Source organism: Danio rerio, chromosome 10, assembly GCF_049306965.1.
Source record: "Danio rerio strain Tuebingen ecotype United States chromosome 10, GRCz12tu, whole genome shotgun sequence".
NCBI lineage: Eukaryota > Metazoa > Chordata > Actinopteri > Cypriniformes > Danionidae > Danio > Danio rerio.
In genome coordinates, this window is record NC_133185.1 from 47,997,501 (window position 1) to 48,120,000 (window position 122,500).

Consider the following 122,500-nt stretch of genomic DNA (forward strand, 5'->3'; position numbering starts at 1 on the left):
CATTAAGTGCACTTTAATTACCCGGATGATGCACTCATTCAGCCGCTAAAATGAAGTGTGTAATGATGGACACTTCACGCACTCAACGACCGCAGGTTTGCTTAAGCCTAGTTCACACTACAGGATTTTAAACATCAGCAGATCGCTGTGCCGTTCACACTACATGACTTGACTTTGTGTCTTTTAGGCCCCGTTTACACTAGTGCGTTTTAGTTTTAAAACGGCGTTTTAGAATGAAAACGATCCGCGTCCACACTCGCGTTTTACCCAGCGTTTCTGAACTGCTCTCCGTCCACACCAAAACGCTGAAAACGCACATCACGTGACCACACACACACACTTAGGCAATCGCTGGAGCCCATCTACCCAGATGAGAGCTCTGCTAGTCGGACTTCTCATCAAGCATCTCCCGCTGGATCTAATCTCACTATATTTATTAAACGGGATATTTAATTCATCTTGTTGTCTTTATCTAACAATATATTCCCTGACTTTGGTCATTGGAATCTATGAATTGTTCTCAGGTAACGTGTTTTGGCTGAGCGCAAAGATAAGTTAATGATTAATGTAACCACGTAGCCTATTCTGTATATTGACTGATCGCTTGCCTTTATTTCCTATAATGTATAAACTTATTGTATGTTATACTTTTATAATGGCCATTATCGATTATTAAAACTGATATTCAGCAATAGAGAGGGTGTGTTTCGTATTTTCACTGAAATTGAAAGGAGGCAGTTGTTATCGGCTCCGTTTTGTTATAAATATCTTATAAATAAGATGACGCTCATGCAGCACGGCGCCTCAACATGTCTGCTGTCTGTTTAGTTGTTAATATTAAAATAAAAATAGGCAGTTCCTTATATCAAGTTTACATTTTATTGTTGAGAAAGTGAAACAACGTAGCCAGGGTGATGTGAATGAAGTTATAAAGTACACTGTTCCCTGTGAAGATTGACGCGTGTCTTCAGTATGTTTTCCATATCAAACTGAGAAGAAGAGATGCAGCCTTGATCAAACTTGCGAAGTCTGAACCCCAATCAGAGAGGCGAATGTCTGCAGCCCCGCCTCCGTTTTCAGATGTCTCCGTCTTTCCCCATCCACACTGAGACGGAGCAGCAGCGTTTCAGAATGAAAACGGCCTCTCCAGAATTTTCGAAACGCTCCGTTTTCGGCGCTCGAGAACTCCGGCGTAGTGTGGACGGATGGCGTAACCGTAGCAAAACTTATGCGTTTTCAAACTAAAACGCATTAGTGTAAACGGGGTCTTAATCTCTGTGGTGTTCACACTACGCAACACTCTGTGAATGATCCACAAGAGGGGGGTCACACACTACATGATCTGACAACAACTCATTCCCCAACAGCTCATTCAAGCTACCAAACCACAGCCAATGAAAATTTTGAGGGAGGAGTCGTCAGAAAAAGCTGAACACTATTGGCTGCTTGTGTGCTGATGACATCACTGACAGCTTTTCAAGCTTTGGAGAAAGCATTTAAAAACATCGTCAAATCAGCTGATTTATGAGCGGATTAATCACTCATCTGCAGGTTCCAGTGGATAGATACACAGAGAGTTTTTAATTTTTGTAATTTTATAACTCTTTGAAATAAAACTAACATATTTATAACACCCTGCCATTTTCATCAGTGTATTTCTTTCTGACATTATTATTATTTTTATTACAAAACAGTAAAGAACTGAGCATTTCTGCCTTAAATTACCATGTTGGTCAAAATGACTGCATGCATGTCTGATACTTTTTGCTGTGACTTTAAATATGTGTGCATTTCCTTGCCTGGCAACTTCCTGCTAACATAAACAAAACTTTCTGATGGCAAAAACATCAATTTACTTCAGATATCTTTCAAAACAGCAGATTCTGTGCTGTGAAATAGCTCCTGTTTGAAAGTGAAAATGAAAGCCAAGACCTTTAAGTGTTTTAGTATCTTAACTACATATTTATAGGCTGTATTACCAAAAAAAGATGATATTTTTAGGGTAATGTGTCATTAAATATGATGCCAGACATTCAAAGCTTAATTTTAATATCTCAATAATAGCTTTGAATGTAAATATGTTGTGACAGTATGGCGTTTTATATGAGAACGGTCAGAATGAGCAGTATGGTAATTCTAATATTTACAGAATTCTAGTTCCACTGTTAATATATCCTCCTCTCATGTCTGTGCTAACGCAGAATGAAGCGAGTGCACCGATGCCCATTCTGACCAATCACAGATGTTTCTGCTGAGCTCCTGAACACACAGGCATTCAGCTCATGCTGATCTGCTCTCTCATTGGCTGCAGCTCGTCACTACATCTGACCACACAAGGGGGTTGACTGTGGGGTCGGCCGACTGCTCTGGAATATTTAGCATGCTAAATGTTGGATTTCTGTCTGCGAGGTGTCGAGCCTCGTTATTGCGTTGTTCAGTAGTTCACATATAAAGAGCGGCGAGCGCTGTGCACCCGCAGATTTCTTCCCGATAACAGCCCGATGTGTCGACAAGCTCGTTAACTTCCAAATCGGGCTCAAATCAGGCCTAAAATCCTCTAGTGTGAACTAGGCATTACGTAGCGGAAGGGGACGCACATGTTGGATAACTTTATTTATTTTGGATGGTGAAAGCAAAATTCTCTTACGAGAGTGATTATAGCGCCTCCCGATGGTGAATGCGGTTATACTCACGGCAGGTATTATTTGATAATTCGGTCGTTTATTTCACTGATTTGGCAACCGTCAAACGTCATCAGGGAAACGGTTTGAATTTCCGCTTAGTAAAAAAACATTAGTGTGCCATTTGGGACGCCACTACATACATATACTATCCTGTTGAGTGTGTAAGTGCATAAGTGCATAGTGCATGAGTGCATAGTGTATAGTGTGCCATTTGGGACGCAGCTTATGTTTGCGAATGAGAGAGTGTGTGGAAGTTTCCTGATAATAGGTTGCAGCTGGAAGGGCATCCGCTGATTGAAACATATACTGGAATAATTAGCGGTTCATTCCACTGTGGTGACCTCTAAGATAAAGACTAAGGCAAAGGAAATGTATAACTATGCAACCCCAACACATACTGTGTGTCTAGAGCTGTGCTATATATAGATTCAGCATCAATATCAAAATGTGCAAATCTGATTTGGAAAAGTCAAGGTTTTAAAGCCGCCAAAATGTTCTGTAATACCGTTCCTAAAGTATGTGTAAGGTTTTTTATTCACATTATTTTTAGGACAACAGTATATCCAGCAGGAAAAAATATACAAAGATGCTGTTTTAAATTGTAGAGACATCAGTGTTTATGAAACAAATAAAGACCGCAGAAGTCAATTATTCTTTAAATTATTCAGCCTGACGTGTTTACTGCTCTAAAATATTATAAATGTTTTAAAATAAAATATATTGTTTTCAAAAGGGATTTACAACTAAAATTAAATAAAGATATGTATAAACATCAACTAGAATAAACTATAAAAGTTGTAATTTTTCATCACTTCAAGTAAAAAATCAATTGGATTTGTAAAAATAATCGTGTAGAACTGACTAGTTAATAAAATAAACACATATTTGTAGCTTTAACAGATTAGTTGTACTTATTTAAACAATCAAGCTTACAGTAGTCATTACATTTGAAGTGGATTAAAAACATTTGTCTTAAAATGTAAAAATAAATAAATGTTACTTTAACCTCAATTTTGACCATTAATTTTATTTTAGCTAGCTACCTTTAATTTAATTTTACGTCACCTGCTAAAAAAACAAAAACTTTAATATAATGTCTTTTTTATTTATTGCCATGTCAGCAACCAAGCCTATTTTCATGGGAAGAACATTTCAATAATAAATAAACAATTAAGAACAACAAACAAATTAATACACAAGTTAAATAACATTTTTAGTGTGAATTCATGATAAGAATTCTAACATTTTTCCTGGTGTCACTTTGTTAAAATACCCTTAAGGGAGTAAAATGTATATTACGGTAAGGGGATTTGACTAAAACTAAAATTAAATTAATAAAAAAAATAAACAGAAATATTCATTTAAATCAAATACCAAAAAGGTATTCATTACAGTACAGTAACTGCAACTAAACATTAACTGAAATACATTTTAAAAATTGTAATAGATTTTTTGATTGTAATAGATTTTTTGTACTTTTTACTTCAAGTGGAAAATTGGATTGAAAAATAAAATATAAAATTTATAACTGAATAGTTAATAAAATAAACCCAAATTACTAGCCTTGACAAAGATTAATTGTGCTTAATTATTTAAACAATGAAGATTACCGGAGTCAATATTTGAAGTGGATCAAAAAAAAAAAAAAATAATAAAAAAAAAAAAAATATATATATATATATATATATATATATATATATATATATATATATATATATATATATATATATATATATATTTTAATTGTCTTAAGACAAAAATGGATGTTGAATAGTTTTAGGATCATTTTGATGAAAGTTTTTTGATCCACTTAAAAAGTAGACTACTGTAGGCTAAAGGGCCCTATCATACACCAATGTGGCATGCAATGTGGCACAAGGCGCGACGCAATAGTTGTTTGCTAGTTTCAGCTTGGCGCAAGAGTCGCTTTGACGTTTTGCGATCCGCTATTTAAATAGCAAATGTATTTGCGCTCATATGTGTTCTCGTCTAAAAAAAAAAAGGCGTGTTGAGGCGCACTGCTGGCTCGTTGCTATTTTGAGAAACTATAATAGATTTTTCAATAGACCAAAACAAAGCCGGTCTATTGTCCAGCGCAGAGCGCGTTAGTTGTGCGCCTCGCTTACACACTGCTTAATACACACAAGATGTAGAGCAATACACAAATATCTTTACATATGAAAAAGAATTAAAATATCAAGGATATATATAGGATACAATAAGAAAATATATAGGATATAAATATAAAGGATTAAAATATTACAAAACATTATTTTCTAGCCTACATAAATATAAACACCACTGCCGTCATGTCTTCTTCATCTCGGGGGGCTTTTTCAGTTCATTCATAAACAATTTGCTTTTGTATAACGTTATTATTATTAGCAGTATTATTTATTATATCCATATTTATATTTGTTTTATTAAAAACAAGCTTAGCTTTGTCCACCTGTCAGGTTTTAGACCATATGGGGCACAGCATGTGTATTTGGATATAACTCAGTTGTTTGAACACACTTCGTTATTATTGTTTATTTATTTGTTTGCTGGAAATTAGAACTGAATTTAGAAATAGTTTTGAAACAAATCTTTGCACTTAAAAAACGAAATTATTTATAGGCTAATTGAGGTCTGTGCGTACAAGGTTTCCCTATCCACGAGAGCGAAAGTGAAAGTAGATTATGAGATGCCTTATCTCTCATTCTCGCGCTGCAGATGCCCTGTTTAACTGTTTTGTTGCTAGTGAAATGCTCAGTTTTTCCACTCACTAAGTCATCATGTAAATAGTAAATGAGCTTATGGCGTGACGTAGCTGGCTCTTAAAGAGAATGGGAGATGAGACTCTGATTGGTTTATGCTCAAAACACACGTATAACTCATTAAGAAAATAAACTCAACCCTTTTAGACCATGCACCACAGCGCAAAGCGGATTTTTCCGTCCTTATATTAGCAAAAGTGGATTCTGACACGCCCTGAATGCGTTTCCGCCCTGCACTTTGCGCATGGATCGTCAAATTAGAGCCCAAAGAGTTTTATTTTACATTTGATTTTTGTACCTAAATACTGTTAGATTCTCCAGCAAAACAAAAAGCACTGTTTATTTAATTTTCATGTTCTATTGTTTTAAAGGGATAGTTCAGCCAAAAATGAAAATATACTTACTATTTTCAAACCTCTTTGAGTTTCTTTATTCTGTTCAACACAAAAGACAGAAGAAAGCTGGCAACCACTGACTTCCATAGTAGGAAAAACAAATGGAGGTCAATGGTTACAGATTTCTACAGAGGTAAAGTTGGTTTTATATTCAGACAATTTAATAATATAATTTTTAGAAAAGAGTTATTTGCTAATTCTCAATAGGGAAATCATATTAGCAGCAAATGACTATAAAAGTACAACGTTGTTCACATAGATAGTGTTAATGTTTTTTTGAAGTCATACCTGCATGCTAATTCCGATCGAAGTAACATAAACAATATAGGGACTGCTAAATGAACGAATGTGCAAATATAAAACCAACTTTACCTCTATCAGTTTTCTAACATTCTTCAAAATATCTTCTTATGTGTTAAACAGAAGAAATAAAAGTCAGAAAAGTTAGAAACAAGTAAAGGGTAACTAAATATTGACAGAACTTTCATTTTTGGGTAAACTATCCCATGAATCTATACGTGTTTATCATATTTTATAAAGATGCACTCACTATTTGTGTAAAATTACGAAGTCTACCCAAGCAGAGTTGTAGAAATCATCTTATGTATAATGTCATATATATATGTCAGTTTTTTATCCAATGTTCAGCCCTAAAAATGACACAATAACTGATTTCCAAACACAAACATGATAAAAAGGGAAGGTTGCACGATGTCAGTTATGTGCCCGAGAAAATCTGCCATACTGTATGTAACACAAGGCGTGTCATTGACGAAAAACAGAAATATTCACATTTATTGATCATTAAAATGTCAACGCACACGTCAGTAATAGCTTTCAATCCACGCTAACAAGTTGCAAACGGCATGTCAGGTGTTAAAGCGCAAGTTTTAAAGATCACAAGTCATTTTACATCAAGAGTAACCCAATAAAATGAACATCTAATCTTTCAAAACAACCAGTTTAGCGTCTGTGTTTTTGAGCTAATGCTATGACGAGCTAAAGCAAGCTAGCGCAAACACACCACTGATGTAGCGCATTTACACACTTTATCATCACAACTAAAAGTCTTAAGCGTGTAAAATGTTATTAAATCTTAAATTATATTATTTAAGAGCGCATGGCTATGAAATACTTTCGGTTATTTAACCATTTGACACTTCTGCTGTGTTAGCATACGCGGCTAGCATGCTAGCATGACGGAAACTCACTTTCTGAGGAGAAATCCCGGCTTCGGCTCAACAAATTCCTGCTGTCATAAAATAAATCTTTGGCCACAAATCTTCAGACTCGCTTATTCTCGGCTTGTTGTTCGTGGCTTGTTTTCAGATTTCTGCCACGGACGGTTCTGCACATCCGTGTGTAATAATAATGAGCCGCAAACACTCCTCCCTTCTGTCATGAATGCGTTCATAATCACTGAGGACAGAATGCAAACATGAATTATGTATTATGCTAACTTATATGTATCTTTAAAACTTGTCTAGCAATTTAGCCTATAAGTTATGAAACAAAAGTGTGCAATGAAATGTTTTGTTTAGCTTTGTCTATCTATCTATCTATCTATCTATCTATCTATCTATCTATCTATCTATCTATCTATCTATCTATCTATCTATCTATCTATTATTCAAGTCCTTTTACACTTAAAAAATATTTTATAATTTTAACACAATATAGGCTATATATTACCAATGCAATTATTTGGTGCACCTTCCTAGTACCAGATTGGACCCCCTTTTCCCTTTAGAACTGCCTTTTTCCTTAGTGGCGTAGATATAACAAGTTACTGGAAATACTCAGAGATTTGATCCATATTAACATGATAGCATCACACAGTTGATGATGCAGATTTGCCGGCTGCACATCCATGTATCTCCCATTCCATCACATCCCAAAGGTGCTTTATTGGATTGAGCTCTGGGGACTGTGGAGGCCATCTGAGTTCAGTGAACTCATTGTTAAGCTCAAGAAAACAGTCTGAGATGATTCGTGCTTCATGGCATGGTGCGTTATCCTGCTGGAAGTAGCCATCAGAAGATGGGAACACTGTGGTCATAAAGGGATGGACATGGTCAGCAACAATACTCAGGTGGACTGTGGTGTTGACACCATGCTCAAATATCCCCCACACCATTACACCACCACCACCAGCATGAACCTTTGATACAAGGCAGGATGGATCCATGCTTTCATGTTGTTGATGTCAAATTCTGACTCGACCATTTAATGTCACAGCAGAAATGGAGACTCATCAGAGCAGGCATCGTTTCTCCAATCTTCTATTGTCCAGTTTTGGTGAGCCTGTGTGAATTGTAGCCTCAGTTTCCTGTTCTTAGCCGACAGGAGCGGCACCCGGTGTGGTCTTCTGCTGCTGTAGCCCATCCGCCTCAAGGTTGGACGTGTTGTGTATTCAAAGATGCTCTTCTGAAGACCTCGGTTGTAGTGAGTGCTTATTTGAGTTACTGTTGCCTTTCTATCAGCTGGAACCAGTCTGGCCATTCTTCTCTGATCTCTGAACAAGGCACTTGCGTCCACAGAACTGCCGCTCACTGGATATTTTCTCTTTTTCCAACCATTCTCTGTAAGCCCAAGAGATGGTTGTGCATGAAAATACCAGATCAGCAGTTTTTGAAATACTCAGACCAGCCAATCAACAAGCATGGCATGCTCAAAATCACTTAAATCCCCACTTAAAGCAGCAGGTGTACCTACAGGTGTACCTAATTTATTGGCCGGTGAGTGTTTATATACAGTTGAGGTCAGAATTATTCGCCCCAATTGACTTTTTTTTCTTTTTCTTAAATATTTCCCAAATGATGTTTAACAGAGCAAGGAAATTTTCACAGTATGTCTGATAATATTTTTTCTTGTGGAGAAAGTCTTATTTGTTTTATTTCGGCTACAATAAAACCAGTTTTAAATGTTTTTTAAAATCATTTTAAGGTCAATATTATCAGCCCCTTTAAGCTATATATTTTTTTCCGATAGTCTACAGAACAAACCATTATTATACAATAACTTGCCTGATTACCCTAACCTGCCTAGTTACCCTAATTAACCTAGTTAAGCCTTTAAATGTCCCTTTAAGCTGTATAGAAGTGTCTTGAAAAATATCTAGTAAAATATTACACATTATATAATATTATATATACTATATTATTTACTGTCATCATGGCAAAACTAAAATAAATCAGTTTTTAGAAATGAGTTATTAAACTATTATGATTAGAAATGTGTTGAAAAATCTCCCCTAGGTTAAACAGAAAAAGAAAATAAACTGGGGGCTCATAATTCAGGGGGTCTAATAATTCTGACCTCAACTGTATGTATGTGTGTGTGTATGTATATATATATATATATATATATATATATATATATATATATATATATATATATATATATAAATATATACAGAGGTTTTATTTTGTAAACTATTGTATTATTTTTATTCTAAACGAATGGACCATTTTCTAGTCTTACCAACTCTCTGAAATGCTCATAAAATAACACTGGAATAAATTGCACATTACAATATATTTACATCAAACACAGCTATTTTAATCTTTAATATTATTTCCTTTTTTACTGCATATTTTGATCAGACAATCGCAAAGACCTTTTTTTTTTTTTTTTTTTTAAAAACCCACAAACCTGAATATATGCAACAAATCATTATAACACTGTCTGTTTCAAATGCTATAAAATGCATTATAGTGCCATTAATGACAAATTCCTCATTCAGAAAAAAGCATGATGAAAAGTCAAAGATGATAAAAGGTTCAAAAGAACGATTAGAGACGGATAAGATAAGCGTTTACTCACACAGACTGATATATACATGTGATTATACAAGGCAATAACAGAAACTCACAGACATGAGCAACAGGAGCATTCAGAACTCTATTATTTTACATGATTTTCAGAAGTCATCGTCATCACAGATGTCCAGATAAACGTCAAAAGCCTCACGGTTGCAGTTTCCGTCCGGGGTGAAAACGTATTTGTGGAACGTCCCGTCAACACATATGGCTAAAAACACACACACATGATTAATAAGAGTGATCAATTTAGTTTACGATGTTTTATGTTTTATTAAATTTTGAAATCATGATTCGGACAGTTTTGAATAGGTAATATAGACACTTAAATATAAAAATAATGATTAATTTATTAGAAATTATGACAAAATTTGAATTGTTTCAGGCAATTAATATCAATAATTATTATTATTTTCATAATTATATATATATAATTTATTTATTTATTAAAGTGCATGATGAATCTTCAGCAAATGCCTCAATTATTGTTTAAATGATTCATTATTGGATGAATGAACTCATTGAACAGATTTCTTAACAACAAAGTCTGCAAACGCTTCATTATTGGATGATTCCGCATTTTTTATAATGAAATTTATGCGCAAATAAGTCTTTAATTGTATGAGTTAGCTTTTTTTTGTTGCTGATTTTAAGAAAATGACTCACCAATTTCTTCATTACTGTATGAATCAACTTTTTACAAACAAATCTCCTGATCAATTTATTCAATGACTCCCTTATAAAGTCTTCAAATGCTTCAATAGTGAATGAATCAGTGTTTTTATTATTTACATATCTCAAATAAATGACTCGGTGACTCACTTGAAGTGCTCAAATGCATTATTACTGGATGATTCAGGTTCTTAAACAAATCTCTTAAATGGATGATTTACTGAAGTCTTCAAATGGTGGTTTGGAAATTAGAATTGTTTGACAAATCTCAAGCAAATGTCTCAATGGCTCACTTATAAATATATTTACAAATATTTACTTCAATGACTCCTTCAAAAAGTCTTCAAATGCTTATCGAATGACTCAATGACTCACTGGTAAAAGGTTCAAATGCTCCATAAATGAATGATTCTGTTTTTATTTTTAAACAAATCAAGCAAATGACTCAATGACTCAGCCATAAAATATTTAATCATCATTGCTGGATGAATCAGCATTTTTGAACAAATCTCTTTAATGGATGATTCACTGACGTCTTAAAATGGCTCATTAGTGGAGAAATTAGCGATGTTACCAAATCTCTGGCAAATGATTTAATGACTTAATGGATGAATCAGTGTTCTAAACAAATCTGTTGAATTCATGATTCACTGGATCCCTCAAAGTCTTTAAATGGCTAACTAGTGGAGCATTTTTTTAAACAAATCTTACTTATAAAGTGTTGAAATGCTTAGTGGCTAAGTCAGAGTTTTCAAAATGAATCTCCTTAACTAGTGATTCAGTGATTCCCTTAATAAGTCTTCAAATGCTTCACAACTCCTGAGCAAATGACTCAGTGATTCACTCCTAAATGTTTCAAATACTTCATTATTGGATGATTCACCTGTAAAGTCTTTAAATATAACAATTCTGGATGAACCAGTATTTTTGAACAAATTGATTAAAAAGATTATTCACTGAATCTCTTATTAAAGTTTTCAAATGATTCATTAGTGGAGGAATTAGTAGTTTGAACAAATCTCAAGCAAATGATTCAGTGACTTAATAGATGAATCAGAGTTTTGAACAAATCTCTAGAATGAATGAATCACTGAATGATTAATTAGTGGAAGAATTAGCATTCGCTGACTTGAGCATTTATAAACAAATCTCTTGATGATGTTGGCATTTAGGAACAGGATCGTGTAAATGTTTGAATCAAGATCCCAATCTCCTAATTAATTAACAGCCGCTCTGATGAGGATTTGTTTAAAGGTCTAGAAATGAAGCCCACGTACCAATAACAGAGTTGACGTTTTTGGAGGTGTTCTTCCCGAAGGCGCAGATACACGCGCACTCTGCAGGAACTGTGAAGTTGGCCAGAGACCACTGACTGTCCACATACTGACCGATGACTGGACCGACCTTACCCACACGAGCCAAACTAAAGGAAATACACACACACACACACACACACACACACACACACACACACACACACACACACACACACACACACACACACACACACACACACACACACACACACACACACATAAACCATCACTGTGTGTGATGAAGAGTGTAATGAACTGAGTTTATTCCTAAAGCGTGTGTGAAAGTCTTACGCTGAGCGGCGGTTCAGTTTGGTGTCTTTCAGGGCAAATATGTGCACAGTTCCCTTGTCACTCGATGCGCACAGAAAAGAGGAGTCGTGGCTGAAATTAATACTGCAAAACAACAGAATACATAATCAATATTATTAAATGATCTCATTTTCGGTATTCAACTGCTTCCCTTTGGCAGAAGATCTAGAGTCCTAAAGTGTAGGCTGATCGATATAAGACTTGATATCAGTGGGTTTATTTAACAAGAGTTTATTTTAATTGATTTGTTTCATTGTATTATTATTATGGTCTGTATTGTATTATTATAAATGTTTATTGTAAGTTTGCAGCAACATGGTGTCCATAACACCTTTTCTAACTCGCCTAGTTAAACTAATTAACCTAGTTAAGCCTTTAAATGGCACTTTAAGCTGAAAACTAATCTCTTGTAAAAATACTAATACAATATTATTTATTGTTATCATAGCAAAGTACGAGTTATTAGAAGGAAGTTATTAACCCCTTCAGACCCTGCGTCCATTACAATGGACATCACATGACATTACATTTTTCTGAAATTTGGAACATAATTCAGGTCTGAAAGGGTTAAAACTACTATGTTAAAAATGTGTTTTACTTAGGAAACTTAGGAAAATATTTTGAAGAAGAATTCAAATTTGACAGTACTGTCGTGTTTTTTCCTGGAAATATTACTTCTAAAGAAGCTGTTGACATGGAATTGAAGCAGATTTTGGTAAAAACTCAAACAATACAAACTTAAAAAAAATACTAAACAATCTGATGAATGAGTTGTGTGTAACTGCACTGGAATGACAGAAGGAGAAAGCGTTGAATACTGAAATGTGTTTAATACATTATTTAAGGGTGCTTTCACATCTGTAGTTCGCTTCATTTGGTCCGGACCAAACGCAATAAATGATACATTGTTGCATCTTCTGCCGTTTTCACACCACACTGCTGGCTTTGGTCCGAACCAGTTGAAACGAACCAAAATGCAGTCGTCTGACAAAATCCACATCTCTCATTGGCCAGATGTTGTTGAACATATTTCCTAAACTGCTTATTGATTGGCCAGAATTCACGTGCGGGAAAATGCCAGTGAACTCCCGCAGGTAAACAAAACCTTTTACTCTGGAGGGACGACTGCGCTGGCTGATTGTATCCCTGCTTTAGAAAAACTATACATTTCGAGAATGAAGCGCGGCCGCGGCTGGAAAACAGTGTAATGCATCGCTCGTCACTTCAGGAAGAGCTGTGAATTAATTTAGCTAAACTGCAACATGGTCATCTTGCGGAAATATTACCAACGATCCATCAGGTAATGTTTTCCCCTCTCTCTCTGTTGGTAAAGCGCTGTCAACAAATATTTTTCCTCCATATCCCATAATGCACAGCGCATCGGCCTACGGCAGCTGGATTAGTCCAAAACGTGTAGTACTTTTTGCGGTTGGACCTGTTTTAGTACAGATCATATTCTCACCACAAACGAACCGCTCCAGGGTTCGTTTAAAATGTATTTTATATTATTTTATAATATTATTAAAATTATTTGGTCCACTTTTGGTGCGCACTCGAGTACCATTGCTGCATTCTCACCTGCCCAAACGAACCGTACCAAAAGGGGAATTGAACTCTAGTGCGATTCAATCTAAATAAATAAGGCAGGTGTGAAAGCACCCTGAAAGGCCTTTTTGGTGACGGCAGCTTAAATACGCCTTTCATATGGAGAATGAAGTCACATGCATTGCTCAGACTTCAACAGTGTCCAAATCTTGATGTTTCTGTGTGTCTCGTCTATAAAATGTGAGCTTTATTTTGTATTCTCTATTGGATTCGGCTCAGGTGATTGGCTGGGCCATTCTACAGCTTGATTTTCTTTCTCTGAAAGCCTCTGAGAGTCTCCTTGGCTGTGTTTTGGATCATTGTCTTGCTGAAATGTCCACCCTGATTTCATCTTCATCCTCCTGCTAATGTAGATGTTGCACTGAAGCAGCTGATATTCATTTACACTGAGGAAGGGCAGATGCTTGCTGAAGAACTATTGAGAGATTTCAGCTGCTGTCTGGGCTTTTATTGCCTTTCTACACCTTCCTTTCTTCATGTGCTCAATACTTTTTCTTTGTGTCATTTCATTTTATTACATATAGCTTCATTTGTGAACGAATTAGATTTATTTTCTATGCATATATAGATTTCTTCAGTTGTTACCAACCTCTGGGGGAAAGTCAACAGCACTCTTAGAAATATGTTTTCTGAGAAAAATGACGTGTTCAATACTTATTTTTCCCACTGTATATATATAATATTTCACCTGGTTGTCAAGGTCTCATATGAATTATTTCATTAAATGATTCATTTCATTAAATGATTCAGTTCAATGAGTTTAAAGCAGCTGATGAGGTCTGCGTGTGTATGTGAGCGAAAGCAGAAGCTGCAGTACCAGTAGAGTGTGGCAGGATCAGTTCCTCTTCGCAGCTCCACCAGTTTGTCCCGTGTGGTGGTGTCGAACAGCCTGATCAGTGTTCCCTTTCTGGAGGCTGATGCCACCACACTGCCCGGCTGATTCAGCTCCAGACATGCGATTTCACTCTGGTGCGCGTTAATGGTGAACGGGGCCGAAGAAGTGCCCGGTTTGGTGTTGGAGAGATCCTGCCAAAAACAACAAAGTTTAAAGGGGCACCTATTATGCAAAAATCACTTTTATACGTAGTTTAACCAGTTAAAATCTGCAGACCCGGAACCCAGTCTGTGACATCATCGTCTTTCGCTTTCAGATTTAAAGTGCTAGCGTTGCACCAGACCCCCTTAAGTGGTTTCATTTGAAAGTGTAGAATCTATATTTTATGCACATATGCGTCACTTTGGTTTTTATTCTACTATATAAAAGTTATTTACACTTAAATACACAGTATTTTGGATACCCGAGGTAGGTATTTTACATTGGTTCATTTTCATATTTTTCTATGACACATGTACAAGTTATAGCTCAAATGAAAGCTCTTGCCGGTGCTCATACAGTTCTAGCATTCTTTTATTGAATTATATTCATATGCCAAACAGTTGACGAATGAATCTCTGTGTTTTCATGGCGCAGAAGTGAAAACAATACATTTATGATCACTAAGCAGCCCCAGATAGCACAGACAGCTGTCATCTCTTACCTTATGCTGTGCGCTTCAGGGCCATTCTCCTCTGTTTTTGAGGTGATGTGCATAAGTAATCCTTTTATATGTCTGATGTGGTCCAAACACAGTGAATTATGTTTGATCAAACAAAAGAATAGTGAAATATGAAAACAAGGATCTGTCTCTGTGGCTTGTACAGCACCTCTCATCAGTTGGAATACAATAACTTCTGCATAGATTATGGTGGAGACATTTGTCTTTTTTCCTATGATTACAGACATGTGCAGGAACCACCAAAATTAATTACAGCACGCTAGACCACACAGAACCTAAAAGGTACACTTTCACATTTGAGTTTATAAAAAAAAAAAAAATACAAAAAGCGCCTCTTTTTTTAGGTGTTTATTATAACACAGACGACATATACAGATATTTTAAACACTTTCAATAGTGTTTTATGAAAATTCAAAGGGTTTTCTTTAAAATGATACCAAATTTGTGCATTTACACCTCTGCATGTGGATTTGGGAAGCGTTTAAATTTGGGTAGGCAAAATCCAGGCGAAATCCTAAAATAGCAGCAGCAGCAGTGTGTGAAGATAAGCAGCATCTAATAGTGAACATGTATTGATTTAATTTTTTTTAATCATACTTGATTAAAACAGTCTGCAGAAACACTTTGATTAACATTCTCCCTTTGTACTCGTCATCAGATGAGGAAAGCCATGATTGTTTTCATGGCAAGGTTGACATTTGCATGGAGTTGCTCATCAGTGTGCTGGTTAAAACTCTTACCACTAACTGCAGACTGCCGCATTTGTGTCCGGGGAACACCAGCAGCTGTTTTTCCAGACTGGGACACAAATCACACAAACCTACAGACGCAGAAACACAGAGATGAAAATGAACAGCTGCAGGTTTGTGTTGCAGATGTTCACGACGGTTCAAATGCAGATGCTCGCGGGTTTACCTTTAGGATTATCACGAGTGTCAAACTCAAACAGCTTCACAGGGTTATCCGGGAAGCTGTACACGTAGATCCGGTTCTTCAGGATGATGATGATTCTTCAGATATGAGGACAGAAAAGGAGAAGTTATTAATTAAAGCAGCGGTATACATGAGGTGGTCATGCTATGTTTACTGAGATTATTTATTAATATTATTATTATGGTTAGATGAATGCATAAGCTGAACATGAAGCAGATTAAAGACATTTTTTATTAGAATTTTGCTACTTCAAATAAAATAAAAGATTTTATTTTAGTTCACATTTAAGCAAATGAAAAATCGATATATTTCAGCTAAACATTTTGGTGTAGAAAGAACTAAACCTAAAATAAAAATGTTATAAAAAACTATGGCGAGGCAGTGGCACAGTAGGTAGTGCTGTCGCCTCACAGCAAGAAGGTTGCTGGTTCGAACCTCAGCTCAGTTGGCGTTTCTGTGTGGAGTTTGCATGTTCTCTCCGTGTTGGTTTCCTCCGGGTGCTCCGGTTTCCCCCACAGTCCAAACACATGCGGTACAGGTGAATTGGGTACGCTAAATTGTCCACAGTGTATGAGTGTGTGTGGATGTTTCCCAGAGATAGGTTGCGGCTGGAAGGGCATCCGCTGCGTAAAAACTAGCTGGATAAGTTGGCGGTTCATTCCGCTGTGGCGACCCCGGATTAATAAAGGGACTAAGCCGACAAGAAAATGAATGAATGAATAAAAACTATAATGATTATGTTATTAAAAACAATATGCTGACTGGGGTTTTCCCCTTTATAAATGTGTGTAGATTCATTTTAAAGTTTCTATATACAATTGAAGTCAGAATTATTAGCCCCCCTAAATTATTAGACTCCCTGTTTATTTTTTCCCCAATTTCTGTTTAACAGAGAGCAGATTTCTTCCACACATTTCTAATCTTAATAGTTTTAATAACTAATTTCTAATAACTGATTTATTTTATCTTTGCCATGATGACAGTAAATAATATTTGACTAGATATTCTTCAAGACACTTCTATACAGCTTAAAGTGACATTTAAAGTCTTAACTAGGCTAATTAGGTTAACTAGGCAGTTTAGGATAATAAGGTAAGTTATTGTATAATGATGGTTTGTTCTGTAGACAGTCGGAAAAAAAAATTTGCTTAAAGGGGTTAACAATTTTTACCTTAAAATGGTGTTTAAAAAATGTAAAACTGCTTTTATTCTAGCCGAAATGAAACAAATAAGACTTTCTCCAAAAGAAAAAATATTATAGGAAATACTGTGAAAAATTCTTTGCTCTGTTAAACATCATTTGGGAAATATTTGAAAAAGAGTAAAAAATTCAAAGGGGGGCGAATAATTCTGACTTCAACTGTATATGTGAATATTCCTTAAATTATGCCTCAATATCAAACGTTGATGATGTGTCTCAGTTTTCAGAGATGTTTTTATTAATTTAATATGGTATTCAACTTCTTCCTATGCATTAATAGTGTTAAAACTATTACTAAATACTAATTTGTTTATATATATATTTTTTTTTCTCCTGATTTGCATATTGTGGTTTTGCTATAATTAATGTTATTTATGTCTGAAATGATACCTGTAATTGCAAGAGGAAGATATTAAAGAAAACATGAATGAAAATGGGCAACATGGTAGCTCAGTGGGTAGCACAATCGCCTCACAGCAAAAATGTCGCTGGTGCGAGTCCCGGCTTGGCCAGTTTGCATGGAGTTTGCATGTTCTCCCTGTTGGCGTGGGTTTCCTCAGGGTGCTCCGGTTTGCCTCACAAGTCCAAACACATGCGGTACAGGTAAATTGGGTAGGCTAAATTGTTCGTTGTGTATGTGTGTGAATGAGTGTGTAAGTATGGATGTTTCCCAGTGATGGGTTGCAGCTGGAAGGGCATCCGCTGCGTAAAACATATGTTGGATAAGTTGGCGGTTCATTCCACTGTGGCAACCTCATATTAATAAAGGGACTACTCTAAAGGAAAATTAATAAATGATTGAATGGAAATGAACATAATAAATCAACAATAATGTACACTTATGTTATTGCTGCAGAAAAAAAACTAAATCTAAATAAAAGTATAAAGATTAAGTATATAAATATGTGATTTAGAATCAGCTATAAATATACATGTTTTGTAGCTAAATAGATGTTAGCTGAAATAAAAAAACTCATTTTATCTAAGCTAAAATGTGCAAGAAACCATTTAACCCCAGTAATTGTGAGTTCACAGCAAGTATCACACTGATTTAAGTGTACATTTTTAAGTAAAAGCAAATATACTCCAATAATAGTTTCACTTGATTCATTTTCCTTCGGCTTAGTCCATTTATTCATCAGGAGCCGCCAACTATTCTAGCACGTTTTATGCAGCGGATGCCCTTCCAGCCACAACCCAGTACTAGGAGCAACCCATACACACTCATTCACCCACACTCATACACTACAGCTAATTTAGTTAATCAGTTCCCCTATAGCGCATGTGATTTTACTGTGGGGGAAACCGAAGCACCCAGAGGAAACCCACACCAACACGGGGAGAACATGCAAACTCCACACAGAAATGCCAACTGACCTAGCTGGGACTAGAACCAGCAACCTTCTTTCTGTGAGGTGATAGTGCTAAGACAGTGCAGCCAGCAATGTAATATTTCTCATTTTTATTTAGCTCAACCTCACATACTAAAATAATTAGCACTAAATACATTATACACATATTTACAAACAACAAAAACACACAGAAAGTCTTACTTGTCGTGTCTCATGCGCACTGCCAGCACTGGTTTAGTGAACGTGAACTCAAGAACAAGTTTATCCTTCGGGTCTCGAACTTCTCGAGCATCGTCCCATATCAATACTGCCAAAAAACATTCAATAAAGTAGATAACCAGTTATTACATCTTCAAAACTCATTTAAATGACACCTTTACTCACCGTTCCCTTGTTACAAACCTGCCTGAGCTTCTATCTTCAGTTCAACACAAAAGAAGATATTTTGAAGAATGTTGGAAATCGGAAACCACCGACTTCCATAGTAGGAAAAATAAACACTACAGAAGTCAATGGTTACCAGTTTCTAACATTCTTTAAAATATCTTCTTTTGTGTTCAACAGAAGAAAGAAACAATAGGTTTGTAACAATTAAATCGTGAGAAAATGATGACAGACTTTTTTTAATGGATTTTACCTGAAATCTCAGAGAATTTGGGGTTGACGCCGCCGCCGACCACAGCCAGCAGGTTTGAGCGATGAAGCATTGAACACAGAGCGATGCTGCCAACCTGCTCATGATCTACACACACAAACACACACAAAATCACATGCACACATGTGAGTGTACACAGACGCACGCACACACAACATATACACACACACACATACACACGCACATACAATCGCACACACGAGTGTACACAGACGACAGCACACACAAATACATACTCACGCAAATGCACATACAAACGCACATGCGTACACACAAACATGCAAATGCACGCACAAACATGCACACGCACACACAAAAAAAACACAATATACATACATATGCACACACACAGACACACACACCAACGTGCGCACACACGGAAACACACAACATTAGAGAGACAGAGGGAGAGAGTTAGGAGTTTATGGTCTTATCAGCATCTCTGGATATGTCATGGCACAAGCAGATCAAATTCACAAACATTTGAACCTAAATAACACTTTTCTATAATAAAAAGACTTAGAACAAATATCATTAAACTAATATTTTATAAATAATACATACAATAACAATCTAAAACACACACACACACACACACACACACGAGGCGACTGATGTGCTTTACCTAAATGCCCTTTCTCCATTAAAGGCTCCACGTTATAAATGCGAACGCCCGTCTCCATGGCACAGCAGAAACAACCTGAATAACAGTACAGAAGTAGATAGAGTTATTATTAATCATTATTAATAATAATAAAGACAGAAAACTGCTGTATTCTTTTTTTAAGTTGACTTAACACCACATTTAGGCTTTTACAAAATCCACTTCATTTCGTTTACCTTGCTTTGAGTTGATATAATACATGTATAATTTTTATTATTAATAATATTTTAGTATTAGTAGAAGCAGACATATTTTTGACTGAAATAGTTAAGAGTTTATTTTTAAGCATTGCTGCTGTAAAATGTATATGAATTGGGTAGGCTAAATTGTTCGTAGTGTACGAGTGTGAATGAGCGTGTATGGAGGTTTCCCAGTGATGGGTTGCAGCTGGAAGGGCATCCACTGCGTAAACATGTGCTGGTCAAGTTGGTGGTTCATTCCGCTGTGGCAACCCCAGCCAAAAAGAAAATGAATGAATGAATGAATGTATGAATGAATGTATGTATGTATGTATATATATATATATATATATATATATATATATATATATATATATATATATATATATATATATATATATATATATATATATATATATATATACAGTGGAAGTCAGAATTATTCCCCACCCCCCCCCCCCCCCCGTTTATTTTTTTTTTCCAATTTCTGTTTAACAGAGAGCAGATTTCTACAACACATTTCTACTCATAATAGTTTTAATAACTCATCTCTAATAAATGATTTATTTTATCTTTGCCATGATGACAGCACATAATATTTTACTAGATATTTTTCAAGAAACTTTTATACAGCTTAAAGTGACATTTAAAGGCTTAACTAGGTTAATTAGGTTAACTAGGCACGTTAGGGTATAACAAATGTTCTGTAGATTATCGAAAAAATTAGTTTAAAGAGGCTAATAATTTTGTCCCAAAAATGTTCTTTTAAAAATTAAAAACTGCTTTTATTCTAGCCGAAATAAAACAAATAAGACTTTCTCCAGAAGAAAAAATATTATCAGACATACTGTGAAAGTTTTCTTGCTCTGTTAAAAATAATTTGGGAAATATTTAAAAAAATAAAAAAATAAATAAAAAATCAAAAGGGGGCTAAAAATTCTGACTTCAACTGTATATGCCAACTGACCCAGTTGCGACTCAAACCAGCCACCTTCTTGCGTTATTATATTTAACAATTTGCAGGCAGCACGGTGGCTCAGCGTTTAACACTGTGGCCTCACAGCAAGAAGGTCGCTGGTTCGACTCCCGGCTGGCCAAGTTGGCATTTCTCTATGGAGTTTGCATGTTCTCCCCCTGTAGGCGTGGGTTTCCTCCGGGTGCTCCGGTTTCCCCACAGTCCAAACACATGCGCTATATGATGAACTAAATTGGCAATTGTGTATGAGTGTGTATGTGAATGAGTGTGTATGGGTGTTTCCTAGTACTGGGCTGCGGCTGGAAGGGCATCCGCTGTGTAAAACATATGCTGGATAAGTTTGTGCTGTCACTGATTATGTTTATTCACTTTTCTATATTTTCAAATTTTAGATTTTAATTTTAGATTTAAAAAAAGTAATTTTTTGTGTGTATATTTTTATTTAGCGTTTTTTCATACTGTTTTTCGGAGGTGTGGGTAAGTCTCGTCAAACTTGACAACTACACAACATTTGTAACCAAATAAACACATTTGTATTCATAGTACAATTAAAAGAAAATAGGAAAATCTTCATTATTGATAAACAAAGTTGTAAAACTAATTTAAGGAGAATTAAATTCAATATATATCAAAATACATGTATGCACAATTTACTGTAAAAGTAACTTAATTAATTTGGTAATTGAATATACAGTATAAAGTATTGTTCATTCATTCATTTTCCTTCCGCTGAGTCCCTTTACTAATCAGGGGTCACCACAGCGGAATTAACTAACAACTTATCCAGCATATGTTTTACACAGCGGATGCCCTCCCAGCTGCAACCCAGTACTAGGAAACACCCATACATTTTTCTTGCCTAGAAAATTCTTCTTGATTTAAGAATTGTGAGATATTTAGACTAAAAACAAGACAAAAAATCTAAGTAACAAAAGCATTTTTTTGCAGTGCACTAATTTGCATTACATTAAGACTCTAAGCACAACAACTAGTTTGCTTCACAACAAAATATTATATTACAATAAAGAACTTAATGTTAATTATTTGACATTTTAAAGCAATAAACGATGTCCAGTTGAAAAGTATATATAGTATATAAAAGTATATTTATAACAGTCAAGAAAGAACGTTTGATATTGAGGCATAATTTAAGGAATATTCACATATACAGTTGAAGTCAGAATTATTAGCCCCCCTTTGAATTTTTTACTCTTTTTCAAATATTTCCCAAATGATGTTGAACATATTCAGGAATTTTTCACAGTATTTCCTATAATATTTTTTCTGTAGGAGAAAATCTTATTTGTTTTATTTCTGCTAGAATAAAAGCAGTTTTAATTTTTTTAAAAGCCATTTTAAGGTCAATATTATTAACTTTTAAGCAATATTTGTTTTCAATTGTCTCCAGAACAAACCACTGTTATACAATGACTTGGCTAATTACCCTAACTTTACCCTAATTCACCTAGTTAAGCCTTTAAATGTCACTTTAAGTTGAATACTAGTGTCTTGAAGAATATTTAGTCAAATATTATGTGCTGTCATCATGGCAAAGATAAAATAAATCAGTTATTAGATAATTAGAAATGAGTTATTAAAATTATTATGACTAGAAATGTGTTGAACAAAATCTTCTCTCCATTAAAAAGAAATTGGGGAAAATAATCAGGAAGGCAAATAATTCACACTTCCTCTGTAGATCCTCATCATTATCTGTGCTGCAGTGTGTTGATTTGCAGGACTCACTCTGGTCCTGGTTGAACTGCAGGCTGTTGACTCCTCTCTGCTGGGCCATGATGACCGAGAACAGCTCACAGAAGACTTCTCTGCAGTTTATTCTCTAGATTTGATCCTCCTGGATGAGCAGAAATCAGCTATTTCATGTAATAATAACAACCATAAGAACACGAGAAAACGGCTTCCGTTTACAGTATAATGAGTTTGTCGCGACTTAACACTTACCATAAGATAGCGAAAAGTCCCCGGTAAAGATCAGTAAGTAAACGAAAAATGAGTTTATACTGTTTTTGAAGTCTGATCGCTCATATTAGGCAACATCTGCCCGATGTTGTTGTTATTGTCGCTGGTTTCTTCTTCTATGTTAGGGATGATCATTCGGGATGTTGAACTGCGCATGTGCGCCTCTGCTGGTCTGGAGATTAGTGGTACCACGGAGAAGCCCCTTCCCGCCAAAATAAATAAATAAATAAATAAATAAATAAATAAATAAATAAATAAATAAATAAAGTCAGAATTTAGAGTTATAAAGTCTGAACTTTCCCAATAAAGGCCTGGAGGTGTATTTGGTTGACACTTTTACTGAAGTGAAATATGAACTAATACAGCCCTTTTAGTTTTAGCCTTACTGGTGTATATATATCTATGCTATGGGCCTTTAAAATGTCATTCAGAGGTGTTTTGCGACAGTTTTTGCCCGTCATGAGGAGTTTTTTTTTGGCCTTCAAAGCGTTAAATGGGTAAATGTGCTGTCGCGTCGTCCATATTTTATTTCAGTCATTGGTCATGGGTCTATGTACGATACTTGTCTGCAGCTCCAAGTACACCACATGAGGGCACTCTTGCAATATGAAACCAATAACAGCTGCAGCAAAATGTAAATCACATCATTGTTACACATATAACAGATTAATAATATAGACTTTTGGAGGAATCACACAACCTACAGCTGATAGTTTCAGGTGCTCTGTTTAACTGCTATTTAGACCCAATGGTGCAAATGGCATAATTAAAAAAGAATAATACAAACGATTTAATAGACAGCCTAGTTCAACTATACATATGTTTACTTTTTAAGAGCGTGATAAACAATAACCAGTCGGATATAGGCTTCATCTGTGATTATGGGCTGCTGCGTATGCCTCTTTAACACTGCATTTAGTCCAACAGGAAACTCAGAATATAACTCAGAATTGCAACTTTATAACTCGAAATTGCGACTTTTTAACTGGGAATTCGGACTTTAAAACTCAGAATTTGGACTTTAACTTGGAATTGCAACTTGGGAATTTGACTTTATAACTGGGAATTCTGACTTTATAACTCGGAATTTGACTTTAAAACTCAGAATTGTGACTATTATTCAGAATTCAGACTTTAAAACTCAAAATTCGGACTTTATAACTGGAAATTGTGACTTCAACTGGGAATTGTGACTTTACAACTCGCAAATGTGACTTTAATTTGGAATTCTGACTTTAAAGAGAGTAATTGAGACTTTAAAACTCGCTATTGTGACTACATAACTCAGAATTGCAACTTTATAACTCGGAATTGTGCCTTTATGACTCAGAATTGGGCCTTTATAACTTGGAATTGCGACTTTAAAACTTGGAATTCGGACTTTTTAACTCGGAATTGTAACTTTATAACACGGAATTGTGACTTTAAAACTCAAAATTGTGACTTTACAACTAAGAATTGTGACTAACTCGGAATTCAAACTTGGAATTGTGACATAAAAACTCGAAATTGCAGCCGTATAACTCAGAATTGTAACTTTATAACTCAGAATTGTAACTTTATAACATGGAATTTCAACTTTGTAACTCAGAATTCTGACTTTAAAACTTGGAATTCAGACTTTATAACTCTGAATTTGGACTATAACTCAGAATTCTGACTATAACTTGGATTTCGGTTTTTATAACTCAGAATTGTAACTTTATAACATGGAATTGCATCTTTATAACTTGGGATTAAACTTCATAACTAAGAATTGCGACTTTAAAACTCAGAATTCAAAGTTTATCCCTCGGAGTTCTGACTTTATGACTTTGGATTTGGACTATAACTTTGAATTCAGACTTTATAAATCGAAATTCTGACTTTAAACTCGGAATTGCAACTTCAAAACTCAGAATTCAGACTTTGTAACTCAGAATTCTGGCTTTAAAACTCGTAATTCTGACTTTATAACTCTGAATTTGGACTATAACACGGAATTCAGACTTTATAACTCAGAATTGTAACTTTATAACTCTGAATTGTAACTTTATAACTCTGAATTGTAACTTTATAACTCTGAATTGTAACTTTATAACTCTGAATTGTAACTTTATAACTCTGAATTGTAACTTTATAACTCTGAATTGTAACTTTATAACTCTGAATTGTAACTTTATAACTCTGAATTGTAACTTTATAACTCTGAATTGTAACTTTATAACTCAAATTGTAACTTTATAACTCTGAATTGTAACTTTATAACTCAGAATTGCGACTTTATAACTCAGAATTGTAACTTCATAACTCTGAATTGTAACTTTATAACTCTGAATTGTAACTTTATAACTCAGAATTGTAACTTTATAACTCAGAATTGTAACTTTATAACTCTGAATTGTAACTTTATAACTCTGAATTGTAACTTTATAACTCAAATTGTACCTTTATAACTCAGAATTGTGACTTTATAACTCAGAATTGTGACTTTATAACTCAGAATTGCGACTTTATAACTCAGAATTGTAACTTTATAACTCAGAATTGTAACTTTATAACTCAGAATTGTAACTTTATAACTCTGAATTGTAACTTTATAACTCAGAATTGCGACTTTATAACTCAGAATTGTAACTTCATAACTCTGAATTGTAACTTTATAACTCTGAATTGTAACTTTATAACTCAGAATTGTAACTTTATAACTCAGAATTGTAACTTTATAACTCTGAATTGTAACTTTATAACTCTGAATTGTAACTTTATAACTCAAATTGTACCTTTATAACTCAGAATTGTGACTTTATAACTCAGAATTGTGACTTTATAACTCAGAATTGCAACTTTATAACTCAGAATCGGAACTTTTATAACTCAGAATTGTAACTTTATAACTCAGAATTGTAACTTTATAACTCAGAATTGTGACTTTATAACTCAGAATTGCGACTTTATAACTCTGGATTGTAACTTTATAACTCAGAATTGTAACTTTATAACTCAGAATTGTAACTTTATAACTCAGAATTGTAACTTCATAACTCAGAATCGGAACTTTTATAACTCAGAATTGCGACTTTATAACTCTGGATTGTAACTTTATAACTCAGAATTGTAACTTTATAACTCAGAATTGCGACTTTATAACTCAGAATTGTAACTTCATAACTCTGAATTGTAACTTTATAACTCTGAATTGTAACTTTATAACTCAGAATTGTAACTTTATAACTCTGAATTGTAACTTTATAACTCTGAATTGTAACTTTATAACTCAAATTGTACCTTTATAACTCAGAATTGTGACTTTATAACTCAGAATTGCGACTTTATAACTCTGGATTGTAACTTTATAACTCAGAATTGTAACTTTATAACTCAGAATTGCAACTTTATAACTCAGAATCGGAACTTTTATAACTCAGAATTGTAACTTTATAACTCAGAATTGTAACTTCATAACTCAGAATCGGAACTTTTATAACTCAGAATTGCGACTTTATAACTCTGGATTGTAACTTTATAACTCAGAATTGTAACTTTATAACTCAGAATTGCGACTTTATAACTCAGAATCGGAACTTTTATAACTCAGAATTGTAACTTTATAACTCTGAATTGCGACTTTATAACTCAGAATTGTAACTTCATAACTCTGAATTGTAACTTCATAACTCTGAATTGTAACTTTATAACTCTGAATTGTAACTTTATAACTCAAAAATGCAACTTTATAACTCAGAACTCTGGCTTTAAAAAATCAGAATTCTGACTTTATAACTTTGAATTTGGATTATAACTCGGAAATCAGACTTTATAACTTGGAATTCTGACTTTATAACTCAGAATTCAAACTTTATAACTCTGAATTGTGACTTTAAAACTCAATTCTCAGTTCTAATCTGACTTTTTTTTATATTATTCAATGATGGGAAAGGGCTTCCATGAGTAAAACACATACAAAATACAAAGTAATAATGATTTTTCAAGAAAAATCTTGAAAAGTCAAAACTGCAGCGAGACAAAAAAAAAAAAAAAATGTGATAAACATATACAATATATAAAAGTCTAAAATTGTGTGATGGTTTAAAGAATGTTCAAGAATTAATTGGCCAAAATAACAATAATACTGACAAAAAATTCAACATCAACAACATAGAGTTCATCCCAGATTTCTTTTGAGAACTTGCATGCATTTGCAACTGATGGGCCAGAAAAAACAACATGTTTTGATTTTCATGTCCTTGATTTTCTAACCACGATGGCCAGATCCTAATCATTTGTGATAACAGTGCAATTACAAGTATTTTTTATTACATATTCTGCTGACAGACACTTTGAAAGTGACATTTCCTGTAGGTTTTATAATGGCACATTTATTAGGCATTTTCCACTCATTTTGACATAATGAATTCATTAGGGCCTACTAACAATAAAGTATATTTGTTATGTAATGTAAAGTTACATAATTTCATATTTGTAATAACTGAAATGTAATTTTAATTGAAATTAAAAATGACACAAATAATATATAGTTATAATGCAAAGTTTAACATAGTAGAAAAAAATAGTTACACTAAATTAGTTAAACTTAATAATGCAATATTTTCAAGACAAAATGCCCCTCAATACACATTATTTTTAAAAGTAACTTGATATAATTAGCGTTATTATTATTAAAAAAAGTTTTTGTAAAATAAGTGGACATTGTATGGATAATGAGACTGAAATATCCTGAAGTATTTATTTACATAAGCATTACAAAACAGGTGGAACTCGCGTTTCTACCCAAAATGGGGCAGCAGAAATCTAAAACATTCACCTCAGGAACAAAACTCCATTAAGTAATGAAAACAACGGCTAATAAGCGTGTCTGACTTTAACATGTCCTCACCATCTCATGGAGACCTTAAAAGCTCTATATTCAAGAAAAAAGCAAGTAAAATAAGGACATAAAAACACAACGACAGCCCGTCTGCTGTGGTCACTCTGGCCACCACGAATGAATCAATCATTAAATTGTCTCCAAAGGTCGTAAATGGTGGTTGTGAAATCGGACACAGATTTAGGAGAGATTTGGAAAGCGTGTCCAACTTTTTGTCATGTATTTTGTTTTGAATGGTTCCAATGTTGTTTTGCGTGCACTCTGATATATCGCTTCTTGTTGTCAAACTGATAAATTCTTGCACAGACAGGAAGATGCACTGAATTACAAAGTAAGACGAGCTATTCTGCGCATGCAAATGAGCGTTATAAAATAAGACAATATCTACCGGATGCATTTGAAACCCAAGCTGACCTCAAGACAAGGCCACTGTATAGACATTCATTCATTTTCCTTTGGCTTAGTCCCTTTATTTATCAGGGGTCACCACAGTGGAATGAACCGCCAACTAATCTATATGTTGCACACAACAGATACCCTTCCAGCTGCATCCCAGTCCTGGAAAATACCCATATTTTCATACACTACGGCCAATTTAGTTCACCAATTCACCTATAGCGTGATTTGGGAAACCGGAGCACTATAAAGACAGCATTGGAAATTAAGCGCATATTATTTATGTGCTTATGTATTTTAATATTGACGCAAGAGCATTTATTTCAGTAATGTTTTGATTTTTGACTGTTGTACCCCTTAAATTACTGAAATCATTCAGCATAGCCTCACAGAAGGAAGGTCGCTGGTTCGAGTCCAGACTGGGCCAGTTGGCATTTCTGTGTGGAGTTTGAATGTTCTCCCTGTGTTGGCGTGGGTTTCCTCTGGGTGCTCCGGTTTCCCCCACAGTCCAAACACATGCGCTATAGGGAAACTGATGAACTTTTGGCTGTAGTGTATGTGTGTGTGAATGTGAGAGTGTATGGGTGTTTAGTATTAGGTTACAGCCGAAAGAGCATCCACTGCGTGGAACAAATGCTGTATAAGTTGGCGGTTCATTCCGCTGTGGCGACCCTTGATTACTAAAGAGACTAAGCCAAAGGAAAATTAATTAATGAAGGAATAATGGCTTGCTTGCTGTTTCATTTTTAAAGAAATATCCTGTTCAGATGTTATAGTAGCAAAGACTTTTGCAGAACGTTTATTTCCAGAACCTTTACTCTCACTGTTCCTGTTAAATGATCTTCCAGAGCAAAAACTTTAAAATAATGAGGACATTTGTGATTAGTTTATTTTATTCATCAACTTTTTGGCTGTAATACTAAAATATCAGATTTTTACAATTAAAAAGAAAAGTAACAGCTCAAAAAATGTTTTAAATGACTTTATATGTCAGGCTTTACTAGGTTAAAGGGATAGTTCACACAAAAACTAAATGTTGCATTAACATTAACTCACCCTTGACTCGAAAACCATAACCAGTGACTTTCATACACTGAAAAAAATAAATATGGTAATTAATTAACAGTTTCCATATTTTGTAATTCAGTGTTTCTGTATATTTAAATGAATGAATGTCTCTTTAAGAGGAGGAATCGTTAAGTCATGCTGATTCTGAATTGCGAAAGACTAAAAAAGTGTGACTGATTCGCTTTCAGAAATCCAAACAAATCAAACACTTCTGACCTTATTTATGTCAGCAACATAAAAGCCGAACATATGACCTGTGGTTTCCTGAACCTGAAGGAGACTTTGACTCCATTGATTCGCACTTAAAAACGAAGCCATTGTTTGCTTAATGAGCATATAATTACACAGACATTTATCTCCACCCCTGCAGGTAACATTCTCTATGGTCACATCATATGAGTCGTAGGTTATCGCTTTGGACAAACGGCTTTTATTCTGCTTCTATTCACAAGTATCGGCTCCTTTCATTGAGCTCTCAGTGTGGCTGCCACATTTATTTCATTAACGGAGGACAGACACGCTTTTGTGAAGAAGCAAATAGATCTTTTTCTTACATCAAGGGAGTTTACTTTAAAAAAATCATACATAACAAATATACAAACTGAATGTTACAAAACATGTTATAAAGTGCAGTTAGTTACAATAAAAGCAACTGATATATTAATACTGAGTTTTTTAAGCAGTTCTTTCCATTCATTCATTCATTTTCCTTTGGCTTAGTCCCTTTATTCATCAGCTAGTACAAAATGCAGCAGCCAGAGTTCTAGTAAATATGATCATATCACCCCAATGTTATCCTCCCTACACTGGCTGCCTGTTAAGTTTCGTATGTAATTTAAAATATTGCTTCTTACATATAAAGCTTTAAATAATCGAGCTCCTGTTTATCTAACTGACTTTCTGTCTCGCTACAATCCAACTCGCTCTTTAAGAACTCAAAACTCAGGGCTTCTGGTAGTACCTAGAATCAGGGCCGGAGTGGGAGTCCTTTTCAGCCCTGGAGTTTCAAGCCTCAGACCGGCCCACCTCAGTTCATGACTGACTATATTAAAATAAGGTCATTTCCTAATCAGTTTCTAATGACACTATCACGTCTTTTTTTTTGAGAAAGCAGCTGTTTTAGAACTTCAAATGTTCAACAACCCTTACAGTATTATATGTCTTAACAATAAAAATGAAAAAAAAAAATTTACTCAGACGGGGATCGAACCCGGGTAAGCGGCATCGTAAACAAACGCCACAACAGTTAATGATTGACTATTGACTCATCTTACTTATATCATCATTAACCTGCAGGCTGCATCTTGCTCACTGAGCTGCGAGAAAATAGATAAAAAGAGCAGAGCTGCGGTAAAATAATGAATAAGAAGGCTGTGGTCAAGTAAATAAATAAATAAATTTAAAAAGTGTGGCTGCTGAGAGCAACAGATTCTGAAGCTAGGGACACCGGCCCTCGCGGCAAAAAACGGACCGGCCCACCGGGAATTCTCCTGGTCCTCCTGATTAGCCAATCTGGGCCTGCCTAGAATAGCAAAATCGAGTAAAGGAAGTGGAGCCTTCTCATTTATGGCTCCTAAACTCTGGAATAGTCTTCCTGATAATGTACGAGGCTCAAACACACTCTCGCAATTCAAAACTAGATTAAAAATCACACTGAACTGAGCTAAACTGAACTGAACTTAAACACTGAAAACTGAACTACACTGTTCCAGTTTACTATGACCTTCTATGTGAAGCTGCTTTGACACAATCTACATTGTAAAAGCGCTATACAAATAAATCTGAATTGAATTGAATTAAACCTAACTACTACTATTAATTATTATTAACAAGCAGAAAATTAGGAGATTATTAAGATACATTTATTGTTAATATTTTATTAAAATGAATAAATAAAATAAGCATGACTCAAATTTTTAGATTCTTGATCGTTGATTATTTTTCTATGTTGAATACTTTTATTTTATTGTGTGTTTTGTAAAAAGGTCATTATAAATAGAATATAAATTATTATTCTTATTAAGGTATAAATTATATTTTCAGACCACCAATCTATGGTTTAGTTTAAAACAGACAATGCTTTAGTAGTTGAAAAATATGATTATGCAGGGATGTATATAATAGGCTTGGGCGGTAATACGGTAATATGGTATACCGCGGTATCTAAAAATAGCAATGGTATCAGTTTCAATACCGTTATACCGTCATAAAAACAATGCACTTATATAGGAGACAAGAATGAAATATTAAATATAATTTATTTAATGGCTAAAGATGCGTATGTGTGGTCATCATCAGGGGACAGCGCGGGAAGAAACAGAGAGCTGGGGAAAGATGGTGAGCCGCGGAACAAGTAACTTGGTAACTTCTGCAGTTTGGCAGTATTTCAGATTTCGACCAAACGAGAAGGGAGAGGCGGTAAATACGGATGAGGCAATTAGCAAATTGTGCAACAAAAAGATGACCGTGAGAGATGGACTTACCTCGAACCTAAAGTTGCATATATTCAATTCAATTCAATTCAATTCAGCTTTATTTGTATAGCGCTTTTACAATGTAGATTGTGTCAAAGCAGCTTCACATTAATGGTCATAGTAACTGGATCAGGGCAGTTCAGTTTTTAGTGTTTAAGTTCAGTTCAGTTTAGCTCAGTTCAGTGTGGTTTGAAATCATTACTGAGAGTCCAAACACTGAAGAGCAAATTCATCGATGAGTAGCTTTTCAGATCCTGAACCATGCGAGGCAGTGGCGACAGCGGAGAGGGAAAAAAAACTTCACCAAGAGGAGAGTGAAGAAAAAAAACCTTGACAGAACCAGACTCAGTTCAGCACGACCATTTTAATTTCTCCGCTGGCCAAAAGTCTTGTGCAGAGCTGCAGTCCCGGAAACTTAGACTGAAACTTACCATCGGCTGCGTACTGGCAGTGGACATAAATGTTGTTGGTCTTGCATTGGGAGGCATTGAAACTTGCAGCAGTTAGTGGATGGTCCACTAACTGCTGCAAGTTTCAATGCCTCCCAAAGCAAAACCAACAACATCTATGTCCACCGCCAGTACGCAGCCGATGGTAATGGGGGCATTCGGGAAAACTAAGTACAAAAGGGATAGTGTCAGTTGGACAGCCTGTACTGATGCAGTGACAAAATACTTGGCGAAGGAATTATTCTCTTTCCACAAAGTGGAAAAAATTCCTTTAAGGACATGGTAAAATACAATTGATTTGTGTGCACGAAAACTGTTCTGGCCGTTCATGTTAATTTAATTCTGTTTGGCTGTTTTATTTGCACTATTTTTATAAACTGCTATTTGCTAATAAAAGTTGTTAATATTGTTGTGCATGTTATTTTGCTTTTGTTTCAGTATTAGAGTTTGGTATTCAGTTTCTGAACCATTTAGGCACAAGCTAACAGTTTGGTTATGCTGTCTGATTCTTACGTAATAATTCTTTATTATTCACTGTAATATCGTATACAAGATACAATAGGGAGAAGGTTTGACGGTATCAAAATTTGGATACTGCCCAAGCCTAATTAATATAAATATATATTTGTGGCCTAAAATGATGGCTATTCTCAAAACTTATGGCATTGTTTGCTTCAGTTCTTGTGTTTTGCTCTGATAATACACAAAAATCGTGTAATTTCTTTTTTTTTTGGATCTCAATAACCAATAACTTAACATTCTGGAGGTAATTTGAAGCAGGAGAACAGAAAAAGGCCAGCAGGTGGCACTCTTACGATACTCTACATTATTGTTTAAACAGATAATAAACGAACAACTTCCTCACAGTTATACTTTATCTACACACAATAATCTGTAGTTGTGTTATTAAGTATTCTGGTACATTTTTGTACTCTAATTAGGCAAAAATCTGTTTAAACTCTCTCAGAAAACCACATAAGGGTTTATTCTCCACTGCAGTAAAGCATCAGATGATCTTGCATGACTCTTTTCTGTCTGTTTGATTGTCATTTGTGCTGTCTAGACTGATTTCTGGATGAATCCCAGAGTTGCACAGACAAACAGAGATCCTGCCAGAAGCGCTGATAATGCTAATGCGCTTCTATATCCAGTCAGAAGAGAGGAAATCTGGCCAGCCATAAACTACAGACTTTCTCCCATGATTTGACTCAAATCTCAGTCATTTCCCCTTGTGTTTACATAGATTTGAACATTAAAAGATATGATATAGTTGCAAAGTGGTTTAAGAGTGAAACATAAGACTTTAGTGCGTTTAATTCCCTCCAAAAAACAGCCGTTAACTCTCTAAAATAAAATCAATGTTGCAGTGTGCTGAAAATAGACTGAAGATTATATATATTTATACATATTTATTTTCATCTTAGCATAATTATATCATGCACAACTCCTTGCCCAGTGTAAATGATTTGGTTATCATTATTATTAGGGGATAATGGCTTAACAAACACTTCTGTGCAAAAGCTCTGTGTCAGACTCAAGGTATTTTATGATTAGGGTTGCAAACTTTTCAACCCAAGCTCATTCTGAAAACGTAGCCCTGCGGATGTTTCTGGAGACCGCGATTTAAGTGGCCGGGGGAATGTATGACTGGATTTCGTTTTTCAAGCGAACGCTACGGGGCAGTGTGACGCTGCTCCTCTTTGCGCTTGCCGGCTGACAGCTCACCTCCTCGATTCCCACCGAAACCAGAATGTCCGGTTAGCTCATAGTGTTACATCGGCGGAGTGAGGCACGGAGGAGGAGGAGCCGGCCGTGGCGACAACCGGGTTCGAGTCCGAGGAAGAGCGGCTCCAGAAATCAGGTAAGACAAATAACAGAATCCAAAAAATAAAGCGAACGAGTAACGGGGCGAGAATGTGGTGAAATCTGAAAACGCGATCAAAATTGGACGAGGGCTTTTTGTGTTCTGGATGGCTTTTGTAAATCGTTGCTTGGGTTTAGGGAAGGAGGAGGAGGAGGGTGGCTGGGTCGGCAGATTGGCCGGCGGCCCAGTCAATCATTTAGTCAGTCAGGCAGTCGGACAGGCAGTCGCTCGAGAGCTGCCTCCAGCGGCTTTTTATGCAAGAATAGCACGGGGGAGGCATTCGAGACGCGAAAAAGCGAGCACAGCAGCCTTTCGCGAATTCGCGAAAACAAAAACTGCACAAATACGTACCACCCGGGACATATTTCACGGTCTCCAGAAACGTCCGCGGGACTACGTTTCCAGAATGAGCCTGGGTTGCAACTTTCTTACTATGCAAAATAATGGACAAATATAAACATTCCCAGCGACACGTTTAGTGATGCATTTAGAATTTTCATGGCTGATTCCAATTGGTAATTTTTTTACAAGCAGATTCCGATCCAGAATTACTGAGAGGGGTCTGGCTGCAGACTCGGGGCAGATGCAATCTGAGCTGCATCTAATGCCCCTCACAGTGACATCACTAGCTCTATTGAGCCATGCAATCTCAGCTTGCATCATTAAGGCTGCATCATTATCTACTGGATTGATCACTTTTTTTTAAGTGAAGTTTATGTATAAACTAATTTGGAGAGGATCACGTGCTTACGAATGCTAGTGGCTGGATCCGCATTATCCAATACACTACACTCCAATCAGATGACTCCTAAACTACTATAAATACCCTGGGTTTCATTCCAATGCTATCTTCGTTTTGAAGAGTCCCCCCTTCCACCCTTACTCCTCCTTCTTAGATGGGTGACACGGTGGCCCAGTGCATAGCACTGTTGCCTCACAGCAAGAATGTGAAATAGATTTTACGGCATGATTTTACGGCATTCAGGCTTTGATTAAGCATGAATGTATAGAAATTCAGAGAGGTGTGTGACGCAATTTTGTCCTGATTAATGTTTCTAACAATCATAAAAAGCCAAAATCGAAACCAAATTTGGATTAATTGCACAGCCTTGGTAAATAGTATTATGGTGAACTCATAGCAAACCTGATTTTGTGCACGTGTAGGTTACTAAGAGTTGACAGAGCATTATTTTATTTTGAAGTTGATTCAATTATTTCTTCACTCCCATCAGGTGAAGTTTTTTTCCCTCTCCGCTGTCGCCACTGCCTCGCATGGTTCAGGATTGGTAGAGCTACGCATCGATGAATTTGCTCTTCAGTGTTTGAACTCTCAGTAATGATTAAATCACACTGAACTGAGCTAAACTGAACTGAACTGAACTTAAACACTAAAACCTGAACCACACTGTTCCAGTTACTATGACCATTTATGTGAAGCTGCTTTGACACAATCTACATTGTAAAAGCGCTATACAAATAAAGCTGAATTGAATTGAATTGAATTGAATTATTGGTGGGGACATTTCAGTAATTGGTGGAGATTGATGGGGACACGTTCCCTCCGTTCATGCCAATTCTATGCACTTGGATGAACTATCTGCTGCTGCTTTCAATAATATGGCAATAAATGGGATGTAAAAAGGCATTCAAACTCACGTTATGAGCATTAAACACTGAATAAAGCACATGAGGTGTACCTGAGCTGATCATTGTCAGTTTGCTGTTGTTCAGCTGTGAAAAGCTGTTTCTAGTATATCAATTCGAGGTGTTGGTCAGGACAAAAACTATTTTTACTATGGAAAATATTCCTTCTTTTGGGTGCCGTTGCTTTTTTTTAAATCACGGTGTAAATCACACGCTCCAGTCCTCAATCTGGCAACCGGCGCTTGCGTTTGTTTTGATCCAGGAGTGCAATACCTAGTTCAACCACTGGGTGTCAAACTTACATACTGCACCTATAACAGCCATAGGACTGCACTATGCATGTGTTTTATAAATAACAAGTACCAAACTGTGTATTCTGCATCTCATCATGCACAGATTTCCCTGCTTTTCTTACAAATAAAATTAAATATGTTTTTTGAAGTCATTGTTTTTTGAGACCTCCAAAAGTTCAAACGATTTCCCGCTAAATGTGGTATATGCCGAAGTATGCTAAAAGGACTTTTAATTTGCCAGTAACCTGGGTTAAGCGTTTCCAGTGAACTCTATGCCATTGCAAAATCGGCGCGTTTAAGGTCTGTTTTCTTAAAAAATCAGCGATCTCCACTGGCTGAGTGATATCCAGGTCTCAGATTGTACAGGAAGCGCCACATTAAATTACATTTTCCCTGATATGAGCATTTATTTTACCCCAGTATATGGAGCTTCTGCGCTAGCCTGCCGATTCTGACGGGCGTGTGCGAGTAAACATCTTTTTGTCTCGTTTTACGCTTGAACAACTAAATGAATGCAAAAAAAAAAAAAAAAAAAACTCCCAATAACAATCACCTTAAGTTTATCAGTATGGGAACAACACTAGCTTAGTCAATGCAATCTCACGGCAATTCGTAACTTTTTGCTTTAGTGGCTATGTTACGTATTTTCTTTAAATAATTAAATAATAATATTAAAATAATACAAATGAATAAATATCTTAAATAGTGAGATTTTTTGCTTGTTATTGTGTGTGTATTACTTGTGGTTCTCTTCTCTCCGCCTCTGTCTCCGAATAGTCTTCATGATTAACACACAGGTGTGGTGAATCAGGTGCCAGCTCATGGAGGCCGGCTTGTTAGTGAAGACCATTTAAACCGGACTGGAACGTCGTTCGGAGAGTCTCCTCTCTCCTGGCTTGTGTTTATTTTGTGAAGTAGAAACTGTGTTGTAATTACTCGGCGAAATTGTTGAAAGTGTGCGCTGAGTGTTGACTTTGAGATCTATACGGAGACATGTGCGCCTTTTTGTTTAATTACTTTTTCCTCATGTTTTGTGGTTAGTAGAGAGGTAAGTAAATGTTATTTTATTAGTGTAATTTCATGTGCAGGTAAAGAGGGTTAAAGTTAGCTGTTGAGTTTTGTTTGTTATTTTGGCATTTACCTCCGCAAGCTTTTCATTGTCTCTATTTGGAAATCTAAACGTCAAATAAGTTTGACTTTACGTTATTTCCTTGGTCACTCATCTTGACGGGAGATGAGACTCCGGGCTCCTCATTAATTTAGAGGAGATCTAATTATTTTATTTAATATTATTTATTGTTACGGGTCTGGCTTGCTGTGTGGAGCCAAGCAAGGTTGGAATTCGTAACAGGTGAATTCGTATGATCTAATTTGTACAATTTAGTACGATTTGCGGCGAGGCAGTGGCGCAGTAGGTAGTGCTGTCACCTCACAGCAAGACGTCGCTGGGTCGCTGGTTCGAACCTCGGCTCAGTTGGTGCTTCTGTGTTGAGTTTGCATGTTCTCCCTGCCTTCGTGTGGGTTTCCTCCGGGTGCTCCGGTTTCCCCCACAGTCCAAAGACATGTGGTACAGGTGAATTGGGTAGGCTAAATTGTCCGTAGTGTATGTGTGTGTGGATGTTTCCCAGAGATGGGTTGTGGCTGAAAGGGCATCCGCTGCGTAAAAACTTGCTGGATAAGTTGGCGGTTCATTCCACCGTGGCGACCCTGGATTAATAAAGGGACTAAGCGGACAAGAAAATGAATGAATGAATAAGTACGATTTGCTCATCACCCAATGACGGTTGAGGTTAGGGATGGGGTTGGGTGCCACGCCTCCTTTTTAAAATCGTACATTTTCGTATGACTGAACTCGTACAAAATTAGCCACTAAACTGACAAAACGTAAAATACTTGCGTTTCCTCGTGAAATCAGGCTGGCTTGGCGTATACCCTATTGAACAGCACTGATACTTTAAATACGCAACAGAAACCTGATCATGTGATCACATTAGGACGAGCAGCAGCTGTTTTGCATTCAGAGTTCAGGGAAAAGCTGCCACACCAATGGTAAACAAGTTCATTAAAACAAGTGAAGCAGAGCTCAATTTGAAATATAAGCAAGTTCATAACTGAACCTCATGCACAATGGTCCATGAATAAGTGCGTCATCAGATGTTTCAGTCGGATTGAAGGAAGCTCCTTAAGATGACTTGACACCACAGGGTTTTTGCTTGCACAAATTCAATTTAAAGAGACAGGCCCGAAGCAATTATCCAGAGTGATCATGGAAAAAACACTGTGGTCAGTGTCCTTCCGCGCTGTTATCAGAGAGAGACTGCAAATCTGTGGGAATGACCATAAATAGACCTGATGGTGAATAACGAGGAGTCAGACTCTTTTATAGTTCACAGACCCTTGTGCATCTAAACACGTGTATTAATTCACCAACATGCTTATGAAAGCTTATTTCAAGGGATGTCATAATTCAAGCTTTAATGTTGCCAATCCTACACTGTAAATACATTCTTGCTTGACTTGACTGCAGCCTTTGACATGGTTTCGCACGAGGTTCTTTTGAACAGGCTTGCCTCACTAGAGATCTCTGGCACCCCTCTTTTATGCTGTGTTCACACCAGACGCGAAACACACAGATAAATTACGCTATTCGCGTGTCAATAGCCGCGTGAACATTTGAGTTTACTTGCTTCATTTGTGCGTCAAATCCCGCTTCATTCGCGTGTCAAGTTCACTTCAGAACAGACGCGGATTTGCGTGATTGTCAGGGCTTCTGTCTGCCCAAAGACTCTAGCTTCATAACTAAATGGCTAACATGGATTTTATGAAGAAAATAACAGTGTTTATGTGCTTTATGAAGACTGAAAAACAGCGTCGATACGTTTAGGGTCGTGTCTGAGTCCACTACATGCTTTCAGAGGTGCATTCAGCTCTGTGAGCTCATAAACTCCTTCAGAAACTGAGCCTGGATGATGGAGGCTTTCAGCGGTGCCCTTGACTGAGCCAAGCCCAATTTGATGAACTGTTGTCGGTGTTGCCTGTAGGATTTCACTCGGAACACCGACAACAGGTTCTACGTCACATTCACGCCCCTACAAGAGCAAGCTTCTGATTGGTTAACGCGGCGCGAATGTCCGCTGAAGTTCAGATTTTCGAATTCGAGAGATTCGTGCGAAACGCTCGTTAAGTGCGTTAAACGCACAAAACGCTCAATTCGCCCCGCGCCATTTGCTCAATTTGCGCCATTTGCGCCATGCCATTCGCGCGTATCGTGCCGCAGGATGTGTAATGGCGATCTAATTCTTCAAGTTCTTCACCATTTCCATAGGGGCTTGAAACAAAGGATTTGACGCGCAAAACCAAAAACTTGCAATGTAACAGTTTACTTTTTTGTTTGTCGAGAACAACAATAATCAAAATACAAACAAAAGAACTATGTACACTTTATCAAGTTTCGAAATAAATATGATTTTAAAACGGTCAAAAGACTGTCTATCATCAAGCACCTTCCTTCTTTCTGATCATTTTTTCCAGATGCTTACGCATACATATGACGTATAGCACCACTGAACACATAAAACGTCCTGCACACACCATAATATCACAAATAATAATATTAAATACTGCATCAAATGGCACTAACTTTGCATCCCTATACAAACAATACAATATTATAGAAAAATATTACAAAAATAAAAAGACAAATCTCTAGTGCTCTTTATGGCTCTAACAGGATGTCTATTCGCGCTTTGCATTGACTTAACATGTAAATCACTCACGCTAGCATCTGGTGTCTAGCATTCATGCCGCATCTGGTGTGAACGCAGCATTATGGTTTAAGTCCTATCTCGCAGATCGTACTCAGTTTGTCCAAGGTACAGATTTTAAATCAAGATCTCAGATTGTCACTACTGGTGTCCTAAAAGGTTCCGTACTTGGTCCAGTCCAGTTTATCATATATCTACTGCCTCGTGATCGAATTTTTAGAAAAAACAACATAACATAATTTTACAATAGGCACTGATAACAGCACAATTCTTCCCTCTGTGCAGGTAGAGTTTGGGTGTCATTTTGGATAGCACACTCTCATTTAAAGGGCACCTATGGTGAAAAATCTACTTTGAAAGCTGTTTGGACAGAAATGTGTGTAAGTATATTGAATATACGGTCATATTTGGGGTGAAATCAACACACACAGTCCTTTTTTTTATCAAATTTAACAAAATAAAAAAAAAATACAAAAAATAATAACGGTGGACCAATTGGAGCGGTTTTCAAATCGACCACAACTTGACGCAGGAGTGTGGTCCCCCCGCCCACCAATATTGATTGACAGCTGCGCACATTAACATGTTTCTGTAATAACGCATACAAGCATATCGACAAGACAGGATGAGCGCAAAGCAACCGGGAATAAAAGCTCTGTTCAGTTTGCTAGGATCATCAATCATCATCAGACGTGATCAAGAGTGAGTTTAACATGTTCTAAAATGTGTGCACGTGTGTAATGAAGTACAGCCATTCACTACAGATTCACTTCATCAGCACAGTGTCTCTCTCACTGTCTCTCTCTCTGTGTGTGTCTGCGCTATGTATGTGTGTGTGTGTGTGTCTGCGTGTCTACACTATGTATTTGTGTGAGTGTCTGTGCTACGTGTCTGTGCTATGTGTGTGTGTGTGTGCTGTGTGTGCGTGAACTCATTGTTGCAACTCCACAAAAAATGCATCAAATACTGATGGTAAAGTTCTTACTGTAGTATTTCTCTCAAACATTGCGCGAGATCTGCTTCCTGAGGCAGCTGAGGGCGGCGATTGAGGCATGTTGCTGACAGGCCCGTGGGAACGGTGGGCCCAGCAGAAATTGCTTTTCAGTTGCAATGAATAGTAATAAAATGTTTAATTTTTAGCCATGTAAATCAATGATTGCAGGTTTTCAGCATTTTTCAAAGTATCTTCTTTAGTGTTGAACAGAAGAAAGAAACTAAAAAAGGTTTGGAACCAGTTGAGGGAGGGTAAACGGTGAGTAAATGTTCATTTTTGGTTGAACTATCTCTTTAAAGGCACAATATGCACAATTCCACTACTAGAGGGTGGATATTCAAAATAAACAAAGGCGTAGAAAGAATTATTTTAATGTTCTCTAACATATCAAATGTTGTCAGAGAGTAACTCTTGCTAACAAAGCATTGAAATGGCAGGTTTTATTATATTAGCCTAATAAATAATAAAATAATATAATATTTTATTATATATTTATTATATTATTTTTTTTATATTAGCATGATATCTACTTGATCGTCAGAATCCTTCATATTAATGATCTTACTAATATTTAATTGCCAGCAGAAATTGCTTTTCAGTTGCAGTGAATAGTATTAAAATGTTTATTTTTTTAGCCATGAAAATCAAGGAGAAATCAAAGAAGTAAATCAGGTTTTCATGTCATTCAATCATTCTTTTTTTTTTCGGCTTAGTCCCTTTATTAATCCGAGGTCACCACAGCAGAATGAACCTCCAACTTATCCAGCATACATTTTACACAGTGGATGCCCTTCCAGCCGCAACCCATCACTGGGAAACACCCATACACCCTCATACACTACAAACAATGTAGTCTATCCAATTCACCTTGTCTTTAAACTTGTAGGGGAAACCGGAGCACCCGGAGGAAACCCACGCGAACACGGGGAGAACATGCAAACTCCACACAGAAATGCCAACTGACCCAGCCGAGGCTCAAACCAGCAGCCTTCTTGCTTTGAGGCCAACATGCTAGCCACTGCACCACTGTGTCGTCCTTCTTTAGTGTTCAACAGAAACTCATAAAGGTTTGGAACTACTTGAGGGAGGGTAAACAGTGAGTAAATGGTATATTTTTGGGTGAACTACCCTTTTAAAGGCACAGTATGCGAGTGTTTGCCACTAGAGGGTGCATATTCAAAATAAACAAAGACATAGAGATCATTATTTTAATGTTCATGGCATTAAAAACAACAGTTTTTATTATAGTAGCCATGTCAGTAAAGGCTTTACAAAACCCTGTATTGACCGTCTCATTAAACTTCTAATTGACCGTCAGTCTCATTCATAATTATGATCTTGCTAATTAGGCTGGCTTGTGTAGCAAGCCAGACTACTGTTATCCTATTTTTCTTGGGAGACAAAAAATTAAACTCTATCTCCTTCTAGAGCTTTCAAGCTATGACCACCAAAGTCACACCAGACCTCCAAACTGGTCTGACTCGGGTTGCTATATCTTTTCCGACAGATCCGACTTTCGGTTTTCCGAAAAACGTCCCGGGACCGTCAGAAAAAATCTCATTGACTTAACATTGGATCAAACTTTGTGACCTCATAACTCTGCATCAGACTGTCACACAAACTTCTAACTGGGCTCATTTAACTCAGACTACCTAATTGTCAATAACTGATGAGCTTTTAACTTTCTGGCCACACCCTAGCAACCACTTTTGGGACCCTAGAAACTGTCCCATAGACTTCCACTGCAAAAGACTCTCACTGACTTTACATTGGGTCAAACTTTGTGAGCTCATAACTCTACATCAGACTGTCGCACAGACTTCTAACTGGGCTCATTTAACTCAGACTACCAAACTACCAATAACTGATGAGCTTTTAACTTTCTAGCCACACCCTAACAACCAGATACTGGACCCTAGCAACGGTCCCATAGACTGCCATTATAGAGGTTCAGATTGATATCGTCATGCTGCAGTGTGATAGAGACATGGGGGTTGTTTTTAACTGTTCATACTGGGAAGAAGCTTTGATACATAATCAGTCTAAGCTGTCAATCAATTCCATAGCAACAAAACAGACTAACCTAGCAACTATATAACAGCAGCTATATCTCAGCATCAGAACATCGCAGAGAAGCGGGGGTTGGCTTGTTTGACTCATGCTAGCACATCATCTATCTATCTATCCATCCATCCATCCATCCATCCATCCATCCATCCATCTATCTATCTATCTATCTATACTTTTAAAAAACTGTTTAAACTAAATACAATATTACCAACAGGCTTTCACAAGCCAGCCTCAAAGTTTGTCCTTAAACTTTAATAATCTAGTGTTTAAATTGCTTTTCTGTGGCAATAAATAATATTTAAATGTTTATTTATTTGCCTTCTTACTGCTGGGAGCATCACAGTCGCTAAGATCAAGTAAAGCACTTAAAAAAAAAGACAAGATACACAGAGAGTGAAACCTCTCTCCTCTTTCCTGACTGCTCACTTCAGTCTAATCTGGTTTATCACTTCCTACATGAGATAAAAACTCGAAAACGCAGATCGATAGAAGTGGTCTCGGGGGTCCGGGGATTAATGTGGGAATCACGAGCTTTGGGAAGATGAGGAAGTAGAGCACACTTCCCTCAGGAAATCACTCGGATCTTAATTAGCTGCTAATGTGATGGAGTCTGAGGGTATAGATGTGCAACCACCTATTTTGATTTTGGAATATTGCATTAAAAAAAGCTTAATGGAAATGTCAAGATGCGCAAAACTTTTGAAAATGTGCACATAAAGCTTATGCGCAAAAAATGAGACGCTTTAACTTTTCATTGATAAGACAAAAACACGCGTAATTATTGATATATAATAGTAAAGATCGTCTCACGAAGCCATCGCGTTGCGTTCATTGCATTTCGTCTTCATCTTCCGAGGTGCAAAAGAAAATAGACCACAATGGCTTCTCTCAATGCACAAAAGTACATCTTACTGTTTTATATTTGTCTCCAGTCCAGTTCTTTAGGAAGCAACCATTTTGTTCTCTTTCACTCATTGGACGGATTAAACTGCATCTCTCATGAACTCCCGTTGGCAAATATAGCATTCAATAAACATTTAAAGAAACAATTTATGCAAAATAGGCGAAGCAGTGGCGCAGTAGGTAGTGCTGTCGCCTCCCAGCAAGAAGGTCGCTGGGTCACTGGTTTGAGCCTCGGCTCAGTTGGCGTTTTTGTGTGGAGTTTGCATGTTCTCCCTGCATTCGCGTGGGTTTCCTCCGGGTGCTCCGGTTTCCCCCACAGCCCAAAGACATGCGGTACAGGGGAATTGGATACAAACTTAATTGTCCATAGTGTATGAGTGTTTCCCAGAGATGGGTTGCAGCTAGATGGGTATCCGCTGCGTGAATCATGTGCTGGATAAGTTGGCGGTTTATTCCGCTGTGGTGACCCCGGATTAATAAAGGGACTAAGCCGAAAAGAAAATTAATAAATGAATGAAATGCAAATGAACTTACTAGCATATAATCGAAATACTAACTTTAATCTCGGATGCAATTTAATCGCAAATAATCATGATTAATTGTTTATATTTACATATTTAAATGACAACAACTATAACAAATGAATTTGTTTAGAAGCCTCACCCGTTATTATTAGATATAGTTAAATGCAGATACAGTGAACTTACTTGCATGTAAAACACTTGAACGGCTCACTTATCTTCTCACAAGCTAAAACAGAAACAGGTGGACGATTCATTTCTTTTCAACTCTTTGACCAACTGTACTAACTAGCCAAAAAATAATGGTCTTCATCTCTCCCACGCGTCACTCTTAGACATGCTGCATTTTTGTTTTGTTCTTGTGTGCGTGTGTGAAACGTCTGTCTCACCCCTAGAAAACTGCTAAAAGTCTCACGCTTCACATATCTGCTCACGTCCTCATGTTTAAGACTATGAACTTCATTTTTCCAGCCAGTTTGCGTCTCTTCCTCTCCAATTATGGCTCATTCAGAGCCAGCATGTAAACAGAATAATGGAGGTGCGTGAACTCTTTTTCTTTCTGTGAAGACGTGTTGTCGAGCATTTCGTCTGCTTTAGCTTTCAACACCACTCTATTTTCACATCCATTTAGCAGAAATGTAATATTTAACGCCGCCTGATGGGTCTCTGAGTAGGCTCATAAATACACTGGTGCTCAGAAGTTTATAATAATTAAAAAGCTGCAATTATAGACGCGGTGAAATGAAAATAACGCTTTTTGGATGTTAGTATCAGTATGTTAGTCTTAAGGATTGAAAAAAAAAACAGTTTGTTGAATTTACAATATTTTTTTAAGGTAGCTGGTTGCTAACATGGGGTGTCATGGTGCTGCAGTGGGTAGCATGATCGCCTCACAGCAAGAAGATCGCTGGTTCGAGCCCTGATTGGACCAGTTGGTATTTCTGTGTGGAGTTTGCATGTTCTCCACTTGTTGGCGTGGGTTTTCCCCACAGTCCAAACACATGTGGTATAGGTGAATTGAATAAGCTGAATTGGCCGTAGTGTATGTGTGTGAATGCAAGAGTGTGTGAGTGTTTCCCAGTACTGGGATGTGGCTGGAAGAGCATCCCCTGTGTAAAACATGTGCTGAATAAGTTGGCGGTTGAGAGTGATACCTCGAGGAGAGTGTAGGAGTTTTTGGGGTTGTGAAAATGTAACCATTCTGCGCCTTTAAGTTGTCTTTATTAGCAGCTTCTTATTGATGTGAGCTCTGACCTTTAACCGTGTTGTTCATCTTATTAATTAGTAGTTGATCAGTGGCGTTTTATTCTCCCATATCCTTGATAGCTACTAAAAACACTTAGCATTTAAAAAAAAGCCAAAACAACAACATCTCCCAAAGTGGTGATGAAGACTTGCTGTGAAATAATAATTGCTTCCTATGATGCGGGTCACGCTTTGACTGGGTGTTTAATATGGAGCAGATTATGGGTTCGGGGACAGGTTTTAACCTTAGCGGATCGTCTGCGGTGACTTATTCTGAATACATGAATAAAACAACAGAAATATCAAGGCTGAGGCGTCAAACTAAAGCACAGCTGGATACACAATGAATATACAGAGCTGGCATGAGCAGATATGACAATGGCAGATGCAACAGGGATTTAAAGTCTAACACTGGTAAAAAAAAAATAATAATAATAGTAAATAAATTAATAAAAATGTTTTGTTTTCAGAGCAGCTTTTAGTTTGATACACTACTGTTACCAACAACGAGCAGAGCAGCTTGCAAAAATAAAAAATAAATAAAATAACAATTAAATTAAAATAATAATAATAAAATCTAATTAAATTAAAAATGTAATTAAATCAACACAAAATAAAACAATAAAATAAATACAAAACAATGAAATAAAATAAAATAAAAAATAAGTAAAATTAAACAAAATAAAATAATAAATTTTAAAAATTTATTTATTAATGTATTTAAAAAATGTAATAAAAATAAAATAAAATCATATAACAATTAAATGAAATTAATATAATAATAATAAATTAAATATTTTATGTAAATTAAAATAATAATAAAATAAAACATAAAACAAATATAAAAACAAAAAATAAAATAAAATAACAATTAAATTACATTAAAATAATAATTTAATTAATTTAAAAAAATTAAATAAAGCATATGTTTTACGCAGCTGAAGCCCTTCCAACTGGAAAACATCCATACACACTCATTCACACACACACACACTCATTCACACACACACACACACACACACACACACACACACACACACACACACACACACACATGCGCACACACACACACAATGGACAATTTAGCTTACCCAATTCTCCTATAGCGCATGTGTTTGGACTGTGAGGGAAATCTTAGCACCTGGAAGAAACCCATGCCAACACGGGGAGAACATGCAAACTCCACACTCATAATTCATAAAATGAATCTAATGAAAAATCTAATCAAATAACAAGTCTACAATAGTAATAATAATAAAAATAAAATAATTAAATTTAATTAAAATAATCATAAAAAATAATAATGAATAAAAATAAACAAATTACATTAAAATAACAAAATGTAATAAAATAAAACTAAACTTCATTCCGCTGTGGTGACCCCAGATTTATAAAGGCACTAAACCGAAAAGAAAATGAATTAATGAAAAAATCGAATAAAATCAAATAACAATTACATTTAATAAAAATAAAATAATTAAATTAAAATAAAAAATAACAAAAACTAAAATAAATAAATAAATAATTTAAAAATAAAACAAAATTAAATAAAAATAAAATTAAATAATAAAAATAATAATGTACTTTTTTGCACCACTAATAGCGAGAATTTCAAAATAATGAGAAATGATTAATTTTACAGAGTCAATTTCTGTTTTGCAAATCAAATTAATCCTATCGCATTGTTAAATATTATCTCAATGAAATAAGTTAAAGGAGGCGACTAAAATGACAAAACTGAAACAAAAAAAGAGAACTCATTTTATACTGGTAATTAAAAAACAACCAAAAAACAACTCAACTCAAACCTCTGATTGGCATTCACTGCTGGTGGAGACCAGGAGACGGTTTATAGGTGGGAGACAGAAATGATGAAAAACTGAAGCAAAACATGCAATCCCATAATCCACTGGGGCTGAATCCATGGCTGAAACCTAACCTAAATAGGCAAAAAAAGAGATCCAAATAAATAACTTCAACTCAAACAAGATTTAAATAATTATTATTGATAATAAAAATACTATATATATATAGTAATGTGTGTGTATTTTATTAATAATATCAAAAGTAATAATAATATAAAAATGTACATTTTAGTAAAATATCAGTGAGATTAGTATTTAACCACACTATTAAAACTCTATCTCTTGCAACTGAAATTAAATCTTTTATAATAACATAAATAAATTTGTTTAGTGCTAAAATGAAGCACTTATTTAAATGATTAAAATGAATAATGGTACAGACATATTTCAAGTACAGTCTTTATTTTGTAAACACTTAATGCAATGTAGATTGTGCCAAAGCTGCCTTACAAAGCAAACAGAAAGATGTCTGATAAGAAAATTTCATCATTGTGGAACATCATTACTAACACTGTATTATATTGCCATAATGCACTGTGACAACATGTCAGAGTAGAAAAATGTTTGCCACAAACAAATATAGATGATTATTAATGTTGGATAATTTATTAATTTAAATGTTAATAGTAAAATTAAAAAGCTAATACATTTAACTACTTAAAATATAACATAATCTGAAAAATATAACATATACAAATAAAAAATAATAATAAATAAATGAATAAATAATAATAAAAAGCTTTTAGGTACACTGCAAAATAAAAATCTTACTTCAGTTAAATATCTAAATCTTTTTATAGACTAGCATAGCAAATAATATTTGCAATTAAGTTTTTTCTCATATTATTTGCCAGCGGAGTAAGTAAAATAATGTTTATATTATTTATTATTTAGATTATTTAGCTTGTTTTAAGGAAAAACTCTTCTTATTTCTGAAATAAAAACAACATATTTGATTAAATTATTTACAATTGATTATTATTGTTATTATTTAGATTACCTGGCTTGTAAACAATATCTTTATTAGATTTTTTCAGAGTTTATTATTTTATTATTTATTAATATGATTTATTATTGTTATTTTGATTATTTTGTTTGTTTTAAGGAAAAACACTTAAATTTGACTTGTTATTTCTGAAATAAAAACAGTATTTTATTAGATTATTTAGAATTTATTATCAATATTTATTCATATTAATAATATTATTTTGCTTGTAAACAATATTTGCATGAGATTATTTAAAATTGATAATAATTATTAGTATTTTTTACATTATTTAATATTGTTAGATTATTTTGCTTGTTTTAGGAAAAAAACCCACTTAATTTTGACTTTTTATTTCAGAAATAAAACATTATTTTTTATTAGATTTCTGAAATAGAAATAAAATATTTTCTTATTAGGATTATTTAGAATTTATTATTATTATTATTTATTATTGTTAGAGTATTTTGCTTGTTTTTGGAAAAAAACACTTAATTTTGACTTTTTATTTCTAAAATAAAACATTATTTTTTATTAGATTTCTGAAATAGAAATAAAATATTTTTTTATTAGGATTATTTAGAATTTATTATTATTATTTATTATTGTTAGATTATTTTGCTTGTTTTTGGAAAAAACACTTAATTTTGACTTTTTATTTCTGAAATAAAATTAATATTTTTATTAGATTTCTGAAATAAAAAAACAATATTGTCTTATTAGGATTATTAAGAATTTATTATTATTATTATTATTTATTCTTATACAAATTATTTACCTTGTTTTTAGGAAAAACTCACTTAATTTTGACTTTTTACTTCTGAAATAAAAACAATAGTTTTCATTAGATTTCTGAAATAAAAAACATCATTGTCTTATTAAGATTATTTAGAATGTATTATTATTATTTTTATTATTTATTATTATACAAATTATTTTCCTTGTTTTTAGGAAAAACTCACTTAATTTTGACTTTCTATTTCTGAAATAAAACATTATTTTTTATTAGATTTCTGAAATAGAAATAAAATATTTTCTTATTAGGATTATTTAGAATTTATTATTATTATTATTATTTATATTATTTATTATTATATTAATTATTTTCCTTGTTTAAGGCAACAATAATTAACTTTGACTTTATTTTTTAAATAAAAGGAATATTTTTATTAGATTATTTAACATTTCTTACTATTATTTAATATTATTATTTATTATTATTAAGATTATTTTGCTTGTTTCAAGAAAAAACTCACTTAATTTTGACTTATTATTTCGGAAAAAAAAAAAAAAAAAACTTTTATATGATTTATTATTATTTAATTTTATTTAGGGGCAGCACGGTGGCGCAGTGGGTAGCATGATCGCATCATAGCAAGAAGTTCACTGGTTCAAGTACCGGCTGGGATTCTTGGATTTACTACAGGGAAAGTTTCTAAATGCTCGACGCAATTCTGTTATCCAGATCAGTCCATAGCCTGGAACTTTCATGTTCCACACTGTATATTTTAAAGTCAGGTCTGCATCTTTTAATCTTGGATTTATCTCTGAGAATTTGATGTGTTTTAGTGATCGTTTATGAATTGACTGAATGTAGTTGGTGTTATTATCTCTAGTAGATTACGTTAAGTCTATAGCACCACAAGCCCCATTACAGGTTAGTAACGGACTAAATCACGGTAGAGTGAGCAGCGTGGCACGCTATACGATGTTTTTAGAGATCCGACTAACACATTGGCATTAATTCATGTATACTTAGACTGTAAAAGGTTATCTAAGGGGAAAGACCTTCATCTGTTAAACTTAAATACTATTTGGATAGTATAGTGATTACTCAAAGGTACTAATAGTTTAAGTACGACTGGTCTGCTTAATTCTATAGTAATGATTATTACATGACTAAATAGCTCTGTCTGATTTAGGAGATACTGTAGCAGCTCTATGGGGACCGCATAAAAAATATCCTAATCTGAGTTAGTAGGGTTCTGCCTTACTAGGATGGCGGTCAATCGCCACTCTTTAGTGACCAAGACTGACATGCTTGTGCTTGAGAGATTGTATACTCTGCCAGTACAAGATTTAGGATGTTATAGGAATCCGAATGAACAAGAATAACATACAATAATGAATCTGAGAGAATATTCAATCATAATCTTAATGTAAATGTAAAATAAACGTAATGTGAAAGGAAACTAAATAACTTTATCAATGCTTTATAAATGTAGTAAGATAAAACGAGGATAAATATATTAATATTCTAAGCCACCTCATACTAAAATTGGAGTCAGATATGAGTTAAGTTTAATGTAAATCAACATTGTGCACTAGAAAGACCGAATATGCAGTGAACCTTCGTCCACCAATAGACACCGTCATTGTCTGACTGAGTGGACCTTACACCTTCCCATAATCTGCAGGGCGTCTTAATCTTTAAATACTATACGGATCTGTCTTCCTCATGTTAACTGGTTAGTACGAGATGTTCATGTGAGTTTATTCCTCAAAGAGAAGCACGTTTTGGCTCTCGGGGAGGTTGAAGGGTTTTCAAGATTAATAGCAGAAGGATCCATCATCTTATCTCGGTCCCACAAATATTCCCTTGATGCCTAATTACTGTATAGTGTAGCGTGGTGCCATACAGCGCTGACTGAGCGAGTGTGTGTTCATTCTCTACACTTCAGTCCTCTGAGCCTCAAACAATGAACACCACACAAATCACACACACAAAAAGAGTTTATTATTCAGGTTATCACTCGCTCATGCTCATATCAATGTGCTTTTCTGGAAGTGGACTGAATTATACATTTTGTTTTCTTTTTCTTAGAATTTTGGACTGGGAAAGTCACAATTTCAAAGTGTAACGTCAGAATATCGAGAGGCAAAGTGAGAATATCGAGATGTAACGTCAGAATATCGAGAGGCAAAGTGAGAATATCGAGATGTAACGTCAGAATTCGGAGATGTAAAATCAGAATATTGAGATGTAAAGTCAGAAAATCAAAATGTAAAGTCAGAATTTGGAGATGTAATGTTCTGAATATGGAGATGTAAAGTTAGAATATTGAGATGTATAGTCAGAATATCGAGATGTAAAATCAGAATATCAAATGTAAAGTCAGAATTTTGAAATGTAAAGTCAGAATATCGAGATGTAAAGTCAGAATATTGAGATGTAAAGTCAGAATTGGGAGATGTAAAGTCAGAATAACGAGACATAAAGCCAAAATTTTGAGATGTAAGGTCAGAATATTAAGGTGTAAAGTCAGAATTTTAAGATGTAAAGCGAGAATTTCGACATTTAAAGTGAGAATTTCGAGATGTAAAGTCCGAATATTGAGATGTAAAGTAAAAATTTCGAGATGTAATGTCAGAATATTGAGATGTAAAGTCAGAATTTCTAGATGTAAAGTCAGAATATCGAGATGTAAAGTCAGAATATCAAGATGTAAAGTCAAAATTTTGAGATTTAACGTCAGAATATTGAGATGTAAAGTCAGAATTTCTAGATGTAAAGTCAGAATATCAAGATATAAAGTCAAAATTTTGAGATGTAAAGTCAGAATAGTGATATGTAAAGTCAGAATATTGAGATGTGAAGTCAGAATATTGAGATGTGAAGTCAGAATATTGAGATGTGAAGTCAGAATATCGAGATGTAAAGTCAGAATTTCTAGATGTAAAGTCAGAATATTGAGATGTAAAGTCAGAATATTGACATGTGAAGTCAGAATATTGAGATGTAAAGTCAGAATTTCTAGATGTAAAGTCAGAATATTGAGATGTAAAGTCAGAATATTGAGATGTGAAGTCAGAATATTGAGATGTAAAGTCAGAATTTCTAGATGTAAAGTCAGAATATTAAGATGTGAAGTCAGAATATTGAGATGTAAAGTCAGAATATTGAGATGTAAAGTCAGAATATTGAGATGTAAAGTCAGAATATTGAGATGTAAAGTCAGAAAATTGAGATGTAAAGTCAGAATATTGAGATGTGAAGTCAGAATATTGAGATGTAAAGTCAGAATATTGAGATGTGAAGTTAGAATATTGAGATGTGAAGTCAGAATATTGAGATGTAAAGTCAGAATATTGGGATGTAAAGTCAGAATATCGAGATGTAAAGTCAGAATATCGAGATGTGAAGTCAGAATATTGAGATGTGAAATCAGAATATTGAGATGTAAAGTCAGAATATTGAGATGTGAAGTCAGAATATTGAGATGTGAAGTCAGAATATTGAGATGTGAAATCAGAATATTGAGATGTAAAGTCAGAATATTGAGATGTGAAGTCAGAATATTGAGATGTAAAGTCAGAATATTGAGATGTAAAGTCAGAATATTGAGATGTAAAGTCAGAATATTGAGATGTAAAGTCAGAATATCGAGATGTGAAGTCAGAATATTGAGATGTAAAGTCAGAATATTGAGATGTAAAGTCAGAATATCGAGATGTGAAGTCAGAATATTGAGATGTAAAGTCAGAATATTGAGATGTAAAGTCAGAATATTGAGATGTAAAGTCAGAATTTTTAGATGTAAAGTCAGAATATTAAGATGTGAAGTCAGAATAACGAGATGTAAAAGCAGAATTTCGAGATGTGAAGTCAGAATATCAAGATTTCTTTAACAGAAATAAGTTAAGCTTTTTCTCAGAAACGAGATGTAAAGTGAGAGTTGCAATATATAATATATAAACTGTTATTTGGGAGATGTGAAGTCAGAAATGTGAGACGTAACGTAACAATGAATGATGAAAGATCAAAATTTTAAGATGTAAAGTTACAATTTAAAGAAGAAAAGTTAAATTTGCGAGACCTCAAGTCAGAAATGTGAGACTCAAAGTCAGATTTCTGAGACGTAAAATTAGCAAGAACTGTGAAATGTAAAGTCAAAACTACTGGATTGAAAGTCAGAATAAAAAGTCAGTATTATGAAACGTGAAAGATTTTTTCCTATTAATGCAATGATTTTTCTAATTTTTTACAGATTTACTAATATTGCTAATATTAATTAATCATTATTTAAATTAATTATACATTATATTTATCTTCAAAACACAGTCCTGCAAACTCCTGCACTCCCGATTAAATGCAAATGAGTGCATGTCCCCGTCTCACTGTTTTTGTACATACAGTACTGGACACACCTAAAGCTACAAACAAATGTAAAGTAATTACGCTCTCTCCCTTAAGGATGTGTTTTCAATCTTAGCAATCCAACTGTAATTACAAAGAGGAATGGAATTGGGACACAGTCTTCAGTGCTTTCTCAGGGGATTATTAAATCTTCATGCTACAGGCTCTACTGTATGGTACTGTACTGAACCTCCACAAGTTTGCATGAAATTTAATCAGGAACATTGCGTTCCCATAAATTAACTGATGCTTGCATTATACAAGAACAGGCTTCAAGAAAAATGGGGAAAAGTGTTGTGATGAGCTCCTAAAAATCAGTCTGTACAATTCTGAATGCATTTTCAACATTTAGAAACAAATGAATCACTTACAATTTAACCTTACAGCAAAAAAATCCCTGTCGTCTCGTTTAAAGGAATATATCTCAAGCGACCGAACATTGAGTTCTTTTCACTGACAGCTGTATGCAGGAAAACAAAGCAGATTTTCCAGCAGTTCAATGAAATGACTATTGGGTCTGGGGAAATGAGAGTCTGGGTGTTCAGCGTAGACTCATCCAGACAGAAAAACACAGCTTTACAAAAGGTGCACATTATTGCCTTACAATCAAAATCTGAAACATTAAGATTATTATCAGTTATCATAAATTTATTAGTTACTAATAACTAATTAAATAGTATCTGTAACCAATATGGCCGATCAGACACTTCATTATTTTGCTTCCATTCAACTAATGCGTCAGCCAACACATCACCAACTTCTGCCCAGAAAAGACTGAGGGCCTACTCACACTATGCCATCCGTACCGTGCCCAGGCCCGTTTCCCGGATCGTTTGAGAAGTGTGAGTGCGCTGAATCAGGCTCAAGCACGGTTCACTTGGCCGGCCCTGGCCCGGTTGAAAGAGGTGGGTCTGAGCGAGGTACACTTGTAGTGTGAGTGCAAAATGCACCAAAGCCCGAAACTGAAAGCGAGACACGACTTTTAAGGGAGTGTTTCATATGGATTTATTAATCATTCTTACTGTTCAGTGAACGCAAACTGCCGTAGCTTATTAAATTCGCAAACTTCTCACTGCACGACAGCTGCGCGCCTTCAGCAGACCTCCTCATTCCTGCAGCACGAGAGCTTTATGATCGTTTATGAGCGCCAAAAGTGGCGGATCTGTTCAGCGAAATATCTGACTGCGTGTCACCGCATCCCTAAGGACTGTTTGGCGAAATATTTGACTGCATGTCACTATATAACAAACGACTGACACGATATAACTAGAGAAATCTCCACTGTGCTGCTGAGAGCGCTTCTCACTGAACAGCGCAGCAGCGATGATGTAAGCGTGCCGAGGCCCGATTGTGGTGTGAGTGTGGGCCGTCGGGGGAGACGGGAGGGTGGGCAAGCGTGCTTTGGCCCGGTTCGAGGCAACTGTACCTAGTGTGAGTACGGCCTGAATGGTCAGTTGTAATCTGATTTCAAGGTATTTATGACCCAAAGGAATGTGCCCACAGCACTGAACAGAGACCTGGTCAGAACTTCTATAAGCTCCTTGCTTAAGACTGATGTTTTAATGTAAACTTTTATTCTCTCTTTATGTGTAATCATGTGCTTTGCATGGTTTCCCTTGCTCCTGTGTTAATATTATGGTTTTAATACTTCTGCAATCAATGTTTAACTCTACCGAAGCTAAACAAGCTCATAAACAGCTCATGTTTGAAGTCGTTTTAAAGCTAATTTGGAACGAATGTTTACATTTTATGTCAACACGAGTGCAACATATTAACATTAGTTTAAGAAACTTGAACATTTCTGCCTCGGTTTACATCAAAATACCTAAGCAAATCACTATACTTCAGAACAAAGGGCCATAAAACAGGTCTCAGGGAAGTTGATTTCTGATTGGTCAACTTGGCCCTGGAGGGAGGATACAAACTATCCTTATAAAGCTTGTGCCCAAGGCCACCGCCCCAAGCAAGTCAAGACAAAAAGAGAAACCTACGACAAAGAAAGAGACCTAAGCAGAGAAACCTCCAAGAAAGCAGAAACCCCAGAGACCTCAGGCCAGAGAAAGGCTTGAACCTTTCCTGTCAAAATTGATATGTGAAAATAAGGGATATGCCCACCATAATAAGGGATTCCCCCGACCTTCTTTAAAAAAAAATCCAAAAGTTTTGTGTGGAGCTACTTCCATAAACTCAAACGATGCAGTTTGTGACACGTGTAACACAATAGCGAGGTACTGTGGTAATACCACAAACCTAATCAAACATCTACATATAAATCACAACACAGAATATGACTACATTATGACTAGGCGGTCAGAAGAGGAGGAAGGGAGAGGCACAGGTGCTGCCAGGGCGACACAGACAACGCTCACAGTGTCCTTAGGTGTAGCAGGTAGGCACTATCCAGGTACAGTGGGAGAAAGTGCAGCGATGTGGCTGTATTTTGGGGTCTTGGGTTTTTGTGACAATGATAAAGCAACGGAAAAAGGTGAAAAATCTTCAAGGGGACCGAATTAACATGTCACTAAACCAAAAGGTGTGAACGTGTATTGTTTTATGTTAAGATGTTCAGGCAGGCGTTTTTTTATATGCTCAGATGCTGCCAATAAATATGTAATTTGGTTCTATTTTTGTGTGATAATTATTTATCAATAAACAAGAATAACTTATAATATGTCTCGTATTCAGTATAAAGTGACACTTTTTAGTACATTACTTGTTACTTTAATTTCCCAAACAGTAATTTTGGGCAAAGTATCGGCGATACTCGCCTTTATTTTACTTGGTATCGGATCGGATAGGAAACCAGTGGTATCGCACATCACTAGTGAATATATTGTATTTTAAAACAACATCATATCACTGCATTGTCCAACTGATTTTTATTTTTACAAACATTTAAAATATTGTATTTCGCACAACAAAAGCAGTGCATTGCTGAAGTAGGATTCTACATTCAGGCACATTCATATGTTGTGTTATGAACTGCGAAACAATTAGGGATGCAACATTATAGATTTTGGTTGTACGATTATATAGTCGGAAGAATAATCATGGTTTCACGGTTATCATGTCTAATGTAAATTCAAGCTTTATATTAGCTAAGTAGCTATTTAGATAAACTGTTTGCCATCTGGTTTCCTGCATACATAATCATTTTAATAATAATTCGTCTTTAATAATAAAACATTGCTCCGCTTGTGCGCACATATTGTCATTCTTACAATAGCAATAACAAACTTGCAAGCGGAAAAGACATGATATGGGAACGGCCGCTGCTGTAGTTAATCCGGTGAGCGTGTGTATTAGCCTCAATGTACATAGCCTACTTGGAACTTTAAGCTAGCACACGTGACAACTTGTCATAACGTTTCCGTGCAACAGAAATGCAGCTTAGAGAAGCCTTAACAATTCATTAACTGTGACGAATTAAACGGCAGTTGATAGTGAAATCAGCTAATCGTTGCATCCCTATTAATGATTACAGTGCATTGTACAAAAGGCATTTTCTACAAAACATATCCAAATGTTGTCGGCTGTCTGCACCACTTGCGTGTGGTAACTCGCGCTCTGCGCAGCCTCTGCAGCTCACGCTGTATTGAACAGACGCATGTCACTTTATAGCTATAGCGGCCGTTTTTCGACTGAACTCAATTTATTTTTCATGTCTTAGTCACACTATTTGGAGGGCCGGAACAAGTTGCCTCGGGGGCCGGGTTCGGCACGCGTGCCGCCAATTGAATAGCTCTGCGCTACATTATTATGGTGGAGAATGCGCGGGAAGTTTAACCTTGAGCTAATTCGCTACAGTAACTAATAGCTTTTAACCTGCAGTTATATAGTAAATAGGTGATGTCTACGGGCTCTATTTTGACAGTCCATGAGTGCAAACGCCAGGCGCAAATGCTTTCAGGGCGTGTCAGGACGCATTTTTGCTAATTTAAGGACGGGAAAATCCGCTTTGCGCTGTGGCGCATAGTCTAAAAGGATTGAGTTTATTTTCTTAATGAGTTATAGGTGTGTTTTGAGAATAAACCAATCAGAGTCTCCTCTCCCATTCCCTTTAAGAGTCAGCTGCGTCGCGCCATAAGCGCACATGACGTAAAGTAAGTTCACTTTCGCTTTTGCTCTCGTGGATAAGGAAACCTTCCCACACAAACATTAATTAGCCTATAAATAATTAATTTCGTTTGTTAAGCCAAAAGATTCGTTTCAAAACTATTTCTAAATTCAGTTCTAATTTCCAGCAACTAATAAATGCACAATAATAACAAAGTGTGTTCAAAATACTGAGTTATTTCCAAATACACATGCTGTGCCCCATATGGTCTAAAACCTGACAGGTGGAAAAATCTAAGCTTGTTTTTAATAAAACAAATATAAATATGGATATAATAAATAATACTGCTAATAATGATAACATTATACAAAAGCAAATTGAATAAACTGAAAAAGCCTCCCAAGATGAAGAAAGTATGAAGGCAGTGATTTTTAAATTCATGTAGGCTAGAAATTGATATGTTTTGTAATATTTTAATAATTTATATTTATATCCTATATATATATATATATATATATATATATATATATATATATATATATATATATATATATATATATATACACATACATATATATATATATATATATATATATATATATATATATATATATATATATATATATATATATATATATATATATATATACAGGCCCGGATTGGCTAATCAGGAGAACCGGGAGAATTCCCGGTGGGCCGGTCCGTTTTTTGGCCACGAGGGCCGGTGTCCCTAGCTGCTTGCACTCTCAGCAGTTGCACTTTTTTTCATTTATTTATTTATTTGACCATAGCCTCACTGTTTTTATTCATTATTTTGCCGCAGCTCCGCTCTTTTTATTTTTTTTCTCGCAGCCCCGTAAACAAAATGCAGCCTGCAAATTATTAATGATGTAACTATCATCATTCGACTCTAAACAGCGGCACCTTAGTGAATGTAAGAATTCGAATAATTAATATTGATTAATAATACACCTGCTCAATGAAAATCAGATGATTCACTACATTAATAAATCTGACATAGTGCCATATTTGTTTGTCATTCCAGCCACATTAGATCAACAGCGCCACTGTGGTCCAGTGGTCAGCACGTTAAAATATGACACGGCTGATCCGTGTTCGAACCTCATCTGAAAAATTATTTTTTATTTTTTTATTGTTAAGACATATAATATTGTTAGGGTTGTTGGAAATTTGAAGTTCTAAAGCAGAAAAATGACGTGAAAAATGACGTGAAAGTGTCCTTAGAAACTGAATTGGAAATGACCTTATTTTAATAGTCAGTTGTGAACTGAGATGGGCCGGTCCAAGGCTTGAAACTCCAGGGCTGAATATATATATATATATATATATATATATATATATATATATATATATATATATATATATCCTTAATATATTATATATTTTTCATATTTAAAGATATTTGCGATTTGCTCTGCATCTTGTGTGTAGTGTGTAAGCCAGGCGCATTTTGCGCAAGACAATAGACCGACTTTGTTCTGGTCTAAAGAACAGACTATTTACAGTTTCTCAAAATAGCAACGCGCCAAACACACCTGCTTTTTTAGACCAGAACGCCTATGGGCGCACATATCAACGCAAATGCATTTGTTATTTAAACAGTGTGGCGCAACATCTCAAAATGTTCCTTGCGCCGAGCTGAAAGTAGCAAAAGACTATTGCGCCGCGCCTTGCGCCACATTGCGCCGGGTGTATGATAGAGCCCTATATGTCCATGTTCAATGAAGTGTATTTTGAATGCATTTGCGTGACGTTCAGGCTGTGGGTCAGGTTTTTCTCTGCTCCATCTATCCAGCTCTGACACTGAGCTGAACGGCTAAGCACAGCCATGCATTAGAAAACATGAACAAACAAATCAGGTCACGGCCCTCAGCTCAGGGGAGTTGTCAGAAATGCAATATGAGATATGAGAAATATATTTTCCGAAGCCTCCGGTGACACCGACTGCATTAAAAACAGCGTCAGGAGCTTTATCAGAGCTCTGTGACGGCTTCATATGTAGCAGACGCAGTTATTCAATTGATGCATTGTGGATAAACACGCTGGACAATGGCGATGTACAAGCAGTGTTCTGTTTAGATCAGATAAGTGCGCTCACTTCACATTCACAAAGCATACAGTAGACCGGGGGTGCAACACAATCACAAGAGAAGAGTTTTAGTCATGCAAACATAGCGTTAGCAGTAAATTAAACTGGGTTATGATTTCGCCCACACGCAGAGCTGCAGAGATGACGCTCTCCTGCTTCTTCACTCTCACAGAAAGTCTATTTGCATGCGATTTTGGTCAATTGCACAGTATTTAACTGTAATATGAACTGTTTGACAGTTATGTGATATGTTACTGTATTTTAAAGCTGCATCTCACTCTCAATCCTCTCACTTTCTTGTGAACGTATAACCAGAATCAAAGGCTGATGTGGTGGGCTTTATTGTTCAAAACTACAATATTGAGATTCGACACAAGAAAGGAGTGGACAATGTGGTCGCTGATGCACTTTCTAGAGCGTAACTAACTCATTCTTTTCAGTGTTGCCAACTATTTCCAATGAAAAGTAGCTAAAGCCTGCCTGAAAAGTAGCTAAATGCTGCAAGATGACATCACGCACTAATTTGCATATCAGTGACGTCATCACGTAGTATCTGACAAGTGTAACCGTACGTTCACACCGAAAGCCGCGAAAGTGTCAAAGTAGCCGGAAGCCATTGAAAGCCAGCAGCGATAAGTGTTGAGGAGCAGCGCAATCTTGCCGGTGTGGCCGTCGAAGAGAGTTGAAATTAAGTAAACTTTATGGTAATGAGCTGTGATGCGGTTCGGCGGCAAGCAATCAGAATGAAGAAGTCCACCGCTTTAGAGGAGTCCAGAGAACACAGACCTCTGAACTTTGGTTCTGACCACAGTTGTTCCCAACGGCTTGATTATTACGGTCGCCGGATTTCCAATTATTTCCAATGTTTTCTTACAGGAAAATACGTTAAATTAGTTACTGACGAGTTACTGATGTGCATTAATGTTATAGATATTTATCCTTAAAAAAAAGCGTGAATCTTATGCGACAGTACAAAACAGGATCACTGCTTCAAGATATTTCAGACATATGGAGACATTGGATAATTAAGTGGAGCAAAGCCACAGCACCCGCAACATGATCGTCCATTGTTACATGAATTTGATAAGAGCGCAACATTTTCACTCTAGAAAGTATCTTTTATGCAGGAATGTAACTGATATGCTGCAACGGCCCCTTTAAATACGAGATTAATGTGGCGAATTTTGACGTCAAAATTCGCTACATTGATCTTGTATTTAAAGGGGCCATTGCAGCGACCTTGGACGCTCTCACTACTACTAGTTAGCTCATCTTGTCTCTAACTCTCTGAGCCGCCGTGTATTATTTTAAAACATTACATCCAGATGCACAATAAAAAGGCTCTTTTTCTTTTAAGTTCCCAGGTTTTGCAGGTTGCAATGTCCCGAATTTTCATTGCCAGGCTTAAACCAATTGTAATGGTTTATTTTTTGATGCAATTCGCAATTTCCCCAACCATTCGCAGAGCCTGGGGGACCAGAGTGAGTGCTCCAACTTGGTTCATCTTCAATGCCTCCTCCTTCATCCTACCCCAGACATGCTCAATAATGTTTATGTCTGGTGACTGGGCTGGCCAGTCCTAGAGCACCTTTCAGGAGCTTTGATGTGGAGTCTGAAGTATGAGAAGGAGCGCTATCCTGCTGGAGAATTGTCCCTCTCCTGTGGTTTGTAATGTAATGAGCAGCACAAATGTCTTGATATCTCAGGCTGTTGCAGATCTCTCGTACACCCCCATACTGAATGTAACCCCAAACCATGACTTTTCCTTCACCAAACTTGACTGATTTCTGTGAGAATCTTGGCTCCATGCGGGTTCCAGTTGGTCTTCTGCAGTACTGGTGATGATTGGGATGCAGCTCAACAGATGATTCAGCAGAGAAATCCACCTTCTGACACTTTTCCTAATGATCAACGAGAAATCAAGTTATTTGCTGCTCTTACAACTGAGATCGACAACAAGACTTTTGTCAGGTAGTGTATATCAACGTACATATTAAAGAAAAAACTGCACCATATAGATATCTTTCAAATATTTGGTTGCCTGTCAAGACTGTAAACTCTGCATTATTTGTACAGTACAATTGTAAATATTAATCTACAGTCTTACTGGCAACCAAATTCCCCTGTAAGTAACTGTAAAATGTACAGCAATTGTTTTAAACTATACTTTAGGCTTGGTTTTATTTTCAGCAGGATAACTGAGTAACCCTCTACTGCACGGCATAACCATATGACAACATGATACTTATGTTCATTTCCCTGCCACTCTTTCTTTAAGACCAACATGTTTTGTTTTGTTTTTATTGGAAAGAGAAGACCTTAGAGTAGCCAATGATGTGCTTTGGTTAAGTCACATGACATGTGTTTTTCTTTAGCGCGATTTCTGACAGACTGGCGTTTATTGTGAGTAGTTGCTAAAAGCAAATGTAAACGTCAATAAAAACAAACGATTAAAGGATGACAGATCCACAATAAAATCTGAAACATCACCTCCAGTAAGTTATGATGACATATTCACAACTCAATTCTTTTAAAATCAATTAGTTTTTTGTAAATCGATTCAATGTGTGTTACCGAATGGCAACACTGTGCAATAGTGGAACATGCAATATTGCAATAGGTTAGCTAGCTAGCAAGGCCAGCAGTGAACTTTTAAGTTGTAACAATAACAACATGGATGCTAGTAATATAATGTTGATTAGTCATGTGTTAATGGCATTTGCATCATGGATAAAATCTAGTTTTAATGGCGATACTACTTTTGAATAGATATCAATACAGGGAACAGTGTATTAGCGAGCACCACCATGCTCTATGGTAATTTAAAGAAGAAAAGGACAGAACTGGCTCTTCCTGCAAATGAAAGTGAGGATGAGATGGGTTTTAGTGACCATGAGAATGATGCAGACTGGACATTTGATAGAGACAGCTCAGGTAAGTTAGCTCAGATGCAGATAAGACAGGCATAGTATAGTATATAGTTTAATATATAAACATTGTTGGCTAGTAGCTACATTATTCTGATGCATCTGGATATACTAGACTTGTTATTTATTTGTTATAATATTTACTGGAGAAAATATTTATATTTACTGTATGTTGTATTCATGATAATACAATATAATGATTGTTTTCAATAATATTCAGCAAAAAAAGAATAAAATAAAAATAACTGTTGGAATATGAGTTGTGGTAAAGTATGTATAATGTCAGGGTTGGTGAGGGGAAATGGGGAAAAAGGAGCGAGGACTCAAGTCCAGGGAAATGGGAAATTTATTAAATAATAAAAAATCAAATAAAATGCAAAATAAACTACGAGGGGGAAAACATTAACAAAACAAATGGGACTGGGCAGGGCAGGCTGGCAAGGATCAGGACTGGAAACACGACAGGACAAGACTTCAAATGACGACATGTGATGACGAACTGGCACAGGACAGCAGACATGAGGGGTTTATAAACTGTAGGAAATTAACAAACAAACAGATGAACATAATTAACTAATAATGGGTTAACAAGGAGGGTGGGACTAGACAATAGACGGGAGAGCACATGACACAAAGAGACAACACAAGCCATGCGCTCACATAAAACAAGACTAGAACACGCAGCCAATGAGAGAACTCATTAACCGTGTGTTCATAACACAAGCACATGGTGCATGTAAACATGCACCACGTGCTAAACACATTACCAACAGAAGACTGAACGCAAGACACAAGTACTCGATGAATGAAAGCACTCACCGTGCACTCACACACGCAGCGTGCATGTTTCGTCCCAGCGCAGCAAAACCGAAACCAACTAGACTGAGACACTGGGAATGAAACACAACGCTGCAGACAGATGAAAACAAACACGAGTACAAGAGCATACAAGAGCGCGCACATTCTGCATACACTCCCGACGGCGAGCGCACATAGAGACACACAATGACAGAAACAGGACAAGACAGAACTAGTGTCCAAGCTCTGCCACCAAAACAAGAATTTACAAGACCAGTGGCAGAACCCTGAAATATATGGTGTTATTTATAAGTTCTGTGTTAAAGCTCATAATGCTGCAACACCAATTCAATTATTTCAAACGAAAAAATTATTCATTGTAAGGAAAGTTTTAAATGTGAAATTTCTAAGTTAGATCCACTGTTGAGCGTTGTTGCCATACGACAACATATTATAAAGCACCTTAAAATAAGATTTTTTTCCAAAAATGTTTTTACAGCACTTCAAGTTAAGCCATTATGTTTTTTTTTTTGCGTGCGGTAGAGGGTTAATTCAACTCTTTCTTGTCAGATAAAAATACATTAATTAAATTAGGATTAGATTATATCGAAGTACATAATAAAAAAAACTGCACCATATAGATATCGTTAAAATATTTTGACCGTAAGACTGTAAACTGCAGTATTTGTACAGCACAATCATTCATTCATTCATTTTCTTGTCCCTTTATTAATCCGGGGTCGCCACAGCGGAATGAACCGCCAACTCATCCAGCAAGTTTTTACACAGCGTATGCCCATCCAGCTGCAACCCATCTCTGGGAAACATCCACACACACACTCATACACTACAGACAATTTAGCCTACCCAATTCACCTGTACCACATGTCTTTGGACTGTGGGGGAAACCGGAGCACCCAGAGGAAACCGCAGGGAGAACATGCAAACTCCACACAGAAACTGCAAATGAGCCGTGGTTTGAACCAGCAACCTTCTTGCTGTGAGGCGACAGCACAACCTACTGCGCCACTGCCTCACCCACAGCACAATCATAATTACTAATTTACTGTAAATTTACAGTCTCACTGGCAACCAAAATCTCCAGCAGACCACTGTAAAATATTTTCTTTAAACAGTATACTTTTATTTTCAGCAGGATAATTGAGTTGATTCAACTGTTTCCTGCCAGATAAAAATACAGAAATTAAATTAAGATTAGATTATATCAAAGTACATAATAAAAAAGCTGCACCATATAGATATCTTTTAGTTGAAGTCAGAATTATAAGCCCCCTTTAATTTTTTCTTCTTTTTTAAATATTTCCCAAATAATGTTTATCAGAGCAAGGAAATGTTCACAGTATGTATAATAATATTTTTTCTTCTGCAGAAAGTCTTATTTGTTTTATTTCGGCTAGAATAAAAGCAGTTCTTAATTTTTTAAACACCATTTTAGGGACAAAATTATTAGCCCCTTTAAGCTATATTTTTTCACTATAATCTACAGAACAAATCATCATTATACAATAACTTGCCTAATTACCCTAACCTGCCTAGTTATCCTAATTAACCTAGTTAAGCCTTTAAATGTCACTTTAAGCTGTATAGAAGTGTCTTGAAGAATATCTAATAAAATATTATTTACTGTCATCATGGCAAAGATAAAATAAATCAGTTATTAGAGATGAGTTATTAAAACTATTATGATTAGAAATGTGTTGAAATTGGGGAAATAATAAACAAGTGGTCTTATAATTCAGGGGGGCTAACAATTCTGACTTCAACTGTATTTTGTTGCCTGTAGCAAGCAGAGATATATGCTTTACGTGTATATCTTCTGACTAAATCTCACAAAAAAACAGCAAAAACACTTGCAGTTTCTCCAGAGCTTGTGTAACAGGACTGCGGAGTGATTTTTTCTGCAGTTTTCTTCTCTTTTGCTCAGAGATATTGTCTTTTTTCACGCGGCGGGCTGGGATTTGTGAGAGCGCAGTGCAGCCTGTGTGTCGATTACAGGACAGATGAGAGTTTCTGCTCTATATGGAAATGTACAGTACACACATTCATCTCTGTCACGTATTTTCAGTGTGCTTTCGGCCAGCAGCAGCAGCGCGTCTGAAACCGTCAGATAACAGTGAAAGGCTCCAGCGCATCGCTTCAGTCTATAGGAACACAGTAAAACGTGCTGATGGTGCATTTACTGCCGCATGTACAGGACCTGTGTGTGCTCCTCTGAATTAAAAAAAAACATAATAAAAACATGTTGAAAGTGAAGAAGTTGATTAAAATACTGTCAGATACATGCAAACAGCGTAATAGAGATTGTGTAACAGAGGAGTTCCTGCTGGGATGTATACAGGTTTTATGTCGGAGTCAAAAATTGCCAACATCATAAACGTGTTTTACTTCCTTATATCTTTGTGTTCAATTTTGAGGGTTTAAAAAAATAGAAACTGTCGACCATGTTTTTAAAGCATGAAACAGTAATAACAACACCACCAGAAGCATACAAATAAATTAGAGCTTTAAATTGGGTTTCTGTTCCTTAAAGGTGCTGTAAGTTTTTGACTCTTCTAAAGCATAGAAATACCATCATATGTGTGCAGATATTTCAGAAACATGCTCGGTGAACATTCTTGTTTATCTGAAAAACAATGCTGAAGTCAGATATTCTGCTTTGAATGTGCGTTATGTGCTGGAACAGCTGTCTTTGTTTTGGTTCTTTTAACCCCAATTTAGCCAATTATATTACAGCATCCCGAGTTGCCTTCATGGAAAACAGCGTATTTCATTCAGTCAGTCATGAAGGCTCTCAAAGCATGCGTCCGTGACTGAAATGAGACCTCCAGTGGACAGAAGCAGACTCTGAAATGAGATGCAGATTCAGAGTTCCACATGAGGTGGTTATTAATTAGCAAATGATATAGATATTACGAGTGTAAACATTAGGGGAGCAGGTTACATTGTAACCCTGTGTCTTAACTACATGCTACTTGATGAGATAGGCAGTGATTAGCAATATGGTTGTCTGATCTAGACGAAACATGACAGAAATTTAAAACCAGCCATTCAGAAGCACAGAATAGTGCACTCACTGCACTCCAACAAGATGGTAAGGTTTATAATATATTTAACACATATTAAACCTCTTTAACGTTATTAAATGTAGATGCTGAATCACTGATATGTGTTTAGTTCCAAAGTTTAATTTAAAACTGTTTATTTTCCAGATCTGAGCTGCTGCTTTCAGTAGTATGGCAATAAATTTGATGTAAAATGGCAATCAAACGCACATTATGAGCATTTAACACTGAATAAAGCACATGAGGTGTACCTGAGCTGATCATTGTCAGTTTACTGTGATCTCTCCAGTGCGACAACTGGTGGAGAATGCGCAGCTATTGAAGGGTCACATGTGACATGTTTACTTTAGGTGATGCAGTGGCGAAGTAGGTGGTGCTTTCGCCTCACAGCAAGGTCGCTGGTTCGAGCCTCGGCTCAGTTGGCTTTTCTGTGTGGAGTTTACATGTTCTCCCTGCGTTCACGTGGGTTTCCTCCTGGTGCTCCGGTTTCCCCCACAGTAGGCTAAATTGTTCGTAGTGTATGAGTGTGTGTGTGTGAATGAGTGTTTCCTAGAAAATGTCCTGTATCATTACGCTGGTTCATTATGCTGTGGGTGGCGACCCTGGATTAATAAAGGGATTAAGCCGACAAGAAAATAAATGGATGTTTACTTTTTGAGTGACCTAAATTAGAAAAAACAAAGACTTCAATGTAATTACCGATCGTTTCTCAAGATTTGCCATTAACAGGTTCAGAAAGAAAATCACATATTTTTCTGTTCATCAATGAAGGATGCCTGAATAAAAGAAAAATGAAAAGGTATGAAGAAAAAATGCACAATAGCGCAGCTATTGAGGGGTCACATGTGACACAGGTAATTAAAATCAGGTGTGTTTCTTTCTGTAGGGTCCCACTCTCTCTCTCCCACCGCTTACCACCAGCACCTGGGGCTAAAGATAGGCCTCATTCACCGTCAGCTCGAGGAACTGGTCGTCATCAACTCCGGCTCACGGAGAGCGCTTCCCCCAGCCGAAACGGAAAGTGTGCGCTGCGCCGCTCACGGCAGTGGCCCCTGGATGAGTGCGCCTCAGCCAAAGAGCAGGCCAAAGCTCTAATTGACCTGGCCTGCCTTTGGCTGCTTGTAGATCATCTATAAGTTGCCCAGGTAGTCGAAAGGCTTGTGATCCACCGCCTGCTGCAGGCGTTGCCTTACCAGCGACAACATCTGGTAATGCCCGGCGAGGGCATGGAAAGCAGATGGAAAGCTGAAGTTTTGGTTTTGCTAATAATAATGTTTTGGTTTAGTTAACACAGAAATACTGGCATAGATGATACTGAAACATTAGTTTAGTTTAAACTGAAGTTTTGGTTTAGTTAATGCTGAGGTTTTGGTTTAGTTAACACTGAAGTTTAGGTTTAGTTAATACTAAAGTTTTGTTTTAGGTAACTCTCAAGTTCTGGTTTAGTTAATACTAAAGTTTTGGTTAGTCAATACTGATGTTTAGGTTTAGTTAATACTAAAGTTTTGGTTTAGTTAATACTGATGTTTAGGTTTAGTTAATACTACCGTTTTGGTTTAGGTTACACTGAAGTTCTGGTTTAGTTAATGATGTTTAGGTTTAATTAATACTAAAGTTTTGGTTAAGCTAATACTGATGTTTAGGTTTAGTTAATACTAAAGTTTTGGTTTAGGTTACACTGAAGTTCTGGTTTAGTTAATAATGATGTTTAGGTTTAGGTAATACTAAAGTTTTGGTTTAGTTAATACTGATGTTTAGGTTTAGTTAATACTAACGTTTTGGTTTATGTAACACTGAAGTTCTGGTTTGGGTAATACTAAAGTTTTGGTTAAGTCAATGCTGAGATTTTGGCTTTGTTGAAGTTATTAATAAAATTTTGGACACAGAAACATTATTTACTTAATACTGTAGTTTTGGTTCAGTTATTACTGAGGTTAAGATTTAGGTCATTAAATTTAGGTTTAGTTACACTTATTACAGTTTGGTTAAACCTGAATTGTAATTTTCCCACTCTTGACTCCTCATGCTTGACAAAAAATAATAATGATCTAATATTGTGATTCCTGTGCTTTCTCTTCTCACACAATGGCCTTGTCAAGGTGAGACAAGCACACGGCTCTTTTATCACGTAAAAAAAAAAGAAAGAAAAAAAGACATTTTCTATTCCATATCGCGACCATGAGAACTTTTGAGCGTCTCTTAAGATGAATGTTGAATGTGAAAGTCGATTGCCATGGCCTTCAAGCTCGTGCATATCATTTCCATTATTTCTTCAGCTCCACGTTTTTTTTTTTCCTACATAAAACCGGAACTAATGATGGAGAAGTCGGACCAACAAGTTCACCTTCCCAGCACTCCTGATCTTCATTTACATTGGCGTATGATCCTGCCGTGTCTTTGATGACTGACAGGCCTCTGCTAAATAAAAGAGGAGCCCATTTCCACATGTTCTCGCAGGAGCGGATCGATTGAACCCTCTCCGGCTCTTCTCCTTCAAAAGACCCTTGGCTGTTGAAAGTGAAGCCTACAGGAGACGAGGCGTGACGCATCATAATGGCCTGCAAATAATGAAGATGCCACAGAACAAATGTTCAGGCCGCCGGCTGTTTCTCTAGACCTCCATCGATGAGCGTGTTTATTTCCCTGAAGGACATCGGCTTTACTCCTGATGAAAGATGAGAATGATCTGAGACAACAGAACAAGAAGGAAAAATAGAACAAAAAAACAACGCCGCAATGGCAGCCACTGATATGTCAATAGCTATGTGTCCATCCACCATTCCATGGAATATCGCATTAAACATGGCTAATGGAAATGTCAAGATGCGCATACATTTTGAAAATGTGCATCTAAAGCTTATGAGCACAAATGAGTAGGATTAACTTTTTATCCAATAAGACAAAATGTGCACACACTACACAGGAAATACATTTACTGAGTGAATTTCAGCGTGCGCATCAGTAAAGAGATGCATTGATGGACAAAGCAGCATCTTTGTTGTGCTGATTGAAAAAGGCCTCAGCTCACAGTGCTTCAGTATTATTATTCTTCTATTATTACTCCCTCCAGAACTGTCTTGGGCATCTGCTCTGTAAAAAATGTGCTGGATAAGTTGGTGGTTCATTCCGCTGTGGTGAGCCCTGACGAATAAAGGGAATAAGCCGAAGGAAATTGAATAAATGAATGTTTACTTTAGGTGATGCAGTGGCGCAGTAGGTAGTGCTGTCGCCTCACAGCAAGAAGGTCTCTGGGTTGCTGGTTCGAGCCTCTGCTCAGTTGGTGTTTCTGTGTGGAGTTTGCATGTTTTCCCTGCGTTCCCGTGGGTTTCCTTCGGGTGCTCCGGTTTCCCCCACAGTCCAAAGACATGGGGTACAGGTGAATTGTGTAGGCTAAATTGTCCGCAGTGTGTGTATGTTTCTTAGATGAGTTGTGGCTGGAAGGGCATCCGCTGTGTAAAAACGTGCTGGATAAGTTGTCGGTTCATTCCGCTGTGGCGACCCCAGATTAATAAAGAGACCAAGCCGACAAGAAAATGAATGGATGGATGTTTACTTTTTGAGTGACCTAAATTAGAAAAAACAAAGACTTCAGTGTAATTACAGATCGTTTCTCAAGATTTGCCAGTAACAGGTTCAGAAAGAAAATCACATATTTTTCTGCTCATCAATGAAGGATGCCTGAATGAAAGAAAAATGAAGAGGTATGAAGAAAAAATGCACAATATTAAATATTTATGCACATGACTATTCCTGTATGGCCTTGCCTCAAACACTTAAAATATGTATGCCTTGAAGGACACGTCTGGTTACCTGAGAAAGACACAAAAAGACATGCTGAAAAACATGAACTATCTTTTTACCTTTATGTATATATTCAACCACATTGCATAAATAGGTAACTATATGCAACAAACAAAACATAATTTATTTTTAACAATAATTTTATTTACAATGACACTGCTATACATGATTTCTCTAATGGGTTAAAGTAAAAAAAGACAATAGAAATACACTTTCTCCAACTTTTATGCCATTCGCTCCACCTCAAATCGTTTCCTTTTTTAAATATTTCCCAAATGATGTTTAACAGGGCAAGGAAATTTTCACAGTATGTCTGATAATATTTTTTCTTCTGGAGAAAGTCTTATTAGTTTTATTTTGGCTAGAATAAAAGCAGTTTTACATGTTTTAAAAACTATTTTAAACGCCAACAATGTGCCTTAACACACTTCTTTTCCAGACCAGAACACCTATGAGTCCACAGTGGCACAAATGGATTTGGTATTTAAACAATGTGGTGGAAAATCGGAAAAATAAGGTTGCGTTGGTCTAAAAAAAATCAACACGTCGTGGAAACACGAGCCTTTTTGCGCCGGGTGTATGACAGGGCCCAATTTCCCTAAAAATGTTAATAATTACAAGATTAAAACTTAGAAAAACTTAGATTATTTAAATAAGGCAAATGCGTTGATTAACCATTACTAATGGTGTACATATATTTAGTAGCCAGTCTAAGCCAGACATTTCGTCCTCTTCGAGTATACAGTAAAATTTTTCTGAGTCGTTTAGATTCAAGAATGAATTATTTAATGTTTCTCTCGCAGCTATGTGCGCAGTCAGCTGCAAAGCCAAACGAAAGTAAAAAGGTAATGCAAAAATGTACACGACTAAATAACGACAGCTTCAGAAAGTGAAAGCAAACACAGAATCCCCGACATTTTAGCAGATTTAGAAACCCCAGCCAGGCAAATTTTTTAAGTGCCAAAAAGGCCCGTCTCTGTGGGTCTGAAGAGCACGTGGGGCTGTCTGTGGCTGTCTGTGGCAGTGTTGACAGGTCTCGCACTCAGAATGAAACATTCTCGGGTAAACAAGAGAAGATTTTACACTACTTAATCGATTGCAGATGTTTGGTTCATGGGTGGATACAAAAAAGTGTAAAAGCGTGATATTAAAGTCACTAAATATACTTAGCCGCCGGTCAATATACCTGGGTGGCATGCACAAGTAAAGTCTTCGTGTGGGAAGCACTGTATTTATACACACACACACACACATATATATATATATATATATATATATATATATATATATATATATATAAATAAACAGTATATATATATATATATATATATATATATATATATATATATATATATATAAACAACAAACTATGCATAAATAGTTTCAACCCAGGCTCATTATGGATATGTAGCCCTGTATACATTTCTGGAGAGCCTGTAATCCATCCCAGGAGATTTTTTCTTGCAGTTTTTGAATCTGTATACAGAGAGGCCACTGAGTATGCTTTTTCAGATCGCAAATTTCTCTCGTAAATGCCTTTCGTGTCCATCAGAGGCTGCTGTCGACTGACTGACTGACTGACCAAAACACCACCCACCCCCTTCTCAAAACCCAACCAACAGCGTTTTCAAAAGCAATGCAGAAAAAAAAGTCCTCGCAGCAGCCTGATTTTTACCACATTTTCAGATCTTACCACGTTCTTACCCTGTTATTTACTTGTTTAGTTGATTTTTTGGAACCATTCTTCGCCGGACTCAAACCCCGTTTTCATGGTCAAATCCCCTCTGTGTCTCAAGTCCACTGACATACGCGGTGAGCCGCCGGGTCAAACAAGTATTAGTGGAAAAACCGTCCACATGGAGGTAAGCGGTCAGCTGGTACTGTAGCACGAAAAGAAACAGAAGCTGTCAGCAGTGTCATACCGCCCTGTAGCATTCATTTTGTAGACGAAATGCAGCCAGACGTACCTCAGGCTACATAATTCGCACTCTCCAGAAATGTACACTGGGGTACATATTAACAACGAGCCTGTGTTAAATACTTTCAATCTATTTTTCATTTATTTCATTACACTAATTGAAAAATACATACCTAATACAAAAATACAGTATATATATATATATATATATATATATATATATATATATATATATATATATATATATATATATATATATATATATATATATATATATATATATATATCAGCAATACATTTTGTCTCGGTTAAACCATGTAGAAATAAGGAAAAACACCTGAGCAAATGTATTATTTCAGAGTAATTTCACCACTCAAACACACCTTACTATCCACTCGCTCACACGGATGACGAAATGCTGCATTACAAACACAAGCCTCCAGATCCCTGGAGAACACACAGCATATAGCATCCCAGCACACCATCAACATTCAGAGAAATCCAGCACCGATTCAATTCACATCCACAGCTGGAGAAACACCACAGCATTACAGCAGCAGTCCGCAAACCACAGCTACAATATGATGATAGAGACAAACTCAGACTCACCCAGAACCTAACCCTCCCCGGTTATTATTTAAAACGATGAAAATGTCAATAAAAGTCACTTTGTTAAACTGTAGAGTTACATTTTTAACATTAAAAGTCAAAAGAGCAAAGATCAACATCCCATAATGCAATTCACAACCGTAAATAAACAAAAAACACGAGTGAAATACTGTTAACAGATATTTTTTACAGTTTGTGGTACTGCAGGCTATACACACACACTAAACTTGAGCATCTTGCATGTGTCCTGCATCATCTCTTATCACAACATGATCCCCTATCGTATTTTATCCTGTCTTACAGAGCCAGACATGTCAATTCCTGCACCCCTGGGCTCTTGAACGGTAGATATATAGTTGAATTCAGAATTATTAGCCCTCCTGAATATCTTTTCATCCCATTTCTGTTTAACGGAGAGCAGATTTATTTAACAACTGATCAATAACTGATTTCGTTTATTTTTATCATGATGACAGTAAATAATATTTGTCTAGATATTTGTCAAGACACTTCTATACAGCTAAAAGTGACATTTAAAAGCTTAATTAGGTTAATTAGGTTTAGGTTTGGTTTGTTCTGTAGACTAGCGAAAAAAATAGATTAAACTGGCTAATAATTAAAATAAAAATTAAAAACTGCTTTTATTTTAGCCAAAATAAAACAAATAAGACTTTATATATATATATATATATATATATATATATATATATATATATATATATATATATATATATATATATATATAAATATATATATATATATATATATATATATATATATATACATATATATATATATATATATATACATATATGTATATATGTATGTATATATATATATTTATATTATATATTATATAATATATATATATATATATATATATATATATATATATAAATATATATATATATATATATATATATATATATATATATATATATATATATATATATAATTGAAGAGTAAGAGTTTAAATAATTGTGAGAAATAAAATTAGTGAGTAAAAATAGTATGCTGAAGTTGTAATGATGCAAATTGAACCAAAAAAAAAATCACATTTACTTTTTATGATTTGTCAGATTTGTATGCAAGTATAACTACACTTTCATTAAAATTAGTTGGATTTCATCTGTTTTAGGTCACGTTCTTATATAAGTGATCTCTAAAGGCATCATCTGAAGTCTCCAAACGCCTCAAGGTACTTTACCGCAGCGATAGCCAGCATTATGCAACTTAACTGAATTAATCTGCTCTTTTTTCCTCATTTGATGATTCCTCCACACATTCAGCATCTTAACTATAACACTTTTGTCATTAAATGACTGTATTTTACAGAGCTGAGCATACAAGAATATTTTGATTATTTCTCAGTGAATATAAAAATATATTTGGGTGTATTTAAACAAAACTGTTTTATTAAACAGGCACATAAACAGGTATAAAAGTTGGGTCACCTAACATCTCTTTAGGAATAGAAAGATAACGAATTTAACGAAATAACATTCCGACTAAATATAATAATTTTCATTTCTTTAGATTTTTCCTGTTTATTAAAATGTTATTGAATTTTTTCCCCCAACATACTAAATTGATGTACTAAAAAGATGATTGTTGCTGATAAAATGAAAGAAGCCCTGATTACAAGCTCTGATAAAAGAGCAAGCTCCTGATTGGTTAACATCGTGCGAATGTCTGCTAAAGTTCCGAATTTCCAACTCGAGCATCAAACGTGCAAACGATCAATTCGTGTCGCTTCATTTGCATGAATTGCATCATTTGCACGACCTTATTTACGTCTATTTTTGAGTATTTTTTCTATGACAGAATGTCTATTCATGTCTTTGCTTTAACTTAACATGTACATCACTTGTGCCTAAAGCTTCATCCGCATCTAGTGTAAACACACCATCATAGCCCTATCCTAAAGGACTGATAGCCACATTCTACTGGACTGATAGCCCCGCACTAAGGGTTTGTTAGCCAAAGGACGAATAGCCCCAGCATAAATTACTGATTGCGTGTCCCAGGGGCATCGCTAGACCCCATTTACCAAGGCAAGTGCCACAGTATAAATCGTCTGTGCCCCATTAAATGAGTTACAGTTTACTTTATATGTAAGTGTATTAATTAAAAGTGGTAAGCCCCAATATAAAGATGTTATTCTCTATGTACAACCCAATAATCGCTTGTGATATCAATGTAGATTAATTGAAAACAAACTGACGCATGCGCAGAAAACCATTCAGGGGCTTGTTTGGTTGAGAGGGGGCCCGTGCCCCAGTAGAGCTTTATTTCTACATCCTTGGCCCTGCCATAAATTACTCAGAGCTCAGCCCCAAATAAATGATAACCCCGCCCAAAATTACTGATAGCCATGCCCTATGATTGATAATCCCACCCTAAATGACTGATAGTCCCACCTTTAATTACTGATAACCCCACTCAGGGGCGCCGCTGGCATCCTTTAACAAGAGAGGGAGGGGGGGTTTGGTGTTGCGGTCGAAAGTGAAGAGCCGGGGTGTGGGGGGGGGGTAGGGGGGTTGAGGTGGTTGTTGTGGACTAAAGTGAAGAGGTTGTGGTGTTATGTTAGGTCGTGGACGAGGGCCCTTTATAATATCTCTAAGAGAATTGGCCCCTAAAAAATGTTCTAACTTCGCCCACTAGCGTCGCACCTGGCCCCACCCTAAATGACTGATAGCCCTACCATAGAGGACTGACAGCCCTGCCCTAAATGACATATAACTGTGCCCAAAATTACTGATTGCCCCCAAATTAATGAAAGCTCCACCCTAAATCACTGACAGACCCGCCCACGTTAATGATTGCCCCGCCCTAAATCACTGACCGACCAGCCCACATTAAGGATAGCCCCGCCCTAAATCACTGAAAGACCCGACCACATTAAGGATAGCCCTGCCCTAAACAACTGACAGACCTGTCCACGTTAATGATTGCCCCGCCCTAAATCACTGACAGATCAGCCCACATTAAGGATAGCCCCGCCCTAGACAACTGACAGACCTGTCCACGTTAATGATTGCACCGCCCTAAATCACTGACAGATCAGCCCACATTAAGGATAGCCCCGCCCTAAACAACTGACAGACCTGTCCACGTTAATGATTGCCCCGCCCTAAATCACTGACAAACATGCCAAAATTAAGGATAGCACCGCCCATGTTAATGATAGCCCCGCCCTAAATATCTGACAGATCAGCCCACATTAAGGATAGCCCCGCCCTAAACAACTGACAGACCTGTCCACGTTAATGATTGCCCACCCTAAATCACTGACAAACATGCCAAAATTAAGGATAGCACCGCCCAAAATAACTGACAGACCCGCCCATGTTAATGATAGCCCCACCCTAAATAACTGACAGATCAGCCCACATTAGGGATAGCCCCGCCCTAAACAACTGACACACCCGCCCATGTTAATGATAGCCCCGCCCTAAATAACTGACAGATCAGCCCACATTAAGGATAGCCCCGCCCTAAACAACTGACAGACCTGTCCACGTTAATGATTGCCCCGCCCTAAATCACTGACAGATCAGCCCACATTAAGGATAGCACCGCCCTAAACAACTGACAGACCTGTTCACGTTAATGATTGCCCCGCCCTAAATAACTGACAGATGAGCCCACATTAAGGATAGCCCCGCCCTAAACAACTGACAGACCTGTCCACGTTAATGATTGCCCCGCCCTAAATCACTGACAAACATGCCAAAATTAAGGATAGCACCGCCCAAAATAACTGACAGACCCGCCCATGTTAATGATTGCCCCGCCCTAAATAACTGACAGATCAGCCCACATTAAGGATAGCCCCACCCTAAACAACTGACATATCTTTCCACATTAATGATTGCTCACCCTAAATCACTGACAAACATGCCACAATTAATGATATCGCCACCCTAATATAGCCTCACACTAAATAACTAATAGCCTCGTCCGAAAGGAATCCCATGTGACCAGAAGTGAAGAAGAGTCATTTCAAGGCAGGATGGACGGTTATGATATTTGATAGAAGACAAATCAAGTTTTAGAAAATAATGAAGTGCACAGATACACTCTTTAAAACAAGCACTACTACAGGGGTGGCCAACCCTGTTCCTGGAGAGCCACCTTCCTGCAGATTTCAGTTGCAACCATAGACTGTAAAATATATGGACGTAGTATCCGTGACGTCACCCATGGGTTTCTAATAAGCGCAAAAGAAGCCACAAGTAGGCGCGGCCAACTGTCGCTATTTTGGTCACGCGTCATCACACCCACGGCGGGATAACAAACAAGGGCAAAGAGGCAGAGTGAGCGGAGCAACAGACACCTGCTGACAGTTTGCTTGGACCTGGTTCACACACTTTACTTTGGGAGAACGCTTAATACTTCATCACCTGCGACTCGTTTGTATTCTGACCACTTGTGCTTGGTTGTACACTATATCAATAAAGTGTTTAGACTTTTAAAAACACTGCTGTAACACATTGAGCCACTAAACATTGTTCTTATGACATTTTTCAACAGAAGGAAAACGCGAATTACTTCCAAACACTTCAGATATAGTCTGTGTTAGTTAATGTAAGACTATTGATGAACTCCAGCATGACACTGTATGACAACACTTCAGATGACTGTTCTAGAGCCCACAGCTAATCAATCTGACAGATTCTGAAGAGCATTACAGCTCTAAATATAAATATAAACCATAAATGATCTTAAATAGAACAAATACATGTATAGAGATGGTAGATAAGTATATAACTTTACTCTCATGGGAAATGGAGGCCACGTGAATGCTTTGTGAGCACAATTAAGTGCACTCAGCATGCTATGCCATCTAATAATTGTAGGAAACAAGTCCAAAAGGCAGTTGACTGTGTAAAGCCACAGAAAACAACACAGAAATACGATAAATATGCCGAGTTCAGTGGCTAATCTGCAGGATTCAGCTGAGGTGACGTGACGGCGACCAACGAGACCTAGCTGTCACTCAAGTGGCCACTCCCTGAATTATGCAAACTTAATATAACTTAATATAAAGGAAACGGATGAGTTCTAAAAAAAATTCACCCCCCTCACAGTTGTCACGAAGGGTAATATTAGCTGTATTAACCAAAATCTTTTTTTGTACCAGGCTGTAAACACCTTTTTTTCTGCTGTAAAGTTGGCCATTCTAACAGTGGGCTCAATTGTAATTTGCTCTGTTTTGGAGCCAGGAGCGGCCACGACTAGCGGAATTTTGGATGAATTGCAGTTTTAGTTACTTCCGTATTGGCTTCCTGAGGGAGAGCGGGAGGTTGCCGCTTGGTTGCAACCCATATCAAACACACCTGCTTGTAATTATCACGTGGTGTTCAGATCCTAATTAATTGGTTCAGGTGTGTTTGATATGGGTAACAACTGAAATCTGCAGGAAAGTGGCTCTCCAGGAACAAGGTTGGCCACCCCAGAACTACTATATACATATAAAAATAAGAAGAGCACATTTGATTTCATGCCAACTTTAACAAGTTATAGGTAATATAGTAAACTAGCAGCAATTCTTTATTTATGGGTGAACTGTTTCTTTAATTGTCTCTAATCTTACTCCAACCTTCTTATTAATTCATGCAGTGGCCATGAATGAATGACAGTAAGTAATGCACTTAATTAAAAACCATCTGCAGCTCAGAACTTAAAGATTGATCCTGACTGTGAGGGTCTTCAGCATTATCAGAAAGCACAGAAAAGAAGGCAGCATCGGTGACGAGGCTCAGTCTGTGAATCTCTAATCACACTCATTAAGAACGCTGAGCTCACAATTCTCCCATTATCCCGCTGAGAGCTGGGCTCTGGTTGCGCCTCATTATCATTACGCCTGCTTGTGTTACTGTCTTTGATTTCAATAATGTGACTCTCAGGGGCTTCCAGATAACCTGGACGTCCTGCGGGAAAATTGGAGCTTATGAGCTGTCCAATGACGACAACATCAGATGCAAATCCAACAATTATTTTAGTCTTTTTTTAAAGTTGCAATAAAATACTGAGCTCTTTTTGGAGACATTGTGGATTGCAATTTCTTTTGGTAATTAAATTAACAGGAGACAAATTTATTCATTCATTGTGTTATATATATGAAATGAGCAATTGGATGTGCCAAAACTTTCTTCAGTTAAACAAAGAGAAAACTGAAATGATTGCGTTTGGGAACAGAGATGAGGTTCTCAAGGTGAATGCGTACCTTGGCACTAGAGGTCAAACGACAAAAAATAAGGTCAAGAATCTTGGTGTGACTCTGGAGTCAGATCTGAGTTTTAACAGTCATGTCAAAGCAGTCAGTAAATCAGCATACTATCATCTCAAAAACATAGCAAGAATCAGATGCTTTGTTTCTAGTGAAGATTTAGAAAAACTTGTTCATGCTTTTATCAGCAGCAGGGTGGATTACTGTAATGGACTCCTCACTGGTCTTCCTAAAAAGACAGTCAGACAGTTACAGCTCATCCAGAACGCTGCAGCCAGAATTCTAACCAGAACCAGAAAATCAGAGCACCTGTCCTCATGTCTTTACACTGGCTGCCAGTTACATTCAGAATAGATTTTAAAGTATTATTACTGGTCTATAAATCACTAAATGGCCTAGGACCTAAATACATCACAGATATGCTCACTGAATACAAACCTAACAGATCACTCAGATCATTAGGATCATATAAACTAGAAGTTCCAAGAGTTCAGTCAAAGCAGGGTGAATCGGCTTTTAGCCACTACGCCCCTCGCTGCTGGAATCAGCTTCCAGAAATGATCAGATGTGCTCCAACACTTTTACATGCTTCAGACTCGCTCTTACTTTACATGCACTTGATAATATTTTTAAATATTTAAATAAAAATATTATTAATATTTAAATATTATTCATTTTCTTGTCGGCTTAGTCCCTTATCCGGGGTCACCACAGCGGAATGAACCGACAACTTATCCAGCAAGTTTTTACGCAGCGGATGCCCTTCCAGCCGCAACCCATCTCTGGGAAACATTCACACACACTCTCATACACTACGGACAATTTAGCATACCCAATTCACCTGTACCACATGTCTTTGGACTGTGGGGGAAACCCAGGCGAAGGCAGGGAGAACATGCAAACTCCACACAGAAACGCCAACTGAGCCGAGGTTCGAACCAGCGACCCAGCGACCTTCTTGCTGTGAGTCGAACGTGCTACCCACTGCCTTGCCTATTTAAATATTATTAATATTTTATTTTAATATTCAAATATTATTAATTATTAAATAAAAATTGTATTATTAGCCCCATTAAGAGAGAATTTTTTAGGATTGGCAACAGAACAAACCATCACTCATTCATTGACTTTCCTTCGACTTAGTCTCTAATTTTAGAGGCAGGGGAATGAACTGCCAACTATTACAGCATATGTTTTATGCAGCGGATGCCCTTCCAGTCGCAACCCAGTACTGGGAAACACCTATACACACTCATTAGCCCCTTTCACACATACAGACCTTTCCAGAAAATTACCGGCACTTTTCCGGAAAGGTCTGTATTTGTGAACAGGCCCTTTTTGAAAAACACAGCACAAATGGCATCATGAAGAAAGAACATTATGTAGAAATACTGAAGCAACATCTCAAGACATCAGCCTGGAAATTAAAACTTGGCCACAAATGGGTCTTCCAAACAGACAATGACCCTAAGCACACTGCCAAATTAGTTAAATGAGCTTTAAGGACAACAGAGTGAATGTTTAGGAGTGGCCATCACAAAGCCCTGATGTCAATCCTATAGAAAATGTGTGGACAGAGTTGAAAAAGCTTGTGCGAGCAAGACAGCCAACAAATCTGACTCAGTTACACCAATTCTGTCAGGAGGAACGGGACAAAACTCCTTCAAACTATTGTGAGAAGCTTGTGAAAGGAGACACAAAACATTTAACCAAAGGTATACAGTTTAAAAGCAAAGCTAAAAAATACCAAGGAAATGTGTGTAAACTTTTGACAGAAATTAATAAATAAATCTCAAAAAAAAAATTCTCTTATTATTCTGGCATTTAGCAAATGTAAATCATTCAGGTAATCCTAATGGACCTAAAATAGTGAATGTTTAGTATGATTTACCATCAGACATTTTAAAAAAAATGTTTATGTTCCTTTTTTAAGAGTGTATGTAAACTTCTGGTTTCAACTGTATATCCAGATTTTCATTATATGACATGTTTAAAAACAAAACAAGGTGATCAGCATTTCACCAAGTGAACTCCTTTGCCCAAGCGACCACCAAGAAACCCTTTTCCTGCTGCATAATTTCATCAGCTTCTGCACACAGCTCATCTTTTCTTCAGCTCTGCTTTGACAGGCGCACTGAAAATAACATAAAAATGGTGATATGAAAAAAAATTCATGAAAAGATGCGGAAAATCCCATCACTTATTTCACAGCCCTCTGCCAGCTCAGCACTACCAGAAAAAAAAGAGTTTGGAAAGATTTCTCAAGCTAGAAAAGCGTTTTCCCGGCATCTCTTATTGAAGTATTGCTGAAATAAAGGATTTTCTGCATTTTTATTTCCTTCTTAGCTCTCTGGATTTCACCGTCAGCGGAATAGTTAGTGAGCTCCAATCTGAAGTAAAATCTCCACACGTTCTTTCTTAATGATAATAAATGTCTCCGGCATTGTGTGCAGAGTTTGAAACTGATAGAAATAAGCTTTTCCAATCACCCGAGTTTCTAAGAGTCAGCCACTTCACACAAACGCAATCTGTACATTAGAGCGATGTTTAGCAGAAGCTCCTGTTTGGGAAGTGTGAGAAGCAGCAAGCTGTGTACTTACAGGACATTATCTGCTGCGTTTAACAGTAATGGTTGGTGAAGTGGGCAGAGACGGACGCTGCGGTGCTTCTATGCTGTGTCGTTGGAAGAAGAGAAATGGACTGTAATTGGATGCTGCTTTGCAAGAGTTTGTGGTTTTATTGCCCATAGCACAGGAAGCTCATGAAAATGCAGAATTTTGGTAAATTGGGCCATTTCTGTCAGTGAGATAAATGGCAGAAAGTAGCATAATTTACCACGCGTGCCTGTGAGTTATGGCTGCTGTGCAATATTACGGTATATACAGTTGAAGTCAGAATTATTAGCCCACCTCTGATTTTTTTTTGCTTTTTTTTAAATATTTCCCAAATGATGCAGAGCAAGGACATGTTCACAGTAAGTCTGATAATATTTTTTCTTCAGGAGAAAGTCTTATTTGTTTTATTTCAGCTAGAATAAAAGCAGTTTTTAATTTTTTTTCCATATTTTTATTTTTCATTTTCTGTTTTTACACATTGAAATACAACATTTTACAAACATTTTACAACAATAACCTTGTTGCATTTACAAATTATACAAAATATAAGGATATATATATATATTTATAATAAAAACTAAAAGCAAACAACAAACAAACAAGCAAACAAACAACAAAAAAATAAATAAATGAAATTAAAAAATAAAAATAAAATAAAACTGCTCCTCTTTTTTTTCAATAATGGTAATCTATTCAAACATGACAATTATAATCATACTGAGTACTAGGCACAGCAAATATATATTATATAATGTATCAATGCAAAACTATAAAGCTGAAACTGCAATTTCCATAAAAAATTATTCATCAACTTCTTCCTCTGTTAACTTCACTTCTTTGATCTAACTAATGTAAGGACTCCGTATGTTTGCTTAATACACGTTGTTTAGCTTTTAGTACATAAGTTATTTTTTCTAATGGCAGACTTGACAACATTTGTCTTATCGATTGAGTAGCGTTTGGTATTTGCATCTTTGTCCATAGCAAAGCTACACATCTTTTGGCATAAAGCAAGCTGAGGTCTATTAATACTTGTTCGCTTCTACTATAGTTCTAGTCCTCTAGTTTTTAATTTTTTAAAGACATTTTTAAGGTCAAAATTATTAACCCCTTTAAGCTATATATTTTTTGATAGTCTACAGAACAAACCATCATTATACAATAACTTGCCTAATTACCCTAACCTGCCTAGGTTAACTAATTAACCTAGTTAAGCCTTTAAATGTCACTTTAAGCTGTATAGAAGTCAGGGTTATGCCACTCTGGTCTTGTAAATTCTTGTTTTGGTGGCAGAGTCCGGACACTAGCTCTGTCTTGTGTGCGTCTCTGGGTGCGCGTTGTCGCGAGCGCATGGCTTGTGTTGTCTCTGTGTCATGTGCTGTCACGTCTATTGTCTAGTCCCACCCTCCTTGTTAACCCATTATTAGGTAATTGTGTTCATCTGTTTGTGTTAATTTATTTCTGTTTATAATCCCCTCATGTCTGCTGTCCTGTGCCAGTTCGTCATTGTATGTCATCGTTTCCTGTCTTGTCCTGTTCTCCAGTTTGCCAGCCTGCCCAGTCTAGTTTGTTTGTTTATGTTTTGTTAATATTTTCCCCCTCGGATTAGTTTGTTTTGCTGTTTTGCTTTTTATTTATATCAATAAATACCCATTATATCCTTGCATTCGAGTCCTCGCCTCGTTCCCCAACGTGACAATAGAAGCGTCTTAAAAAATATCTAGTCAAATATTATTTACTGTTATCATGGAAAATATCAAATAAATGAGTTATTAGAGATGAGTTATTAAAACTATTATGCTTAGAAATGTGTTAAAAAAAATCTGCTCTCCGTTAAAAAATAAACAGGGGGCTAATAATTCAGGAGGGCTAATAATTCTGACTTCAACTGTATGTGACACGATAATGATGTTTAACAGAGTCAGGAATTTCACACAGTACATCCGATAATATTTTTTCTTCTGGAGACAGTCTTATTTGTTTAATTTTAGTTAGAATAAAAGCAGGTCAATATTATTAGCCCCCTTAAGCAATATTTGCTTTCTGATTGTCTACAGAACAAACAACTGTTATATAATAGTTACGTTTCCATTCACGTAACGGTTGACGGAAACACCAAGATGCGCATAAGTTTCGAAAATGTGCATAAAAAAACATATGCGCATAATTGAGTATAATATAAGTTTACATGCGGTCATTAACTATTAAATGATTGAATCTACATGAATGGTGCTATATTGAGATATTGACCAATTTGTCATCGTACAATATGTAATGTGAAACATCGCGATGGACGATGGCATCATCATCATATGTATAGTGTTTTTGGGGGGGGGTAAGAGCGAGTCTGAAGAGCGAGGAGGGATCCGGGGGTGTGAAGGGTGAACGCCTTATTTGAAGATCTGGAGGGAGATGCACGATGTCCTAGAGATTATGAGTCCTGCAAATGCACAGAGACTCCCGGAACTTCACAGAGACTTGGGATGTCTGAATATCACGTTTAATAACTATAGTGAGACGCGATCCAGCGGTACATCCTTGATAAACTGTCCAATGTGCATTGCTCTCTGAAACTCAGAGGAGTGCATGACAGTGTGTGGCTGTGTATGTGAGAGTCTATGTGAATGTGTGTGTTTGTGTGTGTGTGGTAAAACACAGTGTGGATGTGCCAATGCTAATTTAACACTAAGATGTACTAGTGTAAACGGGGCCTGAGTGTGTATTTTTCGTGAGCGGGTTTGCGACAGGGAGAGGATCGGCGATGCCGGCTTAGCATCATGTTGTCTATTAGCCATCGGCGATAGACGATGACATCGTATATCGGCCCAACCCTAATAGATACACTACCTGACTGAAGTCTTGTCTCCTATCCAAGTTTTAGGAACAGCAAATATTAACTGGTCTTCTAGTTGATCATTTGGTATCAGAAGTGGCTTTTATGTAAGGCAAAGGCCTCTAGATTACACTTATTTTACCACAATAAAATATGATCATGCCTTGATTATTAATGATTTCATTAGGACAGTAGGGTCTGACTTTGCTTAGACAAAAGTCTCATCGCTGAACAAAAATAATATCCAGTAAAGAAAGACTTTTGTCAGGTAGTGTAGTTGTAGCAGTATTTATCTAATTAAATTGGGTTTGAGCACCAGGGGTTAAAAAAAACACACCAAAATTAACTAAATAATTACATTAACCAAAATCTGCTTCAATAGATGTATTATTTAAATTAAGTAAACAAAAATCAGTGCTACACAAACAGAAAATAAATTAAACTAATGAACCAATAAAATAAACAAAAAACTAGAACAATGAATTCAACTATTTAGTTCAACTCATCATAATTCATTCATTCAATTTCCTACTTATTCATCAGGGGTCACCACAGCAGAATGAACTGCCAACTATTCCAGCATATGTTTTACACAGCCGCAACCCAGTACTGGAAAAAAAAAACACCCATACACACTCATTAACACACATACATGATGGCCAATTTATTTAATCAATTCCCCAATGGCGCATGTGTTTAGACTGTAAGGCACAGGTGTCAAAGCCAGTTCCTGGAGGGCCGCAGCGCTGCACAGTTTAGCTCCAACCTTAATTACACACACCTGATTAAAATAATTGAGTCATTCAGGCTTGTTTGAAACCTCCACATAGGTGTGTTAAAGCAGGGCTGGAACTAAATTCTGCAGGGCACCGGTCCTCCAGGAATTGACTTTGACTCCACTGCTGTAAGGGAAACCGGAGCCAACATGGGGAGAACATGCAAACTCCACACAGAAATGCCAACTGAGCCAGGACTTGAACCAGCGACTTTCTTGCTGTGAGGTGACAGTGTTAACCACTGAGCCATCGTGTTGCCTCATCATTCATTCATTCATTTTCTTGTCGGCTTTTCCCTTCATTAATTCAGGGTCGCCACAACAGAATGAACCGCCAACTTTTTTCCCGCACGTTTTTACGCAGCTGATGCCCTTCCAGCCGCAACCCATCTCTGGGAAAGTCACCTCATCAAATGTCAAACAAAACTAATTATTTTCCAGAATTTGAGAGGACTTGTATCATGATTAGAAATTTCAGAAGCATCACAGGCGCTCAAGAAACAGCACAGCAGAAGCAGTAGGATAAATTAAGGAATGATGAAGAATTCAGGTAAATTGGGCCATTTCTGTCACTGAGATAAATGGCAGATGGGAACGTGGCCCGTTGAGCCTCTGATTTTAAGATTCATGAGCAGATCTGACAGGACAGAGCAGGAGAACTGGAGAAACACCAGCACCTTCATCTCCATCCTGACCTCATACAGTCCCACACACACACACCTATTCAACACTTTATATTCAGAGAGAAAAACAGAGCGAGTCGGTGGAGATCCTGCTACTGTACAGCAGAATTCCTCTTCTCTCTTGATTAAAGCTGCTCCCTTGACAGAAGAAAACAACACGGCAGAATAGAAAATAATACAATATTGCAGCCCGCATTATTACACTTCCCCATATCTGAAACTCACCTGAAAATAACATCAAAATCTTTGTCTTTCAAAAAATGTGTATTATGAAGAATAATTGTATCTGACATTAAAATATCAATATTTGTATATAATACAAAAATTTTATAAAAAATAATATTTTAAATATATTAATAAAAAATATGAATATTAATTATTTTTGTATGTTTCTCTTGATTTTTTCATTAATAATATAAATATTGAATATTTCCTATCAACATATTCATTTGGATGTGCTCAGTTTTGGATCATTTTTTTTAAATATATAATTGATAAAATAAAACATCAGGCTTATCTGATGCTCATCTGATCATTTCCCACATTATACTATTGATACTATTTTTTATATTTCTGCTGAATATAAATATTCTGAATATAAATATACTATTTTTACTGAAATATACTAGAGATATAAATATGAATAAAAATATGCAAATAAAAAGCATGTTTATAAAAAATATGTTCTGTAAAATATATGTTGCGATATATTGGCCTCGTGCCAACGCACGCCTCCCACCAGTGCTGATATACAGCCATATCGCACTGCTACTCGTGTGATACTGCTCATATATACAACAGTTCTATCTGGTTATTAAATCTGATTGGCTGTGCAATGTACTGCAATATCAGAACTCATACAGCTTCTTCACCCTTCTGTATTCCTCCACCCATATAGAGTGACAGCAGATCAATAAACTCGCTACAGTTTGACAAATATTGCAGCTGTTGGACAACATAATGTACATTTGAGACTTTTTTTTAGGAGAGAATGTAGTTGTTTAGATTGCAACTACGCAGATTATTTATAAGGATAGTGCCTATTTTAAATATTTATATAAATCTCCATCAGCCTGCCATTGAGCAGAGCAAAGACGGTTGACGTTGTCCATCCACAAGAAGGCAACAGAAACCGCATAATAAGCCCTTTCTAACTACAGCTGATCAAATCATTATTAAACTGGTGACATTCTAAGTCGATCCCTCTCTTTCGTATGATGTCCTGCTCATACACACACTCATTCACACACACACTCATACACTACAGCCAATTTAGTTTATTCAATTCCCCTATAGCGCATGTGTTTGGACTTGTGGGGGAAACCGGAGCACCTGGAGGAAACCCACGCCAACACGGGGAGAACATGCAAACTCCACACAGAAATTCCAACTGATGCAGCTAGGACTAGATCCAGCGACCTTCTTACTGTGCCACCGTGCAACCCATGTTAATACATGATAAATGGTATCTACATCGGTGTATCTTTTTTTATATCAATGGTATGATGCTATAACACTCACTGGTCCTAAAACCAGCTGCGCTCAATGCTTCAAGCAGATAATGCTAAATATAAGATATTGAAACACAGACAAATATAAATGAATGTTTAGGAGAAAAGTGTCCTGACAGAAAGAAGAGTACATTTAAAAAGATGAGCTCTTTCATGAGGCAACACAGCTGTGTCCCTGTCACATATTGATGAAAACATTTATAACATAAGCTCATATCAAAGTCAGTCTCTGTCTATATATGTTTCCTATTTCACCCATGAGTGCCACATAGTCTGTGTGCATATACAGTATATATATGTGTGTGTGTGTGTGTGTGTGTGTGTGTGTGTGTGTGTGTGTGTATATATATATATATATATATATATATATATATAATTTTTGGCTTAGTCCCTTTATTAATCAGAGGTCGCCACAGCAGAATGAACTGCCAACTTATTCAGCATATGTTTTACGGCCCTTCCAGCTGCTACCCATCACTGGGAAACACCCAAACATTCTCATTCACACACGTAAACTACGGACGATTTAGCTTACCCAATTCACCTGTACCATGTCTTTGGATTTGTGGGGGAAACCAGAGCACCTGTAACAAACCCACGTGAACGTGGGGAGAACATGCAAACACCACACAGAAACGCCAGCTAACTCAGCAGGGGCTTGAACCAGTAACCTACTTGCTGTGAGGTAATCGTGCTACTCACTGCGCCACCGTGACGCCCCATATATATATATATATATATAAAATTTGTACCAGTATTGGGTTGCAGCTCGAAGGACATCTGCTGCGTAAAACATATGCTGGATAAGTTGGAGGTTCATTCCACTGTGGTGACCCTTGATAGATAAGGGAAAGGAAAATGATAAGCCAAAGGAAAATGAATGAAAGAATAAATTAAAAAAGTGCTAAATAAATTGAATATTTTAATTGAATTTAAATTGAATTTAAAATGTTTATATATATATATATATATATATATATATATATATATATATATATATATATATATATAAACATTTTAATGACAAATGTAGAAAAAATATGGAATTATTATTTACAGTTCTTATTTATTATTATCCATTTTGTTTACTTTATAATTATGTTATAGTTTTGAAAAATATAGTTATATACAGGGCCGGCGCGTCCATAGAGGCGACTTCGGCGACCGCCTAGGGCGTAGAAAAGAGAGGGCGGTGTCCGCAACACCTCCCTCACCACCCGCATCCTCAGCTGTTATATCCACGCCTAGGGCAGCAGAACAGAGAGGGGGGCGTCCGTGACACCTTCCTCACCATCCGGTGGAATCAATTTAGAGAGATACAGAAAACTGCACCAAAGTGTACACTACCTGACAAAAGTCTTCTCGATTATCCAAGTTTTAGGAACAGCAAATATTAACTTGACTTCTAGTTAATCATTTAGTATCAGAAGTGTCTTATATGAAAGGCAAAGGCCTCTAGATTTTGCTTATTTGAGCACAATAAAATCTGATCATGCCTTGATTATTAATGATTTGATGAGGACAGTGCGGTCTGACTCTGCTTAGACTAAAGTCTCATCACTGAACAGAAATAATGTCCAGTATAGAATATAAAGTCCTGCTGCAGTGGAGACAGAATGAATATTGTGTCTGACTCCATCATGAGCTTGGAGGACTGCATCCATACATCTCTGACATGACTCAAATCACTGATTAATAAAGTCATCTGGAAGGGCAAAGAAAGCGTTCCTGCAGGACTCCCAGAGCTCATCAAGAGTCTTTGTGTTCATCTTCAAAGCCTCCTCCTTCATCTGACCCCAGACATGCTCAATAATGTTTATGTATGGTGGCTGGGCTGGCCAATCCTGGAGCACCTTGACCTTCTTTGCTTTCAGGAGCTTTGATGTGGAGGCTGAAGAATGAGGAGCGCTATCCTGCTGGAGAATCTGCCCTCTCCTGTGGTTTGTAATGTAATGAGCTGCACAAATGTCTTGATATCTCAGGCTGTTGCAGATCTCTCGCACACCCCCATACTGAATGTAACCCCAAACCATGATTTCTCCTTCACCAAACTTGACTGATTTCTGTGAGAATCTTGGTCCATGCTGCTTCCAGTAGGTCTTCTGCAGTATTGGTGATGATTGGGATGCAGATCAGCAGATGATTCAGCAGAGAAATCCACCTTCTGTCAGTTTTCCAAATGATCAACAAGAAGTCCAGTTATTATTTGTTGCTTGTACAACTGGGATTGACTTTTGTCAGGTAGTGTAGGTCATTCTGAATAAAAAAAAAGACTTATTTTTCAATTACAAAGCCTCTTTATTCCTGGCTCTCCTTAAGGGGACAGTACCTAAAACTTCAAGAGGCATGTGTATTGATTTGGACACATTTTTGCTGTAATCTAATTTAAATGCCTGTCACCATTTACTGCCATTATATCAATCCCCAAAGACCATAGATTCAGCTTAAAATCTTCTTTATTGTTCTACTGAAGAAAAAAAAAGTCATCCACATCTTGATGGTGAGTAAACTTTACTTTTTTTGCATTAATTATCCCTTAAAGCACTAATAGAAGTTCAGCATTTGATCAAGAACGCCTCTGGAGGCTGACGGGATCCTAAATAGAGATTAACGACAGACGTTTTTTCAGCTCAGAAACAGTGTGAGGTTGGAGAAATCAGCTGGGTGTTTGTGTCAGAAGAGCACTGATGATCGAGACTCTGCGCTGTGATTACTCATTCACAGCCAGCGTGTCACAATCAGAGGACCTGATTGAGAACAGGACGCGCACGCAGACCTCCAATATAAAAAAAAAAGCTACAGACGTGTGTGTTGATTTCACAGTCCTGCTGCTTTGAGGACACAGACTCCGGTGCTCCTGCAGCTCAAAACAAAGGCATGTGAAATCCAGAAGTTTCCCGTCTACAGAAACCAGCAGGAGCCGAGAACTGAAAGATTTGTACTTACAGCACAGCTTTAAACATCTGTAATTCACAGTGAATAAACTATCAGCATTTACAGATTAAAGCTTAGCACATACCCAGATTGCAAGAACCTTTGGGCCAAATGTGGGTGATAGATGGCACATGTGGCTGAGGTATGGCAAGGCTGAACAGATATGGGCCAGATTATTATCAAATATGTTTTGCCATGCATTCAAAAAAGGCGGGAATTTTCTTCTGGCTCATAGCTCCCCATAGTATGTGGGCCAGTTAACAAAAAACACACAAGAGCCTAGTAAGGCTGAGCTATAGCCGACATCGGTTGACATCAACTTCTGGCTGACTTTGGGATTGCATTTGGAAAACACGTGAAACTGAACACAGGTGTATCGTTAGCAGATATCTGCCACAGCACTCTTCAGTTGACAAGTCTACTCTGCGAGCTTAACATTGTTCCCGCCTGTTATTTGCTTCAGGTAAGTGATAATTTGGTATTTAAAGTGATTTTACTTAAATGTTCATCATTATTTGTAAAAGTTAGGACTCATTGAGTGATTAGTTATTAATTTAATTAAGCAATGCGTTGAGTTAATGTTTTCCTCTTTGAACGTGCACTGTCTAAAATTGGCCAGCAGGGCTCCACGATAGTGGAAAAATCTGGCATTGAGACATTTTGTTATTCTGTGATATATTCATTCATTTTCCTCCAGCTTAGTCCCTTTATTCATCAGGGGTTGCCACAGCGGAATGAACCGCCAACTTATCCAGCACGTTTTGCGCAGCGGATGCACTTTCACCTGCAACCCAGTACTAGGAAACACCCATACACACTCACATTACGCAAACATTTACGTCGTAAACATGGTACGTTATACAACATTTACACTAAATATGACGTTTAATCCATTTGACCATCACAACATAACACATCCTCTCATATCTTATTGCTTGATTAACGCACTGAATGGCTTATAAATGCAATGCTAAACTACTGAAGGGAATTGCAGCTAAAAGGCCAAAGCGCTTCACAGCAGCGAGAACAGAAAAGCTGCTGCCATTTGTAACCAATCCTCGTTTGGCTAATGAGCTGACACTGAGCGTTTGGACTAATGGGCTCCGTCATTACACGCTCACCTCCTCCATTAGCACATCATTTCATTCAAACTCTCCTCTAATATTTTCTCAGGTAGAAAAACACCCATTTTTTTGCCGTTGAGCTATTCATATTGAACTGATTTAACGATTCAAACCTACACAGTAAAAAATCTTATGTGCTATTTACTTAAAGAAAATAGTGGTAACACTTTTGCACACAATATTTTTAAGTAGTTTTTAAAACTGGATTTTTTTAGTAAAAACCACTTAAATGAATCAAGTGAAAATTGCTAATTTTTTTTAAGTGATAGATGATCAATTTAATATTATTAGTGGAATGTGCTTTTATACTTTTTACACTTCGTCACCATAGAATTATAAGGTTCAAAATCGGCTAAATAATGCTGCACCACACAAAACTGAGATGTGTGAAAATGTGATGATTGAGAAGCATTTCTTGACATTGAGATTCATTAGATTCACCTTAGTCCCTTTATTAATCTGGGTTCACCACAGCGGAATGAACCGCCAACTTATCCAGCATATGTTTTACGCAGCGAATGTCCTTCCAGCTGCAATTCATCTCTGGGAAACACCCATGCACACTCATCCACACACATACACTAGGGTCAATTTTAGCTCGACCAATTTACCAGTACCGCACGTACTTAGACTTACATTTGGACTGAACACGGGAAGAACCTGCAAACACCACACAAAAATGCCAACTGACCCAGCTGAGGCTCAAACCAGCGACCTTCTTTGACATCGACATTGAGATGAAATGTTGAATTTTACATTGTTGAAAAATAAATTAATATAAAAAAATTTACTAAATGTTAAATATATTGATTTGTCTAAATATAGTCAGTAAAACACTTTTCAGTGTTTATTAAACTAATTTGCTCATCATCTGTTTCTTTTAAAGTTTTTAAATTTAATATTGAGCCCAGAAGGGCAAATACTTAATTTATTTCATGGGGCATATAATTTAATAAATATAATTCAATAATTCATATAAAGCATAAAATGTCATAAATATTAACATATTAATTAGATAAAATTAACATCTGCACTGGAAAAAACATTTAGCTCAGCCTTGCATGATTAATTTACCAAGAAAAAATATTCATCCTAAAATATGAAATAAATGTTATAGAAAGCTAAAATGTTACTTTCTCAAGCGTGAACATATTGTTACAACACCACCTTATATATTTTTTGATTGTATTTCTTGAAAAGTAATTCTTCAATGAATTATCTGGCAGATAATACCTTATAATTCCAAGGAAAATGACTTCAGAATGAGAAGGTTCTATCTGCATTTACCCTGTTTTTTTTACTCCTATTTGCAAACGTAAAAGAACTTTGATCATTTACATTTAGAGTACTTTGAGGGTTTCTGTCATGTTAATGTATGAAAGAAAACTGTTACACACATACGGTTTGCTATATGGATTGCAAAAACTTTAAAGCTCAATATCTCAAAATCATTCAGAAAGCTGAGAGAACCTTATAATTCTAAGCTGACGACTTTTTACAAATGAATGTTCAAGTAAGCGTTCACAGAATTTTATTTGTAAATACTCTGACACAGCCATACTAAGTTTACTTTATGAGAATGATGATGTCGGTGTTATCTATCAGTCAGAAATTAGTCGGTTCATTGAGTGGTGTGATAGAAATAAGCTAAAAATAAATACTAAGAAAACAGAAGAGATGATATTTGACCCAAAGGTGACCATAGTCAAGTGGTTGTACATGACCATCCTATTACCCAGTCAGAAACCTGTAAGTACTTGAGCATTTACATTGACAATTCTTCAAAATTGGGTTTGTTCTCGTTAACACCAGCTGCTTTGTTTTTTATTTATTTATTTAAAAAGCGCATTAAAGCTAAGATGCAATCTAAAAGACGACAATACAACACTTACTATCACAATCATCAGCACTTTGAATAGTTTATTTTACAGACTTATAAGATGCTGTTGTTCTATTGGAGTTTTCATTACAAAATGGCCGACGCGACATCTAGTGGCTATTTCCCAAATCGCACTAGAGTGTCGCCTCTTGGTGATTCTATGCTCTTTGGTTGAGGTGCCTGCAGTGTTTGTGTTGTCAAGACAACAACGGAGACATTTGAAGATGGAGAAGAGACTTGTTGTTGCTGTTTTGGGTTATGCAGAGCTGTATGACCTGACAAATCATGAATATCACAAAATTATTACATTATTATAATGAATTACATATTATTATTAAATTAAATTTATATTAATATCAACAGCAACTCTCGAACAATACCCAGCTGATCCAGTCATTGCCTAGCGCCATAAAGCGCACCGTGCCCCTTTTTTTACTATATCAACAAAAAGTCAGTGCGGTGCGCCTCGCGTTTTTGGAACGTAAAGGCGCGTTCGGTGTGATCGGCCCCTTAGTGCTCAGAAAACGTGCCAGAGACCCGCAGAGCGGATGGCAACATCAACAGCCTGAGTACACTGTAAAAAAAAAAATCTGTAATTGTACGGTTTATTTCTGACAGCTGGGGTGCCGCAAATAACATAATGGCCGTTAAATTACTGAAATATATCGTAAAATAACAGATATTAAATTACAGAAATTTCCTTAAATTAAAATTTCTGGTAACTTTTTGTAATTCTACAGCTTTTACTTTACGGTAAATTTCTGTAATTTAATGGCCGTCATTTTACTCTTTTTTTTCCGCACCTCAGCTGTCGGAAATAAATCGTAAAATTATGGATTTCTTTAACAGTGCATCAAGACATTTGTGCTGCTCATTACATTACAAACCACAGGAGAGGGCAGATTCTACAGCAGGATAGCGCTCCTTCTCAAACTTCAGCCTCCACATCAAAGCTCCTGAAAGCAAAGAAGGTCAAGGTGCTCAAGGATTGGCCAGCCTAGTCACCAGACATGAACATTATTGAGCATGTCTGGGGTCAGATGAAGGAGGAGGCATTAAAGATGAACACAAAGACTCTTGATGAACTCTGGGAGTCCTGCAGGAACGCTTTCTTCTTCATTCCAGATGACTTTATTAATCAGTGATTTGAGTCTGTCAGAGATGTATGGATGCAGTCCTCCAAGCTCATGATGGAGTCAGACACAATATTCATTCTGTCTCCACTGCAGCAGGACTTTATATTCAATACTGGACATTATTTCTGTTCAGTGATGAGACTTTAGTCTAAGCAGAGTCAGACCTTACTGTCCTAATCAAATCATTAATAATCAAGACATGATCATATTTTATTGTGGTAAATAAGTGTAATCTAGAGGCCTTTGCCTTTCATATAAGCCACTTATGATACCAAATCATCAACTTGAAGTCCACTTATTATTTATTGTTCCTAAAAGTTGAAGCACAGAAGTAGGCGACAACACTTTTGTCAGGTAGTGTATCACAAAAAAAACTAAATACAGCAATTTCAAAATTTTCGCCATCATCTTTCTTTCGAGCTATTCATAATGGACCGATTTGTCGATTCAAACCCATGCAAAGTCTGCAAATCAATTCAAAAGCGATCTCATTTTCCATTTTTCTCCATATTTTACTTTAAAAGTCGTAATTTAGCATGGTTAGCAGCACAAAGGCATGCGTGCGTGACTCCAGATATTTGCCAACACTGAAGAAAGTTTGTCTGAAGTGAAGAAAGCACTGCGCCGTCTGGATATCGGCGGGTCATTTGTGATGATTACAGCCTACGCCTCTTTTATTACACCAGAGGGAAAAATGCACATCCATTTCCTACGCACTCGGAAGCATAATGAATGCAAACTAAGACAAATGCATGAGCTCAGTGCCGTGATGCCAGAACACTCCACATAGAGTTGAATTATTAGCCCGCCTGTATATTTTCCCCCCAATTTCTGTTGAAAGGAGAGCAGATTTTTTTCAACATTTCTAATCATAATAGTTTTAATAACTCATCGCTAATAACTGATTTCTTTTATCTTTGCCATGATGAAGGCACATAATATTTGACTAGATATTCTTCAAGACACTAGTATTCAGCTTAAAGTGACATTTAAAGACTAACAAGGTTAATTAGGGTAATTAGGCAAGTCATTGTATAACAGTGGTTTGTTCTGGAGACAATCCAAAACTAATATTGCTTAAGGGAGATAATTATATTGAGCTTAAAATGGTTTTAAAAAAATTAAAACTGCTTTTATTCTAGCCAAAATAAAACAAATAAGACTTTCTATAGAAGAAACAATATTATAGGAAATACTGTGAAAAATTTCTGAATCTGTTCCAACATCATTTGGGCAATGTTTGAAAAAGAAAATTAAATTCACTCAATATTGGATCAAATATGGCCAAAGCACAATTATTTGTGTTAAAAAAAGTCATTTAAAAAGATAGTTCACTTAGACAATAAAAATGTACTCACTATTTAGTCTCCCTGAAGTGGTTCCAAACTTTTTCTTTTTTCTGTGGAACAGATAAGAAGATATTTTGAAGAATGCTAAAAAAAAAATACTATTTTAATATTTTCCCTCAGTTTCAATATAAAACATGAACTCTTTTGTTAAATCATATGATAAAATTATTAGTATTTATTTAATATTATTATATTTGCATAATATAGCATTAACAGGGTTCATACACCTTTTTCTACAAAAATTCCATGACTTTTCTAGAACTTTCAAGTCAATTTTCATGATCTGATGTTTCATGTAATGTCTACGTATACATGGTAAATCATAAGAAAAACAATACAAGTTTAAATTTATTACAGCATATCATAAAACACGCAACAATCTCTTTAGTTTCAATGTATTTTTATATCTATGTAAAATAGATTTTCCCAGAGATGGGTTGCAGCTGGAAGGGCATCCGCTGCGTAAAAATATGCTGGATAAGTTGGCGGTTCATTCCACTGTGGCGACCCCTGATTAATAATGCAACTAAGCCGAGAAGAAAATGAATGAACGAATGAATGTAAAATAGATGATGCTTACACAGCACCAATGATGTGAGAGCATGTTTTTGGCCAAGAAAAGAAGTAAAAACAGCTAACCTCCATTCCAGCATACAGATTTTTGTCCAACTAATTTTATATAATGTTAATAGTTAAACTAGTAATAGTAGGTAAAACTACTTGATTGTAAAGAGTACACACTGCACTTTTCGCTTCATAGACTTCCATTCATACGCATGCGAATGCGGCAGACCAGAAACACAAGCACATGCGACAAGTTTCACATTTCACTGCATTCGAAAGTTCAAGCTTGGTGAATTCTCACCTGCGAAATCACATCAGTTAGAGCAGTGGTTCTCAAACTTTTTTTATCAAGTACCACCTTAGAAAAAAATCGTCTCTCCAAGAACCACCAAAATGAGCAGCATTGAAATACAGTAGCGTAGTGGGCTCAGTAAAGCAGCTACAACTCTGTACTGTTAAAAAACCTGGCAGATTACCTCAGAAATATAGCCTATATATAATATATGGCATATTATATACATCATTTTTAATAAATTTTGAATTATATGTAGCATGTACCTGACATTTTTCATTCCTATGTGTACCACTAGAAGGAAGTCCACGTACCACTAGTGGTACACGTACCACAGTTTGAGAACCACTGAGTTAGACCAATAGAAGATCATTTAAAATAAAATATCTAAAATATAGAGCAATCGCTCACTTTTATTATTGTCTAATCTTATTGCTTACCCCCCGCTCCTTTCGCAGCACCGTACAAAAGAATTTCACAAGCACAAGCTCTAGTGTGCCAGCAGTTACTTTGAACAAAAACGTCTGCAAAATGACTCAATGTAAATTTAATTTTTCATGACTTTTCCAAAACCTTGTGAGTTTTTGTTTTTCCAAAACTTTTCCAGGCCTAGAAAATGCCATGTCAAAATTGAATGACTTCCAGGTTTTTCATGACCGTATGAACCCTGTATTTATAATATATATATATATATATATATATATATATATATATATATATATATATATATATATATATATATATTATATAATTATAATTTTAGTATTATTATCATTATTATTATTAATAATAATAATAATAACAACAATGATAATAATAATAACTACATTTGCTTAATATATATGAGCAAAGTAGTATAAATTATAAAGGTTAAATAACTGAAAATAATTAATGAATATCACTTGGCATTTCAAATATGATTAAGCAAATTTAAATGGTTTGTGAAAGATCGTTTGACAATAAAGGCAAGAGTATTGATGCTGAAATGCTGAAAATGTACAATGCATTCATGGAAAATAGGTAGCTTAAATGTTAATATTCCACAAAATTACTGCATTGGTGAGCAGAAGAGACATAAAAACACAGTAATGATTGATCGAAACATTGGGCTGCAGCTGTGTATTTCTATTGTATTTAATTATAAAAAAGTTGATTATGATTGTTTACAAATATCCTTGACTCCTGCCAACTATTATTGACTGTATTCTGCAATGCTGAAAACCTATTTGTAGAGGAAGAAGGAAATATGTTTTGTCATGTTTTGGTCTGGAGGGAAAACACACACAGTTAGACACAAACACACTCTCTCTCTCTCTCTCTCTCTCTCTCTCTCTCTCTCTCTCTCTCTCTCTCTCTCTCCCAATAAATTGCATTTGTATGAAATATAAAAGGCAGAAATCAGGTTTTCTGATCTGATCTGGGAACTTTCTGGCCTTGGAAGTTTATGTCTTTCTGTCTCAATATAATCAAGTTTCACAGAACTGTCATGTTCATGTGTCTTTGCTCACTCTTTCTCCCTTACAGCAGATATCAAAAATAAACCAGCAAAGACAGAGTCGTGATAAATTAATGAGGTTACAGTGTGAATGTCATGCTGTTAAAATCACAAGATTAAACACGGTTCTTTCCTTTTAAGACATGTAGACATACATTTTGATAGTTATTCACACTACAGTTTCATTAATCTTGATGCAATCTATAGTACACATTTATGCCTTATTTGTATATTATCTGTCATGTAATGTGTAATGTAGCTGCTGGTGAAGTGTGGATCAATTAGGGAGTTGTTTCTCTCTCAAGTGATTAGGAACTGCCTGAAACAAATCATCAGCAACTCCTCCACCCACTAATCAGAGCGGAGTGAAGCCAACTGGCCAATCAGAGCGTAGTAAAGCCAACTGACATACCATAGAAGAGATTGACCAATCAGAGGAGAGTGAAGCCAACTGACATACCATAGAAGAGATTGACCAATCAGAGGAGAGTGAAGCCAACTGACATACCATAGAAGAGATTGACCAATCAGAGGAGAGTAAAACAAACTGACCAATCAGTAAAGAGTAAAGCCAATTGACATACCATAGAAGAGATTGACCAATCAGAGGAGAGTAAAACAAACTGACCAATCAGTAAAGATTAAAGCCAATTGACATACCATAGAAGAGATTGACCAATCAGAGGAGAGTAAAACAAACTAACCAATCAGTACAGAGTAAAGCCAATTGACATACCAGAGAAGAGATTGACCAATCAGAGGAGAGTAAAGTAAACTGACCAATCAGAGCAGAGTAAAGCCAATTGACATATCGGAGAAGAGATTGACCAATCAGAATAAAGCAAACTGACCAATCAAAGCAGAGTAAAGCAAAGCAAACTGACATATCAGGGCAGAGAATAAAGCAGAGGAGAGTAAAGCAAACTGACCAATCAGAGCAAAGGCCATCGCAAAAGGTCCATCCGACCAATCAGAGCAGAGTAAAGCCAAATGACTAATCAAAACAAAGTTGGGCTAATCAGACCAATCAGCAAAGGGCTATTTGAAATATGAGAGCAGGGACTGATCAATCAGAGCAGAGCAAATCAAACTGACCAATCAGAGCAAAGTAATGCCACAATCAGAGAAGAAAAAGATCTGACATATCAGAGCAGAGTAGGGTAAACTGACCAATCAGAGCAAAGTTGGGCTATTCAGACTAATTGGAAAGGGCCATTTGAAATTTCAGAGCAGGGACTGGCCAATCATAGCAGAGTAAATCAAACTGACCAATCTGAGCAAAATAAGGCTACTGGAAAATGTCCCTCTCAATATTAGAGCAGAGACTGTCCAATCAGAAAACTGATCAATCAGAGCAGATTAAAGCCAACTGACCAATCAGATCAAACATGGACTAACTGGATAATTAGAATGTGGATAATTAGAAAAGGGCAACTTGAAAAATATCAGAGCAGAGCATGGCCATCTAACATATCAAAGTTAAGACTGACCAATCAGAGCAGAGATAATTTAAACTGACCAATCAGAGCAAAGTAAGGTCAATGGAAAAGGTCCATCTAACAGAGTAGATTCTGACCAATCAGAGCAGAGTAAAGCCAACTGACCAATCGGAAAAGGGTCATCTAGAAATATCAGAGCAGAGACCAATTAGAGCAGAGAAGGGTCATCTGTCCAATCAGAGTAGAGAAGGGTTTAGAGCAGGGGTCTCAAACTCAATTTACCTGGGGGCCGCAGGAGGCAAAGTCTGGGTGAGGCTGGGATTTCACAAAAAAAAGTCCTCAAATGTCATTATTAACAGTTTTAATTATCTCTTCTGAACATGAAGTGTCCTGAACATTAATAGAACATTGAGTGAAGATTATGAACAGTTCTTCTGAACATGGCATCTTTTGCCTACTTCTTCCTGCCAAAGACTTGACAGCGCTTTTTCTCACAAATCTGAACCACATTTGGCTTTACAGCGGAAGCAGTTGAGACCCTCAGTATGGCTTGAAGATGATCATCATTAAGTCTAGACCTGTACTTTGACTTATTGAAGTCCTGGGAAAAAAGTGGGGGAACTCACTCAAAACTTCCATTCCCTCACCTAAAAAAAGGCGTATATATGTATAAATAAAACAACCCCACCCCACTCCAGTCACATCAGTCTGTACCAGTCTGTATCTACCTATAATATATAAAAGATGCAGGGCAGGCACGTGCACACATAGGGCTCAACCTGTGCAGAGCACATGCCCTTTTTAGTCTTGCATAGAAAGTGCCCTTCCAAAATGATCAAAAGTGCCCCCGCGACGTGACACACCCTCAGTCCCGCCCTTCAGTAGGCGCGCGATAACACCGCTCTTGAGTACGCGTGCGACAACACAGCTGATCAGAACGCGCGCAACAACGCGCATTGAGTGACAAGCGCGCTGTGTATGGATAGAATCAGCGGAGCGGGGAGTGCTCTCTCTCCCCGCTCCGCTGATTCTGTCAGAGTACAGCGGTCGGCGCGGGCCACAAAATATTGCACTGAGGGCCACAAATGGCCCGCGGGCCGCGAGTTTGAGACCCCTGGTTTCGAGAGACCGGATTCTTGAACTAACTGCTGCCGATACTTTAAGGAAAAAACAAATCTGCCACAATAAATATAATAAATATTAGTGTTTTCGTTGGTCGTAAACCTACTGTACGAGACTCCAAAACTAGATAGGAAACCTTTAAACTAGCATGATAGGTGCACTTTAACAGTAACATACTGTAAGAAGCGAATATTACAAACAGAAGCTGGTGGTTTTGTCTAATTAATGAGAATAAGGGAGTTTTTGATGCTGTTTTCTGGTGAGATATCTTCTGGTAAATGTACAATAAATTATATCATTATTTATATGAGCCTCCTTGATTTTGTTTCCATCAAAGTAACAGCATAATCAGCATGATAATCAGGTCCTGTTTTGGTTCTTCTTTTGTGTCACTTTGCTTTTAGTTCTCTTAAAGTCACCTACAGAACAAGTTAACAACTGGAGGTTAAAGCAGGAGACGCATTCACCATCAGCTAAACACAGATAAAGTGATAATCTATTACAATGACTGACCTAATGCATTATTCAGCAGGAACATAATGAGATGGCAGATAATAAAGCTTAAGAGATCGGGTGAAAAACTAAAGATAATTCACCAGGGGAGGCATTCATCAAGCACACAGTCAAAACAGAGAGACAAACACACACACACACACACACACACACGCACACACACATTATAACCAAAGAACAACATGTTTTAAAAGTGCCATGGCCTGAAGGAAAACTCGAGAGGTTCTGTTTTGGGTTTCATTTCAGTACCAACTTTGTTTTTTGCAGTAAATAAATCAATTAAACACTAAAACTAAAATGCAAATGAGCTGATTTTATATTCAGATCATTTAATGAGACATAATTTAGTTCATTAAGTGATACTGCTAATATTATAGACTCTAGTTTGTTGTCATTTTATGGAAATATGTCAAGAAAAGACAACATTTTAAAAAATAATTCAATAAATAAATATTTTGATTGAGCACTTGGATTTTAACATTGTACACTGAATAAATGGTGAATAGCTGTACATACAACACATTTAAATCAATTTATTAAATGTATGTAATAAACAATTTTATTACATTTATTTAAATCCAAGCAGTTTTGTTTGAGTTTTTTAAATGGAAATTAATAATGTATGAGAAGCATAAAAAATAATGCAAAATATGAAATATTTAAATATTTTAAATGATATAAATATTCCAAAACAATCAGTCCTTACTCACCGGCCACTTTATCAGGCAATTCAGTGCATTTAGGCATGTAGACGTGGTCAAGACGAACTGCTGCAGTTAAAACTGAGCATCAGAAAGCGCAAGAAAGGGGATTTAAGTGACTTTAAATGTGGCATGGCTGTTGGTGTCAGACAGGCTGGTCTGAGTATTTCAGAAACTGCTGATCTACTGGGATTTCCACGCACAACCATCTCTAGGGTTTACAGAGAATGGTCTGATAAAGAGGAAATATCCACTGAGCGGCAGTTCTGTGGGCGCAAATGCCTTGTTGATGAGGCCAGAGGTCAGAGGAGAATGGCCAGACTGGTTCCAGCTGATAAAAAGGCAACAGTAGCTCAAATAAGCACTTGTTACAACCGAGCTCTGCAGAAGAGCATCTCTGAACACACAACACGTCCAACCTTGAGGCGGATGGGCTACAGCAGCAGAAGACCACACCGGGTGCCGCTCCTGTCAGCTAAGAACAGGAAACTGAGGCTACAATTCACACAGGCTCACCAAAACTGGACAATAGAAGATTGGAGAAACGTTGCCTGCTCTGATGAGTCTCCATTTCTGCTGCCACATTTGGGTGGTCGGGTCAGAATTTGGCATCAACAACATGAAAGCATGGATCCATCCTGTCTTGTATCAAAGGTGGTGGTGGTGTAATGGCGTGGGGGATATTTTCTTGGTACACATTGGGCTCATTAGTACCAATCTCCCTCAGTTATCTTTCAATCAAGCAGGTTTCTCGTGTCAGCCCAATGATTGTTTGGTGACATCACCAACCAAAGCGAGAGGTGGCAGTAACGCATCAATAAGTGTGTTGTCGTCCACCGTAAAACAGGAAGAAGATTCTCGCCATAATATGGATTTACTTTCATCAGATGACACCGGCCTCACAGCTCCGTGAATGTTAGTGCCGTCACTTATTGATCTGCAATCACTAAATGTAGCTTGTGTGAACGCTAATGCGCTACTTGCTGAAAATAATAGCTTCGCTACACAAAAGCTATTTGATTTAGAAAGTAGTGATGCTACCGCCAAGCTACTGAGAAATGTAGTTAAGCTAGTAGCGACGCTACTGCCCAACACCGTGTGGTGGAAATGCTTCTAATGTAGAAATTTCTTTATTACTGATAGCCAATAGTGATGGGTCGTTCATGAACGATTCGTTCATTTTGAACAAATCTTCAATATGACTCGGGAACTACAAGTCCTCTCAGGGAGTGATTCGTTCATCCGCGCGTGCGCACATTTGTGCTGGTGGTGTCGTTCATTTCAAGTCTTTTGAGTCGTTCATCGCGGAAAGGCAGAAGCCAATCATATTTGTTTAGAGCTGGAAAAAGAGTTGATCCGTTCATCTCTCGAGTCCTCTTTCGGGTCTGAGTCACTCGTTCATCACAAGCCAATCATATGCGTTTGGAGCCGGAAAAAGAATTGAACCGTTCATCTCTCGAGTCCGGGCGAGGCAGTGGCGCAGTAGGTAGTGCTGTCGCCTCACAGCAAGAAGGTCGCAGGGTCGCTGGTTCAAACCTCAGCTCAGTTGGCGTTTCTGTGTAGAGTTTGCATGTTCTCCCTGCCTTCGCGTGCTCCGGTTTCCCCCACAGTCCAAAGACATGCGGTACAGGTGAATTGGGTAGGCTAATTTGTCCGTAGTGTATGAGTGTGTGTGTGTGAATGTGTGTGTGGATGTTTCCCAGAGATGGGTTGTGGCTGGAAGGGCATCCACTGTGTAAAAACTTGCTGGATAAGTTGGCGGTTCATTCCGCTGTGGCGACCCCGGATTAATAAAGGGACTAAGCCGACAAGAAAATGAATGAATGAATGAATCTCTCAAGTCCTCCGGTTTGAGTCATTCTGCCACGTGATATACGAACGACTCAAAAACCAGAAGACTTGAAAGGTGAACTAATTATCCTGGCTCCTATCGACACAGACTAAGTACTACGGTTAAGATTGCATATGACTGTCAGTGTAACGTGAACGAATCATTGACATTTAAAGACATGATCAACCTTTTGGGCTAGTTGTAGATGTGTTTGGAAGCAATTCGTAACATTTTAATAATATTTTGGCAAATTAAACCAAATGAACGAAATGACTCGAAAAAAGATTCGTTCATCTCGATAAACGAGACTCAAAGATCCGAGTCAGTAAAATGATCCGAACTTCCCATCACTAATAGCCAAACCCAAACGTAATTCGCATTGCTTTGCCACAGCGACATTTTCCCATTTAAGTAGACAAACTAGGCTAGCGACTATCTTGTTCTGTACCTCACCTCCAGTAACCATAGTAACGGTTGCGCACGCTTTCACGCTTTCTGCTATGGCGTGGAGTGTGAGATGCACTCAACGTTATGCTGCATGAATTTTTAATTTGCTTACATTAGTAACAGTTAATTGTGTTACAGTATGAACTTAATCCTAAGAAAGGTAAAATAAATAAATAAAATAAGACCTTTGTAACAAAATCCAAGACTTTGTATACCAAATTCAAGGCTATTAAGGCCTTAATTTAAGATGATCAAATTTAAGACTTCTCAACGCTTTTAAGACTCTGCATATAGCGCATGTGTTTCAGGCCTCGAAATTGCGACCATTTTGGTCGCATATGCGGCTGAAAATTAATCTATGCGACCTTATAATATATATGGGAGCATTAGTGCGACTGCAGATAATGGTTGTAGTGCGACCTGTTTTGATTTTTTCTAAAAACGTGCTGAATTGCTCTTCTCTGCCGGTTTATTGGTTTATATAAGCTGTCAATCACTCAAGGTATTCCGCTGTCAGATGGAAGGAGCTTTTCGGACCACGGGAATGCAAACGGCTGAAGAGTGAAAACTTAAAGCACACAGGTTTGCAAACCCCACCTAAAGTTGAGGCGCAGATGAGAGCGATCATGACATGTGGTGAATATTGATCCGCCAGCTGAGATCAATCGAGTATGTGCTTTTCGGAGAAGGCACCTGAATCTCGATACGTTGCATTTACTGCGTGTTCAGCGCAAATGTCCGCTAAAAGTCAAATCTAATACTGTATCATCGCCAAAGAAACTCGCCTTTACTAAGTTTACACTGAAACTGCGGCTCATAACAAACAGCGGTCTTGCGCCTGTGGTCATTGCAAGAATCCTGCTCAACCTGCTCATAAATTGGGTCGGCTGACTCGCCAGCTTTTCCACTAACACAGAAAAATGAAGATCAGCTCAGACTGAACATTTAAATTGACACAAACTGAAACCGAAAGAGTGATAGAAGTGAGACTTTACTTACTTTCTTTTGTCTATTCTTTCTTAAGGTGTATATTATTATTTTTTTATTTAGTTACTGATGACTGTTTTGCAGCTTTGAGCCTTGAATTTAATTATTTATTATAATCTGTTGTTTGTTTTGTAGCAGAAATATTATTTATTAAACTGACATGCATATATAAACAGCAGTACAAAATAAATATACAAAATAAATATTTCTTACTGCAATGCTTCATTTTTGTTTGATGCAAACTATACACTTATTTTTCATAAAGTAACAGATTTTTTATAGCAGATAACTCGCATTCAAGCACATTCAAGGCAGCATGATGATAAGAAATGTAATTCATTTTTACTATTATTGTCATTTTCATCATCATTAATATTTTATAATTATTCGACATTCATTTTGGAATTATTGCACACAAATATCAATGTCATCACAGCATTAGTTATAGTTGTTTCTGGTTTTTGTTAGTCCTAATTGATGTTGTTTTAAAATACAATAAATCCCTTAAAATACAATTTGCAGCGGTGCTCATTCATTTTTGGTGGGTGCTCCTAAATTATTTCTGGTGCTCCTAAATTTTTTTAGTTGGGAGCACTGGTGCGACCAAGTAAAAAAGTTAATTTCGAGCCCTGTGTTTGGACTCTGGGGGAAACCAGAGAAGCCGGAGGAAACCCATTTATAGTATTCAACGAAAACCAGTTTGATTGACTATGTATGTTTCTCCTCAGGATATTCGCCAGGAACATATTTCTTTAAACCAAAAATCTCCAGAGCAATAACAAAAGCAACTCAGAGCAGTCAAACGCTAATTATACACAACATTTTCAAACATGAGGTATTTAACCCCATCTCATCTCACATAAACACTCAAAAGGTCAACCATTTTCACAAGAAATGGACTATTTGACACATTCTTGTGCTGTTGTTTGTTTCTCTGAGGCCTCTGAGATGCTGAAATGTTGTGTAACAGCTGCTAAAAGGTACATTATGTTCAAATCAGCAACCTCTGCATGTGATTAGCGCTGTTTTCTTCCTAATGGACGTGTTTGAGCGCTGTAGCAGGACTAGTGTGGGATGACTGACTCACGAGGCCAACTCATCTAATGCACCGACTCCAAACTCACTCTGACGGAGCTCCGACAGCCTCATCTCATCGGTGACTGATGCAAATCATGTGTTGGAAGATTCACCTGTGCTAGCGGTAAAAGCACGCGTGGGCCGAGCCAATCAGTGTTGTTTACTAGCAAATCTGCCAGGGTTAGCATCACTACTACAACTGAAACAAACCCCGACTCTGTGCATTAAACTTTAGCCTGCAACCCGTCCCACGGCGGATGCAAACGACACCTCAGATTGCTCAGTTTTGAATATAAAGTGGAAAACACACACACGCACACAAACACTAAGCATATGTGAGGAGATGCACTTCAAATAGACGAAACAGATCTGATGATGGATTATAAATGTTTTGGCTGATTTTCAAACTTTGCTTTTTGACTGATTTTACCATCATCAGGCAGGTCAACTTTACAAAACAGTCCCATTAATGCACTAACAACAGACAAACTGATGCTAGCAACATGGTTAACGTTATAAAGACATGTAGAAAACATAATAATGCATGCTAACAGTGTGTTGACTAGGCTTGCCACGATAGACGGTGTTGACGTTGATACTGGTTTTAAGACGCAACACCGGTGACATCACTTTTTCACCGTGATACCGTCCCCACATTTTTTTTTCTAAGTATTCGTTTTTTTTTATTATTAAATATTTATTTGAATTAAACGGAAAATAGAATTCGTAATAATTTACTTAAGACCAGAGCATGAACTATAATTAAAGGGTCACGAAACACCAAAACACATTTTTTGAGCTGTTGACAGTCGTATATGTGTCCCACACTGCTAAAAACACTATTAGGACACCTATATTTCACTAAAAAGTGTAAATTGGTTGTTTTTGCGTTATTTCAAGCAAATTCGTACTTCCTGTTTGAAACGAATTTTTGAAGCTGCGTCACGGTCATGACATAATAGCGTGTATTCCAGCGTGCAGACTGGGCGTCTGTGCCAGAGTGAGTCTTATTACGTCTTACAGTGTGATACATTAATGCATGAGTAAAGCTTGGTTCAAACCAATCAGCGCGCTCTATTGTGCAACTTCATTAATATTCATTTGTGTCACCGTGTTTACACCACAAAGACGCCACGTTGTGTTGGCAAAACAAGCGTGAAGTGTTGCTTTCATAGTTTGCTGCCGTTAAGTTTCGTTTTCATTTTCTCTCTGTGAGAGCTTATCTGGATCACGTGTGGATTAACAGTGTACGCGACGCTCGACAACAATAACTTACGTGTCTGAGGAGGATTATTGTTTACCTGAGAGCTGTTCTCATCTGCAAACGCTGAAATCTGGATTTGCTTGTAGTATTCTCTCCATAAAGACGCGGCTCTAGTTGCTGGTGATTGTCCTGTCTCTACAGATTTGGTAAGTGAGCGACCAGTGCTCTTTGTTTATTCAGTTTGTTCATATCGAATTAAGTTAACTATAGCACTGAGTGCAGAAATGTTAGCACCGCATTTAGTGACCGGAATAACACACGCGGCTTTCTGACGCTACCTGCCGTGTGCATCTAAGTTTCCGGGAAATGCGGAGTTTTTTTTTTTCTCTCATTCGCCGTGCAGTATCAAACATTGCATGAAAAATACACGCTTAGAGCAGCTCCTCGAATCAAATATCTCGTTTGTCGCGAGGGGCATGAATGAATTCCCTGAATGAAAGAGCCAAACTGCAGTTAAAGTCCACCATTTATTAATTCAGCAAATAATTCGACTACAGATGTCCATGTAGGTTAAACACCATCGCTTTCTCCTGTCTGTGTGGGTGTGTATTTTGACTCTGAAACTCGCGCGTGCACAAATAGACACTCCCACACCATCCCACTTTAGTTCCTCCGACACTCCCCCCTAAACAGAGCTGGACACGCCCACTTTTCTGACTTTTTCCAAAGTAGAGGTGTGAAAACACCCTGCTGAAACGAGGGGGTTTCATGGCCCTTTAAAGTCTGAACATAGTAATGCGTCATATTTCATTTATCACGTGAGAATAAATTTGCAAGGCAAAACAGTCCCATTAATGCACTAGCAACAGACAAACTGATGCTAGCAACATGGTTAACGTTATAAAGACATGTAGAAAACATAATAATGCATGCTAACAGTGTGTTGACTACAAATGGCAGTGTGCCACCTAGGCCAGGGGTGCCCAATCCTGTTTCTGGAGATGTATTTTCCTGCAACCTTAATCAAAAGACAAAAATGTCTTTTATTAATTACTGAGTGCTCCTTCAAATCATACTTAGTTGGCTAAAGCCGAGGTCACACTTCACTTTTTGCCCCATAGACTTCCATTCATATGCATTGGAATGTGGCAGACCGGATGTGTGCATGCTTGTGCTACAAGTTTTCCCGAGTTTAAGCTTGGGGAACTCTCACCTGTGAAATCACATCACGTGATTGCATGAAATCATTTGTAGATAAAACGTGACTTCTCTGTGCAGAAAGGTAAAATATGGAGCAATCGCTTGCTTTTTTTAATGTCTAATCATCTTGTTTAATCTCGCCCCTTTTTACGAGGCTCACAGGCTCAAACTCTAGTGTGACCACAGCTTTAGTTGTTTTTGATCAGGGTTGGAGCTGAACCCTGCAGAAAGACAGATCTCCAGGAACAGGATTGGGCAGGATTTGGCTATCTTCAAGTTTTTTGTCTTCGAACCTGTGTGTATTCCTACTGTGAAATGACCACATCAAAGGTGACGTGCTAACATGGATGCAGTTCACTAGAGTGAGTCTGATTAATGTTAGCTCCACATCTAACAATCAGACACCTGTAGAGTTTATGCATTCCAGTAAAACATATAAATAAAGTGGAGCGGGTGCTTTTTGAAATGAATGACGGTGAATGAAAGTCAAACCAGTGAGCCGTCTGACAAAAAACTTCCCTTTTAAATCAAATCAGCAGGATGCCCTTCTGGATCTTTCACTTACTTCGAAGACACTGACGACGCTTACATGGACATCTGAAATCTAGCTATTTGCCTTAATAGACAATAATATAATTAAGGTGTTTACATGAAGTGCTTTCATGTAAGAGTTTCCTGTAGTTTTTGGGTGACTTTAACTGCAGTTTCACATTCACTCATGAACATTTCATTCATGCCCCTATGACAAACTGGGCTATTAGACGCAAATAAAAAGTAAGGACTGGTGAGAGTGTTATGGAAATGAATAACGCACGCCGAATGGAAAGAAAAAAAAAACTTTCGTATTTTGCAATGTGTGGGTGTGTGTGTGGTCCTTTAGTGTGTGGATCTGGTCGTAAAATATGAGGAAAAGTCCAACATGACGGTAATAGTTTGATTGCGGCGTTTACTTCAATAATGCTACTAATATTTGCATACTTCACATGTCTTAACTCCATTTCTGTTTAGTTCAGTTATGACTTAGGGTGCTTTCACACCTGCCTTATTTAGTTCGATTGAATTGCACTAGAGTTCGTTTCCCCTTTTGGTACGGTTCATTTGGGCATGTGAGAATGCAGCAATTGTACTCGAGTGCGCACCAAAAGTGGACCAAATAAGCGTACCAAGACCTGCTTGAAGAGGTGGTCTCGGTACGCTTTCAAACGAACCCTGGAGCGGTTCGTTTGTGTTGAGAATATGATCCGTACTAAAACAGGTCCTACCGCAAAAAGTACTGCGCGTTTTGGACTAATTCAGCTGCCGTAGGCCGATGCGCTGTGCATTATGGGATATGGAGGAAAAATATTTGTTGACAGCGCTTTACCAACAGAGAGGGAAAAACATTAGCTGATGGATCGTTGGTAATATTTATGCAAGATGATCATGTCGCAGTTTAGCTAAATTAATTCACGTCTGATTAGGTGACGAGCGATGCATTAAAACATTGTTTTTCAGCTGCGGCCGCGCTTCATTTTCGTAATGTATAGTTTGTCTAAAGCAGGGATACAATCAGCCAGCGCAGTCGTCCCTCCAGAGTAAAAGGTTTTGTTTACCTGCGGGAGTTCACTGGCATTTTCCCGCACGTGAATTCTGACCAATCAATAAGCAGTTTAGGAAATATGTTCAACAACATCTGGCCAATGAGAGATGTGGATTTTGTCAGATGACTGCATTTTGGTTCGTTTCAACTGGTTCGGATCTAAGCCAGCAGTGTGGTGTGAAAACGGCCCAAAGAGGGCAGAAGATGCAACAATGTATCATTTATTGCGCTTGGTCCAGACAAAATGAAGCGAACTACAGATGTGAAAGCATACTTAGTCGGATTAAGGTGATCAAAAATGGCTGTTTGGAGCTTATGTAGGCCGACAGTTCAACATTCATGTTTACCTGAATAAACAGTTACTAATCACAACAACACAACCTCCTTTTCTTTTCTTTTTTCTTTTTCTTTTACTTTATTTTATTTATTTATTATTTTTTGATGTTATGTCATGTTTTTTGGATGTTGTGTAAATTATGTTTTGTCTTCTTGTGTTGTTATTATGTGATTGTGATTAATTGCGGGACCCCCTTGAAAATGACATCTCAAGAGGTTTATACCAATGAATAAATATCAAAACTACATCTTATTGAACATCATCGCGAGTGTGTCTAGTAAGTTAATGACGGGTTTCAGTATCGGCGGATACTCAAAATCAAATGACACGGAGGCAAAAAATAAATGATCAGGACATCCCTAAATTTTAGTCTTGTATCTTGTAAATTTGAAAAATATAAGTTATGCTATATTTTCTTGCAAATAGAAGTTAAGTTATAAATTTTCAGAGTGTGTCTTGTGAAGGGAGTTTATTTAATTAAGCCAAGAATCAAGCAGCAGGGCAGAAGTTGAAAATCAACCCACAGAAATAAACTCTCACACACTATTATCAGTGAATTTGACCGTGTGGGCAACTCATTCTCATATCACCTTCGCTAAACTCAAAATAAAAATCAGGGGCATCTTTAGTTTCGCTATGCATCGCTGAAGCAATTCTTATCTCACTTTCACACAACCAGAAGTAAAAAAATAAACCTCTGCCACAAACCCAAATATCATCATAAGCGGATGTGAAGTTGCTCTTATTAGATGCTTCTTGTTTCTTGGGTTTATATGTCCTGTTGCAGCAACAACATTTGTGTTTCACTGCCAAACACCAGCAGCTCTTGAACTCATGATGCACAAAGGTGTTCACATAACCATACAGGACAGATCTTTGATCCCGAGAACCAAAGATGTCTAAGTAAATTCAGCGGCAGAGATGTTTTAGTAAATGTTTTCTCAGTACAGTTAAGGCTGATTTATGCTTCTGCTTTGAGAGATCGGCGTATCCTATGGTGCCTGCCTCGCGCGTAGTCGTGCATTTCTACTTGTGCGTGCTGTTTGTGTTGCTCTGCTACAGCACTTCCGAAGCACTGGCTGGCTTTAGGTTATGTTATGTTCCTCTGTGTCGAGTTTCTTCGCTGTTTTGTTTTTTAAATATGCTACCTTAAATGAACAAGTAGCTAAAACTTGCTCACTCAGAGGCGGGACCCGGCGGACATGTGTAAGGGAGGCCAGCTGGTAAGTGCTGTGCAGGTAAACCTCACTCCTCGGACCTCTGAAGGTGCTCTTGCGACAGACTCTAGAGGCCATGGTCTTTAGCCTCCTTGGTAGAGCAACCGACTCCCATGTGGGGGGTCGCCGGTTCGATACCAGCTTGGATTGGGTTGGGTGGCGTAGGAAGGGCGGGGTTACACATGCACAACTTTAATCATAAGGTAAACACAAAACAACAGTTTCCATCTGGTGCTCCTTCTCAGGACTCCACACTTGTAAACATTCGCTCCATCTGGCTTGCGGCTAGGCATGGGACGATAATCATTTTTAAGGTATACTGCCGAAATTTTCTGTAATACCGTTCCTAAGGTATGAGTATGAGGTATGAGGTTTTTATTTACTTTTTTTGTTTTGTTTTTTAGGACAACAGTATCTCCAACAGAAAAAAAAAAAAAAAAGAAAATATATATATATATATATATATATATATATATATATATATATATATATATATATATATATATATATATATATATATATATATATTAGGGATGCAACAATACAGTTAGCCCACGGTTCAATACATAACTCGGTTTTTAAACACGGTTTTCGGTTCAGTTCTCATGGCTTGATATGTGTTTTTTTTTATTCTATAGGCAATAGGAACAGTAAGAGGTTAAGGAGAAAAAAATAAATTTATTACAATACTTATTTTGTTTTACTTAAAAGCCAAGAAAAGTACACTAGTTCCTAGAGTATTGTATAAAAAAATAAACAGTGAAATCTCACAGCTGCTGGTAGCCCATGTACAAACTGAGCAACACATAAAATCCTACACTTTGAAAATAAACACACATGTGAAGTTAATAAAGATAAATTGGCCATTTCAAAAAACATATTTGTACTTCAGTAAACATAAATAAACCATCTTAATTATCTCGGTGCTGATTTTTCATGCGAGGCTGTAGTCTGTAACGCGGATCGAGTGCTTTTATAAGATGACAAAATCCCACATCTCCAATCACAGAAAACAGCTGCAAATCTTTAGCAATAAACACCCGCACTGCCTCTGTTATTTTTATGTGTCTCTCGGAACCAGTTAAGTTTGTTTGCTTGAAAGATTCAGCGAGGGATTGCTGCTATTTGGAGGACTTTATTACCTTCTCTGCTGTCCTGCCTTCAGACAGTGATATTGCTGCATGATGCGCTGCAGATGTGCAGTCATGGTTACACGTGCAAAACAATGCTTGCACACAGTTATTTTTTGTTCACCGTTTTTTCTTTTATTGGCATTATGCTTACCAGAAAAAAACTAAATGTCCTCACACCGCAGATTTTTAAGACGCCGGCGCTTTCTCGTATTGTTGCCTCAGCCTCACTTCACCGCCGCTCGCAATGTTAAAGTGTGGAATGATGGTCAAGCGCCCCCTAACTTTAGAGCAAAGTGATTGGATATTTACTCATGGGGAGGAGTTTCCTCATCTCAGCTCATGGAATTAGCCACAAACAGTCAATTCGGGGAGATATAAAACGCACATGAATTATTTAAACGCAAAACCGAGAAAACCGCAATTCACAAGCGCGTATTGAACCGTCGAGGTCGTGCCGTACAGTTCAATATTATATTTAAAACCGTGGCATCCCTAATACATATAATATATACACACCCATTTTAGTTACCAAATCCAGCATTAAAGAATTAAAGAGTTTAACTACAACAGATTATTTAAAATATGACTTCCAACAACAAGCAAACTTCGTCACTTTAAGCCGAAAACAAGCACTTCTGATGCTCCAGTTCGATATTACCAACAGCGTCATTAATCTAATCAACTTCCACAAGTCAAGACAAAGAGCCTTAATTCTTATCAGTACAGAGAAAAGTAATCAGACATGCCAGTTTTCAGTAGCACACATAATTAGTCTTGTTTATAAGGGTTTGTAGTAGTGATTATGAAAGTGAACGCAGAATCCTCATAATCATGTCGGCTTCTGGAGTCTGTGTACAAATATACGCTCCACAGCATCTGCTCCTGCCGCTTCAAACAGAGGAACACACACTTGAGACTGCAGAGGAAAGTGGCGTTCGCTAAATTAACATGCAACTGCAAAGATGAAAATATGGCAACAGCTGCAGACGGCAGATGTAATGAAGGGATTCAAAGTGTGTGTGAGACGCAGAAGGTCCTCAAATGACCTCAGGTCTGCTTCAACATTAGTAAACGCACAGAAAGAGGCACACAGGATATCGGCAACCGCATGCATCTTAAAGTGAAATGTAGAATATGATAAAGGATAACATCTCTGATGATAAAATCCTACATGCAAGAAACCATGAAGGTCTGTGGTAGTAGAAGAGCCAACACAGCGAAACAGCTTATCACTGAAACCGGCTTACTACAAGACCACAAGGACCTTATAAGGTCAAGTCTACTGACACTACAGATGATGAGGAGAAAATAAATAAACAACTGCACAAATAATTGAATTCAAAAGGCCTTGGGCTGAGTGGTAATCTCGCTCTCTTTATATAAATGAAGTCACAGTTATTAGCCCTCCTGAATTATTAGCTCTCTGTATATACATTTACCGGCCACTTTATTAGGTATAACTTACTAGTAATGTGTTGGACCCCTTTTTGACTTCAGAACTGCCTTAATCCTTTATGGCAGAGATTCAACAAGCTACTGGAAATATTCCTCAGAGATTTTGCTCCATTTTGACATGATAGCATCACACAGTTACTGCAGATTTGTCAGCTGCACATCCATGATGCCAATCTCCCGTTCACCACATCCCAATGCTGCTCTATTGGATTGAGATCTGAGGAGAAATTTTGAGTACAGTGAACTCATTGTCATGTTCAAGAAATCAGTCTGAGATGATTCACGCTTTATGACATGGTGTGTTATGCTGCTGGAAATAGCCACCAGAAGATGGAGACACTGTGCTCATAAAGGGATGGACATGGTCAGCAACAATACTTGGGTAGGCTGTGGCGTTGACACCACGCTCAATTGGTTCTAATGAGCCCAAAGTGTGGCAAGAAAATCTCCCCCACACCATTACACCACCACCACCAGCCTGAACCGCTGATACAAGGCAGGATGGATCCATGCTTTCATGTTGTTTACGGCAAGCTCTGACCCGACCATTCGAATGTGTCAGCAGAAATGGAGACTCATCAGAGCAGGCAACGTTTCTCCAATCTTCTATTGTGCAGTTTTGGTGAGTCTGTGTGAATTGTAGCCTCAGTTTCCTGTTCTTAGCTGACAGGAGCGGCACCCGGTGTGGTCTTCTGCTGCTGTAGCCCATCTGCCTCAAGGTTGGACGTGTTGTGTGTTCAGAGATGCTCTTCTGCAGACCTCGGTTGTAACGAGTGCTTATTTGAGTTACTGTTGCCTTTCTATCAGCTGGAACCAGTCTTGCCATTCTCTTCTGACATCTGGCATCAACAACGCATTTGAGTCCACAGAACTGCCGCTTACTGGATATTTTCTTCTTTTAAGACCTTCTTTGTTAACCAGGCATGTCCAAACTCAGTCCTGAAGGGCCAAAGTTTAGTTCCAACCCCAATCAGACACACCTAGGCTAGCTCATCAAGCTCTTACTAGGGTTCCAAGAATTTTTTTTGCAGGTGTCTTGTTGCAAGTTGAAGCTTAAATCTGCAGTACATCGGCCCTCCAGGACCACATTTGGACACCCCTGCTGTAAACCATAGAGATGGTTGTGATTATGAATGGTTGCCCCATTCTGATGCTCGGTTTGAACTGCAGCAGCTTGTCTGGACCATGTCTACATGCCTAAATGCGTTGAGTTGCTGCCATGTGATTGGCCGTTTAGAAATTTGCATTTTGAGCAGTCGGACAGGTGTACCTAACAAAGTGGCCAGTGAGTACTTTTCCCTAATTTCAGTTTTTTGGAACACATTTCTAAACATAATACTTCAACTCATTTCTATAAACTTTTTGTTATCTTTGCCATGATGACAGTACATAATATTCGACTAGATATTTTTCAAGATATAGTGCAGTGAGATTCAAAGGCTTAGAAATATTAAGCCTAATACATCAGTGATGGCGGCACTTTGGCCTGTGACTTATGTCCCAACCAAACTAAGGGACAACAATAAAAATCATGTCAAACAAAGACTTAACTCAAAAATTTGCTGTCTGTTATCACGGTCCAATCCAGACAGTAAATCCTCTCCACAGAGTAAATGAATATCTGACCCAATCTCTGAAAATGAATCTGCAAAATATGAAGATGAATCAAATATACTTTTATTTTCACAAAAACATTTGGTTTACAACTCATTTTATCACTTACTTATTTCACTTTATTTTATGACAGCACTAAATTAAGTCTTATCAAGAGGAATTAATTGGTGCGCATTAATTAGTAACTCCAACTCATTTACATAACTTTCCTCTCGTTTACATAGAGACACTGTGACATGACTGTGATTTCAATCAAAACCCATCAAATTGAACCATAGCAGAGACCAAACAGACTCTCGTCTATTAATGAAGTTACCATTAAAAACATTACCATGACCAAAACAAGACCGTACAATTAATGTAAACTGAGGATGTTCAGATTCAGTTAACAGATGCCCTGTGATAATAAAATAAATCCTGTCATTTTTAAAATATTGGATGAATACATTTAAATGAGATCTCATGTTATTTATATCGTGATACTGACTTGTTTTTGTAAAAACTGAAGCTCGATATCACCGTTTATTTACGACCGATCCATCGACGGATATTTTGTGAGGGGAAAATGGCGCGGTTTTCGGTTTCACTACTGACAAACTCCCATTCAAAAACGTCTGTAGCTACTACTTACTCTCGCTTGAGGTGTTTCCAGTCCGTCATCTTGATATATGTAGAAGTAAACACATGAACATCATATCCTGCCATAAAAGTCACTTCACCGGCATTTTAACGTGTTATGTAAGAATGGTCCGAAATCGCCTACTACCGTGAGCGAGTAGGCTACAGACAAACTAGATGTTAGCGCCGGTTCGCTGTTCTTAAAGGGATAGTACACACAAATCAATATATAAATAAAAATGCTTACCATTTATTCTTCCTCGAGTTGTTCTAAACCTTTATGAGTTTCTTTTTTTCTGTTGAGAACAAAACAAGATATTTTCCTGAACGTTCATCTGAAGAAGTTATTGACATCCGTAGGAAAAAACCTAACGTTAGCTCAATAGAGTACATGCACAGCTAGTGTTTCGTCCCATACCGATAAAATTCAACATTTTACGGTTCCTTTTACAGCATCGATGTAAATGTAATGTAATTAAAATATAATCGCCCTGCTGAACACTCCAGCTTAAACCAGCCCAGGCTGGTTGGCTGGTTTTAGCTGGTTGATCAGCCTGGTTTTAAAGGGGTTTTGGCCATTTCCAGGCTGGTTTCCAGCCATTTTTACCCTGGTCTTAGCTGGTCAGGCTGGAAAATGACAAGCTAAATCCAGCTAAAACCAGCTTGACCAGCCTGGTTTAAGCTGGATATCGCTGGTTTTGGCTAGTCTGGTCAAGCTAGTTTTAGCTGGACATCTCCCAGCTTGACCAGTTAAGAGCAGGCTTGAAATGGCTGGAACCCAGCCTGGAAATGGCCAAAACCCCTCTAAAACCAGCCTGGCCGACCAGCTAAAATCAGCTAACCAGCCTAGGCTGGTTTAAGGTGTTTTTTTCAGTAGGACAGTTAAATAGACTTTGTCATTTAGTTGTTGAAGCGTAAAACGAGATGAAAAGCCGTTTACACCCACCGTCAAGATCAGCAGGCGAGCACAGAAACTTCATTGAAAAATAAAGAGGTAAAAGTAATTTAAAGATATATTTTAAAGACATGCTGGGGGGAAATGCAATTCAATGCAGTGTTTCTTGTACAATCTGAGACCCACTTTATATCGTATATCAATCAGGCTGTGGAGATTTTTAAAGAAAACAGAACTCAAACACGATTTTCTAACAGCATACAGTTCACCAGAAGCGTTTGGTCCCAGGTTACTGAAAAATTAAAAGTCCTTCTGCATATACGCTATGCCTTCCATTATTAAAAATATCTTCTTTTGTGCTCAACAGTAGACAAAGCAAATTTTTTTATATAAAAATTTGGAAGTGGAGAGTGAAAAATTATGACAGAGTATTTTTTGTGAACTATCCAAATAAGAAATCAAAATTTTAAATGTTTATTTTGCTAGCGCACATTGTTAGTCTTAAAGTCAACAGTTAATCAGTGTAGGGCTGGTTTATACTTCTGCGTCAAGTCACGCCGCCTGCCTTGCGTGTAGTTGTGCATTTAGTTCTGCGTGCTGTTTGTGTTGCTCTGCAATAACACTTTCCAAACGTTAGCTGGCAGTAGGCTTTTACGTTCCTGTGTGGCAAATTTCTTTTGCGGGTGCTTTGTTTTGTCTGAATGTTACCTTCATGTATAAGCAGCCCAATCTCGCTCATTCAGAAGCAGGAGCCAGCGGACGTGCAACAACATTAATCATAAGGAAAACACAAAACAAAAATCTGGAGCTTCTTAACGAGACTCAACACTTGTAAACACTCGCTCCATCAGGCTTGCGGCTCTCAGCACCTCCCACACTGGTCACAGCTACCAAGCTGTCCAATCACAGAGTTGCGCTACACACATGATGCGTGATGGGGGGCCAGGGCAGGCGCATCAATGGAGGTGACCTAGACGGCCGCTAAGGGTGGTCCTCACTTTCATCCGCGACATCACCAACCCCGGTCACTTCTATTTTCATTTTTGTTTTCAGGGCGATGTTGTCGTTGTTTGTTGTTTGCCTATTGCGCCAGTTCAGCTTGCTCCGGACCTGTGGGGGTCCCGCGTGATAAATTCTCATAAATTAAAAAAAATTTTCAGAGGTGCGAGTCAGCCATGGCCAGGACCATGCAACTGCGTGAAGGCTGCGCTGAACCATACGTGTGCGCTTGATGCAGAAGTGTAAATCAGTCTTCACCCTCTCAAGGCAGGCGTTGCTGATTTGCAACAGTTATAAGCATACATTTTGCCTGTTTCTAAAATTTAATTTGAGCCTGAAAAGGTTAAATCCACATAAAAGCTGACAAAAATGCTTTCTTTTGGTAATATTTAATCGAAATTTGATGACCTCAGTTTGACATTGTGGGCAAAATATGCTTAGCAAAGCCGCTCCAACTATCAGCTGACTGTAGTGAAACAACAAGGACAAAAATAAAATTATTAATTATTCAGTTTCACTTGAAAATACATCTTTAAACACAAACTTAGCAACTTCTGCTTCTCCTGTGGCCTAGCAAGACAGTAAGTGTCCTTCATATGTGCATAAGCAGGAGGTCATGCATGTACTTTTCACCTGATGTTTTTAATTTACTGCTGTGTTCAAAGTGGTGCACTACATGCATCTATATAACCTACGTAGGCTACTTGTGTACTCAACCATTTGTTTTATATACTTTTTAGCTCTATCCATTCCAATACAATTTGTAAAAGCAACAGCCCAAAGCATTAACATTTAAATAAGTGCACTTGCTCTAACCCTAACCCTAAAAACAAAGTCCTTTAGTACCTAAACCTGGGGGAAACCTGCTGTTTTTCAAATACTGTACAGTGCACTGAAAAAAATATCAGTAAATTAGCAGCTTTCTGGTTCTCGTGATTTATGTTTTTATGTATTGATGTTTTACAATTATGGGACTTTGACCTTGTTTTTTCAATCATGACCCAAAGCTCCAAAGCTCAAGGTGAGAGCAGGAACCTTCACTCGTGAACAAAACCCAACACAATCTCACGGCAATTCGTAACTTTTTCATTTAGTGGCTAATTCGTACAAATTCGTACGATCTAATTCGTACATTTTAGTACGATTTGCGCATCCCCCAATGACGATTGGGTTTAGGGGTGGGGTTAGGTGCCACGCCTCCTTTTTAAAATCATACATTTTCTTACGACTGAACTCGTACGAATTAGCCACTAAACTGCCAAAACGTAAAATACTTACGTTTTCTCGTGAGATCAGGCTGACAAAACCCCAACTTGAACTCCTCCACCTGGGCTAAGGACTTTCCTCCAACCTTTTCCCGGTGGAGCACCATGGCCTCGGATTTGGAGGTGCTGATTCTTGCCTGAAAGGACAAGATCTCGAATTCAAGCGGCCGAAATGAGTTTCCTTCGTAAGGTGGCAGGGCACACCCTTATAGACAGGAAGAGGAGCTCTGACACCCGGGAGGATCTCGGAGTACAGCCGCTGCTCCTCCACATTGAGATAAGTCAGCTGAGGTGGCTCAGGCATCTGTTTCAGATCCCTCCTGGACGCCTACCTAGGGAGTGGTTCAAGGCATGTTCCACCGAGAGAAGGCCTCGGGGAAGACCCAGGACACGCTGGAGGGACTATGTCTCTTGGCTGGCCTGGGAATGCCTTGTGATCCCCCTGGAGGAGCTGGAGGAAGTGTCTGGATAGAGGGAAGACTGGGGTTTTCTCCTAAGACTGCTGTCCAAGGAACCCGGCCCCGGAGAAGCAGATGAAAATGAAATGAGACTTTGACCTTTCCTTCAAAAACTTTTAACCTTAAAGTTTTGAAAAAAGGACTTTTATTAACATTTGTAATAGTTTAAAGTGATGTATTGTTTGGGTTGTTGTTGAACACGCTACAAAAACCATCTCAAGTATCATCCCATGTACACACAGAAACCTAAGCGTCAGAAAAAAACTTGTCGCGAGAGACACAGGCATATTAATACAGCACACTATAATGAAATGAATTGAATAAATAAAAACAAAAATTACAATTATTATAATATAAGGTATTTTGCTTTAATTTTGACAGGAAATCATTTCAAAATGCTGATTTAAAGTTCAATTACAGCAGTGAAAATTGTTAAAAATAATAAATAATTGTAACTGCAAACTCTTAATGATTTCAGTTAATAAAAGAAGCTTTTTGATAGCTAAATATTGACTTTACATTAAGAAAAATTTAAGTTAAAAGTGGATTTCAGAAATCCACCCATCTTGCTTTGTGCGTTTGTTTGTAATTTGCTTTAATCTGGTATTTTCCCAGAGAGCTGACGCTCTCTGACATCTCTGAATTTTTATCTCTGTCACCCAGAGGTGTCTCTAAGAAAGACCCGCGTTGTCTTTGGAAGTACACTAGAAAGGTCACGACCAACATCCTGAAGTGTTTCCATCGGCACGATCTTGTGAGAGTTCCTCATGTCTGATGTGGCACCTCAGCTGACGAAACACAAAAATGAAAGGAATGCGAGCTGAAGCTCTTTTAACCGATCTGATGGAAGAAGAGCCAAATGTTCAAGAGAATAAAGCAAACAGCGGTTACTTAAACATCCACATACAGAAGAAGCCATTGTGCGGATCTCACTCCTTGAAGAATTGCATTTCAAATCATCAAAACAAGGTCATATTTCACCCAAAACTTTTACAAAATGTGCTGTGCGTTCCGTTAAACATAACTGTCCTGGTTTTGTGCACTGTAACGTTTTCATATGACTATTAAAAGGACAAATAAGAAACACTGAATGATCTTTTTTAGAAAAATCTAGCCATGCAAACTAATTAATGAAAGTATTTAAAGACAGCTCTGAGCATGCACAAGTATTTATATGCAATAATGACAGAATTTGTAGAAACATTCTCTAGGCTGTTTCTAGACTTTCCGCTCTGCCACAGAGGCTGGAATTACAAAAGTGCAGATTTAATCTTATAGCAACTTAATATTCCTATAAAAGTATAGACGAAAAAATACAGAGGAAAAAGTAAAGATGCTTTTTTGTGCATGCATGCATATATAACAAACATACATGTTAAAAGTATATTGACACATGCAAACAATTCTGTTCTGAGCATATATACACACACATGCATAACATATACACATACAAACACAGTAGAAGTCAGAATTACTAACCCTAACCCCCTGAATTATTCACCCCCTTTTTATTTTTTCCACGTTTTTTGTTCAACGGAAAGAAGATTTCTTCAACACATTTCTAAACATAATAGTTTTAATAACTCATCTCTAATAACTGATTTAATTTATCTTTGTCATGATGACAGTAAATAATATTTGACTAGATATTCTTCAAGACACTTCTATACAGCTTAAAGTCTTAACTAGGTTAATTAGGTCAACTAGGCAGGTTAGGGTAATTAGGCAAGTTATTGTATAATGATGGTTTGTTCTGTAGACTATCGAAAAAAATTGCCTTAAAGGGCTGATAATTTTGTCCTTAAAATGGTGTTTAAAAATTAAAAACTGCTTTTATTCTAGGCAAAATAAAACAAATAAGACTTTCTCCAGAAGAAAAACTATTATCAGACATACTGTGAAAATTGCTTTGTTCTGTTAAACATCATATGGGAAATATTTAAAAAAAAGAAATTCAAAGGGGGCTAATAATTCTGACCTCAACTGTGTGTATATATATATATATATATATATATATATATATATATATATATATATATATATATATATATATATATATAAAAGCTTCCAAAATTTTCTTTTGGC

The 122,500-nt window shown here is 37.0% G+C and overlaps 2 protein-coding genes and 3 long non-coding RNA genes across 6 annotated transcripts in view; 2 read left to right on the forward strand and 3 right to left on the reverse strand.

Moving 5' to 3' along the window:
* Window positions 1–7,231, reverse strand: part of zgc:100918 — a 13,854-nt gene extending 6,623 nt beyond the window's left edge. Inside the window, 1 exon segment of the mRNA NM_001005591.1 lies at window positions 7,050–7,231. The gene's annotated coding sequence lies outside the window, so the exon portion shown is untranslated.
* Window positions 7,232–9,637: 2,406 nt separating this feature from the next.
* Window positions 9,638–23,177, reverse strand: wdr45 (WD repeat domain 45). Of its 2 annotated transcripts, none has more exons than XM_005169234.5 (11): window positions 23,040–23,177; window positions 22,824–22,951; window positions 19,884–19,958; window positions 19,241–19,345; window positions 18,805–18,910; window positions 16,033–16,127; window positions 15,858–15,937; window positions 14,379–14,587; window positions 11,939–12,040; window positions 11,609–11,754; window positions 9,638–9,870 (listed from the first exon to the last, which is right to left on the reverse strand). In XM_005169234.5, exons 2-11 carry the CDS (start codon window positions 22,870–22,872, stop codon window positions 9,761–9,763), a joined length of 1,077 nt encoding a protein of 358 aa, XP_005169291.1. In that variant the 5' UTR covers window positions 22,873–22,951; window positions 23,040–23,177; the 3' UTR covers window positions 9,638–9,760.
* LOC141376480 (uncharacterized) lies at window positions 13,019–69,740 on the forward strand. The gene is made up of 3 exons (XR_012386610.1): window positions 13,019–13,256; window positions 61,597–61,734; window positions 67,458–69,740. It is a non-coding gene; the product is annotated as an uncharacterized lncRNA (long non-coding RNA).
* On the forward strand, window positions 62,069–64,006 carry LOC141376482 (uncharacterized). The gene is made up of 3 exons (XR_012386613.1): window positions 62,069–62,258; window positions 62,384–62,960; window positions 63,772–64,006. It is a non-coding gene; the product is annotated as an uncharacterized lncRNA (long non-coding RNA).
* Window positions 69,741–69,763: 23 nt separating the features above from the next.
* Window positions 69,764–96,023, reverse strand: LOC141376479 (uncharacterized). Its single transcript, XR_012386609.1, has 3 exons — window positions 95,983–96,023; window positions 70,336–70,381; window positions 69,764–70,249 (listed from the first exon to the last, which is right to left on the reverse strand). It is a non-coding gene; the product is annotated as an uncharacterized lncRNA (long non-coding RNA).
* Between the last annotated feature and the right edge of the window lie 26,477 nt (window positions 96,024–122,500).

What these genes read in the sequence shown, in the direction of transcription:
- wdr45 (XM_005169234.5), bottom strand. Translation starts at nt 22,872, where the DNA reads ATGGCCCAGCAGAGAGGAGTCAACAGCCTGCAGTTCAACCAGGACCAG. An exon ending in GTGCGCATGAGACACGACAA is followed by an intron (nt 16,128 to 18,804) that starts GTAAGACTTTCT and finishes TCATATCTGAAG; the next exon opens with AATCATCATCATCCTGAAGA. An exon ending in AAACGTCAACTCTGTTATTG is followed by an intron (nt 9,871 to 11,608) that starts GTACGTGGGCTT and finishes GTGTGTTTTTAG; the next exon opens with CCATATGTGTTGACGGGACG.